Below are 138,859 nucleotides of genomic sequence, written 5' to 3' on the forward strand. Positions count from 1 at the left end.
AGCACCTTATTAGGTTCCATCCGTATGCCAAGCAGGGATGTTTAAAATTAAAATAAGCAAACATCATCTGTGTTTTCTATMCAGTCAGTTTCCAAAAGCTGATAGTAACACTCAGATTGGATATTGCAACACAAGTTACAGAGCAGCTCTTCTGGGTCTTGCTTCTTCCTCAAGCAAAATATTTGTTGCAGTTGATGCGGGAGGGAGGAAGAGGTTTCTAGAATAAGCCTTGGGTGAAAGATTGCGAGACTCGTGCAACTCTACTCACAAGCTGTGCTGCTGTTGTATGTTGACAAAGGTGTGCTCTTCAAGTCTCTGCATTTTCCACCCGTAAGAGAGAAAAAACAAACAGGTCAGTTGTATCAAATTAATCTCCAGCATAACCCCAGTTCACATCAGGAATGGATTTTGCCTTTACTATGTAAGATTTGGGTCTTACTCTAAATAGTGAAACATAGCTCAGCATACAGCCCTTTGTGGGAATTCTGATTTAGAAAAGCACTGAAATATGCATGCAAGTCAATGGAGTGTGTCTTTAGCAGAGACCTTACTAGATGCCTGCTCAGAGTTAAAATTCCCAGATTTTCCCTGCTGAATCTTAGACCTTATTCCATTGCCAAGYCACATCCTGTCTGTCTATTTTCACCTGCAGTGGAGGTGGCTTCTGAAAATGCCAAGGGTAATTTTTTTTTAATTGGCAATAGGCTGGTGGTAGTTTCCAGTATTTTTCCCTCTGAGTAATAAAGCAGTCTAAATAGATTTCAGGCATGTAAATATTTGTAATGTGTTATAAGGTGTGTAAAATGATGGAACCAGATTTGAAAATATATTTGTGCATCTAAAACTGCAGGTATGTCTGAATGTGCATGGGATATGACTATCTATTYTGCTCTTTAGGGGGGAAGAAAATGAAAAACCCAACATATGAGTCTCAGAAAGTTTCTCATGTCTGTGTCACACCGGTTTGTGACATACAAAACATACACATATCTCTCTCTGTAAAGAGAGAGCACATAAACCTGAAAGAAATGTTTCATACATTATAAAAATACTGGCTACACCTTGTTGGAATAATGTTGCCTAACGGATTTACTTGGAGCATGTGATAGATCTTTCAAATAAGATGAAAGCAAACCACTTTTTATGTGCTTGTTCCAACATGCTGCTTCTCATCTGCATTTTTGTTTCTTTTCAGTAGAGGTGGTATGACAATACTGAATAAGGCAAATATAGAAGGAAAATAATGTAACAGTTATTGAAATTATTTTCTTTTAGTACCACCCAGCCAACGTTCTGACACATGTGGGGTCTCCCAGCCAGCTGAATGCTATGGTGCATGGGGTACCTCCACGCCAGCTCGCCCAGGCTCAGCTTCCCAAGGCACTGGCAGCAGTTGCTGCAGCAGTGCTGGGCTCCTCCACTCAAGTGCCCCAGAAGGCAGCTCAGCTGCTGGCTTGTGCTGTCAGCTCCCACCCTGGCACATGGGTCAGAGGTGGCTGCTCCACCAGTGCACTGGCTGACAGGACTGCAGGGGTTGAAAATAGCCAAGATATTCCATTGATTTAGTTACTGTAATAGGGCCAGCTGGCATTAAAGGGAAACTAATCTTTTGAGGTGATAGTTTATTATGATATAGAACTTATGTTTTATACTTTTTTTCCCCCCTATGAATAATACATTCCCAAAACTCACTGATAGATTCAAGGGGTAAGTTCAAAGGGGAAAAAGAAGTCTCAGTGGAAGAGACAGGAAGCTAACTTCCAGTATTCAAAAGAGTACACTCATCTGAAAAGAGGCAAAAATATGTTTTCAGTATTTCATATAGGAAAGTTTAAGTGTTGAAGTGAAAAGCCATAACAAATTAATTTTATTTCATAACATGATCAGCCAGAAAAGAATAGACATTGCTTTGGTCTAAATTGCTTCCAGGGACTCCTTCTAGCAATTAACTTTAACTGATTTAAGCCAAGGAATCTTATATTGTATATTATACCTGGTAAATTCCCAATTTCACAAACTGTTGGCTCTGCCTCTACTATTGCCGTTTGCCTCCCTGCAACACAGCAACATGGATAGGCAGGCAGGAGGGCAAGACCCAAAAAGGGAATGGGTGAAAAATAGTCTTGATCCTCTTTATGTAGCTGCAGGAATGATKGTTGCACATGTAGACATCCCTTATTGCAAACATTCAGTCAGAGAGCTCAGATCTGCTGGATCAGGGTGCTCTTGCTCACACTGAGTAATAGTGAGTGTGAGTCAGGGTGCTGTCACCTCGAGCTCTGAGAGCAAAGAGCTGGGTCTTCCTGTGTRCTTGTCTGGGCTTTGTGCTGCAGGGGCCTGACCTTTGCTGAGCTCTGCTGTGTACTCTATATATCTGCTGTCAGTTGGTTTTGGAATTATTTGTGTTTTCAGTAACTTAAATTAACATTAATGGCAATCGAGAAGAGTCTCCTTCCTGTGTGATATTTCCACCATTTGCTTGTGAGCTCCTCTGCTGAGCCAGGTAGCCTTGCTCTCTCCCTTCCTGTTTGTCATCTTGGCCTGGCTCTGGCAGGGCTTACTACTGTTGTTCCCTACAGGGGTTTGGCAATCTTTGGATTGATTTCTGTGGCCAGTTGAGGGGGGTGAGGCCGTTTGTCACCTCTCCCTTCATCCCAGGCAAGGGGGGTGATGTTCCAGCAGGTGCTTCCTTCCCGGTTTCCCCAGCCCAAGTTGCGTCACAGACCCTTGCAGGGATGGGAAAGAACAGTTGCATTTATGGGAGGAAGGAGTTTTATGCAAGTGGGGTGAGCTGTGTCCTCTCTTACTTTTCCCTAAGTTCTAAATATCTCTGTCTGAAACCTTTCACACCACTCGCTGTACTTCAGGCAGACATGGGGTCATGGAAGAGCATGTGCCTGCTTTACGTGTGAAGTGGTTCAAACTGCTAGGCACCAAATAATTACAGAAGGGGAGATGTTTGACTGTTACTTCTCTCTTTTCAGACTCCTGTGGTTTGGTTTTTAACTGTGGCTCTTTCCACTTGCCATTTGGATGTCCGTTTTGTTTCTGTGCATGTTCGGTTGCTGAAATCTCATGTTTGAGCAATTTTTTTCTGCGAACTTCTGCGTGTTGGAGGAGGCTGCCACAGCATTTGTATTGATGCTATGGCAAGATTAAGGACCCTGGTGTTTTGCATCTCAGTAGTGGCTGGAGAGCCAAGATTCTGTCTACAAAATGCAAGCATAAGGAGGCATGGTTTTTGCCCAGAAAGTGTTGGATCCTACAGGTCCCATACAGTAAAGGGTAACACAAAAGGACAGTAGTACCAACTGTGTTGGGTTCTGCCACTCTTCATCTGAATCAGGGGAAATGCTGCAATTAAGCAGCATGACTGGATGTGCAGTATGTGTTACAGTGTGCGGGTCTGCTGGTGCTGGTAGTGAGAGTCTTCTAGGTAAATGTTATTGTCCTCTTTCCAACCCCTCTTCTTGTTAGCTGTGTGGTGGGAATTCTGCTGACAATCAGTGAAGCTCCTGGAGAACACAAGTACTGACAGGTGAATCAGTCTCCAGTGAGCACCTCTCAGGCTGGAGCTTGGGTGGGCTTTGTTTTCCAGGGGCATAAAAGGTAAAATGACCCAGCAGCAACAACAAATGGTTTTCTTGTGCTTCATTTTCCTGAATAGTGTAGAARCCAACAAATATGGGATGTTGCTTTCTACCCAAAAAGCCGCTTCTCCTCTTTTTCCAGCTGGGCGGCAGGGATTGCTGTGCCTGCTCTYTGCTGCTGCTGGGGGTGACTCAGTGCTGTACATTTTTCCAGTCCCCCATGCTGTGAGGCGGGGAGTGTTACCTCTGCTGGCAGACAACCTGGCCAAGAGCTGGCTCCTGCATGTGGGTCCTTATGTGTGCATGGCAAACACAGGCCTGTGACAGTGCAGCCCTGCTCCTGGCCTGACACATGTCTGGCCTGTGTTTTGGATGCTCTGTTTCCTGTTTCTTCCATCCCTTTATTCCAGAGGGGTGCTCTTATGTATATTGACAATAAAGGGTGCTAACTGAAATCAGGTTTATGGGCTAAAAGAGCTGTAGTGTCCCTTTAGCACAGCCCACAGTAGCCAGGGATGTGATAAAATCTCTGATCGCCTTGACACCGCAGCTGCCCAGCCATGCTTCTGAGAGGTTTCATGCTCTCCACAGCATAACAAAATATTTTGCCRACTTAAACAGGTGTAAATGAGCCTAATTTCTCATCTATCAATAAGCAGGCTTTTCATTGTTAGCTCTGTACAAAGCCTTGTTCATGGGACTGAGAATCTGAAGTTTATATGATGCCCTGCGGACTGAAACTCTCTTCTGATAGACAAAAATAAACTAAACTGCCACTGTGTGTAAAAGCTGGGCAGAGGAGCAGAGGGAACATGGAAGATGCCATCAGTATAAGAAGTCATGGGCCAGAAGAGATTGTGCTTAAGTTCACCTGTCCATGGCATACAGAGACCTGCTAGTGATTCCTCGTGTGTGTTTGCAGTCCTATAAACTTGAAGGAGAAATTTCAAATAGGGTTATTGCACATCTTGCTAATGACGGTGCTTGGTTGTGTGTTGCAACAGTGGTTGACAAAGAGGTGAAGGAAACTCCACCACAATACTGAGAGAAAATGCAYGTGCAGCAAGTGCCTCTGGCACATCCAGGCTCTGGGCAGCAATAGCCAGAAAGGTCAGGCTAAGGATTCATGAGGTGATGCTGGAGCGACTTGATTCCTCCACAGGAAACCCCCAAACACCTTGAARGGAACCTGAATATGACTTGGGAGATGGAGTACTCAAATGTATGCTGCGATCTGGAGGAAGGAAACCTTAGGCTGAACKCACTCAGACTAAGAGTTAAGAGCATGCTGGATTGTCAGTAATTAGCTGAGGAAGGAGGGATGGTGGGGATGATGCCTCAGAAGCCTCCAGGTATGAGGCATATCGGCTGTAATACGTCTAAAGAGTTTCCTTGGCAGGGGGAAACTTCAAATGGCCTTTCTGGATTTACAGCTGCRTTAGGAGGTTTTGTATGCTGCTGTGACACTGGGGCCTGAACTTAACCACCTTACCATGAATACAGAGAAGTGTCTTTTTAGGGCTCTTCTAAAATAACCTTAGTTTCTAAACCTGGGGTGTGTTACTGTGAAGTGCCTTGGCATCTGGTAATGAACTTGGGGCACAAGGGGATATCTTCAAAGAAACAGATGGCCGAAGATTCCTCTCTTTTCTAGTGCTGGTTTAACTCATCATGATGTTGAAACCAATCTGTAACTCCCCTTTTTGCAGCTCCCAAGTGTTATCAGACTGACTGCAAGCTTAGTGTCTAAATAGAGTTTTCAGGGTTAATTTTCTGCAGAGATTCACAGTGAGCCTGTAGGTAAGCTGTCTGGAAGGATGGGTTGGTTTCTGAACTGGTCCTTCATGACCAGGAAAGTTCCAACACCCCAGAATTTCCAGTGGGGTTGGGAGGCAGTGCGTTAGAGGTAGCTGTATGTGTGGGATCAGCATGTGGCTTGATGGTTTTTGTTGCTCTGGGCAAAATCTGTTGACTGTTCAGAGGGCATATGAGCCCCAGGTGTCAGGTGTTGTGTATCTGATGAAAAGATTTACTTGCGGAAAAAGACTCAGCAAAATGTTACTCTTGTACTTCTCAAGTGCTGTCTGGGATGTGCTGCAGACTCAAAGACAGTAGTTTTAAGAGAGATGGTTAAAGAACATTGCTATGAATTTCCAGTCCCCAAAGAATAATTCTGTTCTGTACAAACTTCTACCAATTRAGTTTGGCCCTGAGTCCCTTGGTCCAGCAAATAAATATTTCACTAGGGTTCTTCCTGYGAATGTACTATGCTTGCTGCATATATACTGAACAAAATTCTGTGGTTTTTCTTTTCTTCTATGCTTATTTGGTAAATACAGAAAAGAACCTCTTTTCACACACTTGTTCCTTTGGAAAGGCCCCTAAAATGAATGCAACTCCCCAAATGAAAGCATTAGATAGAAGGAATATCCATAGGTTACTGAATGGTGCTAAAGTGCTTTCCCTCTCCCTGTTGCCATGAGCAAGCTCTGCAACTGCCAAAGCTGCACCTGACTGATGATTTTTAGCATGAGAGAGCAGATGCACATGAAGAAATGACAGTTGGGACAGGGAGGGACCTAAGAATTGAAAACTGAAGCAATTCAAACCAATTAAACTACATTTCTGTTGCTTTCAGCCTTCTAACATAAGCTGTTTCTCTGCTTAGATGTATGCTTTAGATACATGTGTTTTACTGGCACTCTTAATTAGCTGGGGCAAGAGAGATGGGAGAGGGGTGTGGGCAGTTCCCTTCCCTTGAAACAGTGTCTGSATTTCCAAAAGCTGCTGTCAGCTGGGGGTCACGGAAATGGTGCTCAAGTTCTTGCAAAAAGCAGCCCCACCATTAGATGCCAAAAACTTTGGACACTGTGTCCTGAAGCAATAAGCTCAAGAATTTGTTTTAGAGCTAACAGATCTTTTCACGTGTCTTCAGAGCAGGAATGCATGGACCCGTTAACGTACTCACCAGTGATCCTCAGCCTTTCTTCTATCATGTGGTGATCTGCAGGCGCAGGAATGCACGTGCTCACACAGTTTTACTGTGCGTCGCRGCACTTACAGCTGGCTTTCTTCCTGTGGGTGAAACCTTCACACACACTTCTGGCATCTGGGCACAATGCGAACAACCTTGCAGAGTAAACACATCCACCTACAATTTTTATTTTCCCAAATCACTCCTTTAGCTAATGTTTCAAAGATATATACGCACCACATCTGGTGCAAACCAAATATTTTCAGTCTGTTGGATCCGAGTCAATATTTGCCCAAGGTATTACAAAGACAGTCATGGAGCTGTGACTAAAGGTAAAAGTGCCCTGGTTGAGGCTTACATGCAAGCAAAGGGACAGAGAGCTTTGCAATGGGGCATCTCTGATAGCACTGCTCCCAGGCTGAGGGTGCTCATGCTAGTTTCAGATGGCCCCTGGATGACTGTGCTTGTGCAGACAGGGCTTGACTCATCGCTGGTGCTGCTGGAGGAGTGCCACTGCTCATGCACCTTCTCCAACCCACTGGGCATTCCCCTGGGACAGCCAGACGCAATGGAGACGTTTGCCGGAGGTCTCATCTCTGGAGTGAAGGTGGTGAATAAATCAGTGCATTCTGTCATGCTGGCTCTGCTCCTGTTTCAGATTTTTGCACCAAAGTTTTTATTTTGTGTAACTTGCGGGTTCCTGGTGCCTCTGCAGTGTAGGCTTCCTGCTGACAGATATGCTGTACTTGCAGTCAAGTGGTGGAAGTTGGCCTGTCAGAGCTGAATCAATCCTAGAAATACTATTAAAATCTGACATGCCTTTTGGTCAAGTGAAACTCACTTGGGTAAACAAAGGTCAAATCTTTAGTTTCTTTTTTTGGTATTTACATAGTTCTGTATACAGGCAAACTCCCACTGCCCCAAGAGCATTTCAAAGCTGACTCACATGTGACAGATTTGTTTTACTCTAACTGAAATTAAAGAATAGGAACATGACTGTAGGATGACCTACATTTAATATGCCATATTTAGGGTAAATCTGAGTGGACTGTGCTCTAAACAGAACTGCTTCAGCTACTGATGGAACTSGCATGCAGACCAGAGGTCTCTTTACTCGTGCCATGTTGGTGATGGGTATCACTTTAGTACCTCTGCTGCCCTTTCATTGCTCTGGGACATTGGGATGAAGCCTGTAGCAAACATCTTGGGCTGAGCGTTGAGTTTTACCTCTGTCCAACCTGCAACTCCTACTGTGAACACACAATTCATACAGGTTTGGTGGAGATTTTCAAGGGTTCTGCTGCCAAATTCCCTTAAGATGGTTCCTTGGATGCAGGAGACACAGGTGAGAGCAGTCAAGAGACCTCCAGAGTCCTTTTCCTTCTCCCACAGCCTCAAAACACCAAGTACCACGATTAGAAGRGTAGGTTCTGATTAGGAAGTGGGCAAACACCTACAGATACAATGTTCTGTRATGGTAATAACGCTGAAAATATTGTGCTGTATTTATCCAGTACTGCAGAAATAACAGATGTGCAGCAGTAATAAATTAGCTAAACACTTAATTAGAGATATGTAGAACTGAGTGGCTGAGMAAGAATACTGCTTTCTAGAAGTAATTTCTGAACTAATACCTAAATCTAAAGAGAGAAGTGATTTCTGAATGGAGTAATGAATTATGCTACTGTGACAGGACGTTATGCCCTGTCTCAATCTCTTTCATTCTTAGAGGCATGCTTTGCATAAACTAACAGAAATCTCACTAGTTATAAAGAACCAATCCTAACATGCTAAAGRACTACCCGTTTAGTATGACCTCATTGCAACCTTGCCTATTGATAGAAATATAATTCTGTTAGTCCATTAGAAGTGTGAGGACATTTTCTTGTGCCTGCACTCACAATTGTACCTACATGTGGTTTCAGAAAGCCTAATGTAACAGTCAGATTAAGTGCTTTCTTGCCTATGGCTATTTTACTGGAAATCCYGGTAATGAAGACCTCAGAATAAGCATTTGTGTCAAAAAAGCATGTTTTCAGTGCTTCCACCCTGGAAAGGGATGCAGTAAGAGTCTGTTTCTCTTCTATTATTGATTATTTATTGTAGTTCTCACTAGAGGATAGAAGACTAAGCCATTCTGTCTCAAAATGTCAAACCTTAACCTTTGTGCAAACTTTCTGAAGTTCAGCAAGCTGTGTGAAAATGGGCCACYGTGATTGAATAACGTTAATGTAGAAATAGTTAACTCCCACACAACGCTGTGTTTCACCATCTGCAGCATGGTTTGGATCTGCAATGGTTTCACAGGTCTGTAACGTGCAGATTTTGTGGTGGTTCTATTTATAATTACTACTGTACTTAAAGATACATCTGTATGGAGATAAGCAGAGCATAACAGTGATACATAGATGCAGATGCTAAAAACATAATTACACTTTTGTGCTGAGCATTCAGCTATCCAGCCTGACTTCATCCACTGTATCCATCATTGTTTTCAGAGGCTGATTCTCACCCTACTGCATGAGATTTCTTTCTTTTCTCCTGGATAGGTTCTCTTGCATTTGGTTTTATCAAAACACATTTTGTGACTGTGCAAATCAGATCATTCTGTAACACTGACCTGCCCTCCTTATCACCCTATGGCTCCACATACTCTAATGTTCTCTGCCAGTTCTACTACGAATTTTTAGCATGACAGCTAAAACGGTCTTTTTACACCCTTTCTCCTCACTGTGAGCTCATCTCCCTACTGTGTCAAACCTCTATTGTCATACTTCTTTTCTTCCCCTTCATCTTTTTTCCTCTTAAGCTTGTTTGCTGAAGATTTCTGCACCTGGTGCTGGCCCTTCCATACCTCTCTCTCTGAACAAGTGTTAGTCCCAGGTAAGTTGAGTACAAGCTGCAGGTTTACTATCACAGACATACTGTATGAACTTTGCCTGTTGTGCTGATGGAATTCACTGCATGAAAAGTGCCTCCACACATCCAGGATGTCCTGGATAAAAAAAATATATACCCAACAGCTGCCCAAAACCAACCCATTATGAACCAAGAACTTGGTATTTACAATTTTTGCTCAGTATTTACAATTTTTGCTCAGTCAACACCATTTACTACTGGATTCCACTCTGAGATTCATGAATTCAAGCTGATTTTCAATACACTTAATGTGCATCCCTGTTATTTTTGTTCTCCCTAATAGAAGGGTTAATTTTTACTAAGTATGCCTGGTAGAAGAAACTCAAGATTTGCAATCTTACTGATTTGTAACAATAGCTTCTACCCATGCCCAAGCCCCATGCATTTATTTCTTGCTTTGCTGTTCCTAATGAACCAGAACTACTGGGTTGTAGTAGTAGTTATAACCACATGGCTTAATCTTCCTTGGACCATCTTTCATACCCTCTTATAACTTTTACTACTGCAAACACACTAAAGTTCATTGCTGCTTTCAAACATACTTTGATTTTGCAAGACTTTAAAAAAGTAACATTATTTGGTCCAGCCCATTCTGCCTTCCTTCTTGTATAGCCTAGAGCAGTCCATTTTACCAGAGTGGCCACATTATCTTCTCCTTGAGAGCAGTTTACTCTTAGGGGGCCTCAATAAGCAGCTCTGAACCAGAGGATCTCAGGCTCCCAGACTTCTGACGTGTACCTCTGTTCCAGCCATGAGCTCCCTTTACATCTGTAGCCTCATCCTGTCTTCTCGATGGGCAGAATGGTGATAAATAGAGAAGATTGATGAAGTGGCCCAGATTCCTCAAAGAGCTCTGCATTCRCTTTTGAGGCCAGAGCAAATGGTCTCCTTTTAGTCTCTTCATTTCAAAATGCTTGGGCTCAACATACTTAACCATGYCCAAAACTGAGTCTAAAGGTTGCAGCGGCTGTATCTACAGATATGACCCAAATCCGGTGGTGATTACTTATGAAAATCTGACCCAGTTCAGCTGTAACATTTCTGTTTGGTGTGCAGCCAAGTTTACATTATCAGCAGCATCAATGCAAAGCAACTGATATGGAAAAATATGATCAATGGACTTCTGTTTTTCTTCCAGCTCTGGGTAGGGTTAGGCAAAAGAGGAAGGGAAGCATTATAGCATGTATTGCCAAAAAGCAAGCAAATATACTTTGAATTTCAAATGCATGTTCCACCAGAAGGGAATGTTCCTTTACAAAATGGTGGAATGCCTGCTATCAGTTTTAGTAAAAACTGTGTTAATGCCCAGGCCATGAGTGTGGGTACCAGAAGCTCAGAGTATATTTCTGGCTCTACATGTGACATAGTCCATGTGCCTGGATKAGTCACACTGCTCCCCTTTCACTTTCTTTTTCTATGAAAAGGGGTTTAGCATCTTTGAAAAATGCTTTGAAGCTGATGATCAAGCTGCCAATTGATAATCATTTTAAAGGAGTTAATGGTAAAGAGCTCACCTCAAGGCATGTAAACATTCCCTAAGAAGACCATTAGCTAAAACAAAAAAAATCAGCAAATAAAAATAAGCATGACCCTGTGAAATCACCGATCAGTTTGATCCATCTCCAGTGGTGAATTTGTAGTCCTGGTCAAGTCATGAAGTGAAACAATTTCTGATAACAATTAAAAGTAGGAATGCATTTCTTTTCTTCAGGAATAAAATCTTCCCTAAGGTTGCATTGTCAAAGTTAATGGCTTTGATAGGTAACAGTCTGTAGAGACACTGGGACTATTATCTGGGGAGACACTGGGACTATTATCTGGGGATTCTTATATACCAAGAAATTCTGAACAAAGCTGTAGTAACAGCACCAGTTGATCATATAATAAAATTTAACCCACCTTAAAATGAAAAGTCACTTGAAACTTGATTTTCTTTTTCTCCCTTTCCTTTTCTGTATGTTTAGAAATGTCGAAGTGAAACACAGTGACAATTTGGATACTTTTTCAAGTTGAGAAATTAATCAAAACCAACCTTTTCCTGCAGAGGTTTCATTTTCAACCAAGTAGGCCTCTTCTCTTTAAAGAAGTTGCATAAAAATTCTTACTCATCTCTGCACAGGAACACTGCTGTAGATGTTGGGTGATTCATACCTGTTTCAGAGACAGCTTTCATAATAATCTGTATGTGCTGTTGTAAGATGCTTTATGTGAGTACTTCTGTCCATGCACAAGTCATGTGGCCCTGGGACAGTGCTTTCCCAGTTGCAGAGAGGTCCCTGTGGACACAGGAACCAAACCAAGGCCACGCATGAGCCCCTCTGGAGGAGCCAGGGGAGCACTGGCCAGTTTGCCATCCTRTGCTGAAAGAGTGAGCCCTGCAGCAGGATCCCCACAGTGAGTCCATGTACAGCCAGGGATGGGAGGGCAACRGTGTAGAGCCGTCCCTTCCTGGGCTGCGAAGCCCAGGGGCCTCCTGCTGGGGAAGCTGACTGTTGGCTGGGATCTKTACAGGGACACACAGGGAGCAGCCATGAGGACGAGTCATAACTGTTGGAATTAGTGAAGTGGTCAAGTGGAAAGGAATGGCCATGGACTGGCATGGGAAGAAGGATTTGGAAGAARAGGGGACAGAAATAGAGCAGCGGTATGAAACAGGGTGGGGTAGGTGTTATTCTGCTTTACACCCAGTTGTGAATTTTTAGTAGAAGTTTTTCAGAAGCAATAGGTAGAGTATTATTTATGGAGTATTATCTGTGAAATTCTSAATTCAATATTTTTAAGAGCCTGTGGCTTTTAGGAATTGTACTTTTAGACTGTAAGAGTGGATACTCTTTGGCTAACCTGCAGGGAACTTCCTTCCTCCATTTGCAAAGGAAATAAGGATGTGAAGATATGTATCTATGCTGTTGGGCTTCCATTCCCCCCCTCCCTCCCGTTTCTTAGCACTGGTTACTTTATCAGCTTTGCTTCGGGCATTACCTTTCTAGTAYTCAAGGTTATCAGGGAGAGATGAACTAGGGAATAAAAGAAATCCAACTTTTGACCCTTAAGGTGTACGATGTTACTCAGAATCCAGCATTACTCCCACAYAGATCAGCAGTCAAGTACCAGAACTGGAGGTTAATATTTCACCTTTGAAACAGCAGATTAAAAAAAGAGTTTCTTTCAGTGAAGCCTACATAAYAGCACTACTTACAGTTAGATACTGACAGAGCCTTCAAGGCAGTTAGGTAAATGTTTGTAACTACATTTTAATTTTTTTTTTAATGCTGTGAAAAATTTGGAACTGTAGAAATAAGGAGACAACATGTTGCGAAGTGTGAAGTGTGCTTCACAGTTTAAGAAAACAGCTAGCTGGTTCAGAGTATTTGAGCATGAAAATGACCCCTTCMTTCTTTGCAGGACAGCATCATAAGCCTTTAGATAAGTTATAGCATTACTGCCAAGCCAAATTRTATGTATTTGATGCCTTAGCACTACAGCATTGTGGATCCAATCTTGCTCTCCATCAGCCCTGGTGGTGGGGAAAAGGATGGCTTGCAGGGGTACCACAGATTTTAGAAAGAGCTGTGGGTCCTGCTCTAGCCTGGCCATGGAGAGCTGGACACATGGCTTCACTGCCCTGTGCACAAAGCACTTCTGTCCCACAGGGCCCCATTAGGGCAGAGGGAGCTGTGGGCCCAGCTGCTCAGCCAGGAGGGAGCTCTGGGTGTGCTCCCAGGCAGCCTCATGCAGGCTTCGATGCAGAGCAGCTCTGTGGTGCACAAACCACACGTTCCCAGTGAAGTGGCCTCACTTACCCTGAGGTGTAACTCAGCCAGAACAGCAACAACCATGCTGCTTTTCGGCAGAAAGGAGACCCAGCTCGGTCCCACAGCAAGGTTCCAGTTCAACTCAGAGAGACAAAACTCAACAAGGCAATACAAAGTTGTTCAAATTAATCTCTCTGAGAGCAGCTTCTGCTTACAGAGTGAGCATAAAAATGGCATTTGCATTTTTAGGAAACAATGCCTGTCCACAGTTTGAATGTTTCAGATTCATTCTTTGGAAACAATTTGTGTGATTTATTCTGTTTTYCTTCAAGCGTGATTCTGTTTTTCTTCAGGGCTGCTTGGGGTGTGTGGTTTGACACTCAGCTTGTCAGTTTAGCGTTGTGAGATTGTGAGTTTTTTGAAGAGGGCACATCTGTGGTTATAGAAGAATAACAAGAAGTATCAGATGTTCAGCAAAGAAAAAAGCTGAGCTTGGGAGGATCTTAGAAATGAATAGTTAGCAGAGATGACATATTTTTGACCCAGAGCTGTAGAGGGCTAATGTGGTATCTGTAAAATCACTTATTTTTCAAGTTTTCAAATGCTCTCTGGAAAATTTAATAAAGAACAAACACTTTAACTACATATCTAGTTGTGAAACTTTACAAGCCAAGAATCTTAAGCACCAAAATTATCTACTTAAAAAAAAATTACTGAGAGCCCATAGGTCAGACAAAAAGGAATATACTCCAAAAAGCTTGTAAGTCAGTCAAAGCTTTAAGCATTAAAACTACTGCCCTTTTGAAAAGAGAAGGAAATTTCGGGACTGCAGCTTCATCCCCTGTATTAGTCCTTTAGATTATTTGGGAATAATTAAGGCTGACRAACATTTAACCAGTCTTTGTGCAAGAAGTAGTCAAGTCAAACTGCAGAGGGGTGTAGGCTTATGCAGGTTTCTGTGTAAAATGAAGTTGATCTAAACCTTGTTCAAAAATCAACAGCCAATGGGGTTTATAAYAGTGTCTGCCTTAGTTAAAGTGCAATTATTATTCTGGCTTAACCACCTGCACTGTTATCAAAAGACCATCATATTTTCAAACCTATTTTTTAATCTTTCTCTCCYATATTGATGTGAATTCACCTTCTCTGTTCTGGCTATGCAGATAAAGATACTAAACCAATACAACTTTGCTTGCATCATCTCAGTGAAATATTTTTAATGGATCAGATGCTTTGAGACCACATCCTCAGTCTGAAACTTTTGAACAAGAAGTTGCAAAAGTAACTAGTTATTTTCATGAATTCTATGCTAAAGTGATGTTTCAATATTTAGCTGCCAAAGTAATGTACCTACACTTTGAACTACAGCCACCCTTGCTAAATCAGTACTAGCCACTGATTCACAACCACTTATTCTAATTAGTAAATTAACAAATCAGAAGTGTCTGCAAAAGGTTTTCTCCTGACTGTGGATAGTACTTGCAGTACCRAGGTGTTTACGGAAAATCCTGCTCAGTGGCAAATCCTGATTAGGAAACGTTATCATTTTTCTGCATAATAGGTGAGATAGACGTGCCTAACATATGGTTGCTATAAAATACCTTAGATGAGTCAGATCTTAGCTGACAGCTGTAAGCAGGGTTGCTCTGGTTTCTTAGATAATACTAMCAATTATGGTCCTTTTTGCTACTTAACTGCTGTACTGTTAAATTATATTAACCTGATTTGTAGACACTCCTGTTTGATTAGAACAAAAAGGCAAGATTTATGATGTAAATCCTGATCTAATGTTTGCAGCTTATTAAAACTGTATCCAAAGTCCTTCAAGCTCTCTGTAGTGATGACTAAYTCTAACCTAATTGTGGACTCCCAGGAAACTGCTGCTGTCCCACTAAGTGTTCGATTTAGTTACATTCACTATGAAATTGAAGAAGCTAAAAGTGCCAGAAATGGCATCGATTTGGTTTACAATGATGCAGGATGTACCAGTCAGTAGCCCCAGTGGCTTTGGGCTCTGATCTTTGCATGCAGCTATCAGTGTGCAAAAATGTATTGCAATTTTGCCTTCAAAGTACAGGCTACCACAGTGTCCTGGGGACTGACTTTGAAGGAGGGCCTTTGCTGAGCAGCAAGAGGCAAATGCTTTAGAACCTTTCTGCTCGAGCCTGTTCTTGGAGAGGGGCTTATTAGATCTCATCTTGGGGTACCTGCAGGGTAGCACAGTAAAGTCAACAAAAAGATGGACATCTGCAGTCTACAGGGGTCACACTTACTGCACTGTTCTGACTGATTAGCCTTACTAAGTCTAGCACTTCAGTCTACACATTCAATTCTGATAGCAAAGTCTGTCTGTTTTCTTCAGARCTCCAGCTTGCACCTTGCTCTACAGCTGCAAGCAGCTCAGGGGGAATGGCTTTATCACACACATCCATACATTGCTCAGTGGCTGATGTGCTTTCACTTGCATTTTGGAACCAGAGTGCTCAAATGAGAGCTACCCGAAGATACGTGTTTCCAGCTCCTCCCCCTCGCTTCACCAAATCCTGTGTAGCACCACAAAGCCACAGCTCATGTTCTGCACCATCTTTCAGGCACCCCATCTCCCAAAGTACTATCCACGCTCTGAACAGAGAAGTGGTTCCAAGATGAAGAGTCACTAAAAGAAAACTCACAAAAGGAAGAGTCTCCACCAATATTACTTTCTGCCTTTGCTAATGGAAGGCACACCCACTTCCTCTGAGTCTAATCAGAGGACAATTGGCTGTCAGGTGCTAGAGATACACAGTTGAGAAACAAGGTCTTTATAGGTAGGCGCCTAGCCCTGCCTTGGATACCATCTGCTGCTAATGGAAACTTAAGACTTGCCAAAAAGAGAGGCTGAGTCTGTGTTTTCAATATTTAATGCTTACTGAAAATGACTGTTCAGCATTACCTGCTGTCCCAGTGAGATCAAGCTAAACTCCACCCACAGTACATGTGTTCCCATGCAATTGCAGAAACAAACAGTAAGTATGGAACACTTAGAAGCAAAGTCTAGAATTAGAGTGTAACCWCCTGGACATAATTTTGTCATAGTGGCATTATTTTTTTTTTGCCACTCACTTAAATTCTTTTGGTGTTAATTCTTATAGGTTAAAAAATTCAGGGTGACATAGCAGCCATCAAAATAAGTGAACAATAGGATCAGATTGCTTAGAAACTTCCCACTGTGTGGGGGCAGGTCCCCATTCAGTTTTGTGCCACGCTCTATTACAAATTACTCCAGGGCGAGCCAGTCTGCTGTGGTCAAAGTTCTGAGCTGACTGTTGTGCTTTCTTTCTCCCATCAGGGAATAAAGGCMGAGGCATTACCCCCATCCACTTCATACACTGCACTAAGATAAGTTTAGGGTCTCCAGATTTTAAGAGCATCAGTTCTCTCTGAAGTAAATGAAGACAAGCAGGTACCTAATTTTGGATGCCTAAATTTAGAAAGTGTGAATACTGCTTTCCMCTTCTCTCTTCCTTTTTCTTCTCTCTGATGTGCTAGTCCTTTTTTCTCCAGCAGTTAAGAGACATGTCCAGCTGAACTGCTCATCCCCTCCTGCACTTTGTAGAGTCCAGATTYTMTCAAAYKRGGGGGGGRRAGGGTAGAACATGGAACATCAAGATTCACAGAACCGTTTTTTTCCCCCTAATACCACAACAGATGCTTAACTTTTAAGTTACTCACTAAGACTGAAGAATGAAAAYATAGGTGACTCTTCTATGTGTTGTATGGACACAGCCTTTGAGGCCCCAGATACATCTCATACATGTACCATACTCCTTGTGGCTACCTGCATCTCCCTTTAAAACACAGGGTAGATTTCCAGTCCTGAATTTAGATGGCAGCACAGTCCTGTCAGTTATGCTGCTCTAGATTTACTAAGGAACTTCCTTGTTTTGATAGTTTTCAATTTAATAAATCAATCCYTCTTCTGCTTGTTTTAATGTTGAATTTTGCATTACCATATACAACTTGATTTGCAAACTTTATATGGATTCAAGGTCATCTCTTTAAAAACCTTAATGTATGGGTTACATTACGACTTTTCTACTTTCCTAAAATGGTGAACATCAAATGAACCACTCTGAGTGCTCTTTTTCTCTCCAAAACCCAGGAAAAATCACCAAGCATGGTCAATAGKCAAAAAGAATCAAAAGGCAGCAGTGAAAGGCTCTGTGCAAGAAAATCGAGTGCAGAGTGCAGTGCTTACACTGACAGTATTTACCAGACTSTGAACTGTACTTCAGTGTGAAAATAGACACTAAAGTTTTTCATCACCCTCTTTGGCCAACATAAAGACTGCTTTGGATAATGTTGAAAAAATGTGACTCTGTGTATGTGGTTGTTCTCTTCCTGAGATTATTTCATTACAGCTATAGAAAACTTGGTAAGAAATCCATTCTGTGACATGYGGGTGGGTGTCACACATTCCTCCTTTGAGGCAGAAAGACTGCAACAGCATGAAGCAAGCTTTCCTTCAAGCTTTAAATGAAGCTGTYCTTCTGTTCTTTACTAAATCAATTATAGGAAAAAAAYCAGGAAAAAAAAATCACCMTACAAGTTTGGTTTCTCTTCCATCCCCCTGCTATTAAAAGAGACACACCATGCTACAGTCCCATGGCCAGACAGCGTTGGATGCTTTACATGGTCATGGCAATGGATTTTGGTGACTTTATGATCCTCATCATCTAAGCAGCTGATGCCCTCACCAAGTTTATGCCCTTTCACGGAGCTCTTCAGAAATAGAGGCTTCTGTCCCATTTACCCTAAGCCCCAGATCCATAATGTCTCTCCACACCTGCAGTTCAGAAATCAGTCACTACTATTTAGTGTATCTGAGATTAGGCTGAAACCACCACTGACCCAAATGTCAACTGCTCTCATTTGCTTAACTAAAACAGAAAGAAAAACAGTAAGCACAGAAATAAGGCCACAAGAAAACAATCTGCCCGCCCACATAAAATGAGAAGGGGCAGAACAMCACCAAAAAGCAGTTTGAGTTAAGAAACAGTGACATCTGTTGAAGGACAGATAGTTGTAACAGAAATTTGTTGTAAGATGAAAAATGGTTTCTAGATTTGAACATTTCTAAGCAGTTAAGCTGTTACAAAGCATGCTCATAAGAAAACTACATAAATGAACTGATTTTTTGGTACCTGAGTTGTGATCTTTATAGACCAATTGAGGTTGACAGTATTGAAAGATCATTTTGAGATGAGTCTATAGCCTCTCTCCTACTCAGAAGTAATGGGTATATATGTATACTTTCTGCATTTATTTACGTGTGTGTTACTCATGTCTAATGGAGATGAAATCATTACAAGTGAAGAATACCCCTTGAGGGTGTTTCCAGCATACCACAGAAGACTTTCTTCTGGCCTTATGGATGGAGAAAGGTTGTTCTGTTCTCTTAGAGCAAGAAAAAGAATGAGGCGCTTACTACACAACAGTGAAAGAAGAGATGCAAAAATACTGAAACCTTATTTTTTTAGCTGCTGAGGCAAACAGTTAAAAGCAGTGACAATGGACCTTGATAAAGAGGTCTGGGGGCCTGCAACCTATTAATTCTTATAAGATCATACATTTCCTACACAGTAGGTGCTGAAGACCAAGCCTAAAAATAACTACAAAAAAGAAAAAAAAAATCCACACCATTAAACTGACAGGAAATGTAAAAACTTTCCAAATGAGAGCTAGAAAACCTGATGAAACACAATCATATTCCAGGTATGATGTACATTTGTAATGCCTTCTAGGTAGACTGAGTATGACAGAACTGTTGTGAGATAATCTTTACTCCCAAGGTAAATGTGCATGAACAGGATAATGGCTTACTCAGAATCTACTAGCTAAAGATAGAAATATATTTAACTTCCCAAATCAGAAGCAAATAGATGTAAATTCAAATTTTAATTTCTGCTCAGAGTATCATACCTATCACTCAGTCTTCTACAGAAGTTTATGTTTTGGTGAAGTCTTGACCCTTCTCCCCATATGTATCAAGTAAACTTTTTCCAGTAACTTCCACCCAGTAATTCTTGTGAATTTTGTATCAGACATACTCTGATCGTAATGGGTATTTTTTTCCCTATTGAATACTTAGAAAAATACATAGCTGTAACTGTGCATTAAGGTTATCCTGATTCTAAATTGTTGCTTTTACAACTACTGAACGTAACTTCCTGGGACAATGGAAGCTTAGAAAAGTCAAGCATCTCCTAAATAAAGTCTACTGCACAATGAAGCTTCCACAGCAAAGCTACATGAGTTTCTGTGTGTCAGGGGTGACCCACATATTAGATCTAAATATTATCATGAAGGAACTACACAACAGTAAACTAATTCAGTGTAGAGTTCCTTTAAGGTGTCCWATTGCAGAAACAAAAAGGAATAAGCTTTGGTTTTTTGAATGGAGTTGCTGTGTAGCAGCCCTGGTAAGGCTTGCTTCAGCCTCAACTAGTGCTGGCATTTGCTGCAGACAGTTACAACTTTCTTCTCAAGTCTCTCCAAGGACAGTGGCCGATGAACTGAGAACTATGCAATAAAACAGATTATGGAATCATTAAGAATTACTAGTGGACTAGTTTTAATTTGCAGTTTATAATCAGGCAGTGACAGAAGCAATTCCAAACACACTCAGCCTAAATAACACAACTCTTTGAAATGACTACTGAAAGCCGAAAGTTTTTAGTTATTATATATTAAAGTCCAAATTAGTAACGAGTCTGTTTAAAAATAACTTTTACACAACTTCAAAGACCACTCCTTTCCTTAGAAGTAGCAAAATAAACAGGCTATGAATCAGACATATTTGTGTACTGTTCTCRTCATTCTTAAAGGCTCCTGCTCCATGCACTGGGGCAACTGGAAAAATGTCAGCAGCACTGTTCTTACCATCAGAGGCTCACAGGCTTTTTTCCCCCCTCTTTCCCTGATCCCTGTGGATAAACCTTGACTGGAAGCTCCCAGAGCAAGAAAAACCTAACGTATCCAAATTCCTTTCTACTGCTTTTAAACACCTTTCAGATGATCTACACTTTTAACTTGTCTTCATGCATACCTTGACCAACTGTGGTTACAGTCAGCTTCTGCACAAAACTTCAAAATTTTCACCCATAGGAAGGAAATGAAAAAACAGAAATGCAAGCAGTGCAATTCATACTAAATGCATTTTTCATTTTAAAAAGTTCAAACAATTGAAGGTGCTCTTTTGCTTTCTGTACAACTATTTCAGGTAGTAGGGGATGCTAAGATGATCATGTTATTCTGTGGAGAAAAAAGGAGCGAGATCAGTAAAGTTAATACACTAATTACTTATTATATTAATTGAATCAGCTGAACAAGCAACATAAGGAAGGTATTTGCTCTTAAATTTTTTGGCCTACCTGGAATGAAAAATGTAATCTCAATATTATGCAAAAAATACATGGCTCTTAGCTCAATTTTTTTGTCACAAAAACTGAACGTAACAATTTTCATTGTAATAATTAAAAAACCCTGCTGAGTCTTTGCCATTGCAGCCACACAGTTTTGGGTTTTTCTATAAACTGTGGTAGAAAAAATTCCACTTAAATTGCAGTAACCAACTACATATTATCAAAAGATTAATGTGATAAGTAAGCAGCTGGCATTTACTGTAAGTGACAAAATGATGACACTCATTTCCATACCATACATATTTTTTTACTTTAAAATGTGCTTCACACATTTTCTACTCCAGCTGATACAATCTGTAGTTACTGTACATATTTACAAAATGCTGAAAATTAAATCTGTGGTTAACCAGCTTGGTTTTAAAGACACACAAAATACCTTAAAGTGTACTGACCATTCAAGTTCTCAGTCCATTCTAAATATTCTTGTTAAATTTTCCAGATCTTCACTTTTGAAATGCAGTTCTTCCAGTAATGTGGTCAGGAACTGTGTGTACACTGGGCTCGTCTGACTGTTCTTGAAAAGTGGAGTTGTTTGTGACAATCTGGAAAAAACCCAAACATATTTCATACAGAAAAGCAACTTTTGATGGCAGATGTTAAAAAGCAAAGCTTGTGAGCTCGAACAACTGTACTGAAGAAAGCTTATGTCACATATGATTCACTACAGTATATGTATGATATACAATAAGAGCTGTACCAAAACATTATTTTTTATTGATGTGCAGTGAAACAAAAAAAATCTGATTAGAAAAAATGAGAGTAGTTTGTATGCCTCTAATGAGTTGTACATGGGTGTTATATAATGTAGACAAATTTCAGAATGAACAAAGTGCAAAATGTACAATTACACATATAAATGGAAAGATCTGTCATTATTTATTTCTTTACAAAAAGCTTCTAAGCAATCATACAGTAAAAGTCGTATATTTCTTTGTATGACTAAAATATAAAGGAGATATAAAATTCTGACTTAAAATAATCATGAAGAATATTTATTAACAGGGCTCCTTAACAGAAGCTGTACTTAACTGGTAAGTCACACACTGTATAAATTCGTAACTCTTTCAAGAAGGTCACTTCCTTGGATGATTCTCCCCTGTTCTGTATGCCATAAACATCTCGAAAGACCAAAACCATCATGTTTTAAGATGAAATTTCTCCAAACACACAGCAGCCTTTCATAGAGGCATTCTTGTTTACTATTACTTTTACTTGATGCACATGGGAATGAGACATCAATTAAATTCTCAAACCAAGGAAAAATTTGAGTAATCAGAGCAATGTGAGAGTTTTGATAGTCTGAACCTTAAAGCAGTTTAATTTATAGCTCTTACACACTGAACTGTTAGAAAATAGGCATAAAGAAAACTGGACAAAAACAGAACAAAGCTAAATTAACCTTGAGAGATTTTTATATGGGATGATAAAATACAGTTTTAAAGCCGCTACTGTAGCAAAGATTTGCTATAGGGAAACTATCTTCTGTTTGGGTAACAAAATTCAGTGCTTAAAGTCTCAGAGTGCCTGCAGTTTTTTAATGTACTTCGTGACAGACAGGACCGAGTGCTTCTTAAAAACATCAAAGGCAGGGACAAGACGGATGAAATTATATTTCTGAACTCAGTGAATGAAGTTTAGCCTTAAAATTCAAACAATGCTGCGCTTTTCAAAATTATCTGTTTCCACTTTACTGAAAATCTGCCATGGAGGCCTGATTCTGAACTCCTGAGTAGATGGAGTTCATCCAATTTCTACTGATTTCAAAAATTACAATGAATGGAAGGTGAAAGTAGGACTTTCAGAGATGCTCAAAATAAGGACAAGATGTCGAAAGAAATGACATATGCATAAACTCTCCTATATATATATATATATAAACTCTTCCAACAAAAGAGAAGTATTCACAGTCAGATTTGTGATTTTTGGCCTGAGGCCACTCAGTTTTGTAATGTACTTCATGACAGACAGGACTGAGTTGTTTAACCTTTCCTGGTAAGGGGTACTGGGGTTACTCTGTGAGCTGGTAAATCCGAGTGCCCCTGCCCAGGGCTGCTGGGCCGGAGGCTGCCTTTGCATTATGACACTTTATCAGCAGGGGAATGGAGGAAGTGCTGATAGAGGATCAGAATAAGCATGCAGAATGTTAGTCTGGAGACAAGGATAGTGGGAGAAAGACCAGGAGATGCATTACTACTCATTTTCAATTCTCCCTTCTCAGAATTAAGCAGGTTATATATGAAAAAAGAGTGGTGGCAGAAACAGTCATGACTTCCTGAGTGTTGGTGCAAAGCAGCTGYAGCATTGTAAACCACTCTCCTGGCAAGGAAGTCCATTTACATGCATTTTTATCGGAATTTTCTTACTCCTGCCATGGGCTTAAGAGGATGTTAACAAGGACATTACTTTTCAAAAACAGAAAAAAACTTGTGCAGTTTTAAGGAATACTTTAAAACCAAAATCTTTATTACCATGAAGCTCACGTCTCTTTTTTTTGGAACTGCAGTTGGTGATATTACATAGTTTCATGAATTGCAAACATGTCCTAAATGTCAGACCCTGTTTAAGRCACTCTGTTTAAAGAGTAGCTATTATAGCTTACACCAAGAAAGAAAGAAAAAGGTATTGCTATTGTCAGAGAAATTGCCAGGCATTATATATTGAGAAATGGAAGTTAAAAAAAGTTTTAGCCATGGATCAATTTTTTTTYTTACATGAACTTCGTTTTAAAACTAATTACTAATTGTCTGATAAGCAAGAGACTAAATCAAGAAGTCATTTCAGAGAGGTATATGCAAGTTTCTAGCAATTAGTTAAAAGTTGCATCTTGATGGAACAATRCGTTAAATATTTATGAATATATGTACAAACACTTTTCTCTTGGAAAACTGTGTCCTTTTGGCCTTTAAATCATGCTTTAACTTGTCATTTACATGAAAACTGATGAAAATCAGTTATCATCAAGTACTTCTCTACTTTGAAGTGGCTATTGGAGCAGAAGCTTTTGTTTGGGAAAGGGACAAGCACAAGCTGCTAGTTTGCATGCTCTAAGCAACACTGATCCAATGTATATTTGAGGTACTGCASAACAGAGTATCGGGGGACGGTTTAACTGCATTAAACCTTAATTGTATGCAAACAAGCCAGAACAGCATTTGGGATCAGTATCTTCAAGTCACAGAAAATTACAATGATCCTATCTCTCAAGAAACTGACAACTAATTCAATTTAATGATTCACAGGATTTCAGTTTAAAGATTTCAAGGAACTTCCTTGAAAGTCTGCAGCATCTTCAAAAGATGTAGAATATAAACAGGAAATTGGATACCTGGGACCACAGTAACAACAGATTAGTGCAACAATGAAAAGATAAATTTTGCTTTTCTGTTACCTCTTTCACATGTTGCAACATTAATCTGGAACAAACTTTTATGAGTAAAGTCAAATAAAAATAAGAAAAGCTAAAGGATTAAGTGATTTTAAAATAACCTCCTACAGAAGTACACAAACGTAAATGTTACAGTCCAAAATTACACACCCATTCTTCAAAGGCCTGCCTTCAGGAGAGCTGCTAAAAGGAAATGTTCATGCTCAGATCATGGAAAGTAGTATATCAGACTTGATGAGAGTGTCGTTTCCTGCACACCCACTTACACCATATGGTAAACAGGCATTCGTAACGTTTAAAAAGTGTTAAAAATGTCAAACTGTATCTGATTGATAAAATTTGTATTTGCTGGCTATTCCACATATGTTACATGTTCAAGAAAAAAACTCCACAAAAGTGAATTCATGTGAAGACTAATCAGTTATTATCAAGCTATTAAAGGACATCTGGCTACCACAAAATGTTTACATAGTTTCACTGCTTCAGCTCAAGACCCAAGCTTTCTATGGATCAGTTGCCCTACAAAAACATTTGGCAAGTATATTTAGGAGTTAAACCTGTATTATTTTTAGGAATAAGTTTCATTAATTGATATGGTAGTGTGTGCAACTCATTCTTAGATCTAGGCATACCTTATCCAAGACAGCTGAATACATTCAGAAAAGATAAATTTTTTGTGTAGTTAAAAGCGTTAATTGGCTTTTCCTATCCAAGGGCATGAATATCATCCCAAACTATGTGTCCACTACCAACCTTCCCTCAGCTACCTGATCTGAGGGGAAGCTTCCTGGACTTTCTGTTTGAGATGAGTTCTGTGATTCCCTTTGAAAAAGTTAAATAAAATTTCCAAAGCCACCACTGGGCTAGCACTCAGTTACAGCTCTCTGAAATAGACACCTAATAATGGGGTACAAACACAACCACGTAAGAATTATGTTCCTTTCCATTCCCTAAAACTGGTCACTTAAAATGATACATAAATTATTGAGAATTTGAGTGCACATAAATTGCCCCAATATCATGGGAAACACTTGTATGCTCATGAAGAAAAGCCATGTGCTAATTCTCAGAAGACTACTAATAAGCTCCTCCTAGAAAAACACAAGCATTACCAGTCTTCCTATCTTTTTTCCTCTTCCGTTAGAAAAGAACTTTTTTACTTAAAAAAGTAAAAGCCACTGGTTTTGACAGAAGCCATAGATGTAAACACATTTTTTTGAAGTGCCTTACCTTGTTTGGCATGCTTGGAAGTTGAACAGAAGTATGAAAGAGAATGATGGAACAGCAAGCACTACCTCTCATTCCCTAATAAGCTTTGGAAAATAAGGTATCTTTCTGCCAATTGTAGGTATTTAAGCACTGTGAATAAGACTCCTAACATAACCATCACAACATAAGGGTTGAGGTTTTTTTATTCTCTGTTTCTTTCTATCGTTTGTTTTAGTCACTTAAGACTTCATTTTTTAAGATGATCATAACCAGGATCATTGGTAACTAGTTTTCTATTGGAATGAGGAATTGAACTAAAGAATGATCACCAAAGTTGCCTTAATACTTGTTTTAGAACACAGAAATGAAGCAAGAGCTGGCAGCACTACTAGAAGCACTTTTTCCCCCTTCCCCCAACAAAAACAGACACAGACTATTGCATACATGCTACAAGGGTGCCAACAAACATCTGATCAATAGATTCCTGCTCCAGCTATAACCATACAAATCATGCCATTCTAATGGGTTCTACTGCATCAACAAAGAAGGGCTGGGGTATTTTGTGTTTGTTTTTTTTTAAATACTTCAAATATATTGCATTACTCTTATGTTACAGATTTGATGGGCTCAGCAGTGCAATAAAAATGTTACTAATCAGAAATGCCTTTCTTTTAATATAGCAGTTTTATAGAACACACTTATAGATTTCATTTTAATTATGTTGCTTTTAAGGAAGTCTCCAATGCAACTGATTAAACACAAGCAATTGTTTTGTTTAAGACAACTGGCTAGACTGAGCCAATCCAACAAGTGTTACACAGCAATAAAACTCAGTGAATTAGATGGGCATTGCAGCCCATAGACCATCTGCCTGTACACACAACTGTAGTGCTGCCATGTATCAATCACGTATGACAGTGCTTAATTGATGAGGTGAACTCAAACACTTGCTGCATTTATCCATTTCATGAATTCCTACTCAAAGGTACTCAGACATTTTGACAAATTCAAAGCATCACTGTAATTTTGCATGTTCTTCACAATACACTGACTGCTTGCTTAATTTGAGGTAGCATCTCTCACTTCTAGTATCTCATTAGATACAATACACTTGTCTAGGGACTGCAGTTTTTTTAGTAAAATATCTTAAATCCCAAAGCATGATGCATCCATCAGGCCAAAGTTAGTACTGGACAGAAGGCTGATAGGAAGCACATGAGTGTAGCTGTAAGAYAGAGATGCAACACCAGGGAGCTCAAAAAAATTATTAACTTTGGTGTTATTAAGTGGTTATACTTAATTACTATGTTTTAACATATGCTCAGAAATCAGAAAATATGACAGCCTAACTTACGTAATTTAGCTGTTATGTTCACAGTTTCAGTGAAAAAAACCCCAAAAGCTGACTTGTTTCTAATAACTTTAGTTTGAGCATGATTTACAAAGCTCAACATCAAAAAACCCCAAACCCTTAAAAGCAAAAGGCTGTCTCCAGAGTGAACATTTTCCATTAGAACACATTAATATTTGACACACAAATCTTGAAYTGGAAGCATCTAACTTACAAACAAGATGCAAAAGTATTTAATATATCTTTGGAATTCAGTCTTTTAAATTAAATTATAGCAGTACCAGAAAAAAAGTAATTATGATCAGTGTCACTTGCAGCTTTGAAATTAAAGCAGTCTCTAGCTGGGGCCTTTTATTACCATATCCAATCGGTCAAAGAGGAAATTGGCATTCAGAGGCCATTTTCTGGAATCTCCCTCAATTTRTTTCTATATTGTATTTTCTTAACAAAAGATAAAACACTCTAAAGTCCACAGTGTTGAATGACAMCGACATAAATAAACAGCCAATTTTCTTAGTGAAGTAAAAAAAGCCACTTCTGGTCTAGTTTTAAATATAGCCTGAAGATCCTATTCTCATCATAAAGACAAGAATTTTGTAACTGAAGTGCAACTTATGTTTTATTTATTATTTAACTTCCTTTCATTATTGTGTACTGACTTGTCCACAGAATCCAGCACAGGCACTTTAATCCTCTAATGGCAACAGAAACTGAATTATTCATGCTTTAAAATTTTTGTCCACTACATTTAAATCAATGCTACCAACAGTGATTCAAAATCAACGGCTGGAATTCCAATATAATCTAAGCATACTGTTTATGCAACTTTCTTCCTCTCCCCTGAAATTTAAGGATCACTCCATCGGCTGCTGGCTGTTATTTATAACAAACATCTGAGTAACTACAAAGATACTACAATGAAAAAGTTTGACAGTAATGTTGCACTGACACAAAAAAGACCCAGAATAGGAAAAAAACAAGTAAATTCAGACTCTCCTCAAAATATTAACTTCTGTAAGATCAATGACCACTGACTTTTAATGAAGGACAAGTAAAAAACCACTTCATATATTAAAAAAAACCCCTATCCTTAGGCCATTAATTAATATTACAGGCAAAGTAAGCATCTAAGGAGCACCCAAAATAAGTCTGAAAATCCATAGTGTGTTCAAAGAACTCATAGTGACATTTCATCAAATTATGTGACAACTCAGAACAGTCATTTGGTGCTATTTGTGTCAGATCTGCACACAGTATACCTGAAGGCAACATGCCTTAGAATGTATATTCTGTGTTCAAACAACTGCAAACAAATAAAATGCCTCAAAAATTAAACATCTGAAACCTTCAATTCACATAACTCATACTAATTTATCACAACACAGTTAATTTATATAATACAACTTTTCTCAGAATGTAACTAGAGAATGGCATTTCTCACTATTTCAGCTCCCTGTGAGTGACCAGTAGCACATAAACACAATACAATAATTTCTACTCAGCTGAGACAAAATTTGTAAGTCTATTGCTTTGCACAACTATTTTAACCTTTGCCATTGCTCAGCACTGGGTTTTTTCATACAGTATCACTCTGATAATGCTCCTTCTGAGCAAGTGTCYTGACCTTCTGTATGCACACAGAGAATAAAGTTAGTTCCTCCAGCAGTGGTCCAGGAAAGAACTATACAGTCCAGAACATTCAGCAGGTGTGGAAWATTATGTCACATTGCCTGCAAGCATTTGCTAGCATTATGCTGATTCTGTAACACAAAGCTTTATTAAGTGCTCTGGGATTGCTGTTTTTAATCCAGGCTTAGCCTGTCGAATGAGTAAGACAACAGCCAGTACTCTGGAAATATTTTGCTATTAACAACAGCAATGACAAAATTCCAGACCCATGGCTCCTTTGAAGCCATCATAATAATATAGTTCTATTTGCCTGCTGTTATAAGTGATATTTAGGAAGTCTATTTTCAAAGACTTACTTATTTTTAAATGACTACCAAGACTGCCATCAACACAARTATCATATAGATCTGGCAAAAAAATAYTACTTGTGCATGTAYGCRTGAAACAACACTTCCAAATTTCTTWAAGAGTRGATTAGCAAGACCTCGAGCCAAACAAGAAGACTAAGGAAGCACCAAAACCAGCTCAATGACATCTACAGCTTCTTATCCAGAGTTCTCTTCTACAAAGTTTAGCTGAATCAGACTCTGTTTCACTATTYTGTACAACAGATAAGACTGCAGGATGATTTTCTAAAAGACAAATGGCGTTTGGTACATGTCTGCATTATCATATTCCAAAAGATGACTACAACATTTGTTCACAGACACAAAGCATTAGAACATCTGTAATACTGTGTCATTTAAAGCCCTTGCATTCATACTGGGATTTGTTCCACAAACKTTCAATTTAGCTTGCATATCAGCATAAAGCCAAGGCAAAAAAGAGTTCACAATATGAACACAGAAGAAATCACTATCAGCTGTTTCTCCCTAACAAATCTAAGTTTCTTATGTACACATTTTCAAGGACAGCGTTTGTTTAAAGAGCTCCATTTATTTGAAGCMTGTTTCCTGCTAACCAGCTGACAGATCAAAGGTACTTCTCAGTTTGATAATTTAATTCCATTTCCCCCTCTTCTGCAACTTAGTTAAATTTTTTAATTTAGTACATTTAAAATTTRTTTTAAAATTGATCCTGTCATCATTTTCAGTCTTCTTTTCCGTTTTTTTCCACAAGGTTTTCCTGTGACACCTCTCAAATACTGGAATCTATGCCACTGAAGTATTTTAATTACCTACCTAAATGAAATTAAGTACACATATAAATCTTGGATCAAAGAATGCTAAAATGTAAGCTTTTGAGAAACCTGAACCTCTTAAGTGCTTTGTAAAATACACACCTTTATATGAATTATTGTGCACATAGGGTGGGATAATTTAATATTTAAAAGATGCCTTTATATTCAAACCCGGTGCATTTTATGAATTAAACACTGTTATATGTATCTACCTAGCTACATTTTTGCAAGTGCTGAATTTCTGTCTTCCACATGTGGATATTCCTATCAATTCATTACCTTAGTGATACGTAAAAAGTAAAAAAAAAAAAAATATCAAAAAAGGCATAGCATTAACTTACAGTGAAAACAGCTACAATGCAATATGCTTAGGAAATTAATGTCAATTCTTGACTTTATACTCACCTCTGCACAGTTACTAGGAAAACAAGGATCATAAAATTGATCATAGTTTAGTTTCACAACTTTCTAACATTATAACATGATTACAGTCTAGTATACAGATCAAGCACCTGGAATAATGTGGCTGAGTAAAGAGACACACTAGGAATAGCCTTGCTTACACTGTGTCCAGATTTTTTTTATTTAGAAGTTAAACATAATCGCCTAAACACTTTTCTAATAGCCTTTCCCAAATTTTAAAACAAAAGCTAGCATGGGTTTGGACTTCTTAATAGGAGATTCTTCGAAATGCCCAAAAATTATGGATTGGTAGGCACCTTTTCTCAGAAATAACAGCRCGGAGTAGGTTTAAAAAACAAACAAACCAAATAATCCCGAAGCCTTTGCCTGTTTGTTTTACTTCCTAATTGATTACCAGGTTGATGATCTCCAGTAAATCACTTTTCTACCCTTAATCTCAGTCTTACCAGCTCTTCAGCAAAAAAGCACTATTAACTATTAAAACTGATTTGTGAAAGTACACWGAACTAAATATATGCCTAAAATCAGCAGAATGTCTGATGAAGATTGAAATAAATAGGGAGAGCCAGACAAGTCTCAAATATTCTTAAACTTTTTAAAACCCCGAGTAACTCATCTCAGAAATACTGAGTTGTAAGACAAATTAATTAGATCTATTCAGGGTCTTCTTCAGATGGTCAGATGGACAAAGGGTGGAAGAGAGAGAAAAATATGCATTTCTGTGGAACACAGGGTGTAAGTGTAGTATACATCAAAATGAAAAATGCTGACATCTCAAGCTTCTAACAACCAGGCATCTGCAGTTTTTGCACTGATTCTGGTTTTGCATCTTATAGTCAATTATATATATACACACTGCAGTTTCTGGACTAAGCTCCCACATACTGGCTAGTTATGTTTGCTACTAGCCAATTAAAGCACACTTTTACTATTGGGGAGGAACTGGAAGTGAACATGTACTGCTGTGAACATGATTGTTCCCGATTCTTTTTATTGTGCCAAGCAAAATTTTATGAAGATATGATTACATTTACTTTTACAACATTCTGGTTAATTGACTGGCTGCAGTCTTGTTATCTCAAGCATTTTTTTAATTATACACGAGTAAAGAGCCACCTGCCCTGATGCTAAATCCACTGGCTTGGATTGTTTGTAAACTGAGAGCTTTATCATAGCCCACTGCCTGGAGAAACACTTTACACATCATCTTCTCAGTGATATTAATTTCCTTCCTCCCAAAATGAAGCTGTGTTTTTCTGTTTTTATAAATATGAAAGGAAAACATTTCAGAATATACTGTACATTTTTGCCTTCACTGATAACATCTCACTTCAGGTCAGAACTTAACTGCTGGACTGGGTAGGTGCCACTGGGTGTCAAAATGTTTTTGTGTCTCAAGAAGTAACKTGAGAAGTAATGAGAAGAAGTACAAACTGCCTTTGCATTTGATTCCCAGAGTATCAGAACACAAAACCAAGTCTCCAGTTCACCAGTGTACTGCCCACTATCAATTATCACATAAAAATAATTAGCCTCCTCTCAGTTAATCTCCTCTCCCCTCCAAATTTTCATGTATCTGAGTAATTTTTAGTTCATCGTAGAATAGTACAGCACACCAATATTCTCCAATATAACATTATTGATATGAAAAATAAAATGCATCTCTTTTCTCCAACTGATATAGACAGTTGGGTGGGTCTTCAGGTAGTCTGTGAACTACTGTTGATCCAAGCATATTAAAACAGCGCAATCATTCAAATTATTTGGTTTCTAATACATAATTCAATCATAAAGCAATATTTTTAGTGGTTTCATGTTTTTTTAATCACCTTCAGGATTCCTCCTCCTGAAAAACCATTGTATACTTCACAGAAAAATACTGTCTGTCATGACAAATCTGAAATTTTCAACAGTAATATGACAAAGGGAGTTAGAATCTCTGGAATGAAATATTGCCTTTCTAGACACCCTTACTGTTTAGTGTTAATAAAGTTTTACATTCCATACTCTGCATCAAGCACCTTAAGAGAGGCATGACTAGATCTTCAAACAATACTGTTCTTTCACAGGGATTTTTTTACAGAGTTCTTCTGTTACAGTGGTTCCAGAAGAATTAAGGAATACAGTACTTCAGCACAATTGATTTCAGTACCAAAGAAGAACAGGACACACCATTCAGCCTACTAGAGGTACCATTATGACTACCTGCATGGAAACAAATTAATCCACAATCCATGCTAAAAATTCTGCTGGTACAAAATACCTGGGGATCACACAACAGGAAGTTGTACTAKCCTTTCCAGTGATGTGCATCTTTACATTATTTTTGGTTCAGAAACAAGCAAAGTTAATATGGAGTTTTGTCTTACAATGCAGAGTTTGACTTGCTTTCCTGTTAGTCAAAAACACTGGTTATGTGATATCCCCACTAAAGTAGGCAGTTCTTTACAAAGTTAACAAGATAAAATTCAAACACTGAATATAAAAGATTCAAGTGTATGCCCCTCATGTTTTTCTTTTAACAGATGGGTAATGTTTCATGATAAAAAAAAATGTTTGTATTGAATGTATTAAGATTAATTATTAATAAGGAAGCAAGTATATTTTCATAGGGCTATAGCTGCAGGATTCAGTTGCAAAATGAACAGTTCAGTTTGGTCAGTGGATGAAGTTAAAATATATTTGGTTTAAAACTAAGTTTAAGGCAGCTGTTAAGTGTGAATTACTAATGTCTTACTCGCAGCATTAGTTCAAAGCTGTCTGTATTACTACTACAGTACAACTTTTTCCATACAACTACGCTATACTAGTTATGGCAYGACTTCCAATAAGCAAAGCTGTATGCACTGATCATGGAAGGGGGGAAACAGATATCACAAAAGAAATATTCTAAGCATACAGCTTTTAAATAAACGTCAATTAAAAATAGTTCTTTCCCTGGGCAGCTTTTCCATCTGCTTGATTACAGTTGTGGTATTAAGTCCAATAGGACATGAACTCCACTGACCAAGTCAGCTCCCCAGTGAGTCAACATGCTGAAGCAGCTTTCTGAAATCTGGCATGTTGTCTCAGAGCTTGAAACACAAGTGGCAACAAAAATCTGACTTAATCACACAAAAGGCTAAAATGAAGTGTCAGAAAAAAGTACTTTCCCTATTACCATATTCTTAATTCACAAGAATACTTGGAATATAAAGTTGGCAACAAGACTGAAGATCCAAAATGATATTCCAGCTCCTAGTAGTTCTAGATTCTAACAGAAAGATTTTTCAGAATACCACCAGGAAGGACAATTTATAGCTGGTGGTACACTTTGCACATCAGCTCTGCTGGTTGTGCACGGTGTCAGTCTGAATGCCCACACATGGCTGCTGGGAACATGCAGATTTCTATCTCTTGGAGGGATTTCCAAGACACTTGRCAGACTGCCATGAACCCACTCTTCCCTTGCACTGGGCAGAACTGGCAGGTGCAGAGATCACAGCTTTCTGAGCCTACCCCCTAACTCCATGCAGSACACAGCGTGTACTGTGGCTCCACTCCTGCTGACAGAGCTAAGCACCAGCACTRTAAAGAGGAACTACTTATCCTGGACTCAGAGTGTTATGCTGGCCATACATGAAAGTTACACAGTACACCCAAATGTCCCCTTTAGAAGGCTACTCATGAGAATACCAGAATGGAAAGGACTGCAGCTCTATGGGCTGCAATGAAATTCACACTGTCACTTCCTGCATAACATCACTACAGCAACAGTGGGGGGTTTCTGTATCARGAGAAACACCTTCTTGGAAACTGTAAGGTTTCTTCTATTTCCTCCCTTATGAAGATACGTAATTAATTTTAAAGTTGGCACTGACTAATATCCCAATTAGCAACACTGAAATCCCTCAGCGTACTGTTCTGTGTATGTCTCCTAAATAATACTGGAGCATGCCAGAAGGAACTAGGATAATATTGATYATGTTCACAATATGCCAAATAAGCAGCTTCAAGTTTGCTTAGAAAGTGCAGATAAGTAAGCAAGCTTAATAGAAAAAGTGCTTAACAGACTTAAAAACTGTGTTTAACAGAAAATCTATTTGAATCCACACTTACCAAATGACAGCCTAAAATTAAGAGAAAATGCAAAAAAGGTATTTTAAAATATTTGAACGTGTTAAGACAAAGTTGCCTTTTCTCTATTCCACACAGTAATACAACTCTACAGATAGAGACAACACTATAACCACCTTCAAATGCATTTATAAAAAGACTCTTKGGATTCTTGGTCCTGCAAGCTGACCTCTGTTTCAAAATGGGAAACAATTATATTCTAGCTTAATGATAAATTATTTTTCTCAGCTTAAAACTGGAACCAAACTTCCATCATCAGATGTGCTAAATAAAAGATCTTCCAGCTGAGTTGTATATGGTTTCAATAAGAGAGTCACTCTGCAAGTCTGATTCATATCCTCTATGTGCCTGTACATTAGATTCACCTATTTCAAACATTCAAACACTTCCAGATAAGAACACAGTAGTGATATCAGAAACATCTAAATTCCCCTTAAAATAATTTAGAAATGCCAGTCCTGAGCAATAGATGTGCTCTCGTGTGCAGAKGAGTAAAAACACATACTTGAACCCAAGATTCTCCAGTTCCTGAACTGTTATCTCCAAGAGAGTAAACCTCTAGAGTACATCTCCAYATGACACATTTATCTAAAGTGGCTGCACACATATAATGATGGCTTTTGTTTAGTGATCATGGTCATTTTGAGTTTGTTTAAATACTGCAGCCAAATGCTTATAAACTAATCCCAGAACATTTTGAAATGCTTCAAAGCTTTTAGCGGGGGAACCTCTTGCATGGGCTTTGTAGATGAAGCTGACCACAGTTCACTGGAACCAGCCAGCTCAGATAACTAAGATGAAAGCAGACATTTCCTGAAAATATCTTGAAAGCTTTCCATTAGTCTGTGCCAGGGGTATACACTAAAAACAGAAAGTGCCCAAGCTTGTATAGCAACCAATCTTCCCACTGCTTTCTCCATTCTTTCTTGAACTACTGTATTTATATCTATTTATCTGCTTCATTTGGTATCTTGCAAAGTTCTTTGGGGGAAAAAGATGCAATTTTTGCACTCTAGTTTACAATACCTTATAAAGCAGCTATTAAAAAAATTCTATTTAACACACTAAACAACACAACAGGAAGAAACTAAAATCTACCAATGCCAGAATTACTACAAATTACAAATAAGTAAAAAATTTGATCTACAGATAATTTTTAAGAGTCATCCACTTCATAACAGGCATAAATACCACTGTTTGAACATGAATCTCTGGCTGTCAAAATGTACTCTAACAAGGTCGATTCAGCATTGCTGAATGTGCTATATTCATTGGAGTGCCTCAGGCTAGATTTTCAATAAAGGCTGAGACTGGCTGTTCATATTTTATACTATAATTTGATTGAATAAATCCAACTGTTCACTAGGAACATGAAATACTCTGTTGTAGAAATCTCCAACATTTTATACTTTCACTTTACACTTTATACATGTCACCCTGTCCAGTTCCAGGCACTTTATTTCAATGAATGCGAAGTCCAGGTTTCTTTAACAGTCAGTAGACTTYAGGGCATCTTAAATTCTTTCAGCAGCTTTTCAGGGACCTGCAGAGTATGAAGTGAACCTTGGGTCTAATTTAAGCATCAAAATTAGGCATTAATGATGTATCTCACAAAGAGTTAATAGGCGCACTCAAAGAAAAAGAGGATGTCATGATCATACCCTAACACACCAGAATTCAATCCAGCAATAATCACAACAGTTATTCTGTCCAGTACCTWATCACAAAAAGGATTGGGGCACTCTGAAAGTGCACTGTGAAGTCAAGTACACCATGTCCTCTGCACACACTAGCCATAGATGTATGAGAAGGAAGTGGTGAGCCACAATATTGATGCACAAAATAGGGTGCAAGCAAAGTCCAACAGTTGCTACTTGAAACAAAACAACCTTGCCCCCTTTTAATACAAACCAAAAAATACTTGAAGTCAGATTTTTTTGAGGTATACCTCAAAAAACCCATGTTCACTCTGCCTTCTGTAACCCCTGCATCCTGGGATACCTGGAAAGAGGAAGCATTATCTTCTACCAGGGTGTTGCTTATGCAGCTTTACACATTAGTGCTGACAGTAAAATGTTTGTCCTATGTCTGAAACCAGGTCAATATCTGTGAATAACTTTTGTGAAAATGTGACCGAAGCTACTGAAGATCCACTCTGACTCAGACCCCACACAACTGGATGATCTAAATGACATCCAATGTGCTACAACATGCATGATGTCTCAGTACAGCTAAGGCAGAAGACTTAATAGGGTGCAATTATTTTTATGAGAAATATTAGCAATACATGACAGGTTCCTTGGCAGACAGCAGGAGGTGAGAAAGGGCCTGAATGAGGACCTGTCTGTGAGGGGCTTTCTAGGTCCTCAGCAGCCTTTCCCTGAACAATCCTYGTTTCCACTAAATGCTCAAGCTTGATTAGAATTTCCAAATAATTAAATGTTCTACTTGAACCTTTCTGAAAAAGATGCAACATGCATCATCTTGTTAGAGGAATCTTAACACTTGTTCTATTCCATTTACATTCTCCCACAGTGTCTCCTAACAGGCAGCTGAGAGAAGTTGTTCAAAATCTCAAGATCATGAGCTTGCAAGAACCTTACAAAAAGCAGAAGTCACCAGAGGTATTATTTATTACTTTGCTAATATTATAAATAAAATCCACTCTGTTTTATGAATAAATATAACTCATTTCTTTAGGGATGGACCTTTAGTAAGCAAAGGTAAAAAGGAACTTGGTTCTCTGCTTATACTGATTGCTACCAGGACTGCCGACTACTTGTRTAACAATTTAAATGAGCTGTAAAACAATCATTACTTATGTAAACATTTAGAGTTCATCATATGCAGAGACTGGCAACACATTTTAACTTMTGATCAAAAAGAGAAACCATTTCCTTAACTATACAGAAACTACCTGAAAAATTCATAAGATCTGTTTCACAAATTACCAATTCAACCATAAGAATATATAGTAAAAATGACAAAAGATTTGTTCTTATAGTTGATAAAAAATTTATGCCAAGGCATTCAAGTAAAGTTACTTTCTGTGTTCTGATTTAATGAATCATTTGAGCGGTATCTGGCTGGGTGACACAGATGTAAGGCTCGCTGAAGCCTGCTCTAATGCCTGCTGGTACAGCCTTCCTTGGGACAGCAAAGCCAGAACAATGTGTCAGACTGAAGTAATATCAAGRAAAGTAAGTGCAGTGCTGTGCATGCCATCAGGCTGGCCCACAACAATTCCTGACCTGTGAATGYCTGTAAGTACTTCTCTGTCCTACAGGCTCCAGTGACCCAGGAAGCCCAAAAGCAGCAGCAGCAGCRCAGTAATGAACTGACTCTGGAATAAAGATTTTTGCAATCTCGTAATCCAAGCTCAAGACATACAAAGACTGCTTGATGGTTTAACCCTAATGGAAAGCAGAGCCTGACACTGTGAAATCCCCAGTGATTTCTTACACATTTAACTGTAATTCACCTTTTAATACAAATCTGTGTCTGTTTAACACACTGCAAGGTTTGTGTCTTTAATTTCAGAAATGTATCTAAATTTTCAAAACAAATTAAGGAACTCACTTGATGCATATGAACACAGCTTTTACTGATCATGCTTCTGTGTAGAAATTTACTGGAAGACACCATCATACAACTGGGCTTYCATTAGGAAAATCCTTGTAAAGAATTTAATTCTACAATAAGAAACACAAAGCTAAGAAGGACTGTAGGCACCATAGTATCATAATCTTAATCAACAAAGCTAATCCTCAAAAAATAAAATACTGGGTCCCACTATTCCTTGGGAGTTGCTAAAAAAGATTTCTCCTCTAAAGTAAGCTTGCTAGAATACTTAAATCTATTTCGAAGCACAAATATCTTCACAGAAATAATTTGATTTTAATCATAGAAGTAAAACCTTTTAAGAAATTAAAAGCAAAATGAGAAATGAAAACCTAACAGTTATGTGAAATCCAAATAATATAGTATACATGTCATTTTGTCCTAATGTCAGGGGAAAAATGTCTGTCAGCAGCAAATAGAAGAGGGTGAATAATACTCTTCCTTCATCCTGCAAGGCCTCTTTACAACACCTTAAAGCTTAGCTTTTCTTTTTTTTAAATGTAAGTTTGTCCATTGTTAACATCTGTTGCAAGAGGGACAATCCTGTTTTATCAAGAAAATTTAGTTCATTTGCACAAAAAAAAAAATGTTGATTCCACAGTTAGTTTCATGAAATCTTTTTCTTCTTTTATCTGAAAATTAAATCTTGTTTCGATAGGCTAATTAAAGCAGTTGTGCATAAGAATATTTGACATTTAAGGGTACTTACACAGATAACAAAACAATAGCAATTAGAGTCCATTCAGGCATTTTGTGAATAATATTTCTATTTGTTAACCTGAAAAACAATAAAAAGAGTCAGTATTTTTCAGAGTAAAAGTAAACAGATTTTAACAGCTGAAGTTTAATTCTACCATACACTGAGTTACAATGAAGCAATTACAGCTATATCTGAGCAGTTCACCAGCTCTCAAGCTTCTGTCATGTTATCCCCTAATAGAGGAATTGCAGAATTTCCAGTGTCTCCTTTTTCTATATGAAAGTGGGATGGAGAAGACTGAACAGAAGCTATTTCTTGTAAATTGCTCACAAATAGCCCTGGCTGCTGTGAGGGCCAAGCTCGCCTCATACCCTGTGGGAAATTCTCCAGAACTGCATGTGTTTCTGAAAAGATGGACCTTCTTACATTTAGTTTCCTTCCTGCTGGCTTCAAGTCAGATTTGCTGTAAAAGCTGATGTGGAAACAGACTGAATTCTATAAGGTAGTGGTGACAATCCACTGATGATTCTTATTTTTRAAATGGAAATCCAGAATTCTAACTTACGCAATTGGGAGCCAGAACAAATATAAGAGCCGTATAAACATAAATAAGATATGAATAAAGAACCATGTGGGCGTTCAACAAAAATACTGATGCACCAAAGACAGCTGACACCTTTGACAGAACTGCCTAATAAAACAGGTCTGCTTTAAGTCTGTGTTAAAATAATTCAGCTATGAAGTGCTGTCTCAATTCAGGTATGATCCATGGTGTTCAAAACATATAATTTCATGGAAAAGTCAGTAAAGTCAGTCAAAAATGAAGCTCTGGCTAGGCAGGCACCCAAAAGAGCCAACAGAATTAATTTTATTCAGAAAGATGGCACCATCCAACAGATAAACCAGGAACGTGCCTCCTCCGTGTTTACTTCCCTCTTGCTTCCAGTTTTCCTTCTATGAAACTTTGTACAAATTTAGATCCAGAATGAAGATACTCTTCTTCATTCTCCTTCATATCCACTCCGATAAGCACTGGTGAACATAGTTAACTTTAAGCAAGCTCCTGTCTGGCAATTAATTCAAATCCAGAGTTTTCTTCCCCAGTAAGATTACTTTTTAAAAAAAAAAATTACTTTGGGCAAGTATATAGTTAYCCAAAAAATAGAAAAAAGCGCTAAAATTTGAGAAAATGTAAGTATTTGTACTTGTCATTGTTAAAATTCAAATTCTGTTAACTAATTCCCCAAAATTATATTCAAAATGGTCATTAAAAATGTAGTTATGATAAGATATTTTATAGTATGTGTTTGCATTTCTCTATTTCAGCACGATATTTAAAATTAATAGATTTGTAACGATTAAAGCAATATTATCCCATTTGTCTCCTCAAATCTCCAAGTCTTCAAACCAAAATAAGATTTTGAAGCAATGATTACTCAAGTAGTGTCTCAACAACCTGAGTTTTATTCAATTATGAAGGGAAAAACAATGTTTTGTACTACCTACCTGCCAGAATTGTTCTGGCAAATACTGATTATACTTGTTATTAAAAGATTCATGTTAGCAATTAGTATTTGAAATAGCTAATGGATTTAGCTGGCAACCAGGTTTGTACCTGGTAAATTGTTATATTTTCCTGGCTACCRAACAAGAGACAAAACAAAGGCTGAACATTTTGACTCAACACTGATGACAGTGATAAACACTACCAAGAAATGCCTGATGGAATCATCTTGACAGGCAATTCATATGTAACATTCCAGTTAATCTGTTATGATGAGACACAATGAAAGAGACAGCTCCAAGCCACCAGGGGAAACTCTGCCAAATAGAGAAAGCAGCTTTATTTCAATGCTTTACAAGGAGTTATTATTGATTAGAGCACAGAAAGGTGTCATTCTTGTACACAGACTGAGAGATGCAGTTATTTGTGTCAATTAACTCTTATTCAATGTTAGTATTGATTGGCAAGGTCTGAACACTAGTCATTGCCATCAATATGYTATTCATGAAGGAGGTAGTCAAAAGATACAGATAACCAGCGGGACATGGCAGTATGGATCTGCTGATGTTCTACTGTCACTGCACTGAATGAACAGTCAGGCTTCTGCAATTGAGTAACTTTTCAGTACAACACCTGTCCTAAAACACTTGTGCAGCTGGAAAACAACCCCACAGTTCAGGCAGATCAGAGTAAGGTGAGCAACCTWCAGGTGTGAAGCCTTAAATAACAAGGAGCAGTGGAAGGGCAGTCACTTTCACAAACAAGCTGTGTCAACACCAAGGCCTCTGAAGAGCAAAGCTTTCAGAAAACAGGAACTGCAGGTCCTCTGTAAAAATGGTTCATTAATTCTTCATCTTGCCTCTAGCCAAAATTTACTTCAGAACAATCCATGAAAGCGATGACACTAGATTTCTGTCATAAACATAATGTGGAAATGTTAAAACTGTACTRAACTTAGAGTGTGATTCAAATTTTGCAGTGAAATCTTTTCTGTTAARGAGTTGAGCCAAATTCTCCCTCACCTACCTAGAGAAAGAAAACAATACGCAACTTCCCAAAACAGAATGTGCCCACTTTCTTGGCCTGAGCAGGGCAGGATACGTAAGCTAGGAGAGKTGGATGATCCCAAATAGCTGTGTGGTTTGCTTAGTTGCTGGTTTGTGGGTCTTGTGGTTCACTCCAGCAAGACACRCTGCAGCCAGGCTCAAGTGCTTCTGCCACCCAGCAGGACCCACGCAGCAGCTTTCACACCCTGAAAGAGCTGGACTGAGCACTTGGATCCATGCAGCGGAAGCTTCCAGCATAAAGAACTATGCATAAAAATTCCATCTCAAATGACCTTCTGATAACTGACTAGTGCCCAACCTGCACAGGAAGGGACCTCCAATAGGGAAACCATAGGAATACAATTAAATAAAACCAGCAAACCCAGCATCTCTGCAAAYGCATCAGCCTTTCCTTCCCACATCCAGCTTCACAGACATAGGCACACAACTTCAGTTCAAGAATCTGTCCATTCTGAAAACCAGGAAACTGATTTCATGGGATTCAGAAGCAAAGTCATGACTTTAGGGGACCTCAGCTACCTGTATTTTTTCCAAAACTTGCACTATGATGAGTGAAGCTTAACTAACCCAGGTCAGCACAGGCAAATACTGAAGCATATATTGTTTTCCTTTAGGTTTCCACTACACCAATTTAACCATTAAAGACAGCTTTTCTACCTCCTGGAAAAGAGCAACATATTTACATACTATAATTATCATTTAGTTTGATGACAACCAGCAAAAACGAGTTTCTATTTAACTTTGAGAGAAGCCTGTTTACTTGAGAAAAAGTCATTAACATCTTGATACGCCCCTATTTCCACACAGAACTTTTGTCTATGACCAGGTACTACTGATGGACTTGAAACGCACAACCTAAAATTCCACTTAACAAGGGTAATGGGTAAAATAGGTATTAATAAGTGTATATACAGGTAACATACATTCATGATATATATTTAAAAGCTAAAACACTGTCTTGGGCACATGATAAAACAAAGTTGTAATGAAAGGTCTTGAACACATCTCACAACTGATTCACTGATAGAGTTCAATGCCAATGATAAGCTCTATAATAGGAATTAAAATACTTGCAACCATAAAATACAAATAAAATCCTGTTTTCAAAATGAAATATTATGCCTTAAAAAAATCAACCACACATTCAAAATCATTTATCCTCAAATTATACATAAGAAGCTAATTTTCTCTCGATCTTTTAACAAAGTGCCCTTACACACTCTGGAGAATTATTTGACATCTCAGTTTTCGTAACAAAAGCTTACAGGCACTGAGGGACTTTGTTTGGGAAGAGCTCTAACCATTCTAAAATGTCTCTTGAGAGCTCTCTAGTGTGTTTCTTAGCAGTGGTGATTGAATAAAATGCTGCCCAAAGGAGGCTGAACTGCAAGTGTTCCTTTAAAAACCAATGGAGCTGAAAATCGTTGTTGCTTAGTTCACCACATGCTCTTTTACCCTTCCTCAGCTAAGCTCTATGACAGCCATGTGTTTTATCTACTACCCTCTTTGGCAAGCTCTTCAGCCTGAAGAATTTTCAGTACAAAAAGCAGGAAAGAGCACAAGCATTTATCAGTGCTCCTCCATAGTCATTTAGCATTTGAACCACATTACCAATGAAAGTAACATTTGAATTTCTATGGCCTGTAAATACAAATACTATTCAAAATTTATCCCAAGTCTCCCTGACAAAGCWTTGAATCCAAAACTTAATGAGACTACTTATATTAAATAAATTTAAACCTATGTACCAAATTGGAGATTCAAGTCTATACCTTCATCTTAATGTCCAGGAGCTAGCTCTTGTGTATCACAGACCCTTCCATRTCAGTAGTGCAAGAAGGAGAAAGGGAAGCAATAAAAACCTTTGGGCCCTACTTCCTGTATTTTTCTATTACTTTACTATCAGTGACAATAAATCTACAGTTATTTTGAGATATATTAAGGTATTTTAAATTCTTGTATGGTGCTCACAATTGTCTTTAACCGTCCCCTGCCCAAACTCTTGAATTTCTAAGCAACTGATCTGGAATCTTCACAGTAAGAGAACCCMAAGAACTAACTACCATTACCTTCAGCTTACTTACTAATAAAAAAGGCAAAAAAATAAACTCAATAAATGTTATCTAAGACATCAAAACAGATTAGAGGAGACTTTAAAATATGATGAATGGCTACATGAGCCAGGTATTGGGTCAAAGTCCAAATAAAATTGATTTGGTTCCATTCAGCAGACCCACAGATGTGCGCAGTATATATAGACGTCTGTGTGTGTGTCTTAGAAGTCTATTTTGGTTTCAAGTCTCATTTGCTATAAGCCACTATGAAAACTTCGTATTCATGCCACATTGTCTTTGAATAGCAAAAATTATTTAAAATAGAAGTTCTGTTTTTGAGAACCTCYAGGCCTTCTTACATAATCACATTAAAAAGTAGTTTGAAAGACACCAAACGTAGTTTCCCAGTTTTATCAATCCATAAGCTGAAGTGACTATWAAGCACTTAAACTGCAGAGCAACAAAACTGTTTTAAGACACAAAGATCTTATTCAAATAATATGTGTCTATCCATACTCTATATACAAAACATCTTGCCTGGTTTCAGTGTTATTGTTAAAACAAAAGGTCTTTCATATAGACTKTTCTGTTTTAGCAGTGTCCTTCCAGACATCAGGTAAATCACCAGGTATCAGACAGAGCTGGGKTTCTATTCATCAAAGCCTAGATTCCTTGTGGGAAACACCACATGAATGAGTTTTGGAAAATTTACAAGTAAACCTCATGCAGGTTGAGGATGTGGGAAGGAAGTTTCAAGAGTGATAATGWACACACAGTTAGCAACTGCTGTTGCTCTTTTTCTGACAATACTTGAGGATGCAGGACACAATCTAGGTCCAAGTTATGAGAGTTATCTCCCAAAGAAAACCTAAAAATGTTCAGAGAAGTTACCACCATTCTGTTTTCCCTCCTATTTTATCTCACTGTTTCCAAATACTGTCTTTAGTTCTACTGACTGAAGTAGAAGCTTCACCTGTGGTAATAAAAGTGACCACTAGATCTACTTCCCTATGAAATCAGGAACAAGATAGATCCAACTGACTGACTCTAGAAATTACTGGTAAAAACTATGAATCAGATTAAAACCATTTAACTCAGCTGYAGGGAGCCAGAGCAAAAGAAAGGGACAGATCTCAGAAACTCACACTTAATAGGAGGTGACGAGGTAGCAGAACCTTTAAAAGACTCACCATCATCCTCCAGAGACCACTGGCCTAGTTTTTAAAAATCTACAAATACTCCTGGTGACCTAGCCACTGTCAGGAGCAGGGAAAGGGTTGACTTGTTAGTCCACAGGGAATGCGACATTACCTACATGAACACACAGCTAGAAAAGGACAAATCTGCAAATCTGCAAGAGGGCCCTCTCTGTGCCCAAATGACAAATCATTCAACAGCATGTTTAATTAATCCATTTATAAGAATCTCTAAATAAAGACCAATACTCACCGAAAAGTTTTGACAAGACTTTTTAGCTCTGGGTAAATATCACCAGAACCAATCTGAAGCGGGCCCAAAACTGTAGATAATCTGGAAGGCAAATATGAACACCAGTCAATATACATTTTTCTCTTTCTCATTTCTTCTCAAGCAGGACGTTCACCAAAGATTATAAAAGGTAGTRAAAAGAAAAGGAGATTGAGTGTTTTGCAGCAGATCAAGCCTGTAGTTCTCATTTCAGCTTCCTCTGTGCGGTGTTTGGACCAACACCTTCATTTCACAACTGTGTGTTTTTAAAAATCAGAAGCTTGAGTTCAGTGTGAACATGAAGTTTTGTATATAGTTCTACATAAATGTTCTTACTAATTTCACATTTCAGTTCTGCAAAAATATTCTTACAATTATGAGGATTAGAACTACAGGCCTTATAATTTTTTTTGAGGTTTATAGTTACTTGGCTCAAAAATAGCAATACAAAAGGAAACTACAAGTCTAAGTGAGGTATTCACACAGAATAGATCTGCTAACCTCAGACTCACGTAGATGCAACAGAAATATCACTCCACTGTGAGCTGGATAGTTGAAGTCAAGATGATAGTTATCAGAAAATTTCAAAAGAGAGAAAAAGACAGGTTTCCTCCTTTCTTATCTGCGCACGGAATCTGATAAACCACAAAAACTGTTTAGCTAGGTGCCAGTATTCCCAAATGGTGGAARTAACATCCTTTGTTTTTCAGATTTAGGATTAAACTTTTACCTCTATTCACTTGTTTAATAGTTAATATTCTTTTGCATTTGAATATCCAGTTATTTGCATTTATATGCACATAACACATATGCATCAGTATTATTGGAAGAATCAAGATTTCTGTTCTCCTGTCCATCAATGCATGTTTTACAAAAAAAATGAACACAGGACTCTTATGATGCTGGGCATATTATTTTATCACAATGAAAATTATCTCTCCAGTGTAACAGGATGACTGCATCACCTCAGGAAATTTAAAACCATTGACAATTACAGACAAGACACTTGGGGGATAGTTTGATTCCATGTTTGTGGCCTACCCACACATGTTGCAGGCAGAGAAAAACAGAAAGGATTTTCTTTCTATTTTGGCACTGGGGAGGGATGCGGGGATTGGTTGTCATCTTTTTTAGTTTTAAAATAAAGCTTCTGCAAAACCTAGTTTGGCTACATAACCCACCTACAGTGATGGAAAAGTAAATACCCCTAACAAAAACCAACAGAATCATAACCTTCAAACACTCATTTATCTGCATTGCCGTGACAATGAGAATATTTTCAAGGTCCTCTCAACTTTGACAATTTAATATTTCTAACAGCTACAACAGAAATGCCTTAATTTTGTTTTCTGGGACTCCCAAGCCCTTTTATGAATGTGAAGAAGGTGTGATGTTTGGAAAAGTTTTAAGATTCAGTTCTGAGGTCCTTTAATGGTTATAGTTAGGGGCATAGTGGTATCAGCCACCCAAACAAGCATTGGAAACTCTCTTAATAAGACCTTTGCTTAAAGGATTACAAAGATTTGTTTACAAATAACAGTATGTTTAATGTACAAGACAAATATTTGCAGTCCTCTCAATCAGCTTCAAGTTTTTCAATTTAAACTTGAGCAGTTGGTATATGCAGACTGTGCAAACTGACACCGGCAACTGTACTACACCTGACTTGCAGAAGTAAGTCCTTTAGGGCAATAATGGGTTTAAATTATGACTAGGGCTACCTAGAAGAAGCCAGGCCCATCTTTAGACAGAGTGTTTGTTACTTAAATGAGTACCTACTTCARAATGATATTCACTGAAGAAAAGGGTACTTACGCTTTTCTCAGTTTTTCAAGGACAATTCGCCTCCTAATCTGCATTTGCGCATTTGAATCAACAAGTGGGAAGGTGAGATCTTCCTGCTGATCATCCTGTATTAGGCAAAAAACTTTAACAGCTATAACCTAATGTTTAATTAAAGTCAAAATAGTCACAGATTATCAATAAATATTTAAACATCAAATAACTTATCTCTGAATAGAAAATAACCCAAACAAATTTTTTAATGGGAAGATGCTTGTGTAATCTGATGCAACATACAGTGCGCAGCTAATGTGTGAGACACCACTTACAACAGCAGAAACAATGTAATAATTCTCTGAAGGCCTATGCAGGCTTTATACAGCCTCCACACTATCCCACTGGACACTTACTTTGTCTTTGCTTGGATGTTCTCCTGATTGCGCATGTGTCGCTGCCTCTTCAGCCAAGATGCAACTTCCTTTATAGAACTCTCTTACTCGGAGTTCTAGGAACTCTGTTTCTTCTTTTAACTTTTCATAACTAGGCATAGGCTTAACTATTCCACCTGAGCCTGTGAAAGGTARAGAGTAGTTCAAGCTGTTTTCAGACTCTCCTACATCAACAGTGTTGAGATCATCAGGTGTATCTAAGTCATCCTCATCAAGTTCTTCAGTCTCCTGGTCAGCAGACGCTATGCACTCTGACGAGCACAAAGAAGTATAGTTTGGGCCATAGAGAAATTTTAAAGTTTCCTCAGTTCTCCATTCCATAAGTGTTTGCCTAAGCACTTCTAGTAAACTGCCTTTGGAATTACCTGGACACCTCAGTTCAGGTTTTTTATATTCTGTTGAGTTAGCTAGTGTTCTTTTAAGATGTTCTGCCCCTCTTTTGCTMACACCTAGAAAAACTATCTGTGATCCACATGCATTTTCACAGATTTCTGAAGGACTTGATTTCCCTAGAGCAGTACTGTTGGAAGGTGGTGCAGCTACTTCATTATGAACAGAGCAAGCATGTGTTTCTTCCTGAGTGTCTAGTTTACAATGAGAGAGTTGTTCAGTGGCTTCTATGATATCTGCATCTTCAGTTTTAGGGCTGACTTTTGGAGAATGCTTCTTTTTGAGGATGCTTTTCCTGGGCAATTGCTGCGCAAAATTGGCTGAACTTGACTGACTTCCTGGTAGGACAGAAGAAACAAATTCTTGTTCAGTATCAGTACTGCTGTCACTGGCTGTGTCATGAGAACCAGATTCACATGTATCTGAAGATATCCTAGGATTTTCAATGTCAGATGCTTTAATTACTTCATCACGTAGTTTCACCTCTTCTCCAGACTGCCCACTGTAAGAGAAAACACAAGCCATCAGTGAATTAATAAATTGGTTTTAGCTGCAATAGCTTTTCATTCTCATGTAAGAATGATAAACCAAAACAGTTYCCCCCTTGCAGCAGACATGTAATTTTTTATTGAAAAATCGTAACCACTCTTCTAAAAGTCTTATTGAACTCTAAGAGTTTTACTGTTCTATGATCAAGGTGACAAGTATAAGGACTATTTAGAGAAACAAGTTCTCAGCTGATTATTGGCAGTTAGAAAGGAACAGTAAACAACTTATTATTAAAGACAGCAGAACAATATCAGACTTAGCATCACAAATAATGCAATTTTAAAATGAAGATAGGCATGTTAACATATATAGGAACATAGTACCCTTAAATCAGAAGGGCAGCAGAGCTCCTTCAGCATATATAAGTTTGCCACCTAATGGCAATGGATCRCAAAAGAAAACAAACACAAAGTTGYACAATACACAGCAAGGTACAGTGAGATGACAGAGTAGCGTGATTTCATTTTGGCTGATACAGACCTTTTATATTAAGTAGTACAGAAGCTTTCATCACATATAATTGGCACAATTTTCTTTATAAAGAATAGATGGCATAAAATATTCAAAGTACAAACAGTATATTTGTTTCAGATTTCAACAGGCTCAATTAAGACACGCAATCCAAGAGCAGCTGTACACTAAATCATTCAGATCAAATACACTGGGTTAGAAAAAAAACCTTTGCAAAGGTTCAAATAAGGTCTTTTCTATAACACAGAAAATCACAGATTCACCTTTCATCTGCTATGATGCTAGAATTTCTAGCTATAGGTATATACAACAACAACAACAACAAAGAGCTGTTCAATGTACCTCCATCCCTCCTTCAGCAGCTCTATGTCTGGTGGTCTGCAAAAAGAAGACACAGAATGAGTATTTTCCAACATAAATACAAAAATAGTTGAGTTTGGAAAAGACATCTGAGGGTCTTCCAGTCCAACACCCTCTGTTCAAAGCAAGTCTAGCAAGAGGAGGTTTGTGCACACGCGTTCCTATCTTATGTTTCGTTCCACTATAACCTTAGTACAGTTTTTTTCCTAATGTCCAACCCAAGCTATCCATGCAATTGTTTGTGGCCATCAACCAAGAATAGTTTGGCTCTGTAAACTTTCTAACTTTTTTCATCTAGTAGTACACTGCTTTGAGATCACCCTTTGGTGTCCTCTTCAACCAGGTGAACATGCCAAGATCCTCATAGATCATAAAGTTCCAATAGTAATGACAATCCTGGGCTAGTTATAGAAAAATGTTTCAATTAATGCAAAAATATGAATATTCATGAATACATATATAAATATATGTATTCATGTACAAATATATTTAACTTATTTTCAATTTTAAAATATACTTATATTAAAAACACATTGTTACTCATTTCAAATTTTACATTGTTAAAAATTAGGCTATCAAGTTAAACTTTGTAAAAGAAAATGGTGTTCAAAGTTTCTAGAAATTCCACAAACATTTCTAAACAAATTCTGATGAGTTTCTTTCCAAAGCTCTATCTGCAGGTACTTTAATTCAGTTAGGAGGCAGCATCACAATGCTATTCCTCTTACCCAATACCAAATGTTAAAAATCTCATCTGTCCCATGACTCAAATAAAACCTTTTAAGAAAGCATTAAATGCAAGTCAATGCACTAACATCTTTCAATGTAAAAGACCTCCCAGGTTTAAATATATGAAAGCTGCACCACTCATATCAATAAACTGAGTTTGGAAACTAAGGGTGATAGCATACAATGATTTAAATTATTAACTCCATATAACTTTACTTCCAAGTTTTAAGTAGAGGTTGTAGCCTTTTCTGTCAAAGGAATTTCAGATATTCTAACATGTACATGTGTATCGGTGTGTGCACACGTATGTGGCAGAGCCAACAGGTGTAGCTGGCCAAGAACTCTCTGGGTGTTTATTTTTTGAAAATACTGTCTCACCACCACCACCCAGAATAAATAATTAACTATGTCTGGCACACCAGAATGATACACTTTTGACACTGTGAATGAAGAGAGATTTTAGAAATACTTTTTTTAAAGACAGCAAAACAATATYCCAAAAGCACTGCTAAATGTAAACATTTAATGAAGAGTCCAGTTTTACCTACTRGCATGCCTCAGATCCAATCAGGCTGCTCTAAAGCTCTTCTCTCATTAACGAGGTATTTCATATGACACATATACTTCAGCTAGTTTCTTTTGTTGAAAACCAGGAGTCTGAAAAGCAGTGTCTTGGAGAATAAAACCTGAATAAATTTGCTGAACATTCTTTATGCAAGTCTTTGTTGTTCAACAGTGACACCCATTGGCTCCATTGATAATTTGCAAGCCAGTGTCTCCTAAGCTAGGAACATGGACTGCATAGCACTGCTCATAAACATGTACCACAGGAAGAACATGGAATGGGCAATCAGAACTTAGATGGGATAAGCAACCTCCTAATGTTATAGTCTGYTTTCAGATGCAAGCATTCACTCTAAGTTTAAGACTGATGACAAGYGCTGTGTTAAAATCAGAAAATCTCCTGTAACAGGGCAAGATTAATTAATCTTGTACATTATATGATTTSTAAAAATTCMATCCTAGTAAGTACATGCTAAGGTAAATAGGAGTTAACTATTATTTATGACTAGTCTGCCCTCTAACTAACATGGTCATGTCTACTAAGTAGATGTGAGTAGTACTGAACCATGTTAATCACTGTAATCCATACAGCAACAACACTTTTAAAATAAACACCATACTAAGCTAACATCTTAACATCAGTTACCTCTGCTTCAGCCAAATCATTCTGATGCACTGCAGCTACTTAATTACCACTACACCTTGCACAGAGAAATAATATTCTTGAAAAGTGGAATGAATGTGTAAGTTTATACTTACTTTTCTTCTTCTCTCATCCATACCGGACTTTTGGAAATTTGAGCTTCAAAATATTTAGATGCTCTATAGCAAAAGTTGCTGCAAAAGCACTGGCAATGAGAGGAAGAAAAAAAAAAACATGACTAAGGCAAACTTTAATATGTAGAAAGGTACAAAAGTAATTGCTTTTAATGCCTGTAAAATCAAGTACCAATAACGTTTCTTTTCAAGCTTATGGCCAGGTCTTTAGTTCACCTGAGAAACCCAGCCTATCAAATAGGTCTATCCCATTCCCCACAAATCACATTTAGCTGCTTCTTTCTTCCCCATTTTTCTGCTTTCTGCACTTTTATTACATACTGAGAAGCAAACCAGTGTTGGATTCTATATTACAATAATTTWAAAAAAACAACAAACCAAACTGTTCAAAAATGAGCCCATAACCCAATATGATGTTCATACAGTTTCAAAGACATACAGTAAAATTCAGGTGTTTAATAATGGTTATTAAACTTTGGTTAGCAACAGAACCTGGTACTTTGCAATACTTGGAACAACACCTAAAAATCTGCAGCATCTTTGAAAAGTGGATTTGCACACTTGCATCACAAGTGAAGAAGACAAAGCATCCCACTTCTTGTTGGAGTCTTGCCTAGCTGTTTGAGAAACTAATTCCTAAAAAAGTTTGCATATCCCAGAGTTTTAACTAGAGGACAGGAATGCATACTAGTGACAATGAAGGAATCCGTTCTGTAACTGGAAACATTTATCTTACAATGTAGTGTTTAAGCATCTTAGGTGATTGCATATCCTGTGAACTGGCCAAGATGMCTTTTATGCAATCACATGTGTGAATATTCTTCCAGAAAGAAACATTTTGTGAAGAGTTAGGTTTTATGTTGCAAAGTTCTCAAAATAGAAATCCAAAGGTTCCCAAAAAAGAACACTAAGGAATACCTAAGATGTTACTCCAACTACGCTACTGTGAACTTCAACAATTGAAAAGGATGTGCCCTTTGACCCTAAAGCTCACTGACTATACTGGAGCAAAATAAAGAACACTTCTTTACAGATGTCTTTAATTGATCAACAGGACTACATTCCAACTGCTATCCAAGTAAAACTTCCCATGTTCTGTTTAACTTTAGAAAACACATCTTTGTCTCATCAAAGATACCATCTAGAAACTGAAATACAGAAAAAATTTCATATTCTAACAGTTTATGAAAATTATTTTTGTAAGAACTGAACTATATGAATGCCACTATATGAATATACATATTCTGAAGTTGCTACTATTAAACACATTYTAGAAACAGACTTGTTACCATACCTTTCTTTCAGTGATATCATAAACTCTGTTTGTTTTTGTTGAAATCCTGTACTTCTGCTTTGGCACCTAAAACAACATGTTTTCATCAGCAAGACTGTCAGTTCCATGGTGACTACAGTGAAAACTCCACTCTTATTTCACATATTTACATATACATTCTATTTAACTGAACGGCATACTACAACCACCTTTTCTCTCAATTCTTCTGATGTTGCACATTCTCAGATGTAAGAATGGCAATTTATCTTTAATCATACACATGTCACTAATCAGTAGAAGACAGCCTCATATGTATAAGAAAACACGTGCTGAACTGTAACCAATGGAGCTGACATGGCAGAAACTTTTTCCCTATGTTAAGTGCTGAGCAATTACAGACAGGCAATCCATATCCATTTACATGCTTGTGAGGCTGTACTGTCAGACCCCCACCACTAGTCACAAAAATTCAGAGAGGAGMTTATGTAAAACATTAACAGTTTTGAAATGAACATCTGTGCAAATATATRAAGTCCAAAACAGTAAATTGTTTTGTACTTGAGTAGATTTTTTTCAGATAATCACATGTAGCAGGTATGACATCACAGGTTATCTGACCTCTGAGTTCTGCTTAAGCTCTCATTTATCATACCTAAAGAGGTGTGACTTYGATCTTGACACAGTTGACATACATTTTTATAGTAGATGTACATGCATTAATATAATAATATCTCTGCATTATATTATTTTTCACTGCAATCCTTCTCATAGACATCTGTTACTACACTGACAAAAGAACAAAATTTCAAAGTTTTTCATTCACAAAAGAAGGCCATGAAGCCACAACTCACTCATCTTTATCACTGTCAAAGCAGCTWTATGGATTGTAATTCTGATCATACAGTAACTGCTGTCTATTGATCAAATTTTACCTTTCACTTCAGAAGGATTATACTGAAATGGAATGACATAATGCCTGGCCCATTTCTTGACAACAATCTGTGTTTAATATTCTAAGTTTAAAGTTAAAAAGAAAATGCAAAAAAATAAAAATCGTGAAAAGGTTCCTTTCATAACAGCATTAATGAAAAGCAACTTACATTTTCCAGTTTATTCTGACATAGAGGATAACCACACAGTTTGATGATAGACCGTTCATCAACAATGTCTTTATAATGAGATGGAGTAATACATTTTCCCTAAAGTGACAAGAAAATAGTTTAACAACAGATACTGGAAAACCTGTCATTTTTTGTACTCAAAGCATCTCTTAAGCATATAAACATCTTAAAATTTATAAAAGTTAGGGTACCAGAGCTGGTACAAGAGGGATTCAATATTTTGTCTATTTTCAATTGCAGCAAATTGTTCCAAAAACTTTTTTAAAAAAGTACCGCACTAAGATACAAAACAGTATAAAAACTTGCAACATCTACACAATTTAGAAGGAATTCTTCAGTAATGTCCTCTTCCAGGAGCTGTTCAACAATRGACAATGCTTTTTTCTCAAATTCAATCTTCTTTCTCAGTGCAGCCTCCAGAACTGCTTTCCTRTAACAGAACAGACACTGAATGATAGACAGGGCTGATTTCCATATTTCCATAAACAAGTTTTCAATYGTATTCTTATCTTTTTTTTCTGAAATACAGTAGCATACATTTTTCTGCATCACACCATGTTAGCTGAGCAATGCAACAAGTAACTGGACTAGTTATTCTGTTATAACCACAAAGGGTCATATATTTCATATTGGTTTGCTTCATTTGCTGGAGGAMAGTATTGATTCTTACTGTATTGCAATACACTCTCCAAATTTTCTTGCAAGAGGGAAACCCAGAACTGGCKGGACAAAGAGCCTGGGACAATTTATGGAGTGTTGTCAGGAAAACAGGAACTGGGTAAGACATGAACAATGGGAAATAAAAAGGGAATGTGGAGAATGCAATTTCAAAGTGCCTCAAAGTGAGGCAAAACAAGACAAATGGCACATAGTGTTCCTCAGAAATTATACCTTTGAGCAGCATCTTCATTTTTCAGAGCAGATGAATGCTTATTTCCTAGAAACGTAGAAACATAGAAATTAGGGTACTTTCTAAACAGCGGAGTATGTTARAACCTGAAAAATTTTAAACTGTCTGAACTGTAAGCACAATCAAGGTAATTGCCTAGTAACGTGCTTTTGAAGGCTGTGATTTTACTAAGTTGGTATTCAGCAACCAGTTAGACACACTTTAAGTGYGAAAACAGGCCCAGCTCTTCTCATCCTCATTCCTCCAGTTCTGTATACAGAGAAAAGGGAAAAAAGAATTCTGGCAAGAATTTAGTGTCAGCCACACACCTCCAGCTCAGCTTTACCCCTGCACCCCACTGCTGTCCCCACAGCTGCCCCACCGCAGGGTTTTGCTCCGGGTTAGGTCCAACCCAGTACCCTCACACAGAGTCGCTACTGCCACCCTCGCTGCCACCGAGCACAGCGCCCTGAGCCAGCTCCTGACACGGGTGCCCCGGGCAGCTGCTCCCGKAAGACAAGGGCAACAGGAGGGAAGATAGCGGGCTCTTATCCTAGCAAGGACGCAGCGCTCTGACCAGCTGCACCACCGCCGTCACAGCCCGCGCCCGATGCTCGGAGCGGACCGGCGTGGGCTGACCCCTCACAGCCCGGGGGGATGGCGGGTGCCAGCCCCGCCTTGCCCGGCCCACAGCCCACTGCCCACCACAGCCCCGCACCGGCCCGGCAGAGGCCCACAGAGCGGCCACGGCCAGCCCCCGCTCCCCCCGGCACAGCGGGTTGGGCGAGTCCGCCGCTGTGCCGGTCTGAGGGCACAGGGAGAGCCCAAAGCTCCAGGCAGGGGTGAGGAGAAGGGAACTGGCGCCCACCTGCGCGCCGCCGGCGGGGCTTGCCCGTCCCGGCCGCCATCATGGCCATCCTCGGCGCTCCGCCCGCCGACCTTTCACCCGGGGCGGAGCCGCTGCCGCGGCGGGGCCGGGTCGGGACAGGCGGCAGCGCGGAGCTGAGGGGTTCGGCTGGAAGGGGCTGAGGTCAGGTGAGGTGAGCGGGTGGCCCTGTGATTTTTAATTCAGCCGTGTGTTACAGGCTGAGACTGGCAGCCTCCTYGTCCCAGCCTGCGTGTTGTACCCCCCAGAGAAGGGGCTGCGGTGTCTATTAGGAGCGAGTTTGGTGAGTATTAATAGAACATTTCACATGATTCAGATGCTGCCCACTTGCCGCTGAAGCCTCTAAAAGATCCAGTTAGAAACCGGATTAAGTATTAAGGCCGGAGACCATCTGTGAGCTCAGCCAGTAAATCCCTGGAGCAGCGCGGTGGGTCCTTGGGGTGCGATTCAAGGCTGTAAGTACACGGTGAAGTTCCTGAGGGTTGAAAATGCAAGTGTTGGCGTTCGAAAGTGTGTTAAATTGTTTTGGCGGGATTAGTAACGTTCTGTAGAATCAAGAGCTCAAAGAGTACAACGTGGAGTGATAAAATACGTGGTAATGACTTGGTTAAAATGGCAGGCTAGAAAGGATAGGTTCCAGTGACATAGAGATGTTAAAATGGGCTGTGGAGAATGGAAGTGAGYTTTTTATTCTTTGAATAAAGGGGGGTACACACAGATGCCTTTTAAGCTTTTGTGAGTTATTCCTCTTTTGTTAGCATCCAGATAGGTTCGTTGTCTGTGTGTTTTCTCATCTAGTTTAGGTGAAAGGCTGACGACATTGCATGGAGATATCCGTGTTTTGWTGAATTGTTACCTAATTAACCACGTGTAGAAATAATTGACCCTCACAGTGCTCGTATAATCAGGTTTAGGCCCATGACATTACTTAAAACTATAAAGATTATGGCCGCTGCTATGTTATATCACATGGGATAACCAAGCTTGATTATATGTGTAAGTTGTGGTCCTGGCTGTGTAAAACTTGGTACGTACTCGACATTATTCAAGTGTATAACTTGGTTGTTCTTAGCAAGAAACTTTTAAATTTTAATACCTAGGGGTAAAAGGCCCCTGAATAGTCCAGCCTAGACACTAGGAAGAAATATTGTATATGCAAACTTGATTGGACTGTTGATATAAAGTGGCTTGTTGTTTGGATGAACACCTTCACATCCCAGACATTGAGTTAGTGTATTGCAGTCAGGGCTGAGGAGAAGCTCCTCTGGTCAGAATAGTYATAGAAAATGTAGTGTGTCCTGGGTGTCCATGCTTGGTGTGTGCAGTGAGCCCAGACTTGCTCTGTATTAGCTGCAGTTTTCCCTGTACACGCCCAAAGYAGTCACTGAAACCTTCAGACTTCTTAAGATGACCCAGACAATACTTGAAAAATTGCAGGTTGTTTCCTGTCTGTAATACTGTCTCCTGCAAATATGGGGAAGTAGAATAATATAATATAGTARAATAATATATACTTCTTAAAAATGAATTTTCCCTTATCTTCTAATTATGTAGTCTTTAATATCTATCTAGGTTGTTCTTATTCCTATAAGAACTTTTTTTATAATGTGATTATTTTTTCAGCCTCTGTTTTAAATTCATGTGATATAATACTGCCCTCTTAAATTTATAATAGATTTTGATGCCACAAGAAAACAGTCAAGCTATAATGGCAGTTGATGAACTTCAAGCCATAATACAAAGATGCGTAAGTAGTTTTCTTTCCTTAGATGCAACAAGTGTAAGTAGTGTAAATTTCTCTTCATATATTATAATAAAACCAAAATTACCTCAAAAGACAAGTCAACTGTTCATAGAACTCACTGGGCAGCTAAGTTCAGCCTCCATGTTTCATAGGAATGGAGTTAAACATTCATATTTTCTTTCTAGCAAATTCTGGAAGAAGCTGATTTCAAAGGAGAAGATTTTAACCTGTTTCTGGTAGCAGGTCAGAAATGTTTGGAAGATGGATATGCAGCTCAGTTATTAGAAGTAATTCAAAACGAGAAAAACAAGGTGAGTTTAAGTTTGCCCTATATATTAGTTGCAGTTTTATATTTAATAATGTTAATAAAGAGGGGAAAGCTGCTTTCACTGTGGAGCAAGGCTGTACAAATAAATAGCTAATAAGTTGCCCTAAGTGCACATTATTCTGTGCACTTCAGGTAGCTCACAGAAACACAAGTCACAGTAATCTTAACAAAACCATTAATAAGTTGCTGCATTCCTCCTGCACCATGCCCTGTCTTTTGCCTTTCACTCATTAAAATGTCCTAATCTCATCTTTGGAGTTACTCTGTTTTGTACTTCTCACTCTTGCCCCCATCCCACTGAGGACAAGAGTGAGGAAGCAGCTGGTGGGTGCTTAGTTGCTGTCTGTAGTCCATACCTCAAATGGATATACCAATACTGGCCAAAACTCTTAAGAGCCAACTAGGCTGATGCCAATTTGAAATACTGATGTCTGTGGGCTAGGGATGGTGGGAGAATATAACAAATTGTACAGAGATAAACAGGAAGTTCAGAAAGAAAGTGAAGGATAGAATATTTTGGAAATGTTACCTGGGGTTCACAGTCTGGTTTTGAATTTTGTGAGGCTGGTGTAAAGACTGAAAGTCTTTATCTCCTCAAGTTAAGCATAATTTGTCCAAGCGTTCTTTCAGCACAACTCATCTGCTCAGTYCTGTTTTAAATGTATTGTCATAGACATTTAGAAGAATATTTTGACATGTTAATGTTAATAAGTAGGAGAACACTATACAAAATATGCAGCTGTGTTTATAGGTATGGGGAGAGAATATTATGTCAAATTATGGTAATAGTTATAAAATATTCAGTGACAGTGACAGCAATAGTTACAACCAGGACATTGATTTGTTGTCACTTTTGGTCTTACGTRCAATCTTTCTGGGTTTAGAAGACATGCAGTCTTTTTGGTTTATTCTCTGAAAATCTGGTTTTTAGGTTATCATCAAGAATATGGGTTGGAATCTCATTTCTCCTCTTGTCAGATGTATTTTCATGTATGAACAAGAAGATGAGAAGCGAGAATACTGCCTGAGGATACTAGATCAGTTGGCAGAGGTATGGTTTTGAAATACATTATTGTGATACAACAATGGTAGGGAAGTCCTGCACAGAAAGGGGTGCTAGATCATTAATCCACAAAGCTAATACACCAAAGGCCAGTTTTACAAACATTTGTAGAATTCAATTCTGACAATATTTGCATCATGAATCTACATCACTTGGATAAGCTGCTCTTGGTTTAATGTTCTGCCGCCTCAATTTGAAGGTACAGTGAATTCSAAATTCATGGTGCATGTTCAGTGGGTAGGACTCTTTCTTTGGAAGTGGTAGCCTGAGCATCAGAGATGGTTTTTTTTTCACATTATAATGAGCTAAGTTAATCTAAAGGACACARTCTTAGCTAACTTGAGTAAAACTTACTGTATGTTGCCAAATGCATTTTCTACTATCTAATTCAAGGTCTCTCTGTTCACGTTCTCTCTTTAGCTGTTTCAAAACTGTTCTAYAAGACCTTGAAATTTTTCACTTACCTGTGTCTGAATAGTATTTATTTTTCTATTTTCTATGATTCACTCTGCAAAGTCTTTTCKTTAAATCATTCATCCTTCTTCAATATGAGAATGATTACCTGATGATTCTGATGGAGTAGGAGTGGAAAAATGTTTTAATCTGTGAAACAARCTCATTCTCTTTCATTTATGCACTTCCAAAACAAGTTGCAAGCTTGAGTTAAATTCACACTCAAATTAGTCTTCTCTCTCTGCTCCTAAAGAGTAGTTTGCAAGGGTATGGAGCTTTTTACAGCTCAGGTTTAGTGTTAGTTTTTACTCTTACATGTTTTCAGCTCATATAAAAATGTACACACACACCTAGTCCATAGCAGACATTAATTGTAGGCAAGTACTTATTGTTCATACTTGTTTTCCTAAATCTTATCTCAGATGTTCAGATCTGCTCTCTTGACATTCAGGAATTTCTGTGTTGGAGTGGGGATTAATTTTTTTTTGTTATGACCATGGTTACCAGAAATATACATTGTTCCTCTCTTGCAGCTCTGCAATCCCAAGGAACTTTTTTTGGGTTTACTTGAGCAGATTGAGCAGACCTCTGGAGAGCAAGTGTGCCAAACTGTCATGTTATTGCTTCAGCCTTTGCAGACAGGTAGAATTCAGTTTATGATGTGATTTCTGAATTATTTTCTCATTTATATATCAATTTAGTTTAGCCTTTGCTGTAATGGTTGCAGAATATATCTGTCCTTACAGGCTTTACAGTCTGTTATATTCTGCAAAATAATACAAGGCACAAATTTCATGCTTATATTGGCCTGTTAGAATAAGCTTTTAGATGGGACTAAAAACATAAGCTGAAAAAGCAATATTCAGCTATTTTTTGTTATTTACAAGCATGTGGTCCTATTACAATTATATTTAGAGGTAAAGCACTCATGCTGTTGCAGAAATAGAGAATCACATGGATTTGTGAAATCCTTCATTATTTAACTTTTAAAGCATGCAATTCTATTTTTTTTCTACTATAAAACTTCCATTTCGATTGAAGCATGTTGAAATACTATAATGGTGATGGGGGAGTGGTTTTGAGGATTACATATGAAAATTTAAAATGTTGGGTTTGGCCATTCTCTTAGTAGGTAACAAGCAGTAGTTTGTTTTGTTATGTGAGATTAAATTAAGTGCTGTGTATCAAGTTGAAGTCTGATTGTAGCAATCTCCAAGATGTGTTATTGTATTATGTTAGAATTTAACGTGAGAAATTGTGGTTTTTTGGATAGCCAACCTGCAGTTAGTCTGCACTGAGTCCAGTTAAAGTGGAGAGCTTCTGGTGCTGCTTCCTCAGTTTGGAAGAATCTCTGTTGGTTTTGCCATGGAGTAAAAATCAGTTCTGAGCTGCCTCAGGTAGAGTCACTTCTCAGCAGAAACGCTGGGCCAYTGTCCCAGGCTTTGCCAAGCACAAAAGGAGTCTAGTAGTAAATGCATTTGCCAGGTCAGATACGTATTATTTCACTTAGCCCAGTTCTAGAAAAGTGGATATTTTTTTTGGTCCTCTTCATGGTGCTGTGAAGATGTTTAGTCTTGCTGGATTTGCTCATGTGATTTCAGGTATCAGTCCCTCTCCTTCCCTGAAAATCAAATGTTTTCTTATGTAGTCCTGTTTTTCTTCATGTTTTTCTCTACTAAGTAATAACTTAATTGTCTCCAAATGTTCTCTCTTCTTTTTCCCTTTTCTTTTTTATTTTCTTGCCTTCAGTGCTTTTGAAACTTCAGAACAAGAAGGCCTACTCAGTGGGTTTGTCATTGGCCATGATTATGAATCAGCTCACTCCCTTACCTGTACCTTATACAARACAACAAATACAAGAAGATAAACTTGGTCTCTGTCAATGTTGTAATGCAGTGGTGGACTTTGCTAAACCTTTTGTGAATGAAGTTGTTAAAAATATGGAAAAGTCATCAGAATACAATGATACGGAGCTGAAAGAAGAATTAGTAAAATTGTGAGCRTTTTATGTCAGTGTTATCTATTCCTGTAATGTGACAAAATGAACAGTAGCTATTTATTATATAGGTAGCAAATAAATCACCTTTTAGTGTTTTATAATGCTGCCAACATATATCTAACTAATGTGGCATTTTGACAAAGAACCCCTAAATAGGCCTTATATATTTATGAAGTGTGARAAGAAAAGTCAAAGCTAATTTCTTTTTAGTACAGGGAAATGGTAAAGAGTTATTAATTGCTATGTTGTAAAGCTGTTTGGTATTCCAAATTTGCAACAGTGAGGATAATCACAGTCTGAAGGTGAAGCCTAAGAAATGTTTCTATAGGAGATACGGTTTTGTTTTTTATTTTAATTCTCCTTGGAATACCTTGAATAGCAGCAGCTAATATGAATATAGGCATTGTTCTTGGTTGTCAATGATGCTATAGTAGTCTGTATTTATGGCTGCATTGATGGTTTAGTTCCACCCCTTTCTATTTCAGCTGTATGAAAAGCCTGAAATACCCATTATTGACAGCTCAGCTTGAAGAACTTGAAGGCATTGAAGAACATCCTTTTCGGCATTTTGCAACTGAAATTATAGTGAGTACCATCAAAATAAATTACAGTGTGTGCAGAACCAGTGATCTAGTTCATAATTGCCTGTAATTTGTTCTAGAGCTYATTTTGATTGGTTAGTGGGGTGACTTGCTGGGCCTTGTGAGATATATCCTGCCTTTCCTGTTGGGCACTGTCCAAACCCATGTTTTTAATGCTAATTATGAATTGCCTTTTCTTCTCTCTCAAGAAATTTACCTCTGTTTATGCCATTAGGTAGTGAGAGCTGAASCTAAGTTCAGTAAGTCATGCTTTGACTGTCTGACATCTTGTGTAATCCTAATTTTCCAAAATGTGCCATTCTGGATGTTGGGTTTGGACAATGCCAGAATAGTCAGCTGACCCTGATCTCCCGTGTGAAGGGCTTGGGGGGTAACCACAGTAGTGTTTTTGATGCACAAATGTCTGGTGTTCTTGTGTTGTGCATCACGGGACAGAAAGCCATACAAAGCAATTCAATTCTAACTTACAGCAGGGCTTGCCTTTAGCAGCTAAACGTTGTGTTCTGTATTGACTAGTGAGAAAAAAACCAAAATATTGAGTTTTCTGAGGTCCAAAAAACACAGGGATCCTATGGTATAATGTGTTTTTGAACGCATTGTTACTCACAGCATTGGAAATAAAGGRGCTGATCTGGGAGTTTGCAGGTTACCTTTCTTTTGCTAATGTTTGTGTCCTTGACTTTGGTACCTTAGTAACATTCTTCTAGATAACACTAGTTATTTTTCCTGCAATTTTTGGTGTGTTTGTGCATTTATAATAAATATCACATTTATATTAATTTATATGTTATAAATACAACATAATTATAGTCATTTATATGCATATTGTACAAGAGAATGTACTGTAAATACAATTAGGGCTTTAAAACTTAATTGGTATACAGGTATTGTAAAGGCAACTATAGGAAATCTGTATTTCTTTCTTAGGGTATTTTGTGGAACATAAGAGAATTAATACCATTGGTGTTTGCACATCATAAAGGCAAAATGCCACCCTGGGAGAATCAGGAGTTTGCAGACATAGAGCAGAAGGATTCYGCTGATTCTTTGGCCTGTCTGTCGTATCTGATGTTTGTTCAGCACTTTGGTGTCGAATGTTTTCCAATGGTTTTTAGGTAAGAACTATTCTTTCTCATAAGTGTGTGGTAAGAGGATTCTGTGACTGTGAAGATTCTTTCTGAGTGGGAGAGAACTTTGTGAATGGCTATGAATAAAAACTGAGTATTTCACTAGTGTTAATTTTATGTCAACCTTTGTGCATTTATATTTCATGTAACTTACAAAGAATATATTGTTGCAGATTACTGTATTGTAGTTTAATTTTAGATGAGCTGTCCTTTAACAGAAACTGGTATGATAAGCCAATGTGCTGAAAATTAATGTGCATTAAACGTTCATTTACATATATATAGACAGTTCTTAACAGTGATTTGACTTACAATTTTTTGTCTATTTAAAAATTAATAATTTTAGGATGATATTTTAATTTTTTTAAGAATACTAATCTTGTCAAATATATTAATTAGGTGCAAAAGTAAATGACTTATGCGGTTTAATGTAGCTTAATTCTTCTCTTCTAGTCCATCATACCTTCTGCTATCCAATATGCCGCATATTGAAGTGCTGCTGAAAAGGTAGGCTTTGTGGAATTTGCAGGTTTAGATAGTGTGTGGGATCTTTTACAGTAATTCATAAAATCAAATTTGTAATTTAGGTGAGTTCAGAGGATGTTTTTAAACTTAAGCATTAAAATAGCAAATTCCACTATAAGATGGCTTCTTTTACTAAGAAGTAGAAGTTGCCTAAACGTTTATACATAGTTTTCATTTTGTATTGTGATACCATTTCTAGAAGCTTTATTCTGAAAATCTAAAATTAAGGTAAACACATGCAGAATAGTTTCAGTGTATATGTACCTGCATTTCTATTACAATTATTACTAAAGGCAACTATTGTGATAATATTTATTTGAATGTATTCTGACATGATATGCAAAATGATAAAAGGTCAGAGCTTCTAGAGGAAATCGAATTTATATATATATTGTGATTATTTCACTTTCTGTAAGCAGCACTTAGCAAATAGCTTCTAGCACTGCTGTGGAAGTCAATTTTCCTATTATGACTGCATACAATTTCATTTTCTTTGGTAATTGGTGTCTCAAGACCTGTGAGAGATGGCACTACTTTTGAGCACTTAAAAATACTGAGGGGAAAAATAGTAATTTTTGACTGTTAAGAGATGAGTCTAATGTTCAAGTCCTCATCAGCAAGTTTATTCTAAAAATCTTTGAGAAGAGTAATGAAGATTCTATGTTCAGGAAATAGCATGAAAGTTGTTGAGGGGCAAGTTCTTGTTGACCTGTTCTGCTATTTCTTCTGAAATATCAACTGTTTTAAATGAAGAACTTAAATTTGTTTTCTTTTTTTCTAGAACAGAAGAATCTATATTATCTAAAGGACTTGTAAGTTGTTTTTTTAAATTAAATTTTCAATGTTAGAATGTTTTATTTTTTCAATATAAGGAATGGTAAAACTTCCATTTCCCCTTCTAGAGAGGTACAACTGATAGTTCAGATAATAGTTCCAGAAATATTTGGAGGCTTAATTAAGTTCTTCAGTCTTACAAATACCTGTATTTATTGAACTTCACAGTCCTGCATAAATGTTTAAATTACAGCTACCCCCATATTTGCAGCTGCTAGGAATGTGCAGTATCTGAATGAGTATAAGTGAAGGCTGTTTTAGCCATGAAATGCTAAGCTGATACATTAATGTCCTGTGCATAGCGTTGGCAGCTTCCTTTTCTTTTCCCCACCTGCAGGATCTGTTCGAGAGCTGTTTACTGAGAATGGAAGATAACAGCCTTCTCCATCACTATTTGGAATTCAGAGACTTCATTAATGTACCTCAGGTAATAAGCAATGTACAGAAGTCTTCGAAGTTTGATTAGAAATAATTCCTGGCTGTCCTCTGGGTGTTTGAGAGAGGGCATATTACTGGACCTTTAGACACCCCTGCTGTTAAATTCGTATCGTCAGTGTCTTGCTATACAGAATTGATTCTCTTTTCTATCTGCTACAGCATGAAGTTTCAGTGACAATTAAAATACACCTATGTACAGGTCACTGAAGCAGGTGGGCACAGAGCTTAGTTGGTGCTTGCTCATTTTTGCCTCTTCCTTGTCAATCTGCTGCATGACCACAGCCTTATCTGGAACCAACAGTACAAGAACAGTGTTCTTGTATATTAGCCCTGGCATTYTGACCACTGTAGTTAGCATGAATTTCTCTCATAACAATCTTCCCATAATCACCTGGTCATTCTCAAGTGGGTTTTTTGTTTGGTTGTTTTTTTTTAAAGTCTGGAGTAGTTTTAGTTACTGTGATGTAATGTAATAATTGGCATACAATTATAAATTATATTTCCTTTGACTGCAGGATTTGGTGAAAATTATGACCCTTTGTCCCATGGAGAATATGGTACGTTAAGAAGCCGACAGAATCAGTTAAGTGCTGAACTAATTTCTGTAGAATTCATCTGATAAACATCTCTGTTTTCTTTAGAGAAAGAAGAGTTTAAATATTTTGCAGCTGTTCATAGACAAGTTTGACACAGAGGGAAAATACACTTTATTCAGGTATGCTTCCAAGTTACTGTAGATTGTATAATATTAGCCTTAGTGCAGCTTAATTGCATAGATACAATGATTTCTGACAGAATTTCCATCTGATAAACCACATTAAGTTTACTATGTTAATTTTTTGATAAATATTGAATTTTGATTACTTCTTATAAAATTAGCTTATGTAAGCCAGTGTGTAAAGGTTACATAGTCATACTGTTTTTCTGTGTTAAAACTCCCACTTAGTGAATATTATCTAAGTTTTGAGCTAACTCTGTGGGCAGCTTTAAAGAGATAATATCTTCATTTTGTTTGTTTGAAGGTGTTTACTGAAGACAAGCAACCATGCTGGTGTGGAAGGATACATTATTAAAAATATAAARGATCAGATTCACTTAGCGTTAAAGGTGAGGCTGTTACCAATAGAAAACTAGTTGCCATCTCAAAATTCTGTCAGTATTATGTTAAGCTGTATATCTATAGCTTAAACTTTGAGTGATGCATCAAAAAAAATCCACTTTTAAAAGAAACATAAAATTGGAAAATTTTAATAAAAACATTACTTTGGCTTTTTCTGTGCGTACATATTTAGATTATAATTTTACAGTTTTTAATTGCACAATCTTATTGTATTTTTCTAAGGTGTTATTGCCTTTTCTGTGCTTGAAAATACATTTTTTTCTTAAAGTGGAATGGCTCAGTATATTGTTTTATCCCTACAGTTCCTCATTTCTTTAATATAATTAAAATATTACAATTCAGGTAGAATTCCTAATTTTTTCTTGGCTTTTATGATGACAGTTAGAATTTTATTATGAGTGATTTGCAAATGATAAATCCGTCAGGAAGGATTGAGCTAGATCAAAGCCATTTTAATCTCACATTTTATAATAATTTATACCAGAAAGTTGGGGAAATTAATTAAAACTAAAGCATTAGCTTTTTACTATGCAACTTCAGAATTCTCTTACTACATTTCTTTCCTGGCCGTCAAAAAGACACATAATTTTAAAATTATGAAAAGGCTGGTTTGTGTGCTTCACTCACAGATGATAATTAGAAAACCGATCTTCCAGTGTTTTATTTTTTTTTTTAATTTTATGTTTCATACAAATTATTGTTTAAGTTATTATTTAAGTCCTAAATTTTGCACTCAGCTAAACTTTCTGTATTTTTTTTTCAGAAGGAATATGACAACATTTGGTTTACAGGACATCACCTGATCTCCCTTCTAGATTTAGTACTTTCACTTCCAGAAGGTGCTGAGACTGATCTTCTGCAAAACTCAGACAGGTGAGTTGTAATCACAGAGGCTTTCTCCTTTATCATTTAAAAAGACTTCAAGGTACCTYATTACATTGATGTGTATGGTCATTTAATTAATGAGGGGACAACATATATGTATTTTAAGTTTTTGGAACTAAAACTGGAAATGGTCACTTATTTCAACCAGCTCGGTGTAGAAGAATGTCACAATGCCATTATATTAATTTTTAACAATAAAAAAGTGTTTACCCGTCCATTCCCTGAGGATGTAAGACTTCAGATGGGAAATTGCATAATTAAAGGGTAAAGCATTATTTCTTCAGGTATGGTTTGTCAGCTCTCTGCAGAAGCATTTGGAGGAATAAAAGCAATGTGGTATATTATCTAATGTGATACAGGGGATTAACAATTATCAGATGCAGCTTACAGTGCAAGGCATTTTTGAGGCTGTTTCACAGATTGCTGCTGGGAATCCTGAGTAGGATTACAGATTCACATGAACAGTAAATAACTGCATTGAAAAATTTTTAAAAATAACTGAAATGTCTCTGCAAATCTCCTGTATATAGGRTAAGTCTTCTTATATAACGAGTGACATGATGATGCTTGGGCTTGTAAATCAGTGGGGTGATAATGTCCAGATGGACACATACCTGCTTAAAAAAGCCTAGAAGTATCATGTGTATAATTTTTATTTGGAAAAAACAATAAATRATTTCTGCTCAAAAGTATGGTAAAATAAAAGCAAAAAACTTAAACTAAAAAGCATTCAAAAGTAAAGATTCAGTGCAGAATAAAACTGTCACACTAGATTAAAATCGACTTTGGATCACTAGTGATGGATATGATAAATTCTGTGATAAGATTCTGTCTCTTCAGAGAACTGTTTCCCTCACCATCTCCAGCCTTCTCCAATCAGATGACAGCTTCAGTGTTACTTGCAAAGTGAGAACTGTTCTATGGGCATCAGACTGGTGCTCTAGATGAAGCTGTACTGCTCAACAGATTGGGGTTTGCTTTTTGTACGAATGGATACTCTTAGGACATCTGGCTAAGGGACAACTTAAATGGCTATCCTGCTAATAGTGCTCTAGGTTATAAATGGTATGTTTTTAATTTACAGGATTATGGCATCACTAAATCTGCTGAGGTACTTAGTCATTAAGGATTGTGAAAGTGATAATCAAGTAAGTACTAATTGATTTGATAGTCATTGATTAGCTGAGAGCTGGATTCACATGAACACTTTTCCATTATTCAAATAGAATGGTTTTTGCATTTTTCTTTGCAATGGTTAACTTCAAAGAAGTGATGCTTTTGTGAAGACATTGGGAAGTATGTGTTATGTTCCTTTATKCTGATGAAAAATCTTGCATATATACTGTTACTGTAAATAAACTAATCCTTTTACTCTGTGATCTATGTCCATAACATTAGAGTATGCCACCACAAAATCACATACCCAGCTAGTGTTCCCATATGAAAAAAATTGTTTTCTTGCTTATTTATTCACTGGTATCCCTCAAACCTCCAAGTGGATTTCTTTATAACAATAATAATACAATAATACATTTTTATGGTTTCTAAAATACAGAAAAAAAATCTCATCTATTTTTAGACTAATTTGAGATCTAGGARTAAGTTTTCTAAGTGCCTAATAACATTACTAGTCTAAGTAGAATAGCAGTGAAATAACTGGCACTGATCGCCAAAACTAATGAAAATGAAAAGCAAAAAAAGCTTTTAGTGGGTGCATTTCTAATTCATTGTTTATGTAATTAGTTAATATTGATAGACTATATCTGTTTGTCATGTTTAATGGGTGATTACTCTTTAAGTACTCATGATGGTTCACTCTGTTGCAGGTAAATACATAGCTTTGTAAGAAAAGTAAGAATTCCTCTTTTATTCCTACTAAAAAATCACATACATTAGCACTCAGCTGCTCTAACAGTGCTGCCTATTACCTGGCAAAAAGAGTGTCTGTACAGTTTGAGGGAAAAAAAATAGCATCACATCTTCTGAAGATTTTCCCTTAAATTTAGGCTCTGTCAGTTCTTCTTGACTTCCTCTCTATCTTCATTTAGTGCAAGTGAGGCAGAAAGAAAATGCCTCCTTTCATGTCAGTTCAGATATTTTGATTGCTGTGTAACAAGCATTTTCATTAATCAAGTTTAAAAATAAGCTTTTTTCTATAAAGTTCCTTTTTTAGCCATGTTCTGGTGGAAGTAATTACTGATCTTCTTATTTGAATGGTTAACTTTGTGTCATTTAGTATTAAAATTCAGTGAATTTCCACTGTCATTAGTGAACTCACTGTATTTAACATTGAAAATTCTTATTTTTATCATCCTTATTCTGCCCCGTGAGGATACTGCCTGAAGAAAGGAGTTGTTGTATAAATGGCTCCTATATCTAAGGACACAAAGGCTGCTTTRTATTTGTTTCCTTCTACAGCAGTTTTGTAACTACAAGCTTATTTTCCTCTATGTAACCGTGAACAGCCTTGTTTTTGATCATCTTTTGAGCATCTTGTACCTTTTGCTTCCTGAGTGCCATTATTATGAGCTCCTTCTTTCCACCCATGCTAAACTGGGGAGTATTTCATTGTCACTGTGGTTACTGTGCTGAAGGATGGGACAGTAATATTCTCACAAAGCCTTTCAAATGCAATATAGACATTTAGAAGCATGATATTTATCAGAACTTTCATTTGGCATCGCAATACACTGTTGAATCAGTAATATTAATTTAAATACATGTTCTGTTTTGCTGCTGAATTACCTGAGAGGAGCCTACACCTGCCATTTACTTGCTGTAGAGATTCTAGCCTGAGGAAGGGTCTAGAACCTCTCCTCCAGATGATCAAGACTCTTTCAGCTTTGCTTACAAAAAGAAGCTGAAAATGTGCATTTCCACTGCTGTAGTTAGCAGCCTACATACTAAATCCTCCCTCCCTCTGCCCCCCCCCCCCCCCCCCCCCCCCCCCGTTTTTTTTTGACTGCTTCATCGTCCAAACAACAAACAAAGTAAGGGAGAGGAAGAGGAGCCTGAATATACATCACAATGCTGTTTATGCCTAAATGCATGTCTGAATTACTTCTTTTTCTCTCTTCCTCCCACCAGAAGTGTAAGTTACAAAGACTAGTCAAAAAACTTGTACTCAAAAGCTTAGTATTGCAATGCTTCATGAAAACTATTTTGTAACCTTCTCTGTTCTGTTTGAATAGACCGGGGTATGGACCACACTTGGCAAGATAGAGCAGAACTTCTTAAAGCCACTGCGTGTAGGACTCAATATGTCCAAAGCRCATTATGAAGCAGAAATAAAAAATAAGAAAGAAAACAGAAAAGGTTAGTTTTTGTTGGTTTTTTTTGTTAGCTTTTGTTGTATCTAGAAGCTTTGGTAATCCTTTGGAAATTAAAAACTGGTGAATAAGGTCTAGATGAGGTTTTATTTAACTGTTGACACTCTTCTAAACTTCAAATAATAATTCAGTAGTTGATATATAAAAAATTTTTGTAAGTGATCAGGAAAATCTGAATTTGATTATCTGTCATCACATTTATAAATCTTACGGAAACCTAATAGAACTACCACATGAAGACCTTCAGAGCTTGTTCTGCATTTATACTTTYGATATTGATCTTACAAAGAAGCAGCTCAGTCTCTCTGAATACATAACCCTTAGGTTTCATACCAGGTGTGGGGGGGTTAATATGAGAAGAAATAAGTCACACAGTGCTCTCTAAAGCCTGAAGCACTACTTTTTTTTTTTTTTTTTTTTTTTTTTTTAACCTGACACACAGAATCAGATTCTGCTCTGGGTTAAGCAGACACATTACACGAGGCACAAGAGCTGTAGCTGCTTTAGGCAATCTCTCTGGATGTCAGATCCTCTGTTCCTTGTGGTCTCCAGGATAATTAAAACAGCCCAAGGAATTTGTGTCTGCTACTGAAAATGTCAATACAGYTTTTTGCCCCTAGTCTTATCCTCTTCTGTTGAAAACTGTGTAAGTATGAGGCAAAGAAGGGTATTTTTTTTTTCTCAAGACAACCTGTGGATATCTTTCTTAAGGGAATCCTTCAAAATTAATCAGGAAGCTTTTTCTTAAGTCCCTCTTACATGTCTCTAGTGTTTGACAAAGTATAAAGATATAGAGAGTTTGGAGAGAACATTTAACAGTAAGTGGTTTAGCTTTCTTCCCCAGTGTATAATCTTTGTAAGCATTACATTGAATTTCAAATATGTGGTCTGAATGTAAGAGGTTTTTGCCTTATTTTTCAGAACTGTCCTTGTAGCTTAGCCTGCTGCAAGTAATCTGTCTGAAACAGAAGCCTGCAGCCTTTTCTTAATAAACTAAGTATTTTATGTCTGGATTAAATTTAAAGAACCTCCTACTATCTCCCTGGATGTGGAAATATTAAAAATGTATCAAAAACTGACCATCTAACATTTTATTTTTCCCTTCATAGAGTATGTGAGCTCTCTAAAATTGGTTTTCAGTTACAGATCTTGCCCRTTTAGTGATGTAGGCATTTGCGTTACAGAAAATGTAAAGACAGTTGGATTTTAATGCTATATTCCTCTTAAAATTTTGCATCCTCTCTCATGCATTTCATCAATCTGTAGATTTCTATTCTTAACAATTAATTAACAATCATAAAATGCCAATATTTTCAATATTCTTTTAATTCTAACAGTCATGTTGGTTGTTTTCTTCTACAGAGGCACACAGTTCTAAGACAGTTTGCTCTCTAACTGTTAGTGGGGAAAAGATGCCTGCCATGACTACTGGAATGCAGCTTCAAGTGAGTTTGCACTTCTCTTCAGAGTCACTCAGAAGTACTGGCATTTTTTTTTCAATGTGGAGACAAAAGTAAATGTACAATGGGTAAARAAAATCTGATAAAAGTAACATTCATCTTTCTTGTCATTTCAGGTTTTACACTCAGCTCTCTTCACATTTGATTTAATAGAAAGTGTTCTAGCGCGAGTAGAAGAACTCATTGAAGCGAAAACAAAAGCTGTAATGGATGAAAATAGTTAAGTCAGCTGAAGTGTTTGAATTAACATACTCCTCACAAGATCATTTGGACTATGAGACTTCAATTACAAAGAAGGCCACCACCTGTCAAAGAAGAGCAATTTTGAGTGGCCTCCTCCAGAAGAATAGCAAATACTGCTCTTCATAAGTCTTGTTGCTGTTCTTCATTATTTTTGTTTGCTATTGTTGCATGGGATTTGCAGATATGGTCTATTTACTCGTCTTCGGAATTTGATGCTTTTTCTTACATTTAGAAACTAAATACAAGGCAGGGGTTCTACCTCTTTAGCAAGGAGGTATGGCTGGGCATTTATTTTTTTTTATTTTTCAGAATTTGTTAGGTAATAGTTGCTGACTGGTGTTGTGAATTACAGAGATTTTTATCAAGTGACTGAAGAACCATTAATTAAACAGCCCTGTTTAAGCATAAGGTATTTTTATTAGCGTATTTTAATGTTGACAAACAAGCTTCTATGTTTGCAAACAGGACTGCAAGGTACAGATAGATAACAGTATAGAATATACTATCTATAAATAGTAAGAACACTGTGGCAAAGGAAACCAGGTTAAAAGAAAAACATATCAACGTTGAGCCAAATAAGACGTTAAAACATAGTAACATAACAGAGAACAGTTCTGTTTAAAAARCAGTGTAAGGTTTTATACATACAGCTGCTTATTCTTGGGAAGCCTGAATTTTGGAATTGTTTTGATCATCCTTATCTTTAATCATACAGTTTTTCTTAAGATACAATAAATATTTTGGGAAATTATTTATAAACAATTCAGAACCAAGATAAAAGTAAGGATGTCTTTTCTATAGTGCAGCTATACCACTTTTCCCCCCTTATAAAGTACATTTGGTATCAAGTATGCTATTTTTCACTGTATAGTTATTTAATATGAATTTTCATTCCAAAGGCATATGTTGTATGTAGTCTTTTGAAATGTAACTATATTTTTAAGAACATTCTATATTTTGTTTAAAATGTAGCCAGTCTATGAATAAAAAAAAACAAACACTAAGTTAATTACAGTGCAATTGGTACTCCTGAAGCATCTTCCAAACTGGACTTTTTTCTATTATTTGGGCTTTTGTCATTTCCATTTTGCCGTGAGTRTCATCTGCTTGTGGCTTTGAAGTTACCTTAGAGAAAAGAAAAATATTATGAGTCAGACACAGTGACTTTAAGGTAATAGAATATTCAACATTTTGTTTTTCCAGTAGAAGAAACGCAAAATTATTGAGCAGTAAAATCTGAATCTCGTGTTCTGCAGTAGATGTTCAGGAATGATGTACACAGAGGTGATAGTATTTCAACAGGAGTTAATAGTAAATGAAGACATCCTAACYTAACAGTGGTAAGTAAGAGCCAAACTGGCTCTTAAGTATCTGATTTGTTTTCTTAGATACTATTAAGAGCTATTAAGTCACCTTTAATGGCTGTTTAAAGACTCAGCTAAAGCATCAGAGTACCAGTCCTACCTCAGTGTATTAATGGACCATGGTCAGTATAACCCAAAAAGTTCCATTAAGGAAAACGAAATATTTTACAGMTCTTGGCTTTTCCTGAATAATATACTAACATTTTTAAGTATATGCAACGGAACTTACCTTAGCCATAGTTAGCATTAATTTAACAGTTTCAGCAGGATTATGAACTGGTATTAYACGTAARTTACTGCTCAGGAATCTGCACATTAAAATAAATAAGGTTACTTTTAGAATGTATGTTTAATTTGTTATAAAACTCAAACAGCATTCCCACATGATGTAAACAAGATTTTACTGTGCAATTTTACTTACACAGAAGATTGCTTTTATCTTGAAAGGCAAGTGGAGCATTCATGCTGTCTGTAAAGCCATCTGTCCCATTTCTGTACCAGTTATTTAGGTGGGATTTGGAAGGGCTCATTTCTTTATCTAGGTCTCTTCAACAATCAATCAGCATTTCTTAAGCATGTGTACATTCAGACAGAACTAAACCCTCTTCTGTGATATTGCTGAGGGCTTCTCAGTGGCACTAAAAATATTTGGGTTGTTTGTATAGCTTTGGAAGAATACAGCAAAATATCTAAAAACACTGTGCTAAAAATACTTCAGTATCTGAACTAAATCTTTGTAGTGTTCTATAAATAAAACAACCTGTATTCCAGACACGATTAAGATAATGGATAATTCCACTACTATCATATAAAGACTTGTTCATTCAAATACTTCAACCTAAAATTCATTCTTTCTATAAATAGTGTTATTGATATGCATTAATTCTTGAGAATGGAATCTGAAGACTTAAAATAGTAGCATCAGTTGTCATTCAATGCACTTATGGAAGAGAGGGATCAAAGCTTAGGTAAGCACAGGGCCTCTCCTTAAGACTTGTACGTTAAGTGTGTTGTAACAATGACAATGTTAGCTTTGCTGCTGTTTGCTGTTTTAGAGCTAAAACAGGAGAGGGACTTAACAGCAAAGAATAAGGAACATTAAATAACCAAAATGAATTTAAATAATGCAGATGAAGTGCCCAGCTGCTCAGTTGCATAGTCCCCTGTGACCTCCCCTTGTGCCTACCACCTGTTCTTCCCTGCAATCTGTCTGATGACTTGGACTCATTCACATTAAGACCTCATGCTGGTTAGGTATCTCATCTGAACTTGTCTGCCCTTGTTTCTAATTAGCAAAAATAAATGTTACAGGCACTGTCCTTCTCTAAGCATAGGCCGTCAGGTCACTGTTGAGTTTTGCTAATATATGATGTAGGAACAAGGCCTGGACTTACATTTAGAGACTAGGGAAATAAATTGATGCAATTTTGCTAATACTAGAATGGGCTAAACAAAGCATTAATGAACAATAAAATGTACTTAACCAAGATTCATGAAAATCTGTTTCTATAAATAGTTTTGCTTCCCATAACAGCAGGTCTAAATTTAGTTTTATTAATTTGATTGATGGACAGAATRCTGGGCATTTGAACGTCTGGCCTTTCCTCAAAGGTGTAAAACTTAACACAGACCTAGCGAGGTTATTAGTGGAATGCTCATTTAAGCTGTGCTGATAAGCACTACTCTGCTCCTGCTTCCCCCATGTTACATGTAACCCTACATAAAGTGCTCATGTTAACAAGAATCCCATAATTTTCTTGTTAATAATAAAAAAAAACCCTTCCCCAACTGCAGCAAAACCATAGATAAGCGGAAAGAAGCAGCAATGGAAGAAAACCTGGCAATACTAAAGGGGTTTGTTTCAAAGAACATGGCACAATACAGCTGGCTTGTAGTTTCAAAGAACATGGCACAAGTTTCAAGTTTTCCCACCACTGCAGAACCTCAGTGGTTTACAAACAAGAGCAGAACTCCAAGCTGTCAGGTAGGAAAAAAAGGACATGCATTTAAAAATGTAGATAGATACAATGGTGCCTTGCCAACATCTATTTGATATTGCTTGTAACGACAAAACATCTTTTATTTTAATAAAACTACTGACTTGCCAAATGGAATACTGTTCCAAAACATCATAGTTTAGTGATCAGCATGTGCACAAAATCCACTGTACATAACCACAAAGCAGATTGAGAATTAGCATTGCCATCAGCTGAGTAACATGCTGGTCCTGCTGAATGATGGCTGAATTTTTAAGACATCTCATGAAAATTTATGGCATTTTCACAAACAGGTAATAGATTTCTTACATTTCATCTCATACACTCTATTAATCAGCATTTGGCAGTATGCTGAGGATTTAATGAAACTGGTGTTAGTTACCTCAAGGAGGTAAAGATCAAAGACTTCATTAGAATAGTCACTTCTTTGAGGCCAAGAGTGACAACTGCATTTAGGGCTACTGTATCTACTAGAAAATAGTTCTGAATASAGGCATGGAGCAATCTGCTCACTGTTGTCAGCAGGTATGTACTGAAATATGCACGTTTTTAGACCTGATTAGAAATCCCATATAAAAATCACAAAACAATTTTAATGTCCAGTTTTATACTTTTTGGTATAAAATGAGATTGGTTACTTAATTGTTCTAGTGCAGTATAATAGATACTGTTCCAAATAAASAGATTTAAAAGCTGGTAAAAAAATCTGCACTTTACAATAAAGCCTTTTCTCATGATGTAAACTTGCCTGTTGTTTTGCAAATGACCATGAAAAGATGGTGACAGARCTAAGAAAATGGTCTAACTTATCAATTTGAGAAAAAAACTTTWAAAAAAATTATATTGCATAGCCCTAAAGTGATTGAAAGGAATCTTATTTGCAGTGTTTTGAGGAACATCCTCTTTTGTTACTTATAKCAGATTGATTCACTTGGTATTATTTTTAAATGCTATTAATAAGCAAATACTTTCAATAACTTTACTTTCACAAAGGGTACAGCTGGAAGGGAYCACAGTTCGTCATCTCATCCAACCTCCCTACTCAAGCAGCATCATCCCAGAGCATGTTGCACAGGATTGTGTCCAGATGCTTCTGGAATATCTCCAGTGAAGGAGACTCCACACACTCTCTGGGCAACCTGTTCAGGTGCAATCACCCACACAGTAAAGAAGTTCTTCCTTATATTCAAGTGAAACTTCCTGTGCATCAGTTTCTGTCTATTGCCTCTTGTCCTAATAATTTCTAAAATAGTATTTCCAAATSCAAGACTGCTATTTCATTTCTTCTTGACAATGTAAAGTTCAGTTATGTTGAAACCATACCTTCTCTGAATCCTGAACATGACACTCCATTCTTCTGGTCCATGAAGAGCAGCTGACAATACCAAAAAGCTGTTCCGATGAATGTTTATGAACTTCTGAATTCTTCTGGAAAACTCTTCTTCCCCTGTCATAAGCAAGTCTTGAGTGTCTGACAGTATAAATGCAATACCTATTGAGGAAACGGGTGTAAATGTACAGGTCATGGCAGTAATGGGATCAAGTTCTCACCACAAAGTGGGATGCACAGCCATGTATACTAAAGATCTTGATGGCAGCTTACATGTTAGTAGCATTTAGCATGTTTGCTCAGTTAAAACACAAATTTACTGAACTGTTCAGCTGATAATCACAAAATCTCATGTAGCTCTTCTACAGTGTCCAAAAAAAGTAAAAACAATGGAAGCGTTTAATCCCCAGCATCCTCTGTTTCATCCTCTGATTTACATACAGTCACAGCATAGCTCCTTCCACTACTGCACATCCAACAAGGCAGATTTTATTAAGTTTAGTGTAGCCCACAACAGGGCCTGACTTTATATCTCTGTAGCTTATGATTTAAAAGCATAAACTTTAAAGTACTGTACCAGAAAGAGGAAAAATCACAGATCCGGTTTCCACTGATTCTGAATATCGAACTCGGTGTTGTTGCCTCTGCAGAACTGTAGAAATTTCATGATCCTAAATAAATGTTAAAGGGTTATTTTGAAAATTTTTCAGCACAAGTTAGAAATATTTTTAAAGCTTCATCTGAGCCATTACAGATAGACCTTTAGCACTGTTGTTCAAAAAGTGTTTTTTATTCCACTTAAAATTTAAAAAAAGTACTAAAATACTAAACACATTTGATTAAGGAAATTTTGACCTATTTGATTGGAAGTTACAAGCTGACAATTCTGTATGTACATTCAGTTTGTCTCAGGAACTCTTGCATAATGCATAAAGAAGCTGAAACATTTAGAGTCTGTTTTGGGAAGATGTGCTAAAGCAGGATTTGCAGAAATGAGGATCATACAGTAGTGTGTTTCTATGACTCCAGTTAATTAGGCTGCATTATTTTCACAGATGTCAGCATCTCAGCTGGAAAATCGTTCAGAAATTCTGTATGGGACATGATTTTCTTTAAAGCTTTTTGACAGAATGCAATCCACACAGGAAAACTAAACTAGAACATTCCACTATGCAGCATAATCATCTACAGAATGGAATATTTGGATGTATTTTTCAGCCTGTCTGCAGYATATCCTACAGAAGCTGCACGAACACACATTTATTAAAGGTTAAATCACTGAATCCTTTTTAGCTAATAACATGTTCTTTAACCTACCCATTCAAAACACAGCCAGCCTGCTTATACAGGAAAGTGGTGTGWTTTAGTGGAAGAGTACAACAGAATAGCAAGTGAACCTTGAAGGAGACAGTAASCAGAAATGTCACGCTTTCAATTGATCTGGAAAGGGAACACTCAGTGGCAACTGCTTGTAAGGTGGAAACATTTTGGAAAAAAATCTCAGCTTCAAAACCACTGCTGAATTATTTAAAGTATAAGTATAAATAACAGCTATTTGCAAATGATAGCTGCACAGGAAAAAGAGAAAGCTCATAACCACAACTGATACAGAAAAGCCATCTTGGATTTGTATTCAGTTATCCCCATTGCTTTGCTTATGAAGAGCCCTTACTAACAACTGTAGTTTTGAGTAGAGCAAGGGGAAGGAGTGAGTTATGCAGGTGTAGCTGATGAAATCACTGCCATCCATTACCTCTCACCATATTATGGCACAAACAGGCACAGTTTACAGGCCGTAAATTCCAAAATGAGGAGGCAAGTAAGAATAGGCTTCAAACTGAGGTAATTCAGGAATTAATTCRCCACGGTTTGCCCATTTACACAGCTGCGATGGGGTGATAACCTTGTCAGCCAAGCTAGCATAAGATATCCTTGCTTGTGAATCAAAGCTCTCTTGCCTCTAAATTCTCGCCAGCTGGCATGAAATTGGCCTCAGCTGCAGATGCTAATTGCCAGCTCCTTGACATACCCTTTCACTTTGCTTGGGAACAGAGTCAAGGCTTCTGGTGTTAACAGAAGATAAAAATATAAATTAAAACCTGTAAGACTCAATATTTTAAACAGAATTATGTAGTTACTGAGTAATTTCTAACCCCATGTTGATACAGTATAGGAAAAAAATTTAGTATGCAGGGAGAAATTCAGAAAATTCAGCAAGGTTTCTGATGGAATTATTTATAGAGCAAACTGAAAGAGGAATCAGTGCAGTGCAAAAACGATGAGTCAGGAGAACAATCCTAACGCAGTGTAACTCAGAATAGCAGGTGGCAAGAATACTAAATAGATATGGAAGTAGCTAGGAGAATATACAGATACACACAAAAAGCACCAGYATTCTAGTAGAAGCACTTCAGAAAAAATGTCCCTTTTTATCCTGAAAAGACTGTATTCACTGACATCGAATAAAATATTTCCATATACAGAATATAGGAAATGCTTCTTTCAGCATTTCCTAATGAGTCAGATGCTGATCTTGACAAGTGTTATCCTACCTGCAGAGCTGAACTCATAATGACCGTCGTTAACCATCTTGACTGCTCCTGTCCACAACTTTCTGTCATTTTCCCCAGTGGTTTAATTGCTTTGCAGTGAGATCTCTGGTACCACTTCTGAAAAGTTTGGGAAGAGACGACAAATATTTCCTGCCAATTAACGAGGTGATGGGCTTAAAGCACACGGACACATTAAAGATGTGATTAAAAACCAGGGCACTACTCAATTCTCCCATCTCTAACAGGTGCCCACTGTCATTGAGCTAATTTAATATGGCAATTAGATATCGAAATGGCTTTGAAGAATTTGCATCTGGGCAGGTTTCCTCTGTAAAGCATAACTTTCATCTGAGAATATTCCTGGATGTGCAGCCTGGCAGGCGTTTGTGTRTCCACAAGGCTCATGTGGAGCACTTTAGGACACCGCAGCGCCCGACAGGAGCGAGAGGCAGCCCGGAGCCTGGGCCTGGATGGTTCCCGCAGAGCCTTTGTGGCAACTGTTCCCAATGCCAGCTTTACCCGGTCCTTTCCCCGATCTAAAACCTGTTCTGGTGCTGGACTGTTTACCCGTGGCACCTCCGGGAGGGCGGGCGGGAGAGCGGGAGGCCGGCAGGAGGTGGGGAAGGGAGCGAGAAGCCCTCAGCCCCGAGCCCTCAGCCCCGATCCCTGAGCCCTCAGCCCTCAGGAGGCGCCGCTCGGCGCTGGAACCAAAGTCTCCAGGGAATATTCTTAATGGCGGCTTAATTCTGCAGCTGTTTCTGGGGAAGAATAGTCCAAGATGTTTTCTATAGAAGTTACATAAACACAGAAGTTTCACAGAAAAAAAATGCGAGAGCGAGAGACAGCACCACTTTTCAGTGGGAAACACTGTGTTGATGCTTCCTTTTTAATGACATAAGAGGAAACAATACTTTAGATATACCTTTATATAGCAATTTGTTTGGCTTGCATAGAATTAGACATTGTAGTGATTTTAAAATTACTCTTCTCCTTTTTGTTCCAGACAAGAGATGGATTCACATCTGATTTCTCTCTCCTGTTGGTCAAATGCACCCAAATAACCRTAACCCTGCTCTGCAAAGCTATGGAAATTTCTTGCTACCTTTCATAGTAAGTAAAATATTTCTAATACTGAATTTCTGAGTTTTTGTGGAGTATAAATGTGAAAGTCGGCAAATTAAAGGAATGTAACAGATATATCAGGTATCCTGACTACAGTGTTCTGGAGAGCAATGACAGGACCCATAAACTGAAACCGTGTGTTGTAATACAGTGGAACCAYGTGTTCTGACTGCATACAAAAATCAGGGAGCTAAGAACATCAGGAATTACTTTAAAGTACAATTATAAAATAATAGAGCAGTTTAATGATGAGGACTGATGATCTGGCTGACATCAATATATTCATCAATATGAATTTTGAATTCATGCACGCTATGAATGAATTTGTGTTTCAGTACTGAAGAAATCCTAAGGTAAGGGGTAGTAACTGTTTTAAGGGATTATACTTGATTTATAACACTACAGTGTATCTGAATTCATATTTTGGATTACTAAGTACATGCATTAATTGAATTACAACTATTCAGATGGAGAAAAAATAGTAGGAGGGAATAGAATGGAATAAAAAATGATTCCGTGTAAATATCTTTAACAGGTGAGTAGATTTCTGTTGCTTTCAGTGTAATACTGTTAGAGATGGGCAGTACATAAAATAAAAGGTAAATTATTACATTAAAAAATTGTAACTACAAAGAAATACAAATACTGGATTTAGGTTCCTGGGATACCAGCCTGATGGCCACTTATTGTGYGAGAAGTTAGACAATCCCAGATTCAGAATATCACTTGAGCGGCATTAAAATACAATGATGGATAAGTGTGGGACAATGAGAAAAACCCAGTCCTTAACAGAAATTGCTCACGTGTTGGCAAAAATTTATAGCAGAAACTTAATAGATTTCTGCTTGTCACTTATATTTGACAGTAGTTTGCATTTGAAATAAAAATAAGAGTCTTTCTGAGAGAGAACTTTGTGAGCAGAATGGATCTTGGACCCTGCACTGTGTCCTGTAAGAGGTGCCCTGGCCTAATGCTTGTCTAGTTCATTGTGATGCTATGGGACATGCTGAACCCCTGGGACTCTGCCCAAGGGACACTTCTGATAGAGGTTTGTTCGGCAATACCATTTGAGTCTGAATTCACTCCATGACTTGGCTTTCTCTRTTCTTTGAGCCTGAATGTCACAATGGTAATTAAGTAGACCTTGGACTCAAAGAAAATAGTTTTCTGGATTATGTGTTCTTCAGAGCATTCTTCTCCACAGTGGTTTCCTTTCCCAAAAGGGACTTTTGAGGGATCCTGTGCTATCTGACAAGCTATTTTCCTRCTTATGGTTATCCCTGCTGTGACAGTTTCTGACATCTGGCTGGTCTTAGCTTTAAATCTCAGRAGCATTTCTTTCCCGCATACCTGAGTGGTGCATTTCACATATAGGTGGAAGTGCTGTGTCTGACAGCATATCAGATAATTCCTGGAAGCAGAGTACAAAGCCCCACTTAGGCAAGAAGAGAAAGATCTTGGGATTAGAACTCCCRCATGATGAAGATAATGGCATAAGCRTTTGAATGAATAAGTAATTTATGACAAGGGAAAACCTCTCATCAAATTAGTCTTTCTTTGTGCTCTCCTGGCCCATATCCTGTATGTTCTACATCAGCACCATTTTTGATTTTGTAGGGCTGCTACAAATGATGGGGCTGATACATAGGTATCTTCCTCTCTATGTATTTTTATATGAAAACTATGTTGATCTTCACACACATCACCTGCCCTGTTCTCTGATGATGTAATCAAAGAAAAATAAATTCTTTCCTTTTGAAGGAGAAAAAGGAGCGAGGGTTCACTAAACAGATAGAAAAGRAAAGTTTTTTGCAATTTACAGAGTACGAATAAAAATTGATGTCAGCAGTCCACAAGTTGAATGAAGTACATGACTCAGCATTTAACCACATAGGATTTATTATTTTCTGTTATACAGAAATCAACTAAGAACCTTCAGTATGTAGCATGGGAAAGAAAGGTTKTGGAACTATGCAACCATACAGATATTCTGGAAACAGAAGACCGTGTTGACAGGGAGTAATTTTGAAATAGGATTATTAGGCCCCAGCTCATTTTCTAAGTCTGGAAAGCAAGYGGGTGGGAAACATGCAAGCATTCAGGTTGAGAGTTTAACAACCTCCCTCCCCCTCCACAAGACTGAGTGCTCAAAATATTCTAGGATCATAAAGCCATGGACTACAGGTAGTGAGTCAAACTTTTCTCCGTATGCATCCCATTATACATCTATTGGATTAATCTTGGTTACTAGAACATGAGAATCCAGAAAAGAAAGACTGAAGTTTTTTTTCTCTACAGATACAGGAGGGCATTTTGTTAAAGGTAAGAAGTTTGACTTAGAGGTGGGTCTCATGTTTGTGGGTATTACCTCATTCTGTGAAGGTCACAAACAGTTTTTACACTACCTACACTGAATCTGGCAKGTACACAGGGTTTGTCCTATTTATACTGATCTTAAGTACACAGATATAACTCTACTGGCAGGATGTCATGCCACACTCGAAAGAGGGTTAGTAAAAAAGTGAAGAATGAAAATTACTTCATTAGACACAACTGCAAGAAAATTGTAAAAATTCCTACATAAGGATTGCATAATTGAGGATGTAGGTTTAAGTTGGTGAGATCAGTCTCGGAAGTGTTTTATGCATTTGAGGTTCATAAGCCAAAATTTTACTCCAGTAACTAGTCTTTCTGTCCAGACACTTAAATAAAGTGATCTTTATAAATGTGGATCTGATACCACTCACCCAACTTCAGTGGAAGCTGAGAAAAAGTAGTCACTGTCACTTGAGTGCATAAATACAAAGTATGATGGACTACGTGGGTAACTGGGCAGAGTCCCAAATTTGTGCATGTGGACCTCTGTTCAGGTTCACTAGAATATGCACTCTAATCCAGTTAACAGTCATCATGTGTAAGTAACATAAACCCTATTTTGACCATCAGTGTCCTTGTTAAATGTAYCTAGTTACTGAGTTATAGTCAGCCCCTCCAGATACTGAGGTCTGAGTTACTGAAGACATGTATTCATATTATCTGTGCAATAGCAAAAGAACTTTTGTTACATGCAGTGCAAAAATTTGGATTTCTCAGGACTTTGATTTCTCTAACKGGGCAGTCTTCTGAGCAATAAATTAAGGAGAACAGGGAAGCAACTTAATGGAATTCTGTTATTAATTATTTCATACTTTAACTGCATCCAGATGGTTCATCAGGATTAGAACCTCATTAAGTTGAGTACCGTATAAAACACAAGTATGCACAGTGCTTGCCCCCAGTGTCAGCTCCATTACCCTTTCTGAAAAGAGAATGTTAAGCTGAAAGCCAATCTGCAAATGCGGCTGTGGATTCACTTCTGTGTTTGCAGAACTGTGGCTTAATGGAGTGTGCAGTACAGATTGCAAAGTACGAAAGGAAGGTCAAATACAAGAAATAAACAGGTGTGTGTGCATACCCGCTCTGTATAGCTTCTTCTGTTTTTAGTTACTGAATGTAAAAAACCCAAAGAAATTACCAAACACAGTATTTTTCCCCAGGTGATATCCATTTTTTAGATAAATCACTTCCCTCTGTTACAGGTTTAGTTTCCTTAAACACACAGTTGTTGCCAATAGGAAGAAGCTAGATTTTAAAATAGCTAAAGAAGACATTTGAGCTTTACTTTTTCCAAAGTTGAACATTAAAGCTTATTATAAAAAAAAACCCCAAAAAACAACAAACCAACTGCATATAGCTTTTGTTCAGAAAGATGAAAATCAGTATGGATTTTCTGCAAGAGATGAAAGCTTCTAATTATACTGGATCTTAGATCTAAAAGCCCAATTCTAGGGAATCATCTGTTGTAATAAAGCTGCAATACTTCTCATTTTGTCTTTCGTCCTCAGTTCCTGTGTAGTCCTGGCAAGAATGTCATCCATCAATGTACAAATGTTAAATCACCCCAGTCATGAAATATTAACAGAATGCATACAATTATGACTCCTAAATCGAAATCTTTCTAGCTGTAATTTGTCATTCCTACAATTGTACAATGTAGAGTAAAACTAGAAAACTACGAAATAGATCTATTGGAAAAATAGCATTTCTAGTACATGCATTAACATAGGCAAGCCCTGAACCTGCTTCAGCTGAGGTCAACAAGAGTTTTTCTTTGACATTAGTGAAAGCAAAATAATGAATTTTTAGATGTCTTGGTTCTGAGCAACAGATGAACAACATAAGAGCAGTTCTTAATTCCTCCATGCAAAGGTTTACATTTTCTGGAGCAAAGTAGAATGAGCATGCTACTTATTATTTTCTAAATGGCAATAATATATATTGAAATCTTGAAATACATATAAAATAGTCTCCTACAATCTGCACCCAGAACAGGTATGTGCATTTCTTTTTTAACATATTCCCTAAAACAACTGATGAACAATGCTAGGGGAACACATCCTAGGAACAGTCTTTGTAAGAAACATGGGAAGTTCTCTTGCCCTAGTTCTTCCAAAATAATAAAATTTGCAAACTCAAAAATTGAGTATAATTTTGAAATAATTAAAAACCTTAAAAATGTGGAATAATATTATTAAACATGTACAGTTCAGTCACATATCATCCAGAACTTGAAAATATTGCAAGCTAGCCATATTTCTTGTACCTAATTAGTAATATTTTCCAACAATACCCAAAGTAGTTTTATTACAATTAGAATAGTTTAATCTCAATATACCTCTTTCCTATGAGCACCATGTTTCTGCCTGCTGACTATATCATAATTTTATGTGCTATGGACGTTGATGAGGCCCTAACAACTGATCTAATTTTGAAATTACCCTTGCTCTTAGAAGGAGGTTGGACTACAGACCTTTAGTGATCCATTCAGGCCTGCATTTCCTGTATTTCTATGATTTTTCTGCAATTTTTCAGCAATTCTATGATTGTAGAAAAGGTTTTTGCAGGGGAAAAAATTACGAATTTCTGAAGTGTCCTTTCCATTACCCCTACACCACAAAAGCAGATGTCTGGGTTTTTTTATGCATTTATCTGATCACTTGTAGCAGTCCAGACTGCCTGCTGATCTCATTTCATGCTTACTTATCTCTCCTGATCTTCACTGTATGTCTCAGCCGCTGCATTTCTTTTGCTTCACTATATAAACATGCTATAATCTCATGCATTGAAAAAGCAAACCAAAATATATTATTAACTGTTCTGCTTTTCTAACTGTTATTTCTCTCTCAGTGGTTAGGCTCAGTTTCCTTCCTGCAACTTTGTCAGGCTGTACCAAACTGGTATATGCTGCCTTTGACTCTGCAGGCCAATCTCATTTTGACCACAGTCCCTAAGAACACTTTATTAACTGACCTCAAAACTGGTATTTTATACTTATCTGCCTTATGGGCTATGTCCAGTGAGGCCAATGGTGCAGTTTTCCTTAAATCCTGTCATCCTCATTTGACTCCTGTCTCCATCTTTTCATTTCCTTTGCTTCCTTAATTTCCTTTTTTAATAGATTATTTGGAAGAACCTCCACTTTCCTCAGTTTTCTGTAGGGTTCCAGATGTTTGGCCTTCCCTTTTCTGTCTGCAATATCTGTTGGTTGCTTACTCCACAAATGCAATTTTAGCTGTTATCTGTATGTAAAAAGCTTCTCCAGTCCAGACTAGATGCTTAACTTTCCAAGTGAAAAGAAAGGTAATTATGTCTACAGGTAACAGATATCACTTTTGGAGGTGTAGCCTTTTTAAAACTTAATACATTCATATGTGTAAAACATTCTTCCTTATTTTTCACTTTTATAATATGCCATTCAACGTAGGCCAAATCAGGGTCAGTATCTCAGACTCTGATTTCCAAGTCCTCTCCTTTAAATTTCATTGATTTAATGAGGTAGTATTCTGACTATGCCATCTTTTTAGTTTCCTCACTGACGCTCCTTCAATGTTTGATCAGATGTATCTATCTTGTCTTTACTTTAGAGGTCTTTCAGGACCTCATAATTGCTAATCACTTGGAGCCCATGACACCAGATTTGATTGTTTCTCCAAACCTTTATCCATTCTCTCATGCTTTGGAGAATAGGCCAATACAGTAATAAAATCACTGTCAGGAGCCAAAGAATTCAAGTGACTGATAGTATTAAACAAATAGCCACCTACACCTGGCTTAAAGCTTGAACATCCTCCTGAATGAGGTCAGGGTCAAACAATTTAGGCAGCAGACAGGGCTGCTCAGGAATATACATTCTTCGAGCTCCCTTGTTATCTAGCCTTCAAATCTCACCCTCCAGTTTCCCCTTCTCATAATGCATACAGGAGAAAAAATGACTGTTTAAACCGATGATGTGCTGAAACCATTGCTAATCAGCTAGACAAATATTGACACTCTCATTTTACTTTTCCATTCATGTGCATTTTTTTTTGTCTTTTGTCTTATCCTGGATGCTAACCACTCTGTGGGAAGTCTTTGTTTTTGTTCTTTGTTTGTACAATGTCTAGCCAGTGGGATGCTGGTCTGATTAAGCCTCACAGGCACTCTAGTAACGCGAATTAAAAACAATACCACTTTCTATTCCTGCTTCTTCTACAGACACTATGTGGCTGTGGGAAGCTGAATTCTGTGGCTGCCTATGTACCAGCTGAACAATACCATATCCTAATCAGGGTCTGCTGCAAAATTGTTAAAGGAATTGCAACAACATCTCTGGGGAYTTGAAGAGAGAAGCTAATTTAATTTTGATACAACAGAAAAAGTAATTGCAAAGAAAAAAACTCTGATCTAAAAAACCCTATATGTGATTGTATTTCATACAATAAACCTAAAATTTTGCGTCAATTTTCAGTGTCACTTTATCAATTCAGTTAGAAGTTAAAAATATGGGCAAAGCAAAAAACCGACAAAAGGAGCCCTTCTTCACTTTCTGTCACTTCTCCTTTCCATCACTTCATCTTGTTTAACATGTGAATGCCCACTGTCAGAATATTATCAGGATTTTAAAGTTGATTAAGCTTTTTGATAAACAACTTCTACTTTACTGCTTTACACAGAAACTGAAAAACACTATTACTTAGCCTTCTGAAAGAGCACCTCTTGAGTTTCATCTTTTATTATGGTTAATACTAGAGTTTTTTATTTTATCCAAAAGATTATCCCTATTGATATACCTTGTAAACTCTGAACATGAAAAATAGGTTTTCTTGATGATTTGCACTTCTAAAGGTGGYTCTAACTCCCTCCATATGAAGACTGGGTTGAATATAGCATATTACATTTACAGTATTTTGCATTATAGTATCTCAGACTATTTATGTTGCTGCTAAAAGAGTAGATGAAAGATTTTTATTTTGAGACTGAACATCTTCCATGAGTTTAGAGTCCTCCACTGACATAAAGAGAAAGGAAGGTTTTCTTTTCTTCCCCTTACCTTGATCATAAAGAACAAGGTAAAATTGTTTCTCCATTCATTTTGAGAATGAAACTTAACTTTTACTTTTGTACCAGAAGTTCAACAAAGTGGCTGTCTAGATAATTTTTTTTTGCCTCAAAGCTCTTTATTATGTCAAATCCAAAGTAATAACTTCTTTAATCATACACTAGGGCAACTTCCAACTTTCCACAGAACTGCGTTTCTGCCTAAGAACAAAAAGAAATGAACTTTGTCAAGAAAATTAAGGTGCACTGCTGGAATTGTGCATAAGCTTGCAAAACTGACCATGTTGTCAGTGGTTACAGCCAGCTTAAGTTGTGTACTTACATAGTTTCAACCAAAATAGAATGTTAGTAGCCTTTTACTGCTATATGGCACCCACTTCTGAAGGCACTTCTATTAATGACTAAGAGGAGGTAGAACACTTCCTTTTTAGATTTTAAGCTGTGTAAAAGACAAGCCCTACTGTTTCCATAATGCAGATATCTTAAGAAGGTGCAACATTTGCAGGGAAAATAAGCCTGTATATTTCAGAAGTTCTAACTTGGTAAGAATTACAAATAGTTTCTCAGTCCTTCCTCCCCTGTCAAATCAGAAAAGACAGTCCTATCCACAACCAAATAGCCAAAAGCAGCAGAATGATCTGTATATCCTATTTCACTCCGAGTCAAAAGAAAGGTTATGATGACATTTAGTTTCAATCTATAAAAGCTACACTAGAGATAATAATGAAGATGCAGGAATCCTATTACCACTCCTAAAAATGTGGCTTCTAYGAAAACAAAACCAAACCAAGTTCCTGAGAATCTTGCTATGCATCAGCATCAGAACAGTGCAAGTGTAATTAATTAATTCTTGAAGGTAATTCTAGCTAACATCAGACTTATGAGTAACACTGACCACAGCTTCAGAGTCAGATGTACTTTTGGAGACATCAGACATGCTGTTTCTTAGAACAGGAGCAGCATTCTACTAACTCCTTTGAATTCATGCAGTATGCCATTTAAAATATTTACTTAAATGCGTGCATTTACAAGAAAGAAACAGTGCTCTTCATATAGCACAGACCCTYTGAAGTCTTAATATTTGAAGAAAAGGCAATTAAAAAGATTTATTGGAAACTTCAGAACAAACCAAAATACAAAAATCAAATCTGGAAGAAACAGATGAAACAAGCTGCTCATATTAATAAGGCCCAAGGCAGATTCAGATTGAAACATTTTCTTTGAATATAAAGATGTTTTCCTGTCATTTAAAGTAGTGTTGGCACACATCACCTTTTGACACAACCATTCTGAATCTTTATTGTTGTAAATTGATGCCACCATATAGAGAGGAGGGGAGAAGGAAAGGAATAGCTCTACTAATTGTGCATTCATCTTTAAATTTTTGATCAATGAGAACATTTAATGTCAAAAAAGTAGATAAAAGGGAGGCTGGAAACCCAGATTTTTCTTTCATGTCATCTAGTTTTTCTAACAATTCTAGAAAATACATGCTCAAAATTCATTTTTAGAAAAAACATACATTTAAGTCCTGAAAAATTATTGTACTTGTGATTAAATCTAGATTATAAGTTAATGTATTTACCTCATTTTATCAGAAAGATTGCCTCAGTATCAAGAATTGCGTGTTCTTGACTGATGCAGTATTTCATTATTGTACGGAAACAACTCATCAAAAATAGATTTGGGGAATGGGTTGGAATTCAGTTGCAAAGAGCTGACACCTTAATGATGGGTTTCCAGTTCAAGAATTGTCCATTCCCCTTGAGGGGACGAACAGTCTTCAGATGAAAAGCTTGCCACTGTAATGCTTGCTGAGGAATCGTCAAGTGGAGACATGAGTTCAGTCCACCTGCTGAATGTGTCAACTTGTGATGTACCCTGAGGATTCGAACCATCTCGTGCCAGAAACAGTGTCTGATTGATAAGACATTGTGCTAAGTTAAGGTCTTCAGGAACAGAGTTTTTGAAATCTATATTTGAGTCCTGCTCAGATAACAATTGCCTGAGTAGAGTCCAGTCCTGTTCTGCAAACTGTTGATCTTCAAAATCCACCTCTAGAACTGCTGTTTCTGAATCCATCCTCTGCTCAATTGCTTCTCCAACATCCATCTCATAAATTGGAGAGAGGGTTTTTGGAGGCCGATGTTCATACATGCAGGTTTGTGCCATTGTGTCATAATCATCTATGTCTCCTGAAATAATTCACAATACTGTACAATGTAAAAATTGTAGATGATCCTCCCCTCAGGGCTGTGTAGAGCAAAACTTAATTCATTCAGGAAGGACAATCCAATCAGGTTAAAAAAGGGGGGGATAGAGGATTATACAAAATTGACAAAATTTGAGGCAATTATTTCCTATATAAAAAACAAAGTATGATTTATAAATTAAGTTAAAGCAGCAATCACCACTGGTAATTAACAATAACCTCCATAATTAAGTTTCTGATACAGAAAATGACAATGTAAATATACACTTAATGCACATGAAATTTCTCATTTACTACATAAATTAAATTTAGACCGGGAGGTGCATAGAGGGAATTAATAGAGAATGATTACTGAATGGTGACGTAAGCTATGTCAGCTTAGAAGAGAATTAAAACCAAAATTGTTTATCCACAGGCTTATTTCTACACTGCACATGCAAGGGCAGCTGCAGGCAAGGGCAAGCAAACTTAAAAAAAAATAGTACAACTTTTAATGTCTTCTTGTTCTGTGGTCTGGCTGAACATAGATCATCACCAGTGCTTCATTACTCTCGAATACACAATAGTTGTAATCAACACTATTGTATATTTTTGATGGGATAAACAGACTGAGTTATTGATATAAAGAAGACAAAACACAAAACTAGACAAGTATTCATCTAGCTACATGAAACAAGTTAGAACCTTTTTGTATATAAGCATCAGGTCTAAGTATAATCTCTCTTTTAGGAAATAAGTTTTTACTGGTAAAATTTAGAATTTTAGACATCTCGTAAGCTTTAAAGCAGAGTTCAAACCTACTCCCACTATTGTATATGGCAAATATTCAGTTATATTCAGTGGGARAGTGATCCAAATTTGTATATAATATATAAATAAATAAATTACAACAATAATGCATATAGCTGTTCAGGTAAACAGTTCAGTGCGCTTTAGTTAAGGTTATTACTTTAGTTATTGCACATCCCATTCAGACATACTATGTGTTGTCAAGCAGACAAAACAAATACTAAGATTCCATCAAAAGCTGATGCTGTCAATGTCAGATTGGATCAAAAATAACTGAAGTACAGACAACTGCATCCAATCTTTCTTTTAGCATTACATAACATCTCTTTTCTTGTAGTCARGTTTCTCATTGACCAGCAGGGTACTGACGGATGTTTCAAACAGACAGGCATTCTCTACCCAAGTGAAATACTTAAAAATATTTAAATTTAATATAGTTTCAGCCAAAATTACTTCAGTTCAGGATTCAATCCCAGACAAATTGCCAAAGCTTTCCCTATTAATTTGGTTTTGAATGACTGAATGTTTCTATTTCTGTACATTACCTGGAAGGAAATCAGTATTAGCGCATTCAGTAGTTGCTGGTTGACTGTCTCTCACTTGACTTTCCTGAGTCAGTATCTGATTCTTACTGGCTTCTACAGGTTTTGCAGTGCTGCTCTTTTGCACATCAGAATTAGCTTCTCTCTGAAGATCCAGATGACATGGTCTTTCTTGAGATTTTGCATCATTGTCCAAGTACTTATTGCACTGGTGAAATTCACTAGCCACCTCATTCTTCATATTTACTTTCTGGTTTTCTCCTGGACATGGGCTACCTGCTGAATACACTTTCTCTGGGCAATTTTGTTCAGTGATTGAAGCACCTTGATTCTCCTTTCCTGGGATTTCAGTACCATGAAGATTCGGGAGAGTTCCACTTTTATCTGTTCTATTGTCTTTATCCTTGTGCTGTTTGCCATCCAGGAATCCATCTTCAGTTTCCAGTGAGTATCTTGAATAAAACGTCTTTCCATGGTGCTCTTGAGAAACACTGTCAAATACTTCTGGAGTAAGAGAATCTAYTGAGTGCTGACTTGAAGTGTGAGTTTCCACTTTATCATCAGCTCCCAATTCTTCACATTCATCTACTGAAAGTAAAACAGATCGTTTGAAATTTTTAGTTTTAGAAAACTCCTGACTTGCAGTATCATTTTCTGTTGCATCCTCAAAAGCTAAATTATCAATTCCTTGGAACTGTTGAGTAGGAACATTTGATGGTGGAAAGTTTTCTGCAACGTTCTCTGCTTCAGATCTGTCATCTTCTGTTTCATCGGCAGAAGAAGAAACTTGGTCTGCTTCCTGAGTAAACTGTGCATTACCAAAAGTAGAACTTTTGCTTTCTCTAGTAGCGGTCCGTGAACTCTCTTGATGGGACCAAATTTCAGGTCTTTTTCTTGGTATTTCATCATCACTTGTTGAATTAACACGGAAGAGATCAGAACCCTCTTTTTTCATTTTCACTTCAATTCTTAGGCTGCTATCATAAATTTTTAATTCCTCAGGTGTACTTGTGTCACTGCTGCTTCTTCCAAGAAAATCATGACATAACATAGTACTGCATTTAGAAATCCCTCTTTCATTGGATCCCTCATCATCCTGAGAGCCTCCAGCATCATAATCTTCTGATCTTGGTTTTATATCATCAGAAGATGTGGTTGCACTGCCAGTGTCTGATTCTGGACTCTCTTTGGGATCTACGGCACCAGTACTCCAGTGGTCCACAAAGGGAATTTCTGCATTTTCATGGTTTTCTGACATTTCCATGGGATCGATAAGCTCTGTGTAATTCGGTGAGTATTTTTCTGTTATTTGTTCTGTGGAACATTCTGAAACATCATCTAAATCTGTTGTAACTGATTTATATTCAGTTGATGTATCACACAGTTCATCAACTGTAAGAAATCCCTCCACACTGATCTGAGGAGATGATGTTTCATCCTCTTTACTGGTTACTTGGGAAAAGCTTGACAAAGTGTTTTCACCATTGTTAAAACCTGTTTCAGGGTTTATTTTATCACTCTGTTCATTACAGACTTTTGTTCTTTTTGAATCTTTCACCAGTTCTCCTAAAACAGTAACCTTTTGATTGGTTTCCTTGGAAAGGTCTGAATATCCATCACTGGGAGACTGTGCATGAAAGTGAAATTCAGCTGTATTATCTTTCTCTGGATCTTCAGTCTTTCTAATTCCAGTCTGATCTCCACAGATTTGTCTTGTTTCCATGTCATTTTGTAGTGAAACGTTCAGTTTATTAATAGTTTCTTCTGCAATTAGAAGAGAAGATTCGGATTGTATTTTGTATTGCACATTTTCAGAAGAATCTGGTAATTTTTGTTTATTGGTTTGACAGGACTCCAGCAATTTATTGTCATTGCTACTTTCCATGGCAGGTTTTAAAGATTCATTTGCAGAATTGCGTTCATTGTTGTCATGAAGTGGACCTGCTATGGCATCAGCCGTGTTTTTCTCAAGTTTCTGTCCTGAACCTCTGTGCTCAGAGGTGTGCACATTCTTCTGGACAATAGGAGACTCACTCCTTGAATGCTTCTGGGCAGAGGACTGAGATTTTAATACAGCTGTTTTCTGTTTTGGGTCTTTATTATTTGTAATCTCAGCATTCTTTGATGGAGCCAGAGTCTTAGGTGTTATTTTTGCAGTGGCTTTTGTTACAGGTGTTTGTGATTGTTTAATACTCTTCTTCTTAGCTGAAGGGTGTTTTTCTGAGACTGTTGTCTGAACCAGGTGTTGTAACACATTTTTTTCTTCATTATGTTTTGGAGACATTYCTGATTTCAGTGAATTTGGTGATTCCCCCTGAGGTCCTAACAAACAGTAAAAAAGACTATGAAGGTTGCATATGCCAGTCACAGTGTATTCACCCATTTTAGGGTAGTGTTTGTTTATATTAAGAAAAAAGTTACTCAACTTTTTATGTAACTAAGGAATTTAAGGTTTGTAAAGAATTAAGATTTGAAATAACAAATAGTATACAAAAATACCATCYTGGCACCTTTAAAGCAGTTAATAGAATACACATACAGGAATTACTTCAGCCTGTAACTGACGTAGTCATGCCTAGAGTAGAAAGCAGCAGCTCTCTAATAATGCATACAAACACTACACAGCAGCTTAGCCCAGGAAGTGATGAGTACTGTAGTCAATTTATTTTGTAAAGGAAATGAACAGMGGCAGAAAATAATTACATTAGTTTAATGTGATTAGAATACAAGAATTAATGTCCCTGCTCAGTTAGAAAATACTGCAAGATCTTTAATAACCCCAAGTTGATATAACCTGTGTTTTCTAACACAGTGCATTTCAGATAATATAACTTGAATATTGGAGCTTCAATCCTTAACACTTTGTATGCTTATAAAGCAGTGTTTCTGTGTTCTGCAGAGTCATTTCCTACACTTGCTGTCAGTAGCTGTTGAAATCAATATTTGTTTAGGGGCCAGTATCAGTAGTGCTGCTGCTAGGGGGGAACACCAAAGCAGGAAGGCATCAAGCAGTCTGCAGTCCAGATCTTTGATGCTCATTCCAAATGCTTGACCTACAAAATGTCTGTTAAACTCAGTCATGGTTCCAAATGCACAAGTGCAGGGGATCAGGAAGACTCTGCAATGCAGATGAAACAAGCAGAAGAAAAACTGACTGGCAGTGAAGACTCTCTTTTAAGTATTTTGAAGTTGACATATTAATTTGCATTTTACAGTTTAGGACTGTCACTAAAAGTGAAATATGGGAAAAATCCAGAATTCTTCAGAAGATTTTTCCAAATACTTGTGCTAAAAACCAAACAAACCMCAAAGCTTTGCAAAATAGTGGCAGATGGTTTAATTGCTGTATGAAACTTTACCTTGGTTCTTGGGAGAATTGGTAGGTGCATTTTGAGTCTTTTGCTGTGCTGCAGAATTGGTACTCACATTCCCTTTCTTCTTTAGAACAACTTGTACATTTTGCTCATTACACCCTTTTCCTGCTGATTTTTTTGTCAGACTGCAAAGAAATTATTATAGTCATTATTTCCAGGCTTAAAATTAGTGATGTTTAATTATATTTAAACAAGCAATATAAGTGTTTTAGTGTGCACACATATATAWAACCATTGAAAGTGCAACTTTTTGAAAATAAAGAAATTGAGTGCATTTCTAYATCTATATGTTCAATTTATATACAGACATATATATATAATGACCCATTTCACAATTTCACAGTGCTTCAGCTGTCTCCTGTCCAGTTTAATCTAAGCTATTCCAGAAACTTTAAGTTTACAACACCTTGTGTAGTCATTAACTGTTCCAGTATGTAGAATTCTGAATGACCTATAACAATTTAAAAATGATTAGCATAAAACAGTCCAACACAAAAGCCAAACCAATTTTATCTTTACAGCAATGTTTCCAATAGCTAACTCAAATTCTTTTGCAAATAACATCTACAGACAATCATTCACAATTAAAAAAAATATCTAACAGGAAGTTTAATAGTTCACCTGAAATCTTTGTTCCCAAACTCGTACACTCACGCACACATATGTAAAGCAGCATATTGATTTGTAACATACCTGCTTGTTGTGACATTAGCCTCAAGCTCAGTCTTTTTTTTTTTGGTGGTGACTCCATTTGATATCTTCACAGATGCCTTTGTTTTCACTACTGTAAAGTAAACTTAAAGTTAATTATAGGGAGAAATGCATTGCACRTAAGTACTGGAAAAAAATCTAATATATAAAGATCAGTTATTGAGAAGACCATACATGCTAAACTTGTAAAACATTTACCATTTTAAACTAAAAATAGCCATTTTAGATGGCTGTTAATTGACCATAGTCAGTTAATACTCATTTACAGGGGAAGAATGTCACTCATCAATTTATAGTAGATTTTCTTAAAGCTTCCCGGGCTGGTTTTCAGTGTATGACCAGCCTGAGGAAATCAGAAGACAACTTTTAAAAAAGAATAATAAAAAATTACCAGTCTGTTTTTTCCCTTCCTCTACCAATTTATCCTCTTTGGGTTCCTCTGTCTGTTCACTGGCAGTCTGGATATCCGTGTTTGAATTTGCTGACTTGCTGGACGTTGCTGCTACAGTCACCAAGGAAGGAGATTCCTTTCCTGTGGCTTTTTTCAATGGCTTTGTTTTGTTCTGCATGCTTGAGGTTACTGTCAGCACTTTAGGTCTGGCACCTGCAATTTTTCCTTCATGATTCTTTAGTCCTTTGCTACTTCCTGAATTTTTCTGTCCACTTGCAGATGACGTCTTTTCTATGTCTTGCTTGGTAAGCATGCTTTCGGCCTTCACATTTCCATTATTTTCTATTTTTGTCTTTATAACAGCTCTAGCCTTTGGCGAAGCAGCTTTTTCCCCAGGTTTGGAATCCTTAGTAATCTTGGAAACTAATTTTTTGCCATCTTTCCCTTTTACATCCTCATGCTTTGAAGTCTTATTAATAGTGTTTCTATTGGTTGATGCATGTCCAGATGCTCCTAATCCATCAGATTTCATTTTATCCCGATTARTGGAAGAAGCTCCCCAGCAAACTTTCTTGCCTTGTTCTGCCCGGGAAGTATTCCTTATACCAACAGATGCAGTAGTAGTTTTATTTAGCTAGGGAAAGGAAAAAAAGGCATCAGAAAAAAACCCAAACAAAACATTTTTAACACGAAACTATCAATAATCTGTAATTTCTGAAACACATCTACTTTTAAAATAATATATGAATCTAAAGCAACAAGATTCAACATAGAAATAAATTTATATATATATATATATATATATGTTATTTAGCTCAGTTTGCTGGCTTTCAAGAATATAAAAGTACTGCTCTGTGTAGAGCAGATAGAAATATATAAGCTGAGTTTCACTTTTACTTTGGAAAAATTACTTTGTAATATTTACTTATTTATATTATGTGTTTCTGCTGAAGTAAGAAAATATTTTTCAGTTATATGTGCATATTTTTCCAAAAAGGAATACAGACTACACATTATTACAAACATAAAGCCCAAAATTATTTTACAATACATGTGATGCTTTTAACCATTACCAGCAGCATATCTGCAGAGAAATGACATTCCTGATTCTCTCAGGTGAAGAGGAATTGAAACATGGAGAATTAAGTGTGTGAAAGGGAATCTTTGTGATACCAGTGTAATTGCGAAGTATGCAAGACTGTCAAATCATGTGAAACCCACACTGGTTTTTTATCAATTAATAATATAGTTTTGAGTGTGTGTTTCAATAGAAGAGTTGTTGAGGGCACTAAAAAATATTTTTCAGAGCAGGAAGTGTAGCAGACTCAGTGTTGTGGTGGCTTGTAATAATAACAGAATTCATTAGCTCAGTAGCAAACCATTTGCTCTGGGAAACAGATGAGTTTCATTATGTAGCAAGAGAGGAATGTGAGATTCTGAACACAAATTCCTGTCTTTTATTTGAGCTTATCTGTTTGAAAATGTAGCAGAACACAGTCTGAATCCTAAGATGTTTCCAGTAAKCACTGATTCTGCAGAAACAGTTCACAAGAAAACACAGATTTTTCAAAACCAAGTTCCATTATGGAAACATGGAAAATTAGTATTAATTTAAAACAAATAGTGAAAATCGTTTTGTTTGCAATTATGTGAATGTTTTTTTATATTTGGATATAAATGTTTACCTGAGAGCTAGTGAATACAGGTTTTTTGCCAAGTCTGCGGTCATCACCCTTGTCAAATGCMGCTGTAAAAGGAACAAGCAGTTTCTTTACTATTTGGCAGGAAAGAAGGGAGACAGAAATCAAGCCAGCCTACTCAGTTAACATCATGTGGAATCTGAAAACACTTCTTTGGGTCCTGTAATTATTCTAGAAAGGCTAATTTTGGTGACATGGCAAATGTTAAGTGGAAATACAAGGTTTTATGTTTGGAACAAAAAGTGTGGGATCTGTAATGACGTCACATGGCCATAAGCAAGTTATTTAACTCTTCTGTTTCCCCATGTCCATAGTAAGACTTTTGTTTATCCAAGCTCAATTCATTTAAAGCTAGCAGTGCACTGAGACCTTTGAAAGTGTACAAAATTTACAAAAAGATACCTTTAAATTTAGAGAACTAATGACTTTTAAGTGTGTCGTTATTTATAAAACATTTATTTATACTACATAAAGAAAATATTAATTACATTAAATTATATTAGTTTTCAAAAGTGGGCAAGCCAAAATATCTAAATGTACACACTAAGGTCATAGTGCCTTTTTAGATAGCATGCTGCGAAATGTCATGAGAATTACCCGTGTGATTGTCATGTGGAGTTTACAGGCAGTGAATGCCTTTTTTTAATCTGATGTACTCTGGCAGGAAAGCAGTTTTCAACAAAGCTTTTAAATCAATTGCACTTGTAGAATACAAAAAGGATATTTATAGACACTGTACAGACCTAGAATCGATAGGTTTCATTCATGTCTGTATTCATACTTCAGTTGAAAAGAAGGTTTTGCAAAAAATATATAAAAAATGTAAGCATTCAGTGCCTCATGATTCTGATGTACTATACATGGAAACAGTTTTTGTATGTGTAATACAAAAATTCTGCTGAATTCTTACTAAAGATACTAAAAATAATTTTTATATAGGTCTCTAAAAATCACACAAAAGGTATGCTGAAAATGGCACCCCAGGGATCTAATCCTTTTTCTAGCAGTGACTCTGCACATTAATACATACCAATATATTAAGACAAAATCCATATAAACTTGTGCCTAAGAAAACACAAGAGATGTAGTAAATTAAAAAAACCACATTATCATCTGTCTTCTTTTGGCATTTTCCCTCCTCTATTATAGCCTTCTAATTCCATATAGGCTAAATTTCCAGGAAAAAAGCTACCAACAGAAATATTTAAGATGAAAGTTGACTTAAGTTATCCTACACTTACTTCACCTGAAGATTAAAATTTGTCTAATATTGTGCTATCGCTTTGCCTGTAATTAAAACCAGATAATTAATGCAAACATTTCAGACTTTTCATATATAAAAGGTGAGCAAYTTCAGTTAAAATTTAACCTAAAAGAAAACAAAACAATTTCTGRCAAAACAAAACAATTTCTGAATTTGGATAACTAAAACACACCTTGWTTTAAAATACTCTTTTGTATTGAAAGCACTAGTGTAAAGTAGCCTAAACATTATTCACAATAAAGACATGATCATCTTAAAAGTAAACCACCCCAAATCAGAACAGCCCACCCTTTTTTTCTAAAGCCAACTCCTTCGCTTCTGAAGGATCTTATAATCAAGAAAGAAATCCTAACCCTGTTTTACACAGTAGCATGAGATATTTGACTATATCTGTAAGTCATGCTTAGAAAGACTGCCACTGCATCTTTCAGCATGTAATTGTAAAAAATAAAATTTTCATCTGCCTCTATGCATAAATGCTTTTATAACTATTATATCCTAGCTACTGTCTTTAACAAAAAAGACATAAAAATGTTTATTTCTTCTTTGAATCAAAAGTGATTTGAATTCAGAGAAGTATTTAACACTCTTTTCTAACACTGTACTGTCAAAGCTAATATTAAACCATAACCTGAACTCCATCATCAGTTCCACATCCTCAGAATACTCATGTACTTCAAAACAAAGGAGCGTTCAGAACAAAAACTCCTTTTAGTTGCAAGTGCTGTCTGTTAAAACGTTGAGAGCACACCATGCAGCTCCTTAGGGGCTCTCTGCAGCAGCAACACAAGATCACAATGCCAATCAGCCGAGGAGTCCAGCTATCTGCATTTGCTCACAGTGCACAGGATAAGCATTATGCAAGAGATGAGCAATAKTTATACATCATGGAGAAAACGATAAAGGATAGAAACAGAATTCACAGAATGGATAATCTGTTTTGCGCAAAGTTAATTCATCCACAGCTCTTATYTCCTTAAAAATGAGGCAGATAAGGTTTTTAATCCGACTGCAGTGTTTTCAGTAATTTAGAGTAGCTGTAAATAAGAATAGAATCCATCTACATGATGGTGGGGGTGGGGGGTTTCTATCATATATACTCCTAAAAAGAAAAGCAAGGAAGACTCTTCACAGAAAATGACTTACTGATTTCACGTTTGAAACTAGCTAAGCGTGCCATCATGCTTCTATTCTAAAACACCATTTCAACACACAGAGCAGCATGAATTTTGCTTTAGTTTGTATAAGGCTGCACAATTCCATCTGCAATGTATCTACTAACACAAACAGATTGCTAAAAAATTCTAATGCCATTTGATGCCAGACGTACCTGCTTGTATTTTCTGTTGATGGTCTGGCCTCACCAGCTTCCAGCCTTCTGTGTGACGAACAGCATAAAAAGACTGAACCAGGAAGACCCAGAGCTTATCAYGCAGCGCCTGGATCTTGCACGTAAAACCCTGTGTTCAAGTAACAAATCAGCAGCTGGCGAGGGGCATATTGTCATAGCAACCAGTCATTATTCCTTTCAGAATCTACTTACTCCCTAAGCTAGATCAATGATGTCATCACTTATATTTTATAACGGTCTGGTAGATGGAGATGCTGTTTTTCAAGGATTATTGCCCACCACAGTGATTTTTTCCATACTTTAAAACCTGCAAATTACAGCACTGGTAAACACTACATCGCTCTCATTGCTTTTTTTTTTTTATTTTCTTTTTCTTTTTTTTAAATAAACCCCATAATAGCTCTTCACTGTCAGCTGTGTCACAACAAGGTCATATACTCCAGGGAAAAATAATGTATTTGATTMAATTTTCATTGCTTTGACCAAGTAGATCTACAATAGCATCAGATTGCAGCAATTAATTTTTCATTTATTTTTTATTCTTTGTCATACTATTTATGAATTATTCCCAGAATTACAGTCAACCACARCTTAAATGTCATTATTTAGATTGTGTGAATATACACAGTATGTTACAAACACGGAGCCTGAAACCTCCACCCAATCCAAAAAGCACACATCGGATTAAGTGTCAGTCCTTGCTTTAGATGACAGTTTTAAACAAGACCAWATGTACCTGTGACTTTCACAAAAAGGGGGAAAAATATTTAGGGAGATGTGTTAGAGAAAGTGAATAAGCTCTCCTCCCCTGTGAGTTTCAGGTAATGCAACATTTTGATAAGTTCTTTTCTTATCACAAATTTAAAGTGATAGTAAAGATCAATAGGGCAGTGTTGCTTATAGGACTTATATTTTCAGTAATACACAGGAATTTTTTGATTCCCATGGATGGGGTGTCTCTTTAAAGTAAACAAATGCCTACATTTCCTGTACTTCCAAAATGACCTTGGATTTATGCAATGCTTTTCTGTATGACCCCAGTTGCATGACTGAACCATCTAAGTTCACACCACATCATTTGATTTGAACCATGACACGAAACAATACCAGAATAGTTTTTCTACAAACACTGCACACTGAAGAACCTACCATCTCCTTTGCATTTGCAGCCTCCAACAACATATCCACTGCTACAAGAAGAAAGCAGCTATTTTCATTAGTAATGCTTTTTTCAATTGCATTGAAAATTAGTTCTAGAAGGTCAGGTTTGCTGCTCATTGCCTGTGCCTGAGGAAACAACAAAAGGCAGCCGTTTAAAACAAAAGAGTGTACTTTGTATGCAAAAGCATTACTGAGCAGAGAGGATCTGCTATCAAGCTGTGCAGGAGGTATTSCAAAGCTGAGCATCTTCTTTTGTATCCATTCCATTACCCCACCCCTCTCCATGCCTCCAGCAAATTATCCTGAGGCCTCTCTCCTTAACCGATTTTTTGGGAACAAGTACGATGTGATGAATTTACAGCCTCATGCAACTCTGGATCCAAAACCAAATAATTTTAAAATTTCCCTATTTATTTTTTACTCCTCTATACACACTAAAAACCATATTTCACAAGACAAATAAACTGGCTGGATGACTAGATATGGTCTCAGCAGAACCTGCAGCATTGCCACATTTGTGCAACTCACAACAAAAATCAGTAGAAACTTAAGTACACTGCTCATACTCACAATCTTGTAAGTATGTGCTGTTTGTTATTCCAGGGGTCCGAAACATTTTTTGAAGCTGGGATCCATACTTAAGTCTTTGCAACAGAGAAACTGTCCCACTAAACTTTTGCTTAACTGAAGCACATGATGTGAATGCAGTATTAGCCCTGCATATCAAAACATTTATGTGCTTTCAAAAAAACCTGCAAAAATCCACCCCCCCCAAATCTTAGTGCTGCCTAGGTGTTTTTTGTTTTTTTTTTTAAATTTTTTTTCATAGAATTATCCTTCAAAGCAAAAATTAAAATGATTTCAGTAATTTAGCAGCCTGAACTTTCCAAAATGGGATTTAATTCAATTTATTTGGAAGCATATAATAACTTGAGGGCACTTTTACCTGCAACAAAACAGAGAAACCTTCACTTTGTACTACATGTAGGAAGTTTGCAACAATAAAGGTAACACATTCCTCATGCAGCCGTGATGCCAAGGCCACAGCTGTCTCCGTCCATTTCACTTGGGGAAGGCTATTGATCAGCCGGTCACTCTCCATCAAAAGGAAAGCCGCATTCTTGTGGTTCTTGAAACAAAAACAGAAATTAGCCTGTTGCCAAGTAATTTCCTGAAGAATTGCTGATTGCAAAATAGCTTCTGTTCAGTTACTGAACTTTTACGCAGGAACCCAATTATGTAATTTTCCCCTTATTTAAATAAATTTGGGTTTTTATAATTTGTAATATTATACATGCCTTTGAAACTAGAGCAGAAAAAGAAAACCCTATTGGTTCTGTTTTGCCTGAAGTGAGGTAGTAAAGTTTTCAGTAACTTTTACTGTATTTTTTTTGACAACTGTACCATTACATATTGCAGTCTTGAAGAAAAATAGGCAAATGTTAGGTGGAGAAAGTGAACAGAGGAAAACACTATAGGCCACTGAAAGATGTGATAAATTATTGAATAAAACAGCTAAGTTGAGGTTTTAGATGAGTGTGGATTGCCTAGCATTTGGGATACAGAGAAAATACTTTCATAATTATTAATCCTTCTGCTTTATATAAAGGAGTCAGACAACAAATATTTGTCTTTCCAGATGGAGTTTTAACTGAACTTACCCTCTTTGTTGTCTAAAGTTTCTCAAAGGAAAGTAACTGTTCTGTTTCAAGTTAACATTTCAAACATGCAAACAGATTTGCTAATATTTATTGCCCTGGTCTGTGCCTTCAGTTCTTTCATGCATTGCATCAGCACAGTACCTGAGGGCAGCTTCTACTGGCTAACACATCACTTGAAAAGAACTTGGAATTTACGGTTATCCACATTAGAATGGCCTGAAAGCTCTATTCAGCATGGCCTAGCAGGACACTGATAAATTATGGAATAACACTGGAAAAAGCAACAATCCAGATAAATATTTGACACAAAAACCCCTACTGCAAATTCAGATCACAATCACATTTGTCCTGTGCAACTGAGAAAGCAGGGAGTACCTTCTTTGTGCAAGTTAGAGTTAAAACATAAAATCTGACCTTGCGTTGTTAAAGTATATTTATTTTACTCATCTCTGGGCAAATTCAGTTTGCTTCTCTGCAGATCATGTCAGTTAAGGATTACATATATGCTTATGGTTTGATTTTGTTTCCACTGGACTCAATTACAAGCTTTCTGAATTGTCTCAAATACAACCCCTGCTCRCAAGGCAATAAGCATTTACTCCCATTAGACACTTCCAGTAAAATATAAAATGCCTTCATTGACTTCTAATTAAGTCAGCACTTTGTAGAAGTGGTTCTAACTGAATTTTACTTCTTTTATTGTACTCTCTTCCTGACCATTCTGAAGTGGAGTCCACTCTACTTATCTAAAAAACCAATAATTTTCTTGCACTTGTGACAGGTACACATAAAGCACATGGACAGTGCTTTAAACAGCACTCCCATTTTAATGTTTCTGTGTTCATCATTGTGGTTTTCCAGGGATTTTCCCATTGGCAATCTCCTTTTCTTTGGACCATTTTTTCCTCTAAAGGGCTGTCACATTAACAAGGTTTTACGTTATGAAGGGATCAGCAGAGGTACACTGTTTAACTGGGTGTAATAGTTCAAGTTTTACAACAGAAAACTCTAGCAGCAGAGAAAACGGTTGTAAATCACACAGCAGCCCCTGCAAAATTAATGTCAGACCTTTTCTTCTTCATTGCTCAAGCAGCCTTAAGCATTTGTGAAAAACTCTCCCGGGAATTCCACAAATTTTCGGGATGGGTGTCTTAAACAAACACTCAAGAGAACCATTCTCTGGGCAGAAGAGGCTTATGCTTTATTGTTTAATTTTGCAACTCTAGATGCTTTCAGACTTCAGTCCATAAAACTCCAGTGAATCTTGCAAAGACACAGCAACACAAATGTTAGATCAATAGTATGGGAACTAAAACACACTTTAGTCCAAACTGCAAAAAGCCTTCCAGAGAAGCTGTGTACACAGCTGGGGAAGTACCAAGGTGCCATGACTGTTCTGCAGATGCTGGCAGCGTAAAGGTAGCATATGTATTTCAACATGAACTGTAACCACAGCATCTTTATATATTAGAATAAGCAGAGGAGAAGGAAGGCCTGAATATTTACCTTTAAACTGTCCCAATAATGTTGCACAAGGGCCTAGAGAAGAATGTAGAACTGTGTCTACATGTGCTCACAGCTAAAGTACACTACTCATGGTAGTGTGGAGCTGGAGATAGGTGGTGGTTTAACTCTGCACAGCTGTAGATCAGAATGAACTGATCTGTATCATACACAAAGCTATGTCTATATTCTAAGAACAGCTCAGTATACTAATCCAATATAGTGGCAGAACACCTAGCATCTTGAGATACTAGGTGTACTCCTGAGGTGTTATAGCTGCCATCTTTATTCTGTTAGATTTATGCATTGTGGATATTCTCAAGCTTTTCTTGATCACAGAATAAGCTGAGCTGAAAGGTACCCTCAAGGATCATTGAGTCCAGCTCCTGGCCCTGCACAGGACCATCCCCAAGAATCACCCCATGTGCCTGAGAGCATTGTCCACAYGCTTCTTGTCCTCTGTCAGGCTGGYGCTGTGACCACTTYCCTGGGGAGCCTGTTCCAGTGCTARGCACTCTCTGAATGAAGAACCRTTATCTAATAGTCAAAGCTAAAGCCACATAAGTCTGAAATCTGTTGTTTTTCAGGCTTTCACCTGAATATGCAGTTGTAGCTGCCACTCACAACCTGCTGTCTTCAGCATTTGAAGTACTTCATCATAGATGTCCTGAAAAACCCAGTCGCAAGAAGGCTTCACTGTCCTTTCAGTAAGGGGTAGTTGTTGAACAGAACCATTCAAGAGTGCAACTCTTGAACTGGGGGTATGTTTGACAGTGTGCATGTCCATATCTGAGCTATTTAGTTTGGATAACACAGTAACACAGCCATGGGAACAAGTACTTCAGCATGAGAYASATGARATGCCACATATTTAGTTGYCTGTTGTGYSSTAGAACCAAAATCATGCTGTGAATGTTACCTGAGCTTGTTAAATTTTGTCTATGACAATCCATATTGCAGCTATATACATAAACAGTCATGCTTGGCAGCAGCTGTACAGATTTACCTTTATTTCTATATACTTTTTAGGTAGGTTACAATTCAGTGTATTTACAGGCTGARTACTTGACAAAACTTCTGTTAATAGGTCTAGTCCAAATCAATTAAAGTCAACTCTGAGCATAGTTTTATACAGAAATACAATTACAAAATACTTAACTTTAGGCAGGTCTAAACTGGAACAATGTAAGTACGTGCCAAAAAAATGAAAGCTGAGCTTTGGGTGGACCAGTGTAGTACTGTAATCTGAGAACTAGAAGATATGGATACTATACTGTTACTTTATTCTTGTAAAGTCAGCCTGCCTGTAAACAAATGGCTATCACTGATAGCCAGTGATCAACTGAGGTCTGAAAAAATAAAAAAAAAAGAATTCAAACTTGGAATAAATGGACTGTAGATAAAAAGAAAAAGGCAATCACAAATGATGTATGCGACCATRTAACACAGAAATAGATACAGTGATTTCCTATTCCTCACTGTCCAAATACATAATCAGAGAATCATAATATCAGATGGTGTGGGTTGGAAGGGACCTTACAGATCATCTAGTCCCAGCCTTCTGGTTGTAGGCAGGGACACTTTCCACTAGACCAGGTTTCTCAGAGCCCCATCCAGTCTGGCCTTGAACATTTCCATAACGTTGCATTATGATGTCACAGCTGTGTTTCATAAACATATTTTCTATTATTATGCTGGACGTGGATGTGATGATCACTAGACTATGTGCCATGAAGTATRACAATGACATCCCACAATAAAAAGCTTTTAAAATTATTATTTTAATTGGAACTTTTAGATACTATAAATGCACTACAGACGTAAGATTTTTATTATCTTACGTAAGATATTTATTATTGCTTAAATTACATTGTACTGCTAAATAAGGAAAAAAATATTTTTATACAAAGCACACTACTTACCAAAGAGTTAATCAACATAACAAGACAGTTGTTCTGAAGTTCAGTAGGTAAATTGGCAAAGCTTCTCTCTGACAAACATCTTGCAAAATGTTTTCCTACCCATCTGTTGAAAACAGAGCCATTCTTAGGTAAGGAARATGAAAAATGTTCTATCTTCACTTGTTAGCATAAAGTGGTACCTCTAAAGTAATATGAAGTAAAAAYATGTTTAAAATGTGAACATTCTGTATGCCACAATAAACCATATCTTACAAAATAATTTCAACAGAAAGCAGAGAAATTAAAAACAAGCAATATTTTATTTTATTTTACTTACTTCATGCAAGCAGCATATAGGTTTTCCACTCCCAAAGAATGAGCAATAGCCATGCATTCTAGTACAGGTTGCTGTTTGCCAGGAACAGGCTAGAATTGTTGGAAAATGATCACAATTATTGTACATTTTGATTTATAAAAACYATACAGAAGAACAAAATCTTCAGTTCAAAAAGAAGTTAAGTCAGCTACCATGGTATTTGTTTGCCTTTATGCAGTCATCTATTTCCACGTGTCAAAAAAACAGGATTCAGCCTAGAATGAGCCTAATGCATGAAAATGCTCAACTCTAAGCAGGCAGTTATTTGAAAACTAATTTTAATTGAATAGTTTTTTTTTCCTAAATATATACCCATTGAACAATATATGCAAATATTTAGCATTTCCATATGCCCTATRCATACATTGTACATTTACAATGGCACATATTAAAGTATACTCAGTGTAATTTAATACRTTGAATTAATCATGTGGAATACTGCTTTTAATCAGCTGGGGTTTCCAAGTATCCATAAATAGATGGATGATATCACAGGCCTTACTCTCACCATCAGTCCCAGTGAATTTAGCAGATTGACACCTAAAACCAGGGACTGTTGACATTAGCCACACTGTTGACTGACCACATAGTTCTTACATACTTCACTGTGATTGTGCTAAGTAATAGATTCGAAATTCTCAGGCTTTATAGCTCACAAAGTAGCATGAGAACTGACATACCTTTTGGAAAAAGTTGCAGTAATCTCTTTTCAAAATGTAGATAGCTACTTCTTTTAGCCCATCCAGCCCGTACATATCTGCAATGCCCAACATGCGACTGAAGAGAAAGCAGCAGCAGCAGGAATCAAAAAATCCTTGTGATAYAGGCATTTTGCTTACAAGACAATTTATATGCTAACTTCACCTCTTTATTCAGTCAGAACTTACTGCAGAAACAGATTGATAACCAAGTGTGACACTTTCCAAAGAATAATCCTCAAACAGAAACAGATACTGACCTAATAATAATCTGCCAGCCATTGAGTCCAGCCTCCATAAGAGCAAGCCTCAGATGCTAGCTGAGAAACTGTTGAGAAGACTCTCAGTTTCTCTACTTTAAGGATAGCAAATTAAAAAAATAATTGTGCCAGTGGAGTTTTGGAATTTTGTAGGTTTTTTTCCCAAAGATTACAATGACATAATTCTTAAAAAGCAGAGTGAGCAAACTATTACTTATTTTATCAAATAATCACTACCGTAATTTTATTTTCTATATCCAGTCATTAGCGAAGCATTTATATTAGGACATATTATAAACAATTTCATATTTCTAGGAAATGGTAGCAATTTAATGTTTAGTGGCAGAGTTCATCACCTAATAAGTAAATGGTTTCAGAGAATAATTCACAAATTTGAGTATTTACTTCACTAATACAGGATTATTTATAAAAACGTGATTAAAAAACTATCCCAGCAGAAAATGCCAACATTTACATTGTTTCCTATATATCATCTTTCATGGAGCTAAGACTAACTACTAAGCCTTCTCATCAACTTGAGTGATTATTCAAAAATAAATTAGAAATATTAACTGTTATATACTATCACACATTATATATATTATTCTGAAAACTAAAAGGCAGGTACAGGCAAACTGGGAATTATTTTGGTATAAAACATCATCCTGCTTTTCACTCTCCTCATACAGTATTCCAAAACCAGCTGGCACAACTTTTCCAGTAGCTGCCAAATAAATAAGATTTCTTCAACAGCTCTATTTTTGGAATTTTTCTTTTGACTTTTAACTGAGAAAAATATAGAACAAACAAACTACAATTAAAAAATAATAAAATTTGACATATACCCAACATCAGCTTTGTCTGGAAAGTCCAAAATAGCTCCATATATAAAATGCAAGATGACACTCATTTCTACATGGCTTATGCTGCAAGAAAAAAAAAAAAAGAAAAAATACAAATAAAGACATATCCATAATGAAATGCATCACATTTCCTAGCCAAAGTTGGTCAAAAAGCTGATGCATCATCCAGCTGCTCTGTGAATGGAAGGCAAATAATCTGATAAAAATAAAGCAATAAAATTTTGCAATGCAAAAGTATCTACATGGACTACATTTTGGGTGAATTTAGCTACTCAACAGTCTTGCTAGAACTTTCCAATACGTTAAATCTTTAAAAGTAAGTAGTAAGCAGACTAATACTAATAACTGTATTATTTACATGGGTAATATACAAGAAGGATTTTTTCATCATTGCCAAGCTCTTTACTAGCAATAAGTCAACTATTAGGTAACTACATGTTTTTAAATTCTTATAATTATTTTTAATTCTTGGTTTTATGGTATCTTTTCTGACACTAAAAATACATTTAGTAGTATTATTACAATGCTAAGTAGAAATGCTACTCAAAATATTTAAAAAGTCTTTATTCATATTAAGAAAGCTGCATCCTTTCACAGTCCCAGCATAATGCAGAAAGGCCCACAATGCCTAAATGATGAACATGATCTGAACACTTTCTTGTCTTGTGTACATGCATTTCTGTGTGCAATCTTCAGGACCTACAAGTGCTGTGTGCATTAGTATGAAGGGAATACAGTCATGCAGACAGAGCTAGGACCCTTTAAAACATTAGACACATTTAAGCAATTGACATTGATGACTAAAAGCAAAAGGAAAACAACCCAGCGTTGCAACATGCAAAGAARCAAAATCAGCACAGTTGTCTCCCTGTATATGAATACACACAATAGTCATAAGGTCAGCAAGAAGGAGTTTCCCCACAGTCTTGACAGCTGTTACCTTGAGCAGAATTTTCATTATTTCAGAGTAAGCCATATGTACTTCATATTTATAAGTGTTGTAAAAGATAGCACAGAAATCAGCACTAAGCAGAAAAGTGAACTAGAAAAGGTAAAATTAGGGATATGATTCATAACAACTGAAAATTATGAGACACTGGCATGAGAATAGCCTCATATAAGGATTTAGTACTTCTCAGGAGAATCCTTCGAATGAAAAATAAGGATGAAAATTCCTTAACCACATAGAAATCAATTACAGAGAGAGAAGTGTATAAACACAAGAGTAATTGGTGACTATCAGCCTCTAAAACATACTATAAAAGCAAAGGAATAAATGAAATTGCAAGTCTATTGTTTTATAAGGATTTGGGAGTTATAACAAAATCAACAGATAACATTTCTAATTTTGCAACAGTATTGTTACACTGAGAGAAAACTAAAATGAACATTTGAGAAAGTATCACTTGGCCAAGCAATTTTATATTAACACAAAGCAGTTAACATTTTGCAGCACTGTAAGGTACACAGTTCTTTCTGAAGAAAACTGAACCAGCCAACTCATCATGCCTAAAAAAAGCTAACATGTACATGGATCAGTATTCCTTTGCTTTAGAGGAAATTGAATATATTTCAATAGAATTGTCTGATACTGAAAAGAACTAACCTGGCAGTCCCCAGCTTATCTATGAAGTCTTAAGTATTCATCCTACAGTGACAGCTCCATTATTCTCACACAGAAATGTGTTCTCCATGGTGAACAAGCACACTAGATAAAATTGCTTTAGTATATGCTGCTGGAATATCATAATTAAATTCTATTTAGGAAATGTTATTTGTCTTTACATTGTAAATATACTTATAGTACAAAAAAGTATTAAAATTACATTGTTCAGAGGCTCACAATGCTTTTCACATGTACAACATGAAGTGAAAGAAAAGAATTCTCAAACAGATTGTGAATACTAAAACATACTCYACAAAAAAGGATTAGTGCCCTTTTGCTGATGAAAAAGACTTTTCTGAATCATCTGACAATATTAACAAATACCCTACACACAGTTTCATCCTGAAGTCAAAACAGTACTCGGGAAATGTATCAGGCTGGAGAAAAGTGTCAAGGCATATTAATCTTCAGTGCTCTGTACCCAGCGCTGTTGTTACATATTTGCAGTGATTGTAAATTGCCTACCTTTGCTCCCACACGACTTGCAGAGACAACACTTACCCTTGAAGAGTGATGTGCTCTTGGGAGCTCTCAGCCCAACTTCCACTCAGCATAGCAGCAAAGTAACTAGATCTGGCACATAAAATRGCCCTGAGAGAGGAAAAGTAAACATTATTCCACTACACACAAATATTCATGATGAGACTCTTTGATAACATTGACTTAAATCTTTGCCCTGTGTACATTAAGGTGTCAGCTGTGTACTGTGTGCCTTATCTCCCAGTATGTTTGGAATTTCAAAATATGCTAGAGAAAAAAACAAACAGTACTCTATAAATTTTTCAGTTAAAGCTTGTTTTTAGTATGACTTTGAGATTTACASAGAGGAAATCTATTATCACAAGCATTTTCTTTTTATATAAAATTTCACATTTATTTCTCCTGATTTATTTAACAAATAAGAATAAATAACCTTGTTTATACAGCCCATTATAAATAATTATATCCTGAGCATCCTAAATTATTTTTATGCTAAAAAAATGTTGATTTATCAAAATGAAAAGTATGTAATGTCTTGTATTCAAAATTTGTTACCCACCAAAAGTCAAACAAAACTTGATATTAACATATGCTGGGAAAACAGGATGTGTTTTTACAACATTGTTCAGAGATATCAGTTACCTCTGTATACACTTACTATCCTTCTATATTTAAAAGGCATAACTGGCCATAACAATTCAATTTACTATTATTTCCATAAAAGAGAATAAAGAAACCCCAGAGCAGCAGTCTATGTAGCTCACTATCTCTACCAGTATCAGTCTTCAAAATATCAGGTAAGAAGACCTTCACAACAGGAGCTTCATAAGGTGGAACTGCAAGGGCAGCAAATGAAGACAAGACAGTGGATGAAAACTGCTTTTTGATTTCAGTTTTCCAGATCCATACCACTTAGTGTTAGCCTTTAAATATCTTATCTGGGTTACTGCAGCCACAGATAATATTCTCACACATAAATCTTTTCATGATGCTCGCTAAGCTTCCTATTATTTATAAAATTAGCTTATGTCATGTATTTCCTGTAGCAGAAAAAGCAGAATGTTATACTAGGCATGAGAATTCTTTCTTTTACATGTATTCGTTGTCTCTCAAAATGTTTCTGAGCACTCTCATTTTGCGTAGGAAGAAGCATGAAGAATGCTATTTATGGTCTCTGTTCTAGTCATTATATATTCTGTATTCTCTCATCTCTCTTCCCTCCTCCTGCTTCAGAAGTCTCAATWCTTTAAATTAGAAACTTCTCGCACTTTCCTCCTGTGACTCATCCAGCAATAATAACAACAAAGCTTTTACAGAATGTTTCATATCTCAGTGAAGTATGTCCACATGTAAATGGGTATTACATCCTAACTTCAAGTATATGAAATTCGGGGTACACATATAATCTTATCTTTATAACATACAGTAACACAGTGTCATAGAGATATGGAATACACTTATCTCCAATTTTTTATTCTCTTCTAAATAAATTTTAGACATGATCGATCAACTTCTAGGGCATAGTTCAAGTGGGTATTTCAAAGACTCATTTTAAATAAGACAGATACTCAGCAGAATATGGACAAGTATGTATTATCTAAGTTTAAATTTTACCAGCATATATTTATAAAATACAGAGATGGCAAATTATTTGGAAATAATTTCATCTGTTCTTTCCTACAGTGATGTTTAGTGCCAGTTATATTACCAAACAAATCTGTCTTGCTCGTGCAGAGCTCTGTAAGAATCCAACATTAGGAAGACATAAACAGCAACACTGTTAAGTCTCTTGTAAGTTCATAGGACTTAATGAGAAAGTAAGGAATACTGACAGAAGTGGTGGGAGACTGTGGGGGCCTAACCTGTCTCCTGTTTGAGAATTTAAAAAAAAATCCCCCTTACAGTAAGGAACTCATTCTGGTGCTTTCACCACAATGATATCGAAAGTTAGATTTCCTTCATTAGCTCCTACTGTTCACATGACACAATGCTAAAACAAGCTCAAGTCCTGTGCTTGTTTCAGAACATCCTTATTTTTTCTATGACTTACTGCCATATTTCTTGATGCAAGTTAAACTAGATATATTGCTCCAGGAAGTAAATGGCCTAAATTAAAGAAGCTCTGCTGATAGAAATTCTTTGTTGAATTTTCTTTTTTGCATTAAAGCATTTGTTTGTCAAACTTATGTATCTGAGAACGTATCTTATAGTATAGATGAGAAGAAACATTCTTTACTAYACTACATTCTGAAAATGTAGTATATGTCCAAATTCTACTATTTAAAGAAATAAGATACCCATGCACACTATTATGACATATCTTCCATAAAGATACTATAATGTCAGTAATAAACTGCATACCCCCCCCCGATTTGTGTTAAGCAAGTACTAAAAGTAGTGATAGTCCCTSTCAGTTTTTTATATACTCAAAGGGAACAAAATACAGGCTATCTAGTTTGCTATCTCAAATGCAAACAGACATATCAAAGGTACAAGGAATGGTACTGACACTTTAATTTGCTTTCCCAAGCCACAAGAGTACGATAAGCCAAAGTTCTTAAATGGATTTGGACTTCAGATCTAGTAAAGGCTCCTGACAATCTTTACATCTACATAACTGAAGTAACGAAAGTAAAAATCAGATTTTGTATGCACAGATTCTGAAGAGCAGAGAAAAAAAATATACTCCAGAAACTTTCTACCTGTATGGACATTTTATTCAGCATTAATAACTGAATAGTCTATTACTAGATTTTTCGTTTTCTTTACAGAGATCAGATAGTTCATTTTTTCTTTTGTATTTCATATATACATATATATATAAAATTAGCAAAAAACCTACTCCTATAGGAGTTTATATGAGTTTACAGTAGCAATTTTAGAAGTGCTAAAAGCACAGTTGTTTTCAAAATAGTTGCTGTTGATGATAAATGATATTCATTAGTATCTAMGTATGGCCACTCCACACAGACCACCTAAAAGCTGTAATGGTTCACAGCTAAGGAAACAGCATCTGCAATAACTTCCTACACATACACGTAACAGTAGCATTTTAAACTAGATGGTTATTGACTGAAAAACTTTTTACTGTAAATACTTACGTACCTGTGAGCTTGAAAGTCTTTGCCTTCTACACAAATACTGATGTCTGGACAACAGCATTTCTTGTAGAGCATCAGTAAGTCTTCCCCTAATATAGATGCAGTTTCTACTTTCGAATTACCTGCATATGGGGAGAAATAGTGGTTTTCACTTTTGTCAGGTGTACAGCAGACTATTAACAGTGCACAAATAAAGTATTTGCAAAGAATCTGACATAATTAATTTTTTTAATATTGAATATTTAAGCTAGGATTTTCCTGGAAAGGTTTCCCAAACCTTGTTTTTTACTTCTTATTTTGAGCTATCAGAAACTTGACCAATGCTCCATATTTGGTGTGTACAGAAGGAGTGCTACAGTTACACTTTCATAAGATTATGCACCCAGTTCATTTTCTTTCTGCAGACATCAGGAACCTCTGCATTAAAGAAAAGTAGCCCTTGAGGAAATTCAGGGTCATACAATGCTACAGGCTTCCACCTGAACAGATCTGGTGCTTGAGCCTGTATTTATGGACACAGCTGTAGCAGCCAACACCTCTGGGGAAGATGCAGGTAAACACTTCCTCATATTATTTCACTCAGAGCTGTAGTGTGGAASATTCTGAAAGGTTCCAGAACACTTGTAGTTTTGTCTGCATTTTTACAACTGTAGAAGTATTGGGATAATTAGGTAAAAGAATAAAAGAAAAAAAAGTATAATTCCAAACCTACCTGCAGTGGATTTGTTGCTTTCTGCATCAATGATTATGTCCGGAATTTCCTCCTCAGTACAAGATGAACAACCAACTTCTTTCTGCACAGCTCCTCTTGGAGTATTCTGATCAACAGCTGATTTTTTGCTTTGTCCAAAACAATTTAAATTATTTTGAGTGTCCTGAAGAGTTGTAGTGTTGCTTTCTTGTATTAATTTGGGWTCCAATACTTTTTTCATCATAGCCAGCTCCTCAACTTCATTAAGATTTTTATCAGATGAATATACAAGCCTGGAAGATGACATTAATTTTTACTCCTGTAATTTTTAATTGAACACATAAAAAAAGACCTTTTTTTTGTGTCTAACAAAATTCATGACCAGAAGAGAAGAGCTGGACTCTACAGTGCTTAAAAAATGCAACCCTTTTAAAAATATATTTCTGGAAAATTTTTTTACTGCAAATGCTTGAAAAGCATAAACAAGCACCCCAAGATCTAGAAACTTTCTAATGTMAAGATTACAGTAAAAAATCATTAGAATTGTATAGAGATAGAAATGAATTGGAGAAATAAATTTTAATTTCAAAGGAAGTACTTAAAGCACAAAGATTTGCAGTTAAGATTACCCAAGAACTTTTACTTTGCCCATATAGTAATTCCAGCTTCCCACTTTCCCATCTGTTTCACCAGCTTATTTTTGGCTCAGGATCTGGAAAGGCTAACAAAGCCTGCAGTCTGTGACTGCACAGATCTCATATTTATAGAAAGATGCTGCACTCCAGCACAGATAACATGCTTTAGCCTTGGTTTCATACCATATCGATGAAGTTAACAAAGTTTAACAGAAGAGCTACAGTTACTTTGGATGTAGCAGATGTCCTTAGAGATCTGCTTTAGTCACTCATTCCATGGCAAAGAGGCTTTTTTTGGTCAATACTTGGAGAACAGTAATTTGAGTGTGCCATTTGAACACTGACCTCTAAAGGAGCAGAGAAAACATACAAAGAAATCATCTTCTTTCTCAAGTCCTATATTTAAAGAACTGAACTAGGAACTCAGTAAATAAAACAAATGAAATGGCATTTTAAAACAGAACTAAGKAAATGGTTTCTGGATCTGAAAAGGTTACTCTATTTTAATTAAGTTTTTTCCTATAAAACCTCAAGAAACTTTTATTATTTCAGTTAACATATAAAATCCAGTCACATTCCTGGATTTATTACTTCCAGAAATTCAGYACTTATCTTACTATTAGAGTTCTGCTTAATACAGACTGTAAATTCACTACTTTGAAAGACTCATGGAGGCATCCATCATTTTGCTTCACAGACAGCAATAATGATTGTGGCACATTTTTAGAAATTTCCTTTTATCTCAGTTAAATCCCATTAGATGTTTCCAGAATGCAAGATTCTGCAGTTTTCTAAAACCTGTTATAAAAAACTTTGCTTGGCAGCACCCTGCATTTTATAGGCTCATTTCTAAAGCAGAGTGAAGTTTTCTAGACTGTTTCCCACAGGGTATTAAATGGCGCCTTTCTGCTTAAATAAATGCTAGGGAAATCATCATCCACGGGAAAGTGCATAGCTTGGACCTTGGAGCTCAYATGGTTTAGTCATCAGTAAAACCATTTCTTCAAAATAGTTACTTTAGGAAATCAGGACCCTTACTGCAGAATGATGACAGGAATAGTTTAAAAAACTGTTCCAAACCTCTTGAGTAGGCATCATTCAATGTGCCATCCTAGCTTCATTATCTAAAGAACAGAAGATAAGAATTCTATAAAGTTACAAATCTCTTCTTTAAATCRGGTAGAGGTGATCCCCAGAGCCTTCTCTTCTCCAGGCTGAACAGCCCTAATTCTCTCAGCCTGTCTTCATGGGAGAGGTGCTCCAGCCCTCTGATAAGCTGTGCTGTTCTCCTCTGGACTCATTCCAACGGGTGTTTGCTATGCTGGGGGCCCCAGAGCTGGATGAGCACTCCAGGTGGAGTCTCTCGAGAAYGGAGCAGAGGGGCAGAGTCACCTCCAGCCACCTGCTGGCCAMACTGCTTTGGATGCAGCCCAGGATAGSRCTYCTGGCTTTCTGGGCTGAGAGTGCACATTGCCAGCTCATGTTGAGCACCTTGTYAACCAACCACAACTCTTTCTGTGTGACCATGCAGCCAATTCCTTATCCATTGAATGGTCCCTCTGTCAAATCCAAGCCTCTTGAGTTGAGAGACAAGGATGTCATAATAACCAGATTAACACCAAAGTATCTTCTGCACMTGTGTAAAATACCATATTATATAGTTTTACTTAAAGCTATCAGTTACCACAAATGCCAAAAAGAAACTCAAATCTAGTTTAAATTTACTTTTAAAAATAAAAATAAACCCAAGAATATAGGAAGCCTCTGAACCACTGCCWACCCAGAGTTTTAAAGCACCCATGTCTAGCAAACCTGTCTGCACCAAATATTCTGATGTACTGCATTTAATCTTGGTAAACTTGCAAAAAATATTTCAGCAATACACCTAAAGCAGTGAAATCTTCATTGTCTAAGTTAGGCGTTTCATACACACAATTTTAATCTACCTTAACCACTTAAGATTCTTCCATTTCCCTTTAGATTTGCTAAAAGAACCGTCTGCTTGATTTTTGCAGTCAAGATGGTTGTTTTAACTGATTTCTTGAGGTAAGAGTTTCAGTAAATTTTTTCTCATGAGATGCAACATCAACTGCTTTACTGCCTCACACAGGCRCTGATTAAATGTTCAAATTTCTTGTAAAAGCTAAGCATTTCAGAAGAAGAATCTGACCCTTAAATAGTCATAGGCCCAGTGGAAAGTTCTAACCATTTCTCACAGAYAGAATTTTTTTTCCCCTTAAGGCATAAATCGATTGCATTAMGRTACTATGTTTTCCAAAGCATTACACTGCTAYCAAATATATTGTGACTTGACAGTTCAGCTTCTCAACTGCCTCTGAGAAACAGAGATTAGATATAAACATGGATCAAAAAGAAAAAAAATCCAGTAAGAAAAAAGACAAGCTTATTGTTTCTGTATATGTGGAAAGGAGATAAGATTGCCATTGTTTGGCATGTGTTTAAAGCCCATTTTCATCAAAATAAACAAGTCATCATGGTGCAGTCTTTCTTCTCCCAACAGGATATAGCGCAAAATGTAAGATACAAGCTTGGATTTGTTTTCAAGTTCCATGCATCAGTCACTCAGAGAAGATACTCCCTGCATGCAAGGCTGCACCACATCTATAGGCACGAGTCATAAGGGGACAAAAGGGAAGGACCATATCAGAATAGCCCGTATAGATCACAAAATTTCAAGGACATAGGAGGCATGCTATTCTTCTGAAATAAAGGTCTGCAGTCATAACCTACTAGGGGGAATATACAAGCCTTGATATTAAGGGTAGGATTGCTGAGGTATAAACGTAAAGGAACTCAGTGTACATATGCATAACTTAGGTTTGATTCTTCCAAAACAGCCATTAATCAGTGGGGACTAYGACAATCTAGCAATCAGTAAGAAACTCATGGACTGTTTACTTAAAGAAATATTTCCCTTTTTCACTACTTTGTAATCCAGTGTTATGAAACTCTTAACTGGGAATTTATTTAAAGAACAGATATTCACAAACATTCTTTTTGGTGTAACTTGTTTATGCAGACCTCACATACAAGASAATATCAAGCTGAAAACAGTGCTAAGCCATCACCTTATGTGGTGTCAGAAGACTCCACCTTCTGGCTTAGGTGATTTTTCCCTGCACACAGGAAAGAKCCTGACAGACATGAGCAACACTGAGTTTGCAAGAGGTATGGCAAGGTGAYAGATGAAACAGGAACATGCAATAGGCTATCTGTTGTATTTATAGCAGTTACTGTAGCTGACAATTGTTTTATACAAAGGAAAGGTATGCACAGACTCACAGAAATAAGTTATTGCCATSATGTTGTCTAGAGTTTACCTTCTGGAATGTTTCTGGCTGCATTTAAGCAAGATGTAGCATCTTTGTCCTGCCTGATACAGAATTCTACAGGCATAACACGGTCGAAGCCTTGGCTGGTCTACTTTGAGTCAACTGCTGGTACTGCGAACTAACCCCTGTGGCAGTAAATGTCACAATGACAATCGTATTCCTYTGCACTTGATTGTATTTATTGCTTTTCAACTGGATCTCACTGTCATTAGGTCCTTCTCTTTCCTTCCTTTTATCAGACCCCTATAATAGAAATATTAAGCAACAGTATCTARATTTCTATTGCTAAAGCAGTATTTTTTCGAACTGCAAGGGTAAATAAAAAGCAGTTTGCCTCTCAGCAGGCAAKAGGGTAACGATCTAATGACCTGTGACAGACAGTTGTCCTTCAGGGCTGCCGAGTTTCTCTTCTTGAGGMACACTGCAGAACCCAGTTTAGGCACTCCTCTCCTGCACTGATGTACTTGCAACCACTGACTTTTTCCTAGTTGTGTCCTGAATAATGACAGGTTATTGGAAGGCACAGTCAATATTACATTAACTTTATCAGGCAAAAACGTAGTGTATGTATTGTGTACAGTATGGATGCTGCACTTCAGGTGACCAGAAATTTCTTCCTGGTATCCTCAGATAGTGCAAGTGTACGGAGAGAAACAAAGCACTGCTTAGTTGCTCATCTACTCCATGCTGAGCTATGTAGAAAGATTAGCATGAAGTTTACTGTGTCCTCCCTCCTGCTCAAAAATGCTCAGAAGCCTGGCAAAAGGAGCTGCACAGCCTTTCAGCACACAAGTAAACATAGCCCAAATCTCTCCTGATTAAGAGAGACAGAGGCCCAAAGGAAGTGCGCCTCACTGAGATGCACGCCAGATATAGCTTGTGAGAAAATAAAGTCCCCAAATCCCCAAGGAAAGACMATTTTTTACTCAAGAAAATAAAAGCAAAGCTGAATATATATAAACAGGAAAAGGAAGGAGATTTTGTTAGAGCTTTGATGAACTSCTCAATACTATTACTGCTATTATACTTCTCCATATATACAAGAAACCAGAACTTTTGTAGAAGACAGTAACTTTCTCTCAGGAGCTCAGCTGCAGCTACAGGTCTTTGTTACAACTCATCATGGCAGTTCACAAGCTCCAAGAACCAGGCTGACTTCCAGTAAACCTGAAGCTGTAATTTAGTGCACTGTTTTGCACTTGTAAAGCTCTAATTGCATCTTAACAATAAGAAACCACTGAGATTCAACAACCACTGATACTACTTGATCATTGGAACAATGGATTAGGCTCTTTTCAACCAAAGCTGCTTCCCTTCTTTGGACCAAATGAGCTCATTTGTCATGAGCTCAAATTGTCAAACTTCAGTGCACTCTGTAAGCACAAATCTCCACAGAATGTACTARGTTAGAGGACTTAAAAGGTGCAGTATCAAACTGAATCGAAGATTAAGTTAAGAAAAAGCACACTTTATATTGTAAAGCACACTTCATACATACACACACAGCTTAGAATATATGGGGAGGTTCAGGTGAAGATTCTAAACTCACAGTAAAAAGAATACAAGTTGAGCTGAGTTTAAACGTGTTTTCCAATATCATGCTTTTTGGAGAACATGCAGGACTCCAGATACCATTCCTTGCCTTCCAGCCAACCCAGACAAAATTGAAAGCAAGAATTAGTGACATATTAAGTGCTTACCATTAGAAATACAACCCCCCAATATAACAATATATATATAATTAAAATAATGATTCAAATTATTACCAAATTAATTTGATTTWAAAAAATTGCATTATCATGCTTCTCCATGAAATTCTTCATGGAGTGTGTAACACCACTTACATGAATGTGAAAGAAATTAATGGTATTACAGTAACAATGGAATCAGGAAAAATACGACACAAAACCCATGCTGTTTTGTTTCTTACCACTTGTTTTGCTAATGCTGCTGCCAGGCTGTGGCAGTAACCTAACAAATGCCTGTTTATCAACCTGCTCCACTACAATGATTCTATGTTTAAGCTATTACTCTTGGTACAAAAACTTTTATTTCATAATGAGATTGTGCTTCAAGCACTAAACTTTTAAACTGCAACACTCTCCCCTTCCTCTTGACAACAATMTCAAGAGCCTGCAAGAACCTACACTTTCCTGAACTTATACATCCTGAATTCATGTGAAATCCCGGAGTGCCTGCTGCCACTTAGCTCCTGGTGCATTCGCCTAAGTGCAGACCGGCTCTAACACCAATGCTTTTTTAGGGAAAGAAGGTGGCACCACCACAGCTTTATCAGACAAAAGCAGTTCTTTGAAAAAAGGATTGGAGGAACTTACAAGGAGGATTGCAAGGTCTGGTGGCAGCTCAAGCCAACACCCCTCATGTAACTCACCAAAGGTTTGGAGCAAGACATGAKAAATGTTGCATATGTGGCAACTGGAGAACAACTGGCAGTGCAGAAACATGTGGCCCTTGCACCAGTCCCTGGGGAGTAGCCAGCCCACACAACTCCCTCTGGGATCCCAGTTTGCACCAAAACTATGCTGTGCTTGGCCTAGCCCATAGCTCATTAGGACTTGAGATACGAATCTCTAACTTAATGCTTAATGCTTAATGCATTTTTATCCAAATTGCTGAAGTTCTCCTAGATTCCTATAGCCACAACTTTTTTAAAGATGAGCTGAGAGTGCATTTTATTGGCTGTTTTCATTAGGGACTCTTGCTAACAAGAGTGTTAGTAGGCACAGACAATCTCCAATGAATTCTGCTTGTTATCTCTCGTTTTCTATTACAAGTTCATAAAAAAGCACGCTAAGGTGTAGAGTACAGCCATGTGTTATCAGCACCAGGACAAAGGCAGGGGATAATAAGGAAGTTAGAGAAAAGTTCTCTGCAAACTCTGCAGGAAGGCTGTGAGAATCTTGCCTTGCATGGGAAACGCTTTACAACAGGTGCTAGTACTGGGAAAAAAGAAGAGGCAGGACACAAGAGAGGTGGTACCGAGGCCAGCCCATCAATCTGCCGTGGCCGCACACTCACCGCAAGAAGCGYCGGAGCTCCGCGGGTCCCACGCCGTCCAGCCGCAGCACCTCCGCGGGCGGCCGCCCCGCCGCCAGACCGGCGAAGAGCCSCGGCGCCCGCGCCAACAGCACGGCCCGGTGCGCCCGCAGCGCCGCGTCGCCTACTCGGATGGTCACGTCGGAGTGAGTCCCCTCCGCCAGCAGCCTGCGGGACGGCACCGTTACCGAGTGTCCCCGCCCCGCCCGGGGCCGCCCCCGGCTCGTCCGCCGCCCCGCGCCCACCTGCCGATGTCCTGCCGGAGCTGCTCCGCCAGCGCCTCCTTCAGCCGCTGCCGCTCCGTCGCCGCCGGGCCGGGGCCCTTCGGCGYTGAGGCGCCGCCGCCGCAGCGCGCCATGTGCCGGCCGCCACTCCGCTCCGCGCCCGGTGTGGCGACAGACGCGCGGGGCGGGGCCTGGCAGTCGGTGCCTTCGCGGCGGCCTGCCGTASTCACGGACAGCACCGGGACAACGCTCGCAGCACCGGCAGTACGCGTCTCCCCGAAACGGGAGCAGCCCCAGGACCCTCACCGTGCGGGACGCGGTGCGTTACCGCTCCGCTGGCGGGGCAGGGCCAGCCGGGGCCTCCGCCAATAAGGGCTGGCGCGCTGGGCTGGCCCCGCCCCCGGCAGGAAGGCCCCGCCCCCGGCAGGGAACCCGGGGAGGGTGGGGTCCCTCTGGGGGCGGGGCCTCATGTGGAGGCGGGGCCTCCCCGATGGGGCGGGGCCTTGGCCGGCCGAACGGAGGGCGCCCCCTGCCGGCCTTCGCCCCKCCCCGCCCCGCCCGGGCCCCGCTGAGGGCGCTTCCCGCCCCGCCCTCCGAGCGCAGCGCACTCATGTGGGGGCCCGGCGTTCGACGGCCCTCCCGTGTGCGCTGTCGCGGGTCCGCAGCGAGGGGAGCGGGCCGTAGTTCCAGCCAGCATGTGCTCTGCAGGTAAATCCGGACTCCCCAGCACGTGCTGTCTCGACAAAGAAAAATTGCTGTATATGTGATACAAGTCTCTCTATGCCACTTCCCGAGACAAGAGAGACCCTTTCCAACTTCATAGTGTAAGTAAAGAAAGCACATAACCATTTAAGTTGTAAGTGCTGAAAGTATTCAGGGAAAAATGCTTGAAAGGCAGGTACCAGTGGTGGATAGAAAGAGTCAAGTTCAACACCATTGTTGTGGTCCTGAGGAGACTCTTTTGGGATTTGGAGAATGGGCCGAGAGTGAGCGGGTCTGCAGCCATGAGCCAACGCTGGGCAGACAGCATTGCTTGGGCCTTCCTTGGGGTTACACTGAGCAGGGTCTGCTCCAAGCACCTCTGTGGAACACAGGGGCTCAAAAGAAATGACACGCGTGAGAGTGTGGGATGTGTTCCAGCTCCCCAGTATCTGCCAGCTCTGTTCTACTGTGGTGTAGAGAGTTGGTTCAGGCTCTGATGCCTGATGCCTCTCCCAATCAATTCTTGTTCATCCTTGCCTCTTTCCAGGGCACTGTACTTGCTCTGCGGGTGAAGAAGGAGGCTTTGGAAATCTAATAGGCATGTGACACACCTATTCTGTGGTCTCATATTTTTGCTTYTTTTTCCCTTTGTAGTTAGCATACAATTTTATTCTCCCCCACCATCACACACAAGTTAATTCTACCCTCTGTGTCCATAATCACTGTGTCTTCCTCCTATAAACACAGSAACTTGGCAGCAATTCTTGGACAGTAGTTAGAGACATAGGAAGGATAACGCCAACATAGAGTCATTATTTTCAAGAAACTACATCAATGAGTGTCCAGGCTGAATACTTGAGCTATTCAAACCCAGGTCTTAGCTTCAACAAGAAATATCTCCATAGGAAGTCCGATAAAGTAAAGGGAGTCGTGTAAGTTGCATTTTATTAGACAGAGGTGGATTTGATACATGTTATATCTTAATTTTCCATTGTTCCTGTTCAGACATGTGGAGTGTACAGATTTCCCATTTTTTAGTCAAGAAAGAAAAACACATTGCACAAAGCAGCTGCATTCAACAATACAACAAGATACGGATCATTATTCACTTGAAGACTAGAAATGTACTCAGAAAATTTTCAGTCGTTCAGTATGCTAAAATATAGATAAAAAGAGTTAATTACTGTTTAATGGTAAAATACATTAAAAAAATTCAGGCAAATCTAGAATGAAAACTTGTGACTTTCTTCAGTATGGCACCACTCTATTGTTTCATTATAAATTTGTAAAAGGCACCACACATTAAAACTGTAAAGCAAGGGAGAAAACAAAACCAAGCAACTTTCCATGATTTTCTTTCTGTACAAATACATATGTATTTTAAGGCAGGTGTTTTTATGTGCAAAATACAAGTATACAAGTAAAACCAATGTTGGTACCATATATTCTCATACTCACTTCTTTTAGCTGTAAGATTAGTGTCCAAATGTACAGTACAATGAAAACACTTTTCTCTAACAGAGCTCAAAATAGAAGGCAGGCTGGAAATATGGCCCTGATAACAATTAGGTTTTAAATCCAAAGAGCTTTTATTTAGACCCCTTAAAACATGTACAAACATGTCATTTTCTTTTTGTCTCTTCCTTAAGAAAGGTCCATATCAACTTGTTCACTATGTCAGGTTGATCCTGCTGGAGCCAATGACTGGCTTCTGACAAAATAGTTAATCTGAAATGATTTTTAACATAAATCCTTGTAATTTCTGCCATCTCAACTTCCATAAACGCATCTCTTTCTCCCCATAACAGCAGGGTTGGCATGATGACTTCATGGTGCTGCAGAGGTAGGCAGCTTTAAAAATAAAACACACTTAGTTAGGCCCTATTTTAATAAAAAATCACCAAGACATGTTTTAGTCAACACAGCTTTTGAAATTAATGCAGTGAATCTCATTGTAAACATTYTAGATTCCATGATATCTTCTACAATACCAAGAAAACATTGCAACTCCAAGTTCTTAAATTATTTTTAAGGATGGTGAAATTGTTAGGAGGTACTTCTACTGTAACAGGTCTCTAATCAGCAGTTGATTGCATCAGAGGTCTCATTTTTGGAACAGAAATGATTCTTCAGCTTGGAGCACAGCTCAGGAGCTCCATGACCTCTGTAAAAGAGAATGTGGAACAACATGGCCAGAATTTTATAGGTCAGTTGTTTTCCCTTGGTTGGTGAATGCTATGACAAGTTTCTGGACCTGCATTATTTACTGCACACCAGCCAAACTGCTTTACCAAAAAATATATGTCGAGAAAATTCCAGACCTACTCAAAATTAAATATAATGTAGTACAGCTAAAAAGAAAAATATTTGTAGCAAAAGGTATTCTATAGAACACTGATGTCTGAAATTCTGAACTGAATTCAGTTATATTCACTTCTCTATGAAATTCATGCTAACATTTAAAGTGCATCACAGTTTCTCCCTTTACAAAGTGCTACAGTATGATTTTGAAGGCCTTGGACTTACATACCTAAATCTTTATGCACTGAAAGAAAACTGTTCCTTTTCATCAAGTAAAAATCTCATTAAAATTGCAATATCTCAACCCAGAGTTTTGGCAGACTAGAAAATGCTTAAATACATTATAAGACATTTGAAGAATACTTTGAAGAAAAGCCCTTAGAAAGTAAAATTATAATAAACATTCTACTATCAAAATGACCTACTTAAACTTTCAGTAAAAAATTATGATTTTTTCTTAATACAATTATTTAAAATTGAATATTTTATAAATATTGCCTCATAGGATAGACATTTTGAAAGATACAAGTAGCTGGAATGAAAGACTATTTCAGCATTAACCCATTAGAATTTATTCAAGAACATTTCAAAGATCTTAAAACATTTATTTAAGCTTGAATTGCTTTCTTTTAGTCGTGTACAGTAAYAGACTAGCTGTGATGATTCAAAACAGATTCCATCTGATCAGGTACAAATCTTTGTTATATTAATGCAAAAATAGGATTATTTTAAGCCAGTAATGTAAAAAAAGGTTTTCCAAATAAACTTTAATGACATATGTAAGTAGTAGTTTTAAACCTAGGAGCTAGTTAAGATTGTGCTCTGTAAAAAGAGCAAGACAAAGCACAACCTGTCTTAGTTTAAGATAAAAAAATTGAGACTTTGAAGACATTCTTCCTCTCTACTTACATGTGAAGTCAAGAAATGTTAATAAAAGATCACTTTAGATAATAATTTCATTCTGATAGATGAATTACAAAAAAATCTTAAAATGGTCTTTATTACCAGTAGATTTAAATCTCATTTTGTAAACAACCTGACCTCAYCCACTCAACCATAGTTTATTCATAAAAATTGATAATCTGATGATCTGATTCAGTGCATTTAGATTAATCTCTTTACCTTTTAATCCAGTGTCCCGGATCTTTTCATTATTAATGTTTTTTTTCACTGCTGTAGTGTTTACTGTTTTGTGCCTTGCAAGATTTGTAGCCTCACTTAGGTAAACTGWGTCAGGATTTTTACAGGTGGTGCTCAGATAAACAAGATGTCACTTTTCATKGCTATGAACTACACTATATTTCTGTGTAGTCTGAAATCCGGGAAATCATATCATGCTTGAAGTTTCTAGAAATTGCCTTTAATAATGATTAATGCACAGATTTCACATTTAGAAAGGGAAGTTCCATTCACAAAATATTAAAGTCTTTGAAAAATTGACTMAGACCTTCATAGAATATTGTTACACAGCTTCTCTGTAAACAGTGAAGTACTTCTTAACTGTTATAAGAGAACTAATCCCATTTCTAAAAAAATGGCATATCAGAAGTAATTAAAGTTCCAGCTTCTTATCTGTCTTAACCAAGCATGATGGAAAAACTTTATGGATTTATTCTCAAAGTTTGTATTTAAAGTATAGTGAAGGGGATGACYACTGTGCTATTTATAAAAAGATGTGTTGGTGATGGATGGAAGTAGGTTATTTCAATCATCTCTTTGGAAATAACATTCCAGAAAAATTAGGTTCTGAAGAATGAAACTCCAAGTGGATAGAAATGAGTTGAAAACCTTTAACACGTAGGTCACCAGTATCAGCCCACTGGGAGCTATGGTGAATACAAGTCATTAGCGTCCAAGTGCTGCTTGATGACTTAGATGAGAGAAAGGGAAAATTCCAATCCAGTTTTCRTATTTAATGATTCCCATCCCATGAGGTGTTCCCATCAGAACTGGTGGCAAGAACTGAATAACTGTTTTATCTTTCCAGTCCAAAGCCTGCTGCRTTGTGGCTGATAGCATCTAAATAAGATTCTCTGAATTCAGTATACRTGTACCTTCATTAGAAGAATAAAGCACACTTCATAAATGTACACACAAAACACAYAGAGGAATTAACAGCTGTGAAGATACTTTCTGACTTGTAACTGATACTATGCTTTCTTTTTGAATCTGAAAAGGCCTGAAACAATAGTTTAAGCAGTCACAGCTCTTCCATTTGTCTCATGTGACTCCCAGAACAAGTCAGTTATCACAGGCATGTCAGTGCTGCTGTCAGAGGAGCATCTGGTTAATGTGCACACGCAGTGATGCGAGGCGCTGTGGCCAATGGAACGAGCAGGGCTCGGGGCGCTCACGCCTCTGCAGCTCCTCATTAGCTCTGGCCCGAGGGCTCCTGCAGAGCAGCTGCAGGGCCGGGGAGCCGCTGGGCAGCCACCAAGCCCCGTCGCCCTTGGACATCCCAGCTGATGGCATCGACTGCTCTCTGTATAGCTTTARAGAAGTGTACTGTTCCCAGCACAGCCATCTCATTTATTCCCCGTTGTCAGCCACGCTTGGTGTTAGCTTTCTACTTTCTCGTTCCAGTTCTGTCTCTTAGCCTGCACAGCACAGCACCCTCAGATCCCTCTTTTCCTCACAGTGTTTTCCCTGCTGATTGCTCTCCTGACAATGACAGCATGGACAGAGAGAAAGAGCAATAAAGGTGGCAGTCAATTTGGACAAGGCAAAATGAAAAGTTAATCTACTTCAAACATCTACTGCCTGAGTTTGGGGAAAGAAGGGAATTGTCATTTTAAAGRATATTGGGAAGTTGGTCTTGTGTTAGAGAGGCATGTAGGACATTTATCATTGCTGAAGACTGGAGACAGTAAAGGAAAAAAGGTTCAGTGCGACTCTTCTTGATACAGTCCTTCAAGTTAGTGCTATAAGTTGAATATATGCAGTTAAGACCTTCTGACCCTGTTTTTGGTAGATAAAAAGGGGGTGTCAATCTCTAAGGCCAAGCCAACCCCTTTCAGGAAAGTTAAAATTATTAGAAGACTGTTTGAGAAAATAAAATAAATACTAATCTTGCAAAATTATTTTCTATTATGATGCTTTCTGTTTTAATCCGTGAAGTGAGCCTTGTAAGATCAGTAAAGGTACAAAAAAATCCTGAAACCAAACCAAATAAGGTTTGTTTTAGGCTTAGTAATAAGAAACCCTCTCCCACCTTTCTAAAAAACATAAGTAACCTAAAAACAATAAAATTGTGTCAGATATGGTTTTGTAAAGTTAAAAGTGAGGGTAATGTACTTGGATGCCCTATCATCTAGTCATATAATATAATAATAAGCTCTCAATAGRTATTATAATAACTTAGTATGAATTGTAAAGCAAACAATTATTTGATGCTAATTTAAAAAGTATTATTTAGAGTTGGGGTTTTGGAATTGCCATGGGGACTGTGAATGAGGAAGGGTCTTTGCTTTATTAGATTTTGAAACAAAGATTTTCCTTGTGTGTACTCTGTTTGTTTTGCTGTTTCGTGCAGACAGCTSACAGAACACATCTGGCCTCTCTCACCGCTTTACCAGGCCTGTGCCCGACCTGCTGAGGCTTCAGGGACACCTGAAAAACCTGTGGTTTTCCCCCTCAGTTTCAGCGGCAGGATAGGAGCTGCAGGAACACTTTTGGGCTYCAGGGGACTCTCTAGGATATTTTCCTTTGGGAATATTATACTGACCTGAAAATAGTTCTGTAATGGTTAATGGGTCCTGTTAAAGCTCCAGGTTGTGAAAAGACATAAAGATAAGCTTCAATATCCTCTGCAGTTAGTCTGCAGCCTTTCCTTCCAATTCCAGTGGCCTGGCTGGTAAATAAACTTTTCAGAACCTACAAAAGCAAGAATAAAAAGCTGTTATGTAAGATGGTTAGAAAATGTGATTTCTCTCCTTCAACAGGACACATCTTCCTAAAATCTATTTATTCATGTTTACAAATCTATTTATAGTGTAAAGCAAAGGGTAAACAACTCCTTTGTAACTTATTTCAGAATAATCCAGTACAGACAAATACCACTATTACCAAGTTACTGCATCCTAACCTGCTACCTGTGACAGGAGGGCAAGTGCAGGCACATAATTTTTTGGGGGATGGACCCTAGCAGGTGACAGGGCAGGAGGGAAGATGATTCACRGCCTCCCCAGCTGGCTTTGCCATGTGTGTTTGCAGCCCTGGGAGCTCTGCATGGGGCTGTTGGTGTGTAGGAGGGTGTATCCTGTCACTTTCTATCTGCTTATACTTATTTTTAAGGTTATCCAAGGTGTTGGCCTTGGCAGAATTAATCACCTGGCTGAATGTGATGCCCAAACTCCCACCTCCTACCCTGTAGCAGGCTCTGAGAGATAAGAGGATGTCCCACTGAACACAGGAGCTGAAGATAAGTCAGCGTGAATTCCCCAGGCACCAACTATGTCCCACTGGTATGGGCATGAGTAAAACCAGCTGACTCCCTAAGTGGAGTAATACACTGCAGTGCTGGAGGTTAAAAGTATGTCCCTCAACACCTCCCAGAAATGCAGAAGTGAGAGTTAATCTCAGAATCTGTATGAACTTGGATCCTACTTTATATAAAGCTTAAAAAGAAAAATCAGAAAGCTCCATATTTTTTCCAGCAATTACAACTACATCAGAAAGGATCAATGCAGGTGGCAATTTTTTCATTACTCACAGTTACGTATATAAACAAGAGCATCATTTTGCTCACCTTGAAATCATTTAGTGTAAACATGAATTCAGGAAACCATGGCATTTGGAAAAAGAAGTAGTAACCAGATTTAATCAATTGTGATGGATGTCGTAGAATGTATTCTGAAACAAAAATGCCCATGAATTAAAAATGAAAACTGATGGCTCAAACAAAATTACTATTAATATTACTATTTTTTAAACTTAAAGGAATGTTTTAAAAATATTACATTAAAGCATGCTGTGTGACAAAAGATGACTATTGTTTCAGGGGTAAATATATGATGTGGCCATTGAAAGATACTTCTTTTATAAATGTTAGTAGAAATAGCCAGCAAAACAAAAGTTTGCCAAAGGTTACGTGAGGACAGCGACACTGGAGAGTTTAATTGCATGGTAGGTTTTCACTTAGAGATCTATCTGTCTAGCTAGTCCAAAGCATTTTTTTTTTCTGGATATGGAATAAAAGGCATAAAGAAAGTATTTAGGTTTTTCTCTCATCAATGATGTGATGCACAGAAGTCTGTTGATGATGATCCACTGACATTCTAAAGACTGCATCACTCCTGTTCACAAAAGTATAGAATTTTTCTAACAGTGTCTTCTTGGCAATTTCAAAGAACTGTAATCAAGGTTACACAGAGTCACCTTTAAAAGATTTTTACAGTAATTATAAAAGACATTGGAGCATATATAGCAAAAGTAAATGATAAATATAAGAAATTTGCATTGTCTTTCTTTTTTAATGGTAAATCTTTCTCCAGTGAGTTTCAAGAGTCAACATTGACATTCAAATACCTAACTTCCTCAAAGCAAGCACACAATGTGTGCAGGTTCTAGGAAGTCTAGAACTTATCCCTTCCGAGTGCAAATTCAGGAATGTAAAACTGCATTCCCAACGCAGGACATATCTCTGAAATATTAATTCTGACAGTGAATTCTGACAGTAAAAATGGGTTTTAAACCAACATAAATTGAAGTGTTAGCTATCTTCTAAACTTTCATATCTTATACATTCTTAAATTGCATTACCCGTTATATTTTTTCTTGATGGACCATCATTAGCACTGCTCACTTTACTTTTCTGTACTCTTTATAAAACTGTGTATTTTTCAATCCACAGTAGAATATATTAGAACAAGGGAGAATTTATCAAGCTACAGAACAGATTTTGTATTTCAACAAACGTACAAGTACTATAATAAAATGCAATTGTCTTCTCTGCAGAAGCAGCCTGGCTCCTGCTCTCAGTGAAAATACTGCAAAAAGCTCTCGTTTGTGTGTGTGGTGAACAGACCTCTCCAAGGGTAAGTATGGATTAACTACATGGCAAAATGTTCTTTAGTATCTTAGAAAGGTGCCCAAGACTACTGTGAGAACAATAAATGTGGATGATTCTGATTCCACAGTGGTGCAAGGTCAGATTTACCTTCAATTGAAATTGAAATTAAAGCTGCACTGAATATTCTTAGCTATTTCTGGGGAAATGGGGTGACTTTTTAAATGGAGATACGGTAAGGCCAGGAATGGAAAAAAAATAAAATTAGTGAGATAGTACTTTCATTTTCATTACTAAAGGTTGATATAATTCCTATTAAATGTTTTGTAATTTTGGGTAGTAAACTCAAGTCTATCACACAACAAATTGTGGTAATGTACCTAAGTCCTTGTTTCAGTGCAGTATTAGTGTATTCCTGAGCATCTGCTTAGGTCGCCAGGAAAGACTGTCTTCCAATGAATATTACACCAGATCATTGATTGTAACTTGTCACCTAAATCAGGCTTTAATTCTAATGTCTTAATCACATTTTTACAAAGGTTGGCTTATGCAGACCTAATGATGCAGTGTGGCCTTAACCAAAGAGTAACACAATTCCTCTTCAGGAATTTTATCCTGATAAAGTGGAAAAAAAYAGACTCATGTATGAAAATTATGTTTCTGAACCCTCAGGGATTAAAACAAAATCTGTAACTTTTGTTGCAAGTTCTCCCACTTCCTACAATAAATTTATTTCCAGAAGTCAAATGAATACTTGATATCTTACTACTTCATAAAATACAGTCCAGATTGTGAGAGTACCAGCAACTCCTCTACTGAACATCTAGAGGGGCAAGCTGTTGTTCTCAAAGCAAACACAATCATAATTAAAATGCAGATACTTTGTATTAACTACAAAACTCACCTGTAAATACAGAAGGATGAGGGAAATTAACCACAATCAGCTTGGTCACCATTTCAGGGTAACATATGGCCACTAACCAAGCGATCATTCCTCCCCAGTCATGGCCAATCAACACACACTTGTTGTATCCTACCATATAAACACAGACACATGCTTTTATTTCAAAGGAATTAGTGTCCGTAGAAATTATCACATACAATAACATCATTATTGGGCTAAATACGTGGTTCAGCACATTTATTAATGTAACTTTAATACTGCACTGCTTCCATTACTAATGGTCAAAAAAATAGGGCACTGTTATAGTTTAAAATTTAGAAATACTTAAAATAATTTAAATGGACTTCATTAAACTTTAACTATATTAGCTCCATATCAGCCTAAAGTCACTCAGTATCCAGATGGTCACCCTTGTTCACATCTTGGCCAGGGTCAGATTGACAGTTCAAACTTCAGTCATTATAATGCACGTACATTTGCCATGCTTAGAGAGTTTGGAGTGCAGACAAAAAGACTGAGCAATCTCCTGAGCACCTCCAGAACAAATTTAATCCTGATGAGTTTTGCTGAATATGAGAGGTTATCTAAGCACTCAGTGCCGTCGTGATGTGAAAAGTGGGCATTATACTTACACATGCCATATATAGAGCATGCATATACCCTCCCTTTTATATACTTAGGAGACCTGTAGCTTTTCTCATAAGCTGTTTTGTTGGCAATTTTAAAATTCTGGACATTCACATACCAATTCTTTCATCAATAAAAACAGTATTTTAGCAGTAATAGAAGGGGCATGGGCAGGATGGTGACCAAGTGTTTTGAAATATTAACCACTCCTTTAACCACTACTGGAAAACATGTCGGGTACCATCACCCTCCTCACCGAGGATTGGAATGTTGAGCACACAGATTACAAATAAAACATATAAAAGCCAAAATGTTCAGAATTCTGACATAAATTTGGACACAGTTGTCAAAGAGCCTTATAGACCCTCTTGGACAGAAATATTTTGGGGCACTTTTGATATAATCAAATCCTTCAAAAGAATTTAACTTGGGACTAGGACAAAGAAAGATAACAAGCCTCTGAAGTGCTTTTTTGAAAAAAAATTAAATCCCTCTGAAATTGAATTATGCTGAGAGCACTTCTCAACCATAACCATGGCATTACCATGGAGATTAACACAACCAGCAAAGGCTAGAAAATGTCAACACAGTGTGGGGACTGCCCGCCCAATCTTTTGAGAATACTCAAACATCACAAGCAAAGCAAATCGTAAATTCATATCTCAGAATTTGAATCACTGCTTTATTATTTCTTCATATGAAATGCATTAAGTTGTTTTACTACTGCTAGAGTATCCAAGGAATTAAAGGGATTCAGAGAGTGACAGTTGAATCCCTTGCACTGCTCTTAGTATGGAAGGGAAATACCCTTGACCAGGGGTCACAATTTATCACTCAAACAGGGACACTTGAACTGGAGGGGCCAATTTTGCACTTCAGCTCTTGACCATTACAATGTGTATTTGCCACAGGCAGCAACCTATCCCTCGTTCTCCCTTCTGCTCTCACTGTTGTGTAAAACAGAGTGATTCAGCTCTTGAGAACTGACTGTTGTGCAGGAGTAGTATTTTCAGAGGGCTTTTTTTTTTTTTTTAATACAGCAGATGTACTCTCATCATCTCTGTAAAGCCCACAATATTTATTATGTCTTGTTTGTGCAAGAAGAATGTCATCTGATATAAATTCTTTGGTCTGCAAGTGCTTTAAGACTCTAACTCAGAATATTATCCACTAATTGCAAGTGATTAGGGGGAAAGACTTCTTAAGGAAAAAGAGCATAGGTTTGTACTGCTGGATTTCAAAGTGCATAGGAAAGAATTTTTTTAAAACTCATGACGGAAAAATCATCTTTACGTATTGCTTATACTGACTTATACATTGTAATCAGAAAACAACCCTTTTCCATTTATAGCATTTATAAGTCCATAAAATATTAGTATCCTTGGATTTATATCTTTCCACCTGTGTAATACATATATATTTTTAAAAAGGACTGCAGTTAAAAAAAAGATAAATATGTTCTTTTCCCTAGAAATAAATTTATGAATCAAGTAGGTTTTTCTTCTACTAACGCACCTAGAGATTCCAAAATATCCTTTATGTCTGCTATGAGGCAATCTAACTTGTAATTTTCTTTGTGAGGAGGAGCATCTGTTTCTCCATAACCTCTCAAATCCAGGGCCACCACTCGATATTCACTTTTAAATTCCCGCAATTGATGGCGCCAAGAATACCTAACAAAGGGGAAAAAAAGCTGGAGTTACAAGGTCAAGCAGTATGATACCAAAAATGCACTCAATGTTTCTTCACCCAAATAATGGAGTGTAAACTAGCATGGCTTTGTTTGCAATGAGATTCTTTTTCCTTTCTGTGCTGTGCTGATGGCCATTTGTGGCTGCAGTAGTTTTGTGCTCTCTTCTTGAATTCCCCAGTAACAAAGTGCAGCTGCCAGAAGTGGGGCGTGGCTGGAGCCAGGGTTTTTCAACAATTCCTGGAGTCTGGCATAGTCCCTTTGCTGCAAAGGAAGCAGGCATAAACCACAGCACAGGGAGGACTGTTCTGTTTTATCCTTGGAGCTGTAGTAGCATCAGAATAGTAAGGTCTGAAAAGCTTTCTCTTCTCCCTGGCTTACTCACAGCCATGTTTTGATGGAGCAGGGCAATATGCCCTATGGCATGGTTCATTTATTTTTTCTATTCAGAAAATGAATGTCAGACAATTCATACACTAAATAAACCAAAGAAAGAAATTCATTTAATAACAAATGATCTTGGTGAAGTTTATAGGCTTTATCCTGTGCACACTTTCATCTGTGTCTCTGGACCGGAACTGTTCAGAACAAGCTCTCTCGATGTGTTGGTACTAAACAAAGCATTTCATCCTCATGTTTCTATGGAAAAGAGAATTACACACATCAAAAGACATACAGAATCAAAGAACTTGGGCAAAGGCCTGGGCTCTTCCTCATTCTGTAACAGTATGTAGTGACTAAATGTGTGTAATGAAGCAAAAATAAAAAAGGAAATGATGGGTTTTATCCTATAAGAACTACCTGCCCTTTGGCTGTTCTTGAAACAAAATAAATTTCAGAATAGCCAGTACCAAGATAGACAAGGCCTTATCTTACACTGTAATACAGAGGTATATGAAAAACGTGATCCTTCTGAACATCTGTAACAGTGACTGCATCCCTCTGTGCTAGGATCTAGCTTTTAGTTCTGCTTATTTCAATAATCTCAGATAAAGGATATATAACATTTGGATCATCAGTGGTCATAAGAGTGATGCAGAGAATTCTACCTTAATCCAAACAGTGTCTATATCAGATCATGGGCTCTTCCACTTTAGCTTTGCCTCCTGCCTATTAGGGACTTTGGACTTAAGCAGTGTTAGAGGAACACTCAGGGATACGAATCTGTATTCACATAAACAAAACAGTCAGAACATTTTCATTTCAGAGCCATATAACGCTAAGGCAAGGTTTAGCTGAGATCCCGGGAATGATTTTTTTAAAGGCATTATATAACGACTTGGAAGCTGAATTTGCCATGGTAACTGTTGCAGCTCTTCTACACACTTCAGTAAGAAGAAAGAACCAGGCCCATAAATAAATAAATCAACTATTTTTGTTTTCAGAAAATGACTACAAGCTATTCTCATCCTCTGTTTTTACAACAGTCCATCAGTCTCTAAATATCTGACCTACCAAATGGGCAGGTTTTATATTTAAAGAAATGCTTTTACCCCATGTAATATTGGGCAAATGCTTTGCAAGCAGAATTTGGAAACGTTGTGAATGCTTCCATGCTGATAAGGTTGAATCTATTCTGAGATTTTCTGATCACATTCTTTCTAAAAGACAAATTGTATAAATGTAGCAGCTCACACACAACTCTTGTAAGTACTGAGCAGCCTCAACATACTATGTCCGATTTAAAATATTTTTAATTGACTTACCACAATGTTGGTATTGATTTTCAAGTTCTTATGCATCTAAACCACTTACTGTCTCTGTTGTGTTATATTCTTTAGTGATCTTTAATCTTCAGACATTCTCTATCACTCTTAGTGGTCAGTATTGCCTGGTTATATTTGTCCTATTTATAACCTTGAGGCATTTGAAGACAGAGGATTTGTTACAATTAAGAACTGTAATTGTGGATCATATTCTTTTTATTCTCCTAGACAAACAATACAAATTTGATGCTGCTTTATATCTCTCTTAAATTGTGGTTATTTTATTTTGTGCTCTCAGAACAGTTTCTATTCCTGCATGAAAAAGTCTTCACTGATTGAATGAACAACCCAACACGAGTATTGGTGGTTTTACAGACTATTAGCATATAGTATTATACTGGTAGACTGTTTTACAGACTATTAGCATATCGTATTCTTTTTAAAAATAGTGATATAAACTATGCTATTGGTGGTCCCAGTGACCTACATAGTAGGGTTTTTATTCATCCCTTTTGAATGATCAGACAATACATTAGCTGTCACTTACAGCATGACTCACTATTCTAAACTGTAAGAATGATTTTATACTTTTAAAAAATAATATACCTGATCTCAGTATAATATATATATATAAAATGCTAGTTTTTCCATTACTATTCCCCCCCTGTAGGGGAAAATCAGCTGTAATCTCATTGCCTTACTGTGTTAGAATGTGCTTTATGCAAGACATGCATAATGTTTGAATAGAATATGCACTGCCCCATCTAACTGTCCTTTCAATCAAAGTTCACAGCTTTAATAATTTTAGATAGCAATTTATTATTAGAACAATGCACTTCTTTGAAAATTTAACTTAACATAAATGAGAGCCTATCTCATTGCCCTCAAGGGCATTAGTATCCATAGGAAATTGCTAAGGGAAGAGAACTGACCTCTCTTCTACCTGGGTCGGTTTTGCATGGTATGACCTGAGCACAGATTGAAAGATCATGGTTCCAACAGTGGCCTCTAGCCCCACAGTTGAGTTTGGAAAGGGAAAGGACCATTTACCTTGCTGAATTACTGGCATTAGTATTTCCCTTATTCCCTTACTGTTTTTTCTGTGCAAGTTCTTAAGACACGCTTCACTAGTTAAACCTGACAATGACAGCCTGAGCAATTTGGTTAAATCATTGGACACATGACTGCTTTTCATTGTTATAAACAAACATTTAGGATTGGGTTTGATTCATCATTCATCTTGTGATGAACTAATAATAGAACCTTTTTCCCTGCGTAGCATTCTGAAATTAGGCTGCACAATAGCCTATAGAACTCATAGTTCTTCCCCTCCCCCAGTTAAAAATTAATGTATAGAATTTTTAACAAATGGAGCAATCCATATTGCACTTAACATGTAATGGACCCTCATTTTAACATCCTCTGCTATAATTCATAAGTTTAGCCATATAGTACAAGTACTATACAAACAGAAAATTTGTTTAAAATTAGTTCATACACAAAGTTTGAAGGAAAAGGTACATACCTGGGAAAAAATGGATTGACAGTACAAAACAGATGGTTGGTTTGTGTTAGTCTATAGGAATTTTTTTGCGGATGCTGCAGTTAGAAAAATGTTTCAACAGTTCTTTGCCTACTAAAACTTCATGCCATTAGTACTCATAAATACATAGCAGGGATCACACTGGGGATATTTAAGCAGAGATGTTCACCCTGGGGTGTCTTACACAGCCTCTTTTATAATAGAAAATCGTGAAGGGAGTTTTACCAGAATTCTGGAAAGCCATGAAGCAGCAGCATGAGTGGTTTGCCCCTTTCTCCAGCAGCCACATAGTGGAATCGTAACCCTGAATCCTAAAACAAGAGAAAAAGAAGTGTGTTTTTATTGCTTCATAGAACTGCTATTTTGGGATTTGAGAATGATGATGATTTCAGACTATATTCTTAGAAACAATATATTGCACCTTAAAAAAAATAGTCAGTTTTGAAGCTGAAGCCTTCTGTACTTCTGAAATCAGGTATCTGCTCGACCCTGGCAATGCTGAGTATCCCACACCCTGGACACCACAGCTTCTTTCAGGAAGGAGCATCTCTAGTACCTGCCGGGCTGTGTGACTGTGCCACTCCAGCCCAGAGCACACTAAGGCTCCTGACAGAGCACTGCCTGGCACAGCCACTGGGAAATGCAGATTATTGTCAAAGCAAGCACATTGCTTGCACAGACACCAGTCATGTGCTTTACAGAAAGACTTTAAAACGCAGTATTCTTCAAGTGCACTTTCAATCTTTCAGTTAGCTTGTGAGATTATACAACTGTTTAAAACCATCACATTGCATTATGGCATGATAAAGGACCGCATGGATTCTTACAAACCAAAGCAATCAAAATTAGGTAACTAGGAAGCAAGTGGTTTTTGCTAGTTTTTGCTGTTCAAGGTTTCAAACTCATTTCAGAAAAATAAGCCTTAATGTTATAATCTTCTCTCTGCCTTGTCAATACTCACTGTTTCTGATGCATCTTTTAAGAAAATGGGTCTTAGGTGAATTGCAAGCAGGCAAGTTACTTGTTGTAGAAGCTAAACACTGAAATGCTATTGAAGTGAATGGATGTACACAAGCTTACACTGACTCAAGGTCAAATCCAGTAGGATCTAAATAAACCGCGGCTATGGCCTAGAGGTTTTACTGAATTCTGACACAGAAGTGGATACAGAAGTTGGGAGTTAGCTCACAAAATACTGTTTAGAAGTCATGTGAAAGAAACTGCGGGAAGAAGGGTTGTACAGCTCCTGAACAAATGTCAAAGCCTACATTATCTCTGCTATTTCAAAAAAGAAAGAAAAATCCCATGCCTTTGTTGCACATCAAGAGCTGATAGCAGGGCAAGGATCACAAATGCATACAAAAAAGATTTTCTTGCCAAAGATGCTCCAAATGCTCGGAGAGATCTTGGCACTCAGAAGTCACTAACTGGCTGTGAAACCACTAACTTATATTCTGAATCTTGAAAGCCCTCTGAAGAGGGAACTATTTGGATTTTTTATACTTGCTCTGGATATAATAGGGACTTTTGCTCAGTTTTGCCCCTAATTACACTGGTATTTCACCTCTGGGATGCCAAAGAACTTGAAGTCTCTAGAGGTAAAAGTAAATTCCTAGTAAATTTTGGGGCCAGTACATCATCTCTATCATTCTCCAGATCATTCTGATTTTGATCCTTTTATATTTAAAAAAGTAGAATTTTCTCATTCTCTTCACATTTAATGAGTAGTGGATAAGCCCTCCTCCATGCTTCTTCTTTCAGCCAATGTCGTCTTGGGATTTACCCTTCATGTTTTTATTTTAGTCTATTTATTGCTTTCAAAGACCTTGCCTTTACTCATGAAAATTCAATAACCACTTGTACAGCAGCAGTTTAAATGTCATATGGCCCAAACCAAGCCCATCCTTGATTTTCTCAGTTGCTGCTTTATGTTCTCTTTTTACACCCCCCAGAATAGACACAGGACGTTGCCACCTTTTCCAACACTGACTGTTTGTTTTATTGAAAACTGAATGGATTTGTAGGATATGTGTGTTTGGAAAATAATCCATTAGCCTGCTGTTATCCAACAGCAAGAGTTTCTTATTTTCTGAAATGAGTGATCGACTGTCATATTGACAGCAGTTCGATTTGCCCCCAAATGCTCTTCTATTGCTGCCATACCCCTCTCACTTCCCCAGCAGCTTGTTCATTTGCTGCKTTGTGCTATAGGAAAAATAGAACATGTCATATGAGTGAAAAAGCCCACACATGCCTGCTAATGATGTTAGCGAAAGAAAACAAGCAGATCATGATAAACTGAGGCTCAATAATTTATATTAGTACTGTCTGGCATGAAACCATCTGCACAGAACCCTAGGAACAGAGATCTTTGTGCTTCTTTTATTAAAAATAGCACTTGACAAAACTTGCTGTGCATTCTCTGCTCACCTATAACTGCCAAAGAAACCTAGCTAATAAGACTTCACTTAGAGCGTTTGGTAAAGGAGCAAATCACAGGTAGAGATACCTGAGACAAGAACAGAAATTGACTGGTGGCTTAAACTGTTCAGCACTTATACGTTTTCCCTGTAACACTGATGCACGAAGCGAGCTCCCGGGTGCAACTGGGCAAACCGTAAATGCCAGAGAGGGCAGAGGTAGCGCAGGGAGCGGCGGATTGCGGGAGACCAAGGGCCGACGAACGCGCACCCCGACCGGCCGGGCACCGCGTCCTCCCCGCCTGAGGCTCCGCAGCCGGGCCGGGCACGGCACCGATCCCCGGGGCAGTGCAGGCAGGCGCTGGATGCGGACAGCTGTGCGAGCACGCACGGCAGGGCAGGCGGCTGTCAGCGCACCCC

At 37.5% G+C, this 138,859-nt stretch overlaps 5 protein-coding genes across 9 annotated transcripts in view; 1 reads left to right on the plus strand and 4 right to left on the minus strand.

Moving 5' to 3' along the window:
* Positions 1-17,818: 17,818 nt before the first annotated feature.
* Positions 17,819-54,687, minus strand: RPAP2 (RNA polymerase II associated protein 2). 2 transcript variants are annotated; one of them, XM_057373950.1, is made up of 13 exons: positions 54,627-54,687; positions 53,761-53,806; positions 53,185-53,299; positions 52,849-52,947; positions 51,770-51,835; positions 50,458-50,546; positions 48,388-48,423; positions 46,597-47,527; positions 46,220-46,314; positions 44,387-44,467; positions 38,322-38,390; positions 21,091-21,240; positions 18,854-20,528 (listed from the first exon to the last, which is right to left on the minus strand). In XM_057373950.1, the coding sequence occupies exons 1-12, from the start codon at positions 54,673-54,675 to the stop codon at positions 21,102-21,104; spliced, it is 1,815 nt and encodes a 604-aa protein (XP_057229933.1). In that variant the 5' UTR covers positions 54,676-54,687; the 3' UTR covers positions 18,854-20,528; positions 21,091-21,101. The 2 variants fall into 2 exon arrangements, with proteins under 2 accessions (XP_057229943.1, XP_057229933.1); XM_057373960.1 differs by lacking the exon at positions 38,322-38,390 and having other exon boundaries at positions 17,819-20,528.
* A 36-nt stretch (positions 54,688-54,723) lies between these two features.
* GLMN (glomulin, FKBP associated protein) lies at positions 54,724-71,768 on the plus strand. Of its 4 annotated transcripts, none has more exons than XM_057373908.1 (20): positions 54,724-54,793; positions 54,961-55,099; positions 56,320-56,391; positions 56,574-56,699; positions 57,648-57,767; positions 58,766-58,874; positions 59,982-60,228; positions 60,717-60,816; positions 61,761-61,948; positions 62,414-62,467; positions 63,267-63,297; positions 63,657-63,746; positions 64,273-64,314; positions 64,399-64,472; positions 64,780-64,864; positions 65,641-65,750; positions 66,847-66,910; positions 68,954-69,077; positions 70,454-70,536; positions 70,668-71,768. In XM_057373908.1, the coding sequence occupies exons 3-20, from the start codon at positions 56,326-56,328 to the stop codon at positions 70,773-70,775; spliced, it is 1,821 nt and encodes a 606-aa protein (XP_057229891.1). In that variant the 5' UTR covers positions 54,724-54,793; positions 54,961-55,099; positions 56,320-56,325; the 3' UTR covers positions 70,776-71,768. The 4 variants fall into 4 exon arrangements, with proteins under 4 accessions (XP_057229891.1, XP_057229900.1, XP_057229908.1 ...); XM_057373917.1 differs by having other exon boundaries at positions 54,724-54,788; XM_057373925.1 differs by lacking the exon at positions 54,961-55,099 and having other exon boundaries at positions 54,724-54,927.
* A 10-nt stretch (positions 71,769-71,778) lies between these two features.
* On the minus strand, positions 71,779-78,182 carry CUNH1orf146 (chromosome unknown C1orf146 homolog). Its single transcript, XM_057374083.1, has 5 exons — positions 78,038-78,182; positions 76,063-76,156; positions 75,479-75,647; positions 72,388-72,466; positions 71,779-71,919 (listed from the first exon to the last, which is right to left on the minus strand). The coding sequence occupies exons 1-5, from the start codon at positions 78,104-78,106 to the stop codon at positions 71,800-71,802; spliced, it is 531 nt and encodes a 176-aa protein (XP_057230066.1). The 5' UTR covers positions 78,107-78,182; the 3' UTR covers positions 71,779-71,799.
* Positions 78,183-81,050: 2,868 nt separating this feature from the next.
* On the minus strand, positions 81,051-120,673 carry BTBD8 (BTB domain containing 8). Its single transcript, XM_057373170.1, has 18 exons — positions 120,561-120,673; positions 120,298-120,483; positions 113,292-113,563; positions 112,584-112,701; positions 109,500-109,589; positions 107,315-107,395; positions 106,192-106,288; positions 105,473-105,561; positions 105,157-105,259; positions 101,017-101,199; positions 100,059-100,196; positions 98,889-99,018; positions 96,280-96,341; positions 94,595-95,228; positions 94,186-94,276; positions 93,478-93,617; positions 90,122-92,440; positions 81,051-88,770 (listed from the first exon to the last, which is right to left on the minus strand). Exons 1-18 carry the CDS (start codon positions 120,671-120,673, stop codon positions 88,301-88,303), a joined length of 5,316 nt encoding a protein of 1,771 aa, XP_057229153.1. The 3' UTR covers positions 81,051-88,300.
* Positions 120,674-122,174: 1,501 nt separating this feature from the next.
* EPHX4 (epoxide hydrolase 4) overlaps positions 122,175-138,859 on the minus strand; it is a 17,496-nt gene continuing 811 nt past the window's right edge. Inside the window, exons 2-7 of the mRNA XM_057374013.1 lie at positions 136,245-136,330; positions 132,596-132,753; positions 130,454-130,582; positions 128,290-128,393; positions 127,267-127,415; positions 122,175-123,092 (exon numbers count right to left, since the gene is read on the minus strand). Of these exons, the coding sequence (XP_057229996.1) occupies positions 122,864-123,092; positions 127,267-127,415; positions 128,290-128,393; positions 130,454-130,582; positions 132,596-132,753; positions 136,245-136,330 (855 nt within the window). The 3' untranslated portion in view covers positions 122,175-122,863. The remainder of the gene's footprint in view (positions 123,093-127,266; positions 127,416-128,289; positions 128,394-130,453; positions 130,583-132,595; positions 132,754-136,244; positions 136,331-138,859) is intronic.

The sequence above is a fragment of the Malurus melanocephalus genome, unplaced genomic scaffold (genome assembly GCF_030028575.1).
Source record: "Malurus melanocephalus ecotype Western Australia unplaced genomic scaffold, MMel_1.1 scaffold_8, whole genome shotgun sequence".
NCBI lineage: Eukaryota > Metazoa > Chordata > Aves > Passeriformes > Maluridae > Malurus > Malurus melanocephalus.